At 42.9% G+C, this 102,500-nt stretch overlaps 7 protein-coding genes across 9 annotated transcripts in view; 6 read left to right on the top strand and 1 right to left on the bottom strand.

Annotated features, from left to right (window-relative positions):
- LOC138978625 (C-C chemokine receptor type 6-like) overlaps positions 1-11,703 on the top strand; it is a 13,831-nt gene extending 2,128 nt beyond the window's left edge. The window contains exons 3-8 of the mRNA XM_070351392.1: positions 416-706; positions 1,550-1,748; positions 7,360-7,413; positions 8,045-8,114; positions 8,509-8,585; positions 11,182-11,703. Coding sequence (XP_070207493.1) covers positions 416-706; positions 1,550-1,748; positions 7,360-7,413; positions 8,045-8,114; positions 8,509-8,585; positions 11,182-11,285 — 795 coding nt within the window. The 3' untranslated portion in view covers positions 11,286-11,703. The remainder of the gene's footprint in view (positions 1-415; positions 707-1,549; positions 1,749-7,359; positions 7,414-8,044; positions 8,115-8,508; positions 8,586-11,181) is intronic.
- A 6,170-nt stretch (positions 11,704-17,873) lies between these two features.
- LOC138978616 (uncharacterized) lies at positions 17,874-28,868 on the bottom strand. Its single transcript, XM_070351381.1, has 3 exons — positions 28,610-28,868; positions 20,478-20,787; positions 17,874-19,799 (listed from the first exon to the last, which is right to left on the bottom strand). The coding sequence occupies exons 2-3, from the start codon at positions 20,685-20,687 to the stop codon at positions 19,680-19,682; spliced, it is 330 nt and encodes a 109-aa protein (XP_070207482.1). The 5' UTR covers positions 20,688-20,787; positions 28,610-28,868; the 3' UTR covers positions 17,874-19,679.
- An 8,494-nt stretch (positions 28,869-37,362) lies between these two features.
- Positions 37,363-39,022, top strand: LOC138978605 (uncharacterized). The gene is made up of 2 exons (XM_070351370.1): positions 37,363-37,982; positions 38,422-39,022. Exons 1-2 carry the CDS (start codon positions 37,835-37,837, stop codon positions 38,667-38,669), a joined length of 396 nt encoding a protein of 131 aa, XP_070207471.1. The 5' UTR covers positions 37,363-37,834; the 3' UTR covers positions 38,670-39,022.
- Positions 39,023-43,368: 4,346 nt separating this feature from the next.
- LOC138978597 (peritrophin-1-like) lies at positions 43,369-50,724 on the top strand. The gene is made up of 5 exons (XM_070351361.1): positions 43,369-43,961; positions 44,510-44,693; positions 45,877-46,000; positions 46,512-46,721; positions 49,048-50,724. The coding sequence occupies exons 1-5, from the start codon at positions 43,945-43,947 to the stop codon at positions 49,260-49,262; spliced, it is 750 nt and encodes a 249-aa protein (XP_070207462.1). The 5' UTR covers positions 43,369-43,944; the 3' UTR covers positions 49,263-50,724.
- Positions 50,725-67,707: 16,983 nt separating this feature from the next.
- On the top strand, positions 67,708-70,103 carry LOC138958388 (serine/threonine-protein phosphatase 6 regulatory ankyrin repeat subunit A-like). Its single transcript, XM_070329527.1, has one exon. The coding sequence runs from the start codon at positions 67,723-67,725 to the stop codon at positions 69,367-69,369; it is 1,647 nt and encodes a 548-aa protein (XP_070185628.1). The 5' UTR covers positions 67,708-67,722; the 3' UTR covers positions 69,370-70,103.
- A 3,028-nt stretch (positions 70,104-73,131) lies between these two features.
- Positions 73,132-88,317, top strand: LOC138978587 (serine/threonine-protein phosphatase 6 regulatory ankyrin repeat subunit B-like). Of its 2 annotated transcripts, XM_070351349.1 has the most exons (6): positions 73,132-73,226; positions 74,420-74,474; positions 75,837-75,964; positions 76,677-76,778; positions 81,101-81,262; positions 82,497-88,317. In XM_070351349.1, exons 3-6 carry the CDS (start codon positions 75,841-75,843, stop codon positions 85,742-85,744), a joined length of 3,636 nt encoding a protein of 1,211 aa, XP_070207450.1. In that variant the 5' UTR covers positions 73,132-73,226; positions 74,420-74,474; positions 75,837-75,840; the 3' UTR covers positions 85,745-88,317. The 2 variants fall into 2 exon arrangements, with proteins under 2 accessions (XP_070207450.1, XP_070207440.1); XM_070351339.1 differs by lacking the exon at positions 74,420-74,474.
- Positions 88,318-91,614: 3,297 nt separating this feature from the next.
- LOC138978573 (protein obstructor-E-like) overlaps positions 91,615-102,500 on the top strand; it is an 11,283-nt gene continuing 397 nt past the window's right edge. Inside the window, exons 1-5 of one of the 2 annotated variants that reach the window (XM_070351321.1) lie at positions 91,615-91,746; positions 92,669-92,784; positions 96,088-96,262; positions 99,410-99,616; positions 101,025-102,500. The exon at positions 101,025-102,500 is cut by the window's right edge and continues 397 nt beyond it. In XM_070351321.1, the coding sequence (XP_070207422.1) occupies positions 92,677-92,784; positions 96,088-96,262; positions 99,410-99,616; positions 101,025-101,212 (678 nt within the window). In that variant the 5' untranslated portion in view covers positions 91,615-91,746; positions 92,669-92,676 and the 3' untranslated portion in view covers positions 101,213-102,500. Of the gene's footprint in view, positions 91,747-92,668; positions 92,785-96,087; positions 96,263-97,861; positions 98,186-99,409; positions 99,617-101,024 lie in introns of those variants that run through there. The other variant, XM_070351326.1, reaches the window with a different exon arrangement.

The following is a 102,500-nucleotide window of genomic DNA, read 5'->3' as shown; positions in this document are numbered from 1 at the left end:
GTACATTTTGATTGCAAGGTAGGACTAATTATATCACTTTTGGAATAACTGTCAGTTTTCAAAACTTGTTCTGCACAAAAGTCTTTTTCTAAAATTAATCTCTCCCGTGGAAATAGGTTGAGCGTAATGCTGTGTGCGCGTCTACACCTGTGTGAATGCCTGTCTGTCTGTCTGTCTGTCTGTCTGTCTGTCTACTTATTCCTCTTACCGGTTTCTGACTCCGTCATATTAAATCTGAAATCAAATACACTGCGAACGTTCCAAAATACAGAATTTAAAAAAAATCATAACAAAGGTATGTTATTGGAACGTGTAATTATGACAAAACAAAGTGTTACAGACACCGATCTTCGGCCCAACGGTCTTGTAAGGGGACAGATAGACACACAGTTATATCCACATTGTTTGTCGACAGGTCAAATGGTACATCATCATGGTCTCTGTGGCCAACTGGATGGAGGTCTTGTTCACGTTCAGTGTCAATCTGCGCTGGACGGTGACAGGGACGTGGGAAGGGAGCGACGCTTCCTGCAAGATCCTCACGTTCCTGTCCGCCCTGGGACCCAACATGGCCGCCATGGCGCTCGGGGCGCTCGCTGTGCACGTGCTCCTCACCACCATTACTGGTTGTCAGGGCAACAGGCTGCGTCACGCGCTGGTGATTGGTCTCTTTGTGCTGCTCAGTCTGCCTCTGCCCGTGTCCAAGGTGAGCTCCCCGACAAGGGGTATCTTCTTCTTTCTTCTTCTCGTTCGATCTTTTTGGACTTCAACTCATGTGGCACGCACGAATTACGTCGTCTTCTTTAGGGCCTCGGGGTTGCCAAACAGCTTCTCCTGCCGGGGGGTTTCATCCGGCCAAACTGTGCGTCTTTCAGAGAAAAGTTGTCTGTGGGAATTCCTGTGGAAGGTGTGCTTTAAGGGGTATGAGTAGCTTGGGACATGGATGTTTCAATTTCCGAGTAGACATATTTGTCAACTCTCTGTCGTATGGCAGGCCTTGGATGATGTGCACACAAAAGTTACAAACTAAACTGGATGGGAGCCAGCCACGGGGTCGGATTAGTTAAAACTGAGGTTAGTACGTGATTTTTAACCAATCTGACCCGGCGGCTGGCTCCCACCCTGTTGGTAACTTTCTCGTGGACATCAGCCCATGGGAACAAACAGAGCCAGCTTCACGGCACGTACGCGCTCGGGTTTTCACCTCAAGCTTTCTACTTGATCGAATCGACACTTTGTTGAAATGCATAAATGATCCAAAACAACACATAACAACATCATAATAGGATATGTTGGACAGACGGCAGGAAGCAAGTTTTGAACATCAATGTAGTCGAACCCGTCTTCAACCAACATTCACATGACCGACCAAAAATGGTCTTTGTATAAGAACAGGTGCTCTTTATACAAAAACAAAATTGTGAGTAATGTAGCGCGACAATAAAATATCGTCGGGGTCTACCTTTTGGGTGGTCTTCATGGGCAGGTGGTCGTTAGCTAGAGGTGGTCACCAGGGCAGGTTCAACCGTATATTATGCTTTCTATGCAGCTTTTCGTGAACAAACTTCTAGAGTTCGAGTCCCACTTCTATTCTGAAGCACACCGTCAGTGCGTGGAGGAGTTAGGGTCCCCCTACGAGAGACTGTACTACTACATCGGGGCCAGCATTGCCTTCGTGTACTTCCCCGTCTTCGTCTTTCTCTACTCTGTCGTCGCCGCCGTTATTCTTATCGTCGTCAAAGGAAGAGGTGAGGTGTTTGTGTTTGTGTTTATGGGACAGGAGACAGGAAGAGGGGTTTCGAAGGGTGCAGGTGTGGTGGGGGGGGGGGGGAGGAAAGAAGAAAGTGGAGGAAAGGGAAAAGGAAGAAAGAGATCAAGAGTTGTATTCATGTAGTGTACAAAAACAGACCGGTTTTCTTTGCTGTTTGTGCGCACGAAAGAGAGTTTGCGTACGTACTGTCTTGTGAATGTGTTTATTTGTTTTTTTGGTTTATTTTTTTTATTCTTCTTCATCTTTTCCTCTCTTTTTTGGCGTGTGAAGGTATATATGTGTGTGTGTGTGTGTGTGTGTGTGTGTGTGTGTGTGTGTGTGTGTGTGTGTGTATGTGTGTATGTGTGTGTGTGAGTGCGTGTGTGTGTGCGTGTGTGTGTGTACGTGTGTGTGTGTGTGTGTGTGTGTGTGTGTGTGTGTGTGTGCGTGTGTATTGTGTGTGTGTGTATGTGTGTGTGTGTGTGTGTGTGTGTGTGTGTGTGTGTGTGTGTGTGTGTGTGTGTGAGTGAGTGTGTTTTCCACATGAATTTAATATTTTAACTTACCTTGGGTACGACGAGTAGAAGGGGGTTTAAGCATTCATTGTGCCGAAAATTAAGCCTTTAGTTTATGTCTGTATAAGGGTACAGACGAGGAAGTGTGCTGAGGTCTTTTAGCACAAAGGGAAACAATCAAGCCTTTCCGCAAATTCTATATAAACTACTCACTAATGCTCCCCCCCCCCCCCCCCCCCCCCTAGCTGCAATTGTAGAACACTAGGCAACTGTCCCTGGCTAATACACACACGCATACAGACACCGTCACACGCGCGCGCGCAGACACACACACACACCTACACGCACGCACGCACTGCACACACACACACACACACACACACACACACACACAGACTCGCGCTTCCGTACCAACATACGTAGCCAAAAGGTTTATTTGATTTGGGCCAAGTAACGAGGGCAGTTTACTTCAGAGAAAAATACCATCTGACAATGACCATGAAAGATAACATTGTACAGAGATAAATCCCCACACACACACAAAAGAAACAAATGTTTACATACATATCAATTCATAAAACAAAATGACAATGAATTCAACAAAACATCAATTACTAATTAACACATACATATAGCCCTCATTTTGATTATAGTTATACTATGCAGGAAATTGATTCAAATGATGCAAATGCAATCATCTCCAAAAGGGGGGTACACAATGCACGCAGCGAACCGTCAACAAAACTAATAGGTGGATGCCAGGGGGTGGATGGGGGGTTTGCAGAACTGAAAATCGCTGAACTTGCTTGCTGGCCGCTGCGCTGCTACTAATGACTTCGGTCCTCGCTCTCTCTCGCTCTCTCTCGGACTCCCTTATCTGTTACCATTGTTTCATTCCAGACTGCTCTCCTTCACTCATCACCTCCCCCCTGCCCTCCAACCCTCTTCATTCCCCGCATTCGTTCCCACGGGACTCTGCTATCACTTCCTCCTGCATTACCTCTACTGACACCTCCTCCCCCCCCTCCTTTTGCTGCATATCTGTCTCGTTTAAATAGAGTTTATGGTCGCTGACCGCTCCCTCTAAACTCACACTTAAACTACTCACTAATGCTCCCCCCCCCCCCCCCCCCCTAGCTGCAATTGTAGAACACTAGGCAACTGTCCCTGGCTAATACACACACGCATACAGACACCGTCACACGCGCGCGCGCAGACACACACACACACCTACACGCACGCACGCACTGCACACACACACACACACACACACACACACACACAGACTCGCGCTTCCGTACCAACATACGTAGCCAAAAGGTTTATTTGATTTGGGCCAAGTAACGAGGGCAGTTTACTTCAGAGAAAAATACCATCTGACAATGACCATGAAAGATAACATTGTACAGAGATAAATCCCAAATAGGAAGTAATTAACACTCGTTATTCCGCCCAATTCAAGAAGTGGTAATATTTTGTTAGGATTGTTATATTGTAATAGTTGAAGGTGTTTTGCGGACTATATGCAATCTATACGAGTCAATCACCTTGGGCGGCAGCTGATCTAAGTAACCTAAGTAAGCAGTGCTTTTCCAGTCCCCCATCACCTTGACGATTTCACCCGGCACACCACAACTCAACGCCCCCGCGGCGCCGCCCCGCCAGAAACTGTGACTAGAGAAATCCCCTCCAGCAACAGCAGCAGTTACACGCAGTTTCTTATTGAAATCAGATCCTTTGATCGGAAAAAACCTGCGCCTTGGGGCCCATCGGTCCCAAAAACATGAAACATATCAGTCACTGCGGACACTGGGCATAAAGGATGTGAAGGGATTGCAGGAAGCCCTTTTTGTTTCCACGGAGCGTTCTTTACGCTGAATTGTCTTACTCCATTGAAAAGTTATTGACACACTGTCCGTCTCCAAAATCACCACGCGATCTCGTGTAAGCTGCTTATCGGGATCAAGATTCCCGTTGTCCTGGAACAAGTTCGATTTTTTGGAGAACTCCACAAAGAAAAAACACACCAAACACGCCGCCCAAGAACACAATGTCTTGTTTACAATGTTTACATAAACATTATTCGCATCCTTCATCTGGAAAGAAGGAACACAAGGGCTTGGTCAGACATATGATCACACAGGTTCACGTTGGGGGGTCTCCCCCGGTGCCAGAAAGTCAACAGCCGCACTAACTCTTCGCGCCGCCTAGGCTCGTGAAGACGTGAAATAGTGTCAGCCATAATGTTTACACAACCGGCCACATGCACCGCCGCAATGCTACAGTTTACTTTAGCACATTCCCATGCCATTTTCCGAAGTAAGCTGTTGACATACTTATTAGTAGATCTGCCTTTATTGATAATTGATTTTGTCACAGTGCTATCAGTATGCACAATCACTTCTTGTCCGCACCACATCGGTGCCCATCGTGTCACAGCTTGTAACACAGCACATACTTCTTTAAAGTTTATGTGTAAATTGTTCGCTGCCGGCATGTCTTTTTTAAAATAGGTGTACTGCCAGTCGCCCTGCCAAAAGGCACCTGCTGCAATATTACATGCGTCCACATGGACATGCTGTTTTGCATTGTGGAAATAATACACTGTTCCATTAAATACATGCATAAAAGAAAGCCACCATTGCACATCTTTTTGGAATTCGCTAGAAAGCTTTGCTTTGTGCCGCTGCTGCTGAAGGGGTTTTATTGTGTCCAGTATCCGCCGCAGAAAGAATTTTCCTCCTCTGACAGCTTGACAGGCCCAATTAAGAGAACCCGCGATGCTTTGAAGCTGAGTTTTTGTCGCGCGCTTCTTTCCTCGAAATTGCAGTAGTCGCCGCCGCAGTTGCTGCAGTTTGTCACTTCCAAGTGACAGAGTGTTGTTTCGCGTGTCGATGTCGACTCCAAGAAATGTGATACGTTGGGTGGGCCCCACCACCTTCTTCCAGCTAATGTTGAAGCCTAGTTCCCTCAATAATCTAATCAAAGAAAATAACATGTCGTTGCACTCCTCTTTTGTTGCTGCTACTAAAAGAAAATCATCTATGTATGCTAACACACCAGGCATGCCTCTCCTGGCCATGCACCTGCGAATTGACTGTGAAAGTCTATGAAAATGTGACGGTCCTACATTGCTACCAAATGGAAGTCGACTGTCAAACAAATAAGTCGGTCTGTTTTTACCTTTGAAATGCCACTTGAGTCCCGTTACACAATAATCATCCGGACTGATGCACACTGAGCGATATGCGGACTGCAAGTCGACTTTAGCACACCAATAATCTGTCTTCGCTAAGGCGCACGCATCAGAGACTGTTTGAAACTTCACTGACTCAGGGATGGAGTAATCGTTCATTGCCCTACCTGTTGGTTTGCTGGCATCATGAATTAGCCTAACGCTACCATCTTCTTTGGGGATCGCGGCTAGTGCGCTTACGACCGTTGGCTTCTTACTTGCCACTATATAATTTCCTTTTGCTATTTGATCTAACAGTTCTTGTTCTACCACGTCGCGATGATCGTACGCTGATTTATGATTGCTTTGTTCTGCTGCTAACACACATGTTTTATGTTTTTCTGTTACCCGAAAACCGTGCTGTATACCGTCTAACAAAAATTCTCTGTCACAATCGCCCTCTAGCACTGAGTGCCACATTTGAGATTTTGCACTAATAGATGCATGATTTCCCAAAAATGCACAGTCATGAGGATCTAATTGAGGGAACGGGCTGGAATAGGTGGGGCCTACCGTTGTGTTGTCAGTTCGCTGCGCTGTATCCTAGGCACTGGTGTTTGCTGTCGCCTGGTGGTCTTTGCCGGGGTGCTCCTTTCCACACGTGTCACACACGTGTTCGAACCTGCAGCGGGACCCGTAGAGGCATGTGCCTTTGTTTGTGTACTGCAGGCACACCTCCTTCCCACTGGGTCCCACAGGTCGTCGAATACCGCCGCTTCCCGTCATGGCCTTGCCGCTTTTGTTGCCAGGAACTTGTTGGGCACGCTCACGGAGAATCACTGTGGACAGGTGGGGGTTGGGGGTTCCCCAAGCAAACCCGCTGGTAGACTGGCGCTTCCTGTACTCATCATCGTAAAGGAGCACCGACTGCCAGGAAAATCTTGCGCCGAGCTCGCCCACCATCTCTGTATAACAGAGGTAAGCTTCGTGGTCGAAGTCCACGGCGGTGTTCATGAGTTTTGCCATTATTTTAGCATTTGCCACGATCCAGTGGCAGGGGGATACTTTCTCCAACTTTGATTTGTTGGCCAGCTTGAGCGTGACACCTCCCCCGAGTGTCACCTCTTCCTCCACCGCCATAGAAGCCGGTACGAAGTCAACAATTCGTAAATAAGTCTCACCTGGTGAAGCAGACTGTATGGCCATGTTGCCAAGAAGACCCTGGAGCGGTGCCACTTGGTCGGCAGCACGCAACGGCCCTCCCCCGTACTTCTGTTGCAGGTCTGCCACTGCCGCTTTTAATTCCACTATGTGGCCTCGTTTTAACTTAAGGCTTTCCAGGTCCTTTTCTCCTGCATATTTCAAGGCACTGAGGCTTGTGAACTCCTCTTTTTCCAGAACCTCAATTACAGGTTGGGGCAGATTTTTTGCCCAAGAAGAAAAATTGAACTCCATAGTTTGCAGAACTGAAAATCGCTGAACTTGCTTGCTGGCCGCTGCGCTGCTACTAATGACTTCGGTCCTCGCTCTCTCTCGCTCTCTCTCGGACTCCCTTATCTGTTACCATTGTTTCATTCCAGACTGCTCTCCTTCACTCATCACCTCCCCCCTGCCCTCCAACCCTCTTCATTCCCCGCATTCGTTCCCACGGGACTCTGCTATCACTTCCTCCTGCATTACCTCTACTGACACCTCCTCCCCCCCCTCCTTTTGCTGCATATCTGTCTCGTTTAAATAGAGTTTATGGTCGCTGACCGCTCCCTCTAAACTCACACATAAACGTAGTGAGTTCAGGATAGTTTCCCTTAGATAGTTGTCGCGTTTAAGTTTTATGTCTAAATGTTGTTCTTTAAAAACATTACAAGCATTCACACTGTTGGAGGCTGATATAATAACTTATTGCTACTGTTCATTCTCAGGAAGCACCAAAGGAGACGAAAATTCTTCTGATGTGGTCATCGCCGGTCTGCTTGGTGCGTCTGTTTTGCTTTTTATTTTGGCCTTGTTTGTTTGTTTGTTGTTTGTTTGTTTGTTTGTTTGTTCGTTTGTTTGTTAGTTTAGTGTTTTTTGTTCTTTTGTGCTTGTTGTTTTTGCGAATTTGCCTGTCTGACTTTGCACAGTCCTAGCTGTTCGGTTGTCTACGTATTGTAAATTACAAATATTTGAAAATACAGAAAATGTATGAATTGTTCAAATAATATCTGATTTTTCCATTGTTGTGTGTATGAGAATACAATCTATTTGGCATTTGATATAAATCTTATGCATTAATAGGACTGGAACTTTATGGTTGTGAAAAGTGAATACGCTTGCTTTTATTGAGGCAAGCTTTACCATGTGACATCATGGGCCAGTCACTATAGAGGATGTGCTCCCCACGTGCCCGGCCTTGTCACAAACACGCACATGCTCCTTTACTTGTCCACAGCCGCGTATTGCAACAGACCTCTCGATAATGACACGCCTATAAAGTCAAATTGGAAAATGTGCAAGAATCTTCACTCTTTCACAACCCCTACAAATCAGACAAAGTGGATTTTTTTGGAAATCGTATAAGAACCGTGTTAATATTCTTTGGGAGTATTTTCTTCCTCATTGTTTCAGGTGTGGTGGTGATGGTTTGTTCTGTCCCCTACGTCACACTCAGCTTGATAAAAGCTGTTTTCAACCATTCGTAAGTCTTGTAGGTGTGTGTGTGTGTGTGTGTGTGTGTGTGTGTGTGTGTGTATGTGTGTGTGTGTGTGTGTGTGTGTGTTTGTGTGTGTGTGTGTGTATGTGTGTGTGTTTCGGTGCGTGCATGCGTGCGTGCGTGCGTGCCTGCGTGCGTGCGTGTGTGTGTGTGTGCGTGCGCGCGCGCGCTCAGGCATACATGCATGTGTGCCTGCGTGTCGTGATTTTCCCCCTCCCCTATTTAAGAGCAAAATATATACGATGCCAGAGAAAAGATGTCACGTTCATAGATTCAACAACAAAAACAATCACAAAAATAATATATACTAGTACAATTGTGGAAAATCCATTTGGCTCCATGAACATGGATCATTCGCTCTTTTCTATTGTGTCCTCAGCGTCACATCCTGGGAGGTCATCGCTGGGCTCATGTACCTTGACCACTGCAGGAATTTCATGACTGCCACCGTCACTGGTATGTGTGTTCCTGGTTTTAACCGACATCTGTGTCTGTTTTCTTTGGTCTTTGTCTGCCTGTCTGTCTGTTTGTGTGTGTGTGTGTGTGTGTGTGTGTGTGTGTGTGTGTGTGTGTGTGTGTGTTTGTGTGTGTGTGTGTGTGTGTGTGTGTGTGTGTGTGAGTCTCTCTCTCACTTCCTCTCTCTCTCTCTCTCTTTCTCTCTCTCTCTAAGTGTATATCTGTCTCTCTCTGTCTCTCGCTCTATCCCCTCTCTCCCCCCCTCTCCCCCCCCCCTCTCTCTCCCCCCCCCCCCCCCCCCCCCCCGTTCTCTCTCTCCCTCTCCCTCTCCCTCTCCCTCTCCCTCTCTCTCTCTCTCTCTCTCTCTCTCTCTCTCTCTCTCAAAATGTGCATGCATATTGCAGTTAAAAGTTTTCCTGTTTATCGCCCCATAATTTTCATATTCAGCATTGCGATGGTATTCTTTGACGTACGATCTACTAATACTCTGTCTTTCTACTATCTACTCTTTATTTCTCTTCAATCTGCATTTACTCTATCTCTCTACTATCTCTCTTAGTATATTTATCTATACTTTTATGGATTGCAGTGGATAATTTAATTTCCTTTGTTGGATCAATAAAATGTTATGAGTTATGAGTTGAGTTGAAGTAATTGCGCTTTAAACATAGTAATTGTCTCGCCCACTGCCAGATGTACGAGGTATGATCCAAACAAAATGATCAAACCGCGATTATACAAGTCTCAGGCAACTGATCATAAACAAGAGGCGAAGCCATCAAGGCTCACGTAAGAAATCGACAAACAGTAACACAAACTCAATCACTCCGTCACACATACGTACACACACACACACACACACACACACACACACACACACACACACACACACACACACACACACACACACACACACACACACACACACACAGAAAGAGCATAGGTCAAACTGTGCAAGAAAGCGAGACACTAGATCTAGATCTGTCTGTCTGCATGTAGCCTACTTACAAGGGACACGACTGCCAACTAGTCTCGGCCCGCTCAAAATAATAATGACCGAGACTTTCAGTACTTCCTTCGCGTGACGTCTAACCCTCTTACGTCATAATGTGACGTCAATGTAATGTGACGTCTTCAAATGTTAGAGTTTCTACCACAGACATACACACGCACAAACACACACACACACACACACACACGCACACACACACGCACGCACAGACAGACACAGTTACGATCGCATAGGCTACACTTACGTGAGCCAAAAAAAGTAATATAATATTTATTATTTGAAAGGCCAACCATTTAACTGGTATGCCTCTAAGAGATGACGTCATTAGGTTACTACATAATTAATGACGAGGTTTTAAATTACGTCACTTTTGGGTTGTGCTTCAAAACGGGGTCTTTTGTCAAACGCCATGAAAATCTTCACTTCTTTGAAAGAGTGTAGCTGAATGATGGTATGAACAATGAAAATGTCTACAAAGCTGAAGAACGTTACATGAAGCAAAGCTGTTCCATATTCTACAATCTAACAAAAGAAAAGGTAAATCGAAACTGGGGAAAAGGGGAATAACTCTGACAAGCCAAAACAACTTCCGAAGAGCGCTTTAAACGAGATTAATGTAGCTGCTGTGTCAACATTCAAGAACTAAGATTAAAAAGTGTACATGCGAGTATAAAGTGCAAAACTTAAACTTTCATATGAAACAGTCCAAAGAATTCTACTCAATGATCTTCCGCTTCAAAAGCTGACCGCAAAATGGGTGCCTCATGAGCTGACAGGTGAACGGAAGGAGCATCGGGGTCCTCTTGCACGCGATCTGCTCAACCGTTGTGAACCCAGTAGACCCAAATTTGTTGTTACTGTAGTCACTGATTATGAGACTTTGGTTTCCTTCTACTTTAGTGCCAGAGAACACAGAAACAAAGCGTGTCTATACCAAAATGACGCGATATATCACATTTGTTAGCGATGTTTTCAAAGCAGAAACAGGGCTATTCGCTGTATTTTTCGACCACGAAGGTCCCGTTGCTGTCGATATTCTGTTTACAAACAGCACTGTCATTGTCACGTACTATGCAGAATCTTTTTTACCCAAACTTACTTACGAGTTTAGCAGTCAGCGACCAAACTGCGAAACCCAGACTGCCCTTCTCCTTCATGAAAATGTCAGTCTCCACAAAAGAAGGGCCGTAACTCCATTCCTAAAAGACCAAATGATCCCATGTTTGCCTCACACATTCTTCAGACCTGATTACACCCCCTGTGATTATGGTTATACCCTCTTTGAAAATCAGACTTTTTGCCAACAAGTTTCACTGCACCCGGGACCTCAAAAAAGCCGTCAAATCAGAGCTCAAAAGCAACCCCAAATAAGGCCAACTCAAGGCCTCTTCTGATTGGCTCAGGCATTTGTGACTTTGCATCAATGTCGGAGGAGAGTAGTTCTAATGACTGCTGTATTCTGGGCCGGATACACCAAACAGTCTCTGCGAAAATCCCATTTGATCATTTTGTTTGGATCATACCTCGTATAATCGTGGATTGTGTGTCAAAATCTTCAAGCTTTCTTTCCCTCTTTTCTCACAGTGATTTTCGCCTATGTCTACGCGTTCCGGAACCGTGGTGAAGGTTACGCAACTCCGGGAGGACACAAAAACTACGGTGGAGAGCGACAAAAACTTGTCAACTAAATTTAGAACGCGCTGTCGTCAAACAGACAGCAAGCCTGGTTTCTTTCTACGCAGCGGGAAACTCACGAAGACAACAAAGCTACTCATCCAACCAGCGGAACATTCACCTAGACAAGGCTATATCTAGACAGCAAGACAAGGCACTTAGCTAGACAACCGGACGAATGATTTAAAATGCCATGCCGCCCACAGCACTGTTGTAGCAACGATTTGTCTTCTTTTTTTGTCGCAAATAAGGACAACAACAGTCAAGACATTAACACAACTATACCCCAAAGACGACTACATATACTTTAAGTGTTACTAGCCAAATAAAACTTAATGTGGATTGTCAGTTTGCATCTACCGCCAATAGGGGCAGATCACATCATTTTTAAGGGGGGGGGGTGTCTGGGGGTATGCCCCTCCCCCCCCCCCCCCCCCCCCGGAAAATGTTGATTCTTCTTCTTCTTCGTGCGTTCGCCGTCACACCATCAGTTTAGTCTGCGAGACGAATGACGTCGTGGCTTCCAGGTCTTGTCTGCTCCCTTAGAGTTTGGTGCGGAGAGGGAGTGATTCTGGCCACACTTTGTCTCTGATTGGTTTGAGTTGGGGGCATGTCATTAAGACATGTTCTGGAGTCTGGTCTTCCAGACCACAGGGACAGGTTGGTGATGGGGTCAGCTTCAGCTTCCTGAACATGTGGGCGTTGAGGCGACAGTGACCAGTTCGTAGTCGCATGATCACTACTTGCTGCCATCGTTCTAGGAGATGATATGCGTCTCTCGTGGATTGTGGTCGCATTGCTGCCTTCACGAGGGTTTTCTTTTCAGCGAAGCTGACTGGGTTGTCTGGTTGTTCCTCCCTGGCTCCGAGTTTGGCGAGCTCATCAGCTGTTTCATTGCCTGGAATTCCGCAGTGTGCTGGAACCCATTGCAGGACTACTCGTCGAGTCTTGGCAAGCTCCTGGAGTTTCTCCATCAGACGAGAAAGTTTGTTTCCTGCAAGGGCTTCCAACGCAGACAGTGCATCGGAGAGGAATACAACTTGGGGGCATTCGCTTTCCGAGTCATGAATCATGGAGGCTGCTTGCATGATGGCCTGAACTTCTGCTGCATAGTTTGAGCAGTACTTTCCTGTTGGTATCCCTGCTGTGGAAGTGTGCCCCTCAGGAGATCTGACAAGTACACCTGCTCCTCCATTGGCCACGGCGTTTGTTGCTGAACCGTCTGTATACGCGTGGATCCAGGCGTCTTCAGGGTACCGTTCAGCAATCATGGCGAGTGTTAGGGTGCGCCTGGCAGTGTCGTTCTGGGAATCTCTTGAGGTAACGTAGGGGACTGTGGTGGAGATGTGAAGATTCTTGTAGTCTTCATTCCATGGCTGCGGCAGATCTGAGAAGCTGATTGGTAGTGCTGATGGAGGTACAGAGGCTTGGTGCTCTCTGGCAAGTCTCTTGCTTTCATGTAAGAAGCTGCTGCGCTTGAGGCGGTTCTTTGTCAGGTTATCCATCCTCTTCTTCATCGGATGTGCAGGCAGGCACTTGAATTTCTCTGTCTGAACCATGACCTTGGCGTCTCTTCTCTGACTGAGGGGTTGAATGGCAGCAACTTCTTCCATGGCCTTTATTGGTGTGGATCTCATCGATCCAGTAATGATCCTGAGGGCTTGGTTTTGGACCCTGTCCAGTGTCTGCTGGTGGGTCTTCGCTGCTGTAGACCAAGCTGTGGAGCCATACTCAAGATGGGGCCTGACTGCTCCCTGGTAGACTCGCTTGAGTATCTCTTCGTTTGCTCCCCAGCTGGTTCCGGCTAGCTTCCGCATGATGGCAAGCTTGCGCCTGGCCTTTGCTTCAGCATTGTGAATGTGGGGTTTCCAGGTCTGTTTCTTGTCAAAAGTGACACCAAGATATGTTGCCTCGTCATCACTTCTCAGGGGTGTGTCACCAAGCTTGATGGTTCCGGTCTTTTGTTTTGAGGATAGGGTGAAGAGTGTTGTGGAGGACTTTTCCTTGTTGATGGCAACACACCATTCATCTGCCCATGCCGCCAGCCGGTCAGCAGCCAGTTGCATCCTGTAAGTGGCAGTTGTGGCGTATTCCTCCTTGCACCACATCACCAAATCATCAGCATATAATGCAGCGTGGATACCTTTGGGAAGAATTTGTACAAGGTCGTTGATGAAGACCAAGAAGAGTGTAGGAGAGAGGACTCCTCCTTGTGGGACACCATGTCGCAGTAGTATTTTCTTGCCGACTCGACCGTTGACTGAGATTCTTGCTCTGCGGTTGTGAAGATAGGATCTGATCCATCGCAGCATGTTGCTTGCGATTCCACATCTCTGCAGTTTCACGAGGAGACCATCAGTCCAGACCTTGTCAAAGGCTTTCTGTAGATCAATCCAGGTGGCGAAGAGGACCTTCTGTTCCTGGAATGCATCTTCTATTTCTTGGGAGAGATAGGTTGCCTGGTCTTCTGTGCTGTGAAACTGTCTGAAGCCTGCCTGTTCAGGAGCCAGGATGTTCTCAGTCTCTAGATACCAAAGCAGGCGCTGGTTGACCATCCTCTCTAGGGTCTTCACAGTGCAGCTGGTCAAGCTGATTGGTCTGTAACTAGCAGGCTTCTTCTTGTCCTTTCCTTTCTTATGGATAGGAATCATGATGGCCTCTCGCCAAACTTGTGCCAGTTTGCCTGTGTCCCAGCTGAGATTGAAGACCTCCAGTAGTTTCAGGACAGCTGTGTTGCCTAGGTGCTTCAGCATCTCGTTCGTGATCCCATCTGGCCCTGGGGATTTCCTGGTTTTTAGTTTCCTCAAGGCAATTTGTAGCTCATGAAGAGTGAGGGGTTGCTTCATGGGTTCCACATCTGTGTGGTGTTGTGGACGCTCTCTCTGTTCTCTTCTTGCTTCTCTTTGTTGGACAGGACTGACAGGTACATTGCTCTCGTCTGCATAGTTGTCAGCAAGACGGTTAGCTGCTCGTCTCCCTGTCAGCATCTCTCCGTTCTCTTCCAGTGTCACATTCTGGCTTCTGTTTTCTTCATCATTGAGCTGTCCTACGACTCTCCACAGCTTCGTTCCGTCTCTCTCAAGATTCAGCGCAGCGGTTTTTTCTCTCCAGCTTTTGCGTCTGGCCTGGATCTTTGCCTTGAGAAATTCAGCCTTTGTCTGCTGGAGCCGTAGGTGGTTCTCATCTGATGGGCTACTTTCTGCTGCCTGTCTGGCAGATTCCATCTCATCCTGCAGTTCTTGTAGCTGGTTGGTCCAGTATGGCTTGTACTCTTTGCGAGCACCTCGTGGGATAGACTCGTGGGCTGCTTGCAGGATGCAGGCGTTCAGGTCTCTGACAACGTTATTGATGTCTCTACCTTGGACATGGAGGTCCTTGGTAAGAGTGTTTGTTCGGTGTCTGAAAAGACTCCATTTAGCCTTCTTGTAGTTCCAGCGAGGGTGGACAGGGTAGTTCATGGTGTTCCTGTTGATGGAGAGGAACACTGGCCTGTGGTCACTTCCTCCTAACTGCTCTCCCACCTCCCTGGTGACGTCTCGGTGGACATCTTCGGTGCAGAGAGCAAGATCTGGAGTGGAGGTAGTGCGCCATCGTCTGGAGTAGAAGGTTGGGGTATCATTTGGGGAGTTTATGAGGATGAGATGGTGTTCATCTTGCCAGTCTTCCACTTCTTCACCCCGGCGATCCATCTGACTGTAACCCCAACTCTGGGAGTGAGAGTTGAAATCCCCTACTGCGAGAAAGCTCGAGTCTGGGACTTCGATGGTGTCAAGGGATAGTGGACGGTCGTTGGGGCAGTAAAAGTTCAGGATCTGCAACTCTGTGTCATTCAGTTTGGCCCGAATCATCTGGTACTCTGCTCCCTCCATGTGGACGGCTGTTTCCCAGGCTTGGATGTTGTTCCTAACTAGTGTCAGGACTCCGCCTTTGCGTCTGTCAGCTCTGTCCTGTCTGAAGCACTGGTAGCCTCTGACCTTGAAGGTTTTTCCCATCTGCAGGTGGGTTTCTTGAATGCAGCAGACGTTGATGCTCCTTTCATGCAAGATATGTTCTAGCTCTGTCTTCTTGTTCATGACTCCTTCTGCATTCCAATGCATCACCATAAAAGATTGACGCTTCTTGGATGTTGAAGTGGTTGTTGTGCTACCAGTCGCATTCCTCCTCTGTCCCCTGGCGCAGCAAGACGGACGAGAGGGACCTCCAGTAGCTGAGGTTGGGCTCCTTTGAGGCTTGGAGCCCGGCGCTGCCTCACCCCGGAGGGACCTCAGTGGGCGAGCGCCATGAGTGTCGCTTCTATCTGATGGTGTCATGGTTGGCGTTGATGCGTGGTACCATGGTTTATTAGAGTGCGCCGTGCAGCCCAGTACCTCCGTCTTCAGCACTCGAGGTTTCTGTCGGGGTTGCCTCACCCTTAGCTCATGGCCCGTACGTCCTACCCTGAGAGCACAGGGGGGAGGATTTGCCGGGATCCCACCCGGAGCTAGGGTTTTAATGCGCCCATAGTCGCATTAGATGAGTCCCGTCGAAGGGCGATGGAGCATTTCGAAGAGAGTAGCAGTGCCGCCTGCTTCCCCACTCCACCCTGGTAGGAAACACCGCCAGTTTGGTCCGCGGCCGCAAGCGGCTGGTCTTCATATCTGAAGTCCGTTCCCCTATCCGCCACCCGGGGACGCGCTGGGTTGGGGGTGGTCGCCCCACTGAAAGTCCCACACTGGGTTAAAGAAATTCAGCCTGTCCCAGGGAAAATGTTGATAGAAAACAAAGTAAATGGAGCAATCTGGTGCAATCTGAGCCATCAGTTTTTCTTTATTCTTATATGTATTTATTTCTTCTTTTTTTCTCTTTTGTCTTCTTCTCTTTTCTATTTTCTTAGGCTAGGTCCGGAAACCCCAGAAACCCCCCCTGGATCCGCCCCTGGCCAAATGTGATAAAGGTGAAGGTAAAGTAAGCTGTTTACGTACGACAGCCACGAACATACTTTTTTTTAAATTGTCTATAATTGATTTTTCTGTATTTGATAAACGCCTAAATTTATTACAAGATTTTTGTCATATGGATTTTGTATAAACGTACAGTAGATACCTTTTTTCCCTCATTCGGTTCTTGTGTAAAACTGTTATCTATTCTTATCTATTCTTATACACAGTATATATCTTATCTTCTTCTTCTTCTTCTGCGTTCGTGGGCTGAAACTCCCACGTACACTCGTGTTTTTGCACGAGTGGAATTTTACGTGTATTACCTTTTTTTTACCCCGCCATTTAGGCAGCCATACGCCGTTTTCGGAGGAACCATGCTGGGTATTTTCGTGTTTCTATAACCCACCAAACTCTGACATGGATTACAGGATCTTTTTCCTGCGCACTTAGTCTTGTGCTTGCGTGTACACACGGGGGTGTTCGGACACCGAGGAGAGTCTGCACACAAAGTTGACTCTGAGAAATAAATCTCTCGCCGAACGTGGGGACGAACTCACGCTGACAGCGGCCAACTGGATACAAATCCAGCGCGCTACCGACTGAGCTACATCCCCGCCCCATATCTTATCAATATCTCCTATTAACTACACAACTATAATTGTGATTGTTATATTGCAGCTATTGTTATACACAGTCTCTTCTTTTCTTCATTCGTGTTTAGTCGTTGAAATCTGCTGTAAACTACGTAACAGCATTGTAAATGAAATATTCGATGCCTTTTTTTTACGGAAGAGTCTGATACATGTATTAATTGATTACTTATTGGTGTATGTCCCTTTCACAAACTTCCCTTGTTGATATGTTTTTGCTGAATCCACTTTGGAGTAAAACTTTCTTTGTCACTTGTTGTTTGGATTGTATTATAAGAGGTGTTTGGATTGAAAGCTCTCTCTCTCTCTCTCTCTCTCTCTCTCTCTCTCTCTCTCTCTCTCTCTCTCTCTCATACTCTCTCTCTCTCTCTCTCTCTCTCTCTCTCTCTCTCTCTATCCTTGAAAAATAAAGTTCCATCATCATCATCATCATCATATCTCTCTCTCTCTCTCTCTCTCTCTCTCTCTCTCTCTCTCTGTCTCTGTCCACCCATTGCACCTCGGTTCGACCGAAGCTAAGTTAAGAATAAATTCCTGTTGTGCAGCGGGATAAAGTATTCCCTCATACCTCGGAGATATACCTTCACTCGCTCGCAGCGACGTCACGTGACATTTTAGATGGTGGAAAGAATGCTGTCGCTTATCGGCACTGGGTGCAGTGCCTTTGTAGTGCACTTGCACTAGAACGGCACTGGGTCCAGTACCCGCTCCGGCGTCGAAGCATTTTCCACTAAAAAGTGCACAAAATTTGACCTATTTCGTCGCCTATAGGGGACGGAAAGAATGTCATTTCAATGGTGTGATAACGTTCTTTCCGTCACGTGACGTCGCTGCGAGCGAGTGAAGGTATATCTCCGAGGTATGAGGGAATACTTTAACCCGCTGCACAACAGGAATTTATTCTTAACTTAGCTTCGGTCGAACCGAGGTGCAATACCTCCTCTCTCTCTCTCTCTCTCTCTCTCTCTCTCTCTCTCTCTCTCTCTCTCTCTCTCTCTCCGTATTTCCGTATTACCATACCAAAGTAACTTAATATGTTTTCAAGAACATATTTTAAATCATGCATACCGAAAGAATATGAAACTGATAACATTATTTCAATTAACAAGCTAGATACAATGCATTGAATGAGAAAAGAATACACAAAAATAATAGAAAAAATTACTTTTAACCCAAACAAAACAAAAACACTGTAGGGTTCATGCATTTCAACCCATTGGGTAGTGTAATACTAAGCATGTGTCATGACAGGAAAAATCATGTACAAGGACCGTCAATCAATTCAGGTTTAAGCCCTGTGTGTGGGAACACATCGTCAAAAAACACCGATAAAATTCCTCAACGGAATGTGTCTCCAGTGTACTTACGTATAAAACAAAAATCAAAAGCAACAAATAAATTGAGATGAGGAAGATAATCTCATTTCAATCATGCAAACACACGTACCGAGACTAGAGGGAGGCTGAGATGAATAAGATTCAACATGTTAACACTTGAGCAAAGTAAGGGAAGGTTGCCGCTAATATGGACCGGCTCTTAATTTGGACCGCCTCCTGGTCTGACAAACTAACGGTGCTCGAGCGCTCACAACAATTTTCATTCGCTGTATTTACCCTCTCTAGATAACTTGCACATGTTGCAGAAACACAGACCACAAAATCGGTAGGCTTTTTCTCTTTTTTACACTTTTGGCAGCGTTCATTCTAAATATGACGCTTAAAACGGACTTGTTTCTGTCAACAGCCAAAGCTGTTATCACACAAAATTTGCTATTTTTGATAGCTAAGACTGTATTTGTTTCATGTTAGCAGTGTTGACCCCGAATTTCTACTGCAAAAAAAATAGCAACGTTTCAAAGTGTATGTATGTTACCTTAAATGAACCACCTTCAACAAATAGAAGAAAATAAAAGCTAAAGGCTGGTTTCATTAATTCATTAACAAGCTTGCTGAAAATAACCTATAACTAGCCCTCGAGCTTTCAAAAAATATAACAAATAGTCTTCTTTTCTTGGAAGTTGATAATTTCATTTATTTTCTCTCTGTTTTTTAATAAATGTCTTTAGTTTCTTCTTGTGCTTCAAATAACGTCCTCGTCAAACCGAAACAGATCAATCAAAAGCATATGTGTATTTGTCTGACTTGCACACTAAGTTGTATCATGTTATTTTGAATGATAGGTGGTTTTTTTACAGTGATTCGTGAAGGCCTCTTTACTGGTCAATATTAGGCGCCCAGGCTCCTAACATGGACCAGTTGTGAATTATTCTATATTTAATTTTTGCTCAATGTCTATCAAAGCTAATTCGCTCTTAATAGGCCTAACGGTGAACTAAAGAGAGAAGGATTACCAAACACAAAATTGAACTTCTTTGCAAGAAAACAAGCTAGTTATCAGCATGAAACAAAAAGTAGTCCATATAAGCCAACCTTCCCCTACTGCAACTTTGACAGCTGCGTGATATCGGTAGAATTTCAAGTTAAGTGTCTCAAAATAACTCTCAGTTAACACTGGACGGCATAAATATCTTTGTATTTTGAACTAACATTGCGGAACGATTTGAATTTCAAAGTCATAATTGACGCTTTTCAGCACGACTTTGTTTCGGTAACAACACATTCCCACTGTTCTTCTACGTCTACAAAATTAAGTACCCTGCACTAGCCATTTGTGAATCTGTGACACTAAACTTGAATAATTACTGTGATGTCTACAATTTGACCTTTCCAGGCCAACAATTTGCTGCAAACATAATCATACTTTTCTCACTGATTGCCTCAGTGAAGACCAAGCCGTTGAAGTCTTGTCATTTTAGCGTAATACTGTAGAGGAAATGACGTCAGTTGTAGCCTTTCCATGCGTAGGAGGACACCACCCCCATTTCTCTGTACATTGAAGAGTTGACTCGCCTGTCGCTGTCGGGAATCTTTTCTTTATCCGCCACAGTTAAGCGTTCCATCTTAAAGTAAAGAAAACATGTTCAGTGTAATTGTGTTAATTGTGTGTAAAATGAAAAATGTGCACACACACATACACACACACACACACACACATACACACACACACATACGTAGACACACGCACACACACACATACACACACACATACACACACACACACACACACACACACACACACACACACACACACACACACACACACACACAACTTCAATCAATCAATCAATATGAGGCTTATATCGCGCGTATTCCGTGGGTACAGTTCTGAGCGCAGGGATTTACTTTTTTATTTTTTTTATTTTTTATTTTATGCAATTTATATCGCGCACATATTCAAGGCGCAGGGATTTGTTTATGCCGTGTGAGATGGAATTGTTTTACATAATACATCACGCATTCACATCGGCCAGCAGATCGCAGCCATTTCGGCGCATATCCTACTTTTCACGGCCTATTATTCCAAGTCACACGGGTATTTTGGTGGACATTTTTATCTATGCCTATGCAATTTTGCCAGGAAAGACCCTTTTGACAATCGTGGGATCTTTAACGTGCACATTCCAATGTAGTGTAAACGAAGGGACCTCGGTTTTTCGTCTCATCCGAAAGACTAGCACTTGAACCCACCACCTAGGTTAGGAAAGGGGGGAGAAAATTGCTAACGCCCTGACCCTTACCATGGCATCAAACTTGTCCCTGGGTATTTCCTTCCTTTCCCGATCATAAGACATTTCCTTGGGAGATGGTACATAGTACAGCCGGTTGACTGTCTGGTCAATTTCGTATCCTGTCATCTTTTGGTAGCCGAGACCAAATTCCGGTTTTAGGATGGTTCCCCATGGCTGCTTGCTGCTTTCAGGGCGCACTGATGAACGGATCGTTGTCATGGTTACGGCCGATATTCTCGATGTGATGAGGGTGAGGAAAACAACCTTGAACGGTTAAAGATAGATGCAGAAGTTTGAAACTGTCACTGTCACGTCAAACCTGAAAGTACACGCAGAAAAATATTGTGGAAACACTGAGGTGTAGTATGAAGGCACTTGAACTTTGTTTTAAAACAAAATCGACTTCACTAATATTTTGTTAAAATTTTTTCCGTAATATTTTCAGAATGTTGAATAATTATGATGACATGTCAAGAATAATATAACCGAGGGTTGGGTAATTGCATGGGGTATCTGAACAATTACAATCACAGAACCTATTTGGTAAAGGTGTAAATCCCTGGTATACGTTTGTTGTAATGAATGCGTTCTTATTTGAATTATTGCAACGTGTCTAGCGTAATTACATGACGTTTCCGTGGGCTAAAATAAGATCAGTTACGTTACGTACAAATAATTTCAAGGCGGTGAATTTTCATAATAGCAGAAATGATCCGTTAGGTGGGTGTTTGTTGTCATTTCAGTGAATTAGGAAATATTGGTTCCTGTGGAGGTACCGTATGACGATTACCTGTTAGGTGGGTGTTTGACATTTCAGAGAATCAGGAAATATTGGTTCCTGTGGAGGTACTGTATGTCGATTACCTGTTAGGTTGGTGTGTGACATTTCAGAGAATCAGGAAATATTGGTTCCTGCGGAGGTACTGTATGTCGATTACCTGTTAAGTTGGTGTGTGACATTTCAGAGAATCAGGAAATATTGGCAGGGGCGGACGAGGGGGGGGCACAAAAAAAAAAGAAGAAGAAGAAAAAAAGATTTTTCTATGCTGATTCTATGACCATTTCTAAGTTCAAATGGCACCAGATGGCACCATTTTGCTTCTTTGGGCAAAAAAAATGTCGGGGGGGCATGCCCCCGGACCCCCCTAGCAAATTCGGGCGCTTCGCGCCCATCACATTCACTTTCGATTCAAAGTGCACCCCGCCCCCTTACAAAGCAACTGATCCGCCCCTGATTGGTTCCTGTGGAGGTACTGTATGTCGATTACCTGTTAGGTTGGTGTGTGACATTTCAGTGAATCAGGAAATATTGGTTCGTGTGGAGGTACTGTATGTCGATTACCTGTTCGGTTGGTGTGTGACATTTCAGAGAATCAGGAAATATTGGTTCCTGTGGAGGTACTGTTTGTCGATTACCTGTTGGGTTGATGTGTGACATTTCAGAGAATCAGGAAATAGTAGTTCCTGTGGAGGTACTGTATGTCGATTACCTGTTCGGTTGGTGTGTGACTTTTCAGAGAATCAGGAAATATTGGTTCCTGTGGAGGTACTGTATGTCGATTACCTGTTAGGTTGATGTGTGACATTTCAGAGAATCAGAAAATAATGGTTCCTGTGGAGGTACTGTATGTCGATTACCTGTTAGGTTGATGTGTGACATTTCAGAGAATCAGAAAATAATGGTTCCTGTGGAGGTACTGTATGTCGATTACCTGTTAGGTTGGGGGTGTTTCACATTTCAATGAATCGGGAAATATTGGTTCCTGTGGAGGTACTGTTTGACGATTACCTGTTAGGTTGGTGTGTGACATTTCAGAGAATCAGGAAATATTGGTTCCTGTGGAGGTACTGTATGACGATTACCTGTTAGGTGGGTGTTCGTCATTTCAGAGAATCAGGAACTATTGGTTCCTGTGGAGGTACTGTATGACGATTACCTGTTAGGTGGGTGTTCGTCATTTCAGAGAATCAGGAACTATTGGTTCCTGTGGAGGTATATTGTATGTCGATCACTTGTCATTGAGCCTGAGAGATTCCAAGTTGGTTGTGGTACTGTGGGCCAGGTAATATTTCATGTGTTGTGTGACTTTGCAGAGAATTGGGGAACATTTTTCCTGTGGAGGTACTGTTGTCACTTGTGTTGGCTGGTGCCTCACAGATTACAAACACTATTTTGGTTAAAATACGGTGGGCTAGGTAATATTTCATGGTGGGGCTGATTTTTCAGAGAATCAGAAAGCATGCATGGTTCGCAGTGGTTGTTGTTGTCAAATTAAGCTATAGGGCCTCAGAGATTCCAACATTAGTTATTATGTGGATTTGTTAGCCAGGTATTACTTCAAGTGGATGTGTGACAGTTCAGAGAACCATGATGTAATTTCCTGTTGGTGTTCTGTTTGTCATAAATATATTGAGCCTCAGAGATTCCAAACTCGGGTTTGGTGGGGGTACTGGGTGCCAGAATTTGAGTTTGAGACAGAAAACACAATGGGTTTGGAGTACTTTGGGCCAGATTGTAATCAATTTCTTTGGTTTGTATTTCAGACTCCCAAAATCTGGTGACAATTTCAGCGATTGGTGTTGATCTCACAACCGAGGTTGTACCTGGAACCGAAGTATGGCATTTTAACCACTTTTTAAAGGCCGAACAGTGAAGGAGTTGTCAACTCCTGCAAGGAGCAGCAGACGAGTTCAAGGCTCATGTGTAATTCTCAGTAATCTGACAAACAAGACCGTTTTCACATATATATCCTGGTTGCTGTTTTGTTTTGTTGGGGTTTTTTGGGGGTTTTTTGCACAGGATATGCTGGGGAAGCGGCAAGAGGCCTGCCAAGTCGCCATGGTCTCGCTCCAGAAAGACAACCAGCGTCTGCAAGAAGCTGTTTCGGGTGATCATGAGGCCATTGCCTCAACATCCGGATCAACGACAACCGGTACCAGCAATCCTACCCCGTCTGACTCGGTCGCCAACCTGGTCAATACAATCACAGACACTGGGGAGGCGGTGTCGCGGTCCAGGTTTTGCAAAGAGCTGAAGTCAGTTCATCAGTTCTGCGGGCACCCACAAGAGCGGTACAACACTCATAGTTTCAGAATAGGAGCAGCCACTCTGTTAGCTTCGCAAGGAGCATCTGACGCGCAGATTCGCATAGCAGGGAGATGGGCTTCGAACGCGTTCACCGCCTATATATACGAATGCATAATGTCTGACCAGTAGGCATAGGTGGACAATTGAGGACTTAGTTCAAGGTATGGAACGGGCAGTTCAGTTGATGCAAGCGTCAAGTAAGGGTACATTTGGTGGCTTACAGGGCGTTTGTTATTATTGGCTGCTCGTGTCTTGCTCTTAGTAGTACACGTCAGACGGGTAAGGGCATTTTGGGTGACTTAAAATAGATTTGTAATTTAGGTCGGTACCAGCAAGCAATTCTGCTCGCTGGTTGGTGGCGTTTTACCGCCAGTGATGTAAAAAGAGGGGAAACTTGGTCCCCAGTGTGTATTGTGATGTAAATAATGTTGCATATTTATTGTGAGAAGGCCGGTGTGATATAGTAAGGGAGGCAATTGTCCATCTAGTCGACCGGATACTCTCACAATTTTGTGTACTTTATAATAACATGTTGCCTACATGATGATTATGTATCCGAACAATTTTGTGCTAAACAGTATGCATTTTTGATTGATGATATGTATAAATACGTTGGTTTTCTCAAAAATGCAGTCGCTGGGTAGATCCAGCGACAACATCCGCAATCACAGTGTTGGCTTGTTTCATAGTATGATTGTGTGAAGTGGTTGTCTCCCTTGGGTTGTTAGCACAAAGAAATTCAGAACATAAATGCTTTTAGAACATAGTGCTTTTAGTTATGCGCTATAGAATTCTCCTTAATAAATAAATAAAATGGTTTTATGGGAAACCATAAAACGGCTTTTTCGTCCTACGTACTCCAACGTACGGTTCACAACATTGTCCGTACCTGTTTAAAGAAACTTCAACAAAAGAAAACGCCTTCTTCAACCCGCGTACTCCAACGTACTGTTTCGCACTGATTATTCCATCTATCCGCCACGTATGTCGATCGGCCGATTAACTTATCGCTGAGTGGCAGTCGCAGCACTAACTGGCCCTAGGCGGTTGACCCCACGGGGAGCGGAGAAGGTGGAGGCAACAAGGCATCGACCAGACGACCTCTGCCGGAATGACCATGCAGGAGTTAAGAAACATATCTTGATCGTTTTCAGGTTAGCGGGTTAAGTCGCTGGCTTCTGGCAGTAAGTAGGGCTATGTCGGAGCAATGCTCGCGGGCTGTAGATCGAGTGATCTGAGAAAGAAAGGGAAGTAAGCGCGCGAAATGCATACGACATGTGTAATAGAGTAAGTGAGAGTTATTCGGAACCATTCTCATGGCACCTGAGAGAATAACAAGCATTGGAATGAACAAGCAACTTTCATCCTCCAATTTTTTATATATTTATTTTATTTTATTATTTTAGTAGATTGAGTGTTTTGTTTTGTCAATTAAATGTTTCATAAACTCACCATTCTTCTTTGGGTTTTTTGTTGTAGATTAATTTTGTTAACGTTAGCAGGCTATCTGTTTTGGATTTCTTCAGTTTTGGGAGATGTGTTTGAGTTGAGTTCTCTTCAACGGGGACATCATTTCAGTCTTTAAATCTGCTTTCACAAACGGATCTAGACACTACCCGAGCGTGATTTTTTAAACATGACAAAATGGTGGCCGATTGCCGCCTAAGCTCGAGAATTTGTGCACCTTTTTACTTAACATTTTGTCCAGGAAAACAGACGAGAAACGCAACGATTTTTGTTTCCTGTAAAATGCGATGGTTTTGGACTTTCAAACCTGAGGAAAGAGTATGTGCAGCACACACACACACACACACACACACACACACACACACACACACACACACACAAACACTCACACACACACACACACACACACACATACACACACACACACACACACACACACACACACACTCACACACTCACTCACAACACTATACCTAGCCTATATTCTTAACACCACTATACACGATTTACATTTACAAAGCGACAGCCGGCGAAGTTTAGTGTGTTGAAAAAATAAATAGTCATTTGCCAAGTTCCACCCGTTGTCGTCTGCGGAGAGGATTAAGCGGTGAAATGAAGCGGGTGCAAGCAGACTGATTAGCACAAAGCTCTCAAAGGGATCGGCTGTCCACAACCCCTTGACGCTAAACCTCGTTTTCCTTCGGATTACTTCCCTTTCTTATGTCCAGAATGCCACCATCTGGTTTCCTGTGATAAGTCGCAAATGTGTTTTGTGTTTGGATTAGTTGTGTTTATTGAGTAGGCATAATTATGCTTTCTGTAATCGTCAGTTTTGGGTGGCTTTGCGTATGGTTTAACTCACGAAATTAGGATCACGTGTGCTTCTTTACCTCGTATATTTAGAGGGATAGGATTGTGTTACAATTATCAAGTCGTTAAAATGCTATATTTCTCCCGATAAGTTCATTAGTACGTTTATCCCAACAGATAAAACCAAACATTCCGGTTCATAAAACACTTAAAACATGGACAATGTCGGGTGTTGGTCTCACAATGTATAGATTCTTTGGGACGATATAATTTGCGGAATAATAATGGCAGCTCGAGTTTAAAATGCTCAGCTTTGACAATCCAGCTTCGAGAGAACAAAACAAAAGATACGAACAGTTTACCGCAATGCAACCGACTCTCATAGATAAGAAAAATACAATAAAACTCAAGTCGGTCGTTGTAAAGGGAGGGAGAGGGGGACAGACGTTTGTTCATACACAAACATCGGGTTATTTGTTTTCACAGCCTGAGATATGCGGTTACCCTTGTTCAAATAAGTTCTGTCGTTAAAGATAAGCCGTTTACCTTTTGTTGTTGATGTAAGGGTTGTGCCTAGGCGTCTTAAACAACACGCACCCAAATGTATAACGCAAGGTCGGGCCAAGCCTTTGTCAACGGTCAATTGGCTCGTTGGAATGAAAAATGACCGGTCGTCTAGGCTTAGAGACGATCAAACGACTCGTTTTTAAAAGTGACTGATACACATATATTACATATTAACCCAGCCATTTGTTCAAGATCAGTCACATAGCCTAGAATTTCCTGATGTCCTAATGATTAAAGCTAGGCAACATTATCGAGTTTTTTTATGAGAGCAAAATACATTCAGTTTATAATGAAATCAACATTTTGTTATTCGGCGCAGTAATAATTGAGAAATAAGTACACAGAGAGATATTTTGGCATAACTCTAGCCGGCTGCATTTAAGAGTTTCACTGCTGGTATTTACTGACCTTTATCTGATAACACAGAGCTGACACTAACATTACTACTGCTTGACCGAGAGGACACGCTGTCTTTGCAGTGCTTCGAGATGTCTCTTGTGTACTGGCTATCACGTTAGTAATAATAACTGATCTGGGTATAACAAAGAAAGATAACCCTGTGCTTGTCTCATCAATAGTAAGAGAAATAATCTCAAACAGTTACAAAGATCACCTACAAATATTTACTGACGGCTCAAAACAAAATGATGGCCAAGCCGGCTGTGCTTTTGTCATCCCTGACCTCAAAATAACTAAAAAATTCAAACTCAACCAGGATGTGTCCATTTTCACTGCAGAAATGTACGCCATCTTAAGAGCATGCCACTATATCAATGACCTCCCTCAACCCCCAACAAGAGTCGTGATCCTCTCCGACTCAAAATCAGCTCTGACTGCTCTCCAAAATGGTTCCAGAAACCGGGAAGAGCTTCAGACAGAAATATTGTTCCTCTGTCACCAGATCATTGCCTCTGGAACAGAATTGACCCTTATGTACATCCCCTCACACACGGGGATCAGAGGCAATGATATGGCTGACAGAGCAGCAAAAGAATCTGTCACAGATCAAGCAGAATTTCATGACCTCAAATTAACAAAGACGGAAGCAAAACACAAAATGGCCAAAGTTGCCTGACGTCACTGGGAAACAGAATTAAAAACAGAAGGCGATGCCCATGGTTGGCTTATTCTGCCCCGACAAACAAAACAAAACAGGCCTACACTCCCCACCCCCTTCCTTAAAATACTTCGCAGAATTCGCACGGATGGATGCGCTCACAAGTTCTTTCCCCGTCTCTGTGAATGTGGAAAGCTAATATCTTTTTTACACCTCTTTGACCGCTGCCAATCACTCCAACAAGATTTTCGCAACCTACACACCCTTGTCAACGAACACAAACTGAAACCCCATGAGTTTTTAGATAAACATTGCACGCTTCAATGGAAGCCAGCATACACCCTGTGTCTCTCAATACATAAGGCTGAAATAGGACATCTATTTTGAAAACTTCATCACATCTCCTCCTTCCCACCCCTCAACCCTCTCTCCCACCCCCCCCCCCCCCCTCCCCAACAACCAAAGCGCCTACAACACCTATCACATAGCTCTATTCAAACAAGGCTAAATAACATACACCGCCCTCCTACCTGAACTTAAGTTCCCCATTCTGATATATTATTTTAGCAAGTTATATTTAATATTCTTATTTGGCTAATAATTATTTTTATGTTTCTAGTTACGTATTTATTTACTTATTCAGCCAGTTCTTTATTACATTATTTTGGCATTATTCAAAAGTCTAAAACATATTTTACATAAATAAAAAGCAAATAAGCCTACAAAACCGCTCCACTTCAACTATATTTCGCGTACACTATGGCAACAACCCCAACAAAATCTTTACTTCCATCCCCATTTTGAAATATCGCAACAACAGACTTCCAGATCTATAACACGATCATATGTGTTCTCTGTTTGTATGTCTGTCCAGTGTCCTGTCCCCCCATAAAGCATATCAACTCTACCTGTCCCAAGATAGGCAAATTGGTTCTAAGAGGACGTTAAAACTAATTATCAATCTCTCTCTATCTCTCTCTCTCTCTCTCTCTCTCTCTCTCTCTCTCTCTCTCTCTCTCTCTCTCTCTCTCTCTCTCTCTCTCTCTCTCTCTCTCTCTCTCTCTCTCTCCGATGACATAAACACAAATGCTGCCAAACAAACAAACACACAAACAAACCAACAAACAAATAAAGAACCGTCATCTCACTCACCTGTACAGTAGCACCCAGACGCGTCGTGAAGCACAACTGCCGTATCCCAAGGCGAAGTACCCCGCCTATAGCAACATCGATCTATTGATCCAGGGTACATTAATCTTCACGTCTCTCTCGCCAGTCTCCAGGAACCTGATCTTCTGAGTGCGGTATCTCGGGTACTTCTACCCGTGCTCGAGCCTCTCAGTCCACCCGTTTCTCAAGCCTATCACGCAGCGGTGGGTAGAGTAATTCATTATCCACCCGGATTTTATCGCCCGCTGCTACGCACGTTAACTCACTGGGTTTGACTCATTAATCGTGTCTGACACAGGCGCTTGAAACTTAAATGTTTGGTGCCTCTGGGGCTTTTGGTGGTAATTAACTTAGGCCTACACGTGTTTTGTGCTGCCGAAAATAGGCCGTGAAAAGTAGGATATGCGCCGAAATGGCTGCGATCTGCTGGCCGATGTGAATGCGTGATGCATTGTGTAAAAAAATTCCATCTCACACGGCATAAATAAATCCCTGCGCCTTGAATATGTGCGCGATATAAATTGCATAAAATAAAAAAAATAAAAAATAAAAAAAATAAAAAAATAAATCCCTGCGCTTAGAACTGTACCCACGGAATACGCGCAATATAAGCCTCATATTGATTGATTGATTGATTGAAAATGATCTATTTGTTAGGATTGCCTCATTTAAATTCACATTTTTAATATGTTATATTAACTTTCAAATGTAGCGCGCTTTTTCATTTTCATCTGCAGCTACCAATGACGTAGTATTCAGATGTACAGCAGAGTGTTTTCGGTTGACCAAAGTATTGTTTAATGTCAAATAATTACCTTTCAACGGTACAGATTTGTTGGAAATTATCCTCGGTAAAGTAGGATGTTTGAATTAAAGATAAAATGATGGGAGTATTTTTTTCCGTCCTGCCGTTTGCCAAAACTGCATGAAACGGCCTCAAACTGCCCCTTATGGTGCCTCAAACTGCCCCTTGTAGTGCCTCAAACTGCCCCTTGTAGTGCCTCAAACTGCCCCTTACAGTGCCTCAAACTGCCCCTTATAATGCCTCAAACTGCCCCTTATAGTGCCTCAAACTGCCCCTTATAGTGCCTCAAACTGCCCCTTATAGTGCCTCAAACTGCCCCTTATAGTGCCTCAAACTGCCCCTTATAGTGCCTCAAACTTCCCCTTGTAGTGCCTCAAACTGCCCCTTGTAGTGGCTCAAACTGCCCCTTATAGTGCCTCAAACTGCCCCTTATGGTGCCTCAAACTGCCCTTTGTAGTGCCTCAAACTGCCCCTTGTAGTGCCTCAAACTGCCCCTTGTAGTGCCTCAAACTGCCCCTTATAGTGCCTCAAACTGCCCCTTGTAGTGCCTCAAACTGCCCCTTATAGTGCCTCAAACTGCCCATTGTAGTGCCTCAAACTGCCCATTGTAGTGCCTCAAACTGCCCCTTGTAGTGCCTCAAACTGCCCATTGTAGTGCCTCAAACTGCCCCTTGTAGTGGCTCAAACTGCCTTTAACTGCCTAATACTGCCTCAGATGTGCTACTTTAACACCACAGCTACCCAGGTTTGTGTCACCAAGCTAGTGCATGCGCTTTTCTTATACAAACGAGGGAGTGGCAAATTAAATTGGATAAGAAACTCGTCCGTTCCGCTAGCCTTGGCCTGTGTTTGCCGAGAAAGTACTGGCGTTCACCTTTGAAATGTTAATAACAGGAGTGATCAATGCTACGTGTGTATACTTTCATTTGCTGGTAGGTCCAAGGTGAGAATACACACCCACAATTGCCCTTAGACCGTCTGGAGAAGTTCCAGTGTGGTTTTACAACCCTTCAAAATAAATTATTTGTGTTCGACTTTCACCTCGGATTTGTGAAAGGAGCATTCACCCTTGGGATTTTGCCTTGGTTGACTTGCCGCAGTGCGTGAGTGAGTGAGTGAGTGAGTGAGTGTGTGTGTGTGTGTGTGTGTGTGTGTGTGTGTGTGTGTGTGTGTGTGTGTGTGTTTGTTTGTGTGCGTGCATACGTGCGTGCGTGCGTGCAAACTTGCATGCGTGCTTGCGTGCGTGTGTGCTTGCGTACGAGCGTGCGTTCGTGTGTCTGTCTGCCTGTCTGTCTATGTGATTTGTGTATGTCTGTCCGTCCGTCTGTCCGTCCGTCTGTCCGTCCGTCCGTCCGTCCGTCCGTCCGTCCGTCTGTCTGTCTGTTTGTCTGTGTCTGTGCCTGTTTCTGTGTCTGTCTGCGTGTCTGTATGTTGTTGTTGTTCAGGTAAATTTATCATTTTAATACGGAGGCTCTCCGTTCAGACACGATTCAGACTGAAAGTTTAGACTGAAAGAGTCCATACCCATGGAACACTTGCAACGCAGCCGCACGTTAAATAGAGAAAAGTTTAAAAATACATCGGTTCTTTCAAAAATACCTTCCAGAGGCCGATTAACTTCGACAAACCTAATTGTAAGCCTTGGAAACAGCAGCTTTCATACACTTCAAATACCATGCGAGCACTGTTGAAAATAAATGCAAAAGACAGATCAGTACGGGCTGTGTGAGTGATGGTGGGCGTTTCAGTGTTGGGAAAGGAGGGGGGGGGGGGGGGCAAGGTTCGGGAGAAGGAGGAAGGGGCTGGGGGTTTGGAGGGGGGGTGGGGGATTATCAGCTGGCTCAGCCATAAAGGGGAGCGGGAAGGGTGGTCAATTAAGGCTTGTGTGTTCTCTTCAAAACGGACTGGACCTAAATCAGCAGTGAGAACTTTCTCTTTCCTGGACAAGTGCCAGAAGAACAGAATTACCGTTTCACCTTAAAATTCCACACAAGGCCGCTTAGTCAAAACTAAAAACGCTGCTATTTTTGACCAGATTTGGCGAGCAGACCTGTCGGAAATGCAGGGGTGGAAACAAATCTCGGGGAGGTGGCATGTGAGGAGGTGGTGAAGGTGAGGGGAGGGGGGGGGGGGGGTGGCGGAGATAACTAACAAGTCGCGTAAGGCGAAAATACAATATTTAGTCAAGTAGCTGTCGAACTCACAGAATGAAACTGAACGCAATGCCATTTTTCAGCAAGACCGTATACTCGTAGCATCGTCAGTCCACCGCTCATGGCAAAGGCAGTGAAATTGACAAGAAGAGCGGGGTAGTAGTTGCGCTAAGAAGGATAGCACGCTTTTCTGTACCTCTCTTTGTTTTAACTTTCTGAGCGTGTTTTTAATCTAAACATATCATATACATGTATATGTTTTTGGAATCAGGAACCGACAAGGAATAAGATGAAAGTGTTTTTAAATTGATTTGGACAATTTAATTTTGATAATAATTTTTATATATTTAATTTTCAGAGCTTGTTTTTAATCCGAATATAACATATTTATATGTTTTTGGAATCAGCAAATGATGGAGAATAAGATAAACGTAAATTTGGATCGTTTTATAAATTTTTATTTTTTTTTACAATTTTCCGATTTTTAATGACCAAAGTCATTAATTAATTTTTAAGCCACCAAGCTGAAATGCAATACCGAAGTCCGGGCTTCGTCGAAGATTACTTGACCAAAATTTCAACCAATTTGGTTGAAAAATGAGGGCGTGACAGTGCCGCCTCAACTTTCACGAAAAGCCGGATATGACGTCATCAAAGACATTTATCAAAAAAATGAAAAAAACGTTCGGGGATTTCATACCCAGGAACTCTCATGTCAAATTTCATAAAGATCGGTCCAGTAGTTTAGTCTGAATCGCTCTACACACACACACACACACACACACACACACACACACGCACAGACACACACACATACACCACACCCTCGTTTCGATTCCCCCTCGATGTTAAAATATTTAGTCAAAACTTGACTAAATATAAAAAGACAGTTTCTCTGTTCACACAACTTGCAGGGTTTTAGTTAATCGTGGAGATTACCATCCGGCTTGGGTCTTACAGCCAGGCTGAGACAGGATTTAGGTTTAAAGGGTTTGTGATTCGTTTGGGTCAAAAGCGAATATTGGAGAGAAGGAAAACCCCTGTGGGAGAAAATATGACACTTCAACGGTATATTTTCTTCAAATTCAGTTCCAACTTTTTGTATGACATGTCTTAAAAGGAGGGTTACTCCTCAGACAGAAATAGCTTTAATTCCTTTTCGCATATCCTGGTCGGGATTTTACATTAGATGCAAGCAACAAGAACAAGAAAGTGCTCAAGAAAAACAGACCCCGAAACTCTTGCTGTATGCAATGAGCTGAAACTGAGTATCGGTCGACAACTTCTGCTATCTTAGGCTAGGTTACGCGAAAAGTATGAACAAGTCGCGTAAAGCGAAAATACAATATTTAGTCAAGTAGCTGTCGAACTCACAGAATGAAACTGAACGCAATGCCATTTTTCAGCAAGACCGTATACTCGTAGCATCGTCAGTCCACCGCTCATGGCAAAGGCAGTGAAATTGACAAGAAGAGCGGGGTAGTAGTTGCGCTAAGAAGGATAGCACGCTTTTCTGTACCTCTCTTTGTTTTAACTTTCTGAGCGTGTTTTTAATCCAAACATATCATATCTATATGTTTTTGGAATCAGGAACCGACAAGGAATAAGATGAAAGTGGTTTTAAATTGATTTGGACAATTTAATTTTGATAATAATTTTTATATATTTAATTTTCAGAGCTTGTTTTTAATCCGAATATAACATATTTATATGTTTTTGGAATCAGCAAATGATGGAGAATAAGATGAACGTAAATTTGGATCGTTTTATAAATTTTTATTTTTTTTTACAATTTTCAGATTTTTAATGACCAAAGTCATTAATTAATTTTTAAGCCACCAAGCTGAAATGCAATACCGAAGTCCGGGCTTCGTCGAAGATTACTTGACCAAAATTTCAACCAATTTGGTTGAAAAATGAGGGCGTGACAGTGCCGCCTCAACTTTCACGAAAAGCCGGATATGACGTCATCAAAGACATTTATCAAAAAAATGAAAAAAACGTTCGGGGATTTCATACCCAGGAACTCTCATGTCAAATTTCATAAAGATCGGTCCAGTAGTTTAGTCTGAATCGCTCTACACACACACACACACACACACACACACAGACACACAGACACACAGACACACACACGCACATACACCACGACCCTCGTTTCGATTCCCCCTCGATGTTAAAATATTTAGTCAAAACTTGACTAAATATAAAAAGATGTGCAGCGACCGCGAGAGCCACACAGCAGTTTAAATATCTGAATATGATACCATATATACCTTATTCAGAAGTACATTAATTAAGGATGGGGATGGGGGTAGGATTGGTAGACGGGGAAGAGCGGGGGGAAAAAGGGGGGGGGGGTAAACATAGAGACTGAAATATGAAACTAAAAACTCGAGTCTGTCATTCTTTCAACTTGTTGTTCTCATTTATTCCACTTTTCCTTTTCTTGTTTTTGTCTTCCTATGGCCCCCCTAAAGCCAAAGCATGTATGCGGTCTCCAACAAGCTGGAAAGCGACCACTGGTGGTACGTTAGCACAGTTAGTTCGGTACATGCTACGTTTGCTGTTCCTGAGTCCTCTCCCTTTAAAGTAGCCATCGTCGTCTTATCTGTAAACTAGTACACACACTCACGCAAATAATTGCTTAACGACATACACATGTATACTTTTTTTCTGGCCGTAAACTCTCGAGTTGCTTCTCCCTGCAGCGCTCAAATACGTTCACCAAAAAATGGATAGTTAAAGCAAAACAGTACGATTCGATTAAAAACAAAATGTTTTGTCGATTTAACGTTCCTTAGTTGTTTTTTGTTTGTTTGGTTTTTTTATTTTTTTTTTTTTATTTTTTTTTTTTTAGGGGGGGGGTGTTTGTTGTTGTTGTTGTTGTTTTTGTTGTTGTTGTTGTTTTGGGGGGGGGTGGTTGGGCTGGTGCAGAGTCGTATAGATTTCAGGAAAGAAACAGCAATATAGGCAAAGCTAGGACCATTTATTAACTCGCAGTTTGCTTTGTTGTTGTTGTTGTTGTTGTTGTTGTTGTTGTTGTTGTTGTTGTTGTTGTTGTTGTTGTTGTTGGTTTGGGTTTGGGTTGTTTGTTTGTTTTTTCCGTTGATATTCGCCGTTTAACATAAGCTCGTAACATTTTTAATCAAACTTGAAAGGACAGTTATTACAAGCGATAATCTGACAGGCTCTTGACTGACTATTAGGGTTTAACGTCCTCTTTAACTGGTCTATATTGGGACAGGTATTGGTAATACGTTGAAGATATGGTGTGATACTTTGATTCGAACAAGCCCGCTGTGGCTGTCTTCTTCGACACACCAGCATTGGGTTTGTCTCGTCAAAGTATCGAAATACGATCATGATAATCGGAGACGAGAGATGATGCATGCGTGTACGTGTCTTTGTGTTTTCCAAGCCCTGAGACTTTCGCTGTGAACGTGGGATCTTTTCCGTGCGCATGTGTGCACACGGGGGTGTTCGGACACCGAAGAGAGTCTGCACAAAGTTGACTCCGAGAAATAAATCTCTCGCCGAACGTGGGGATCGAACCCACGCTGATAGCGACCAACTGGCTACAAAGCCAGCGCGCTACCAACTGAGCTACGTCCCCGCCCCGACAGGCTCTTATCTAAAAACACGCTGCAACCAAGCTTTATTGTCATGAATTGACACAAAAATCTGGACCGCCCAAGAAGATTCGACAATCGACGTTCTCCGAGGAAGGAAATTGATTCTATCTTGCCATGAGTTCAAGAAAAGATGGCCAAAGGTAGAAACCTCGCAGAAGTTCTAGCGAAACAGGCTGGAGATAAAAGTAAACGCCCATTTATCGCAGTGTGTTATTCAAGATTGTGGAGGAGAGCTCTTAGCCATGGTGAAATGTGTGACAACACCACCAGTGGTTGGCACTGAACAAGGAATTCAAGTTCTGAGTCTTTTTTCAGTTTTTGGCACGTATAGTAGGTGCGGCGGCTTTATTCAATGCTTGTGCCATCTTGGCGTACCACGTGTTTTCTAAATGAGTGCATTTACACAAAGTAAAATGCATTTCGTAAGCAATGCTTGTCATGGTTAGTGACCTGAAACTGTGAAGTCTCTTCAGTGTTATACTTCTACCCAACAAAGAGATCTGTGTAAAACTGAAAGCTCTCACAAACATACTACCAAGGTTTTTCTGCAAAACTCTGCCACTGAGTAAAACATACGGACGGATTTAGAGTTCACAGTGCCTATATTGCTGCTGAAGACGGTGCAAGATCCTATTTCACGAAAACACACACACACACGCACACGCACACACACACATACACCGTGCACACACACGCGCACGCACGCACGCACACACACACACACACACACACACACACACACACACACACACAACCAAAAACGCCCGTAAGTACGCACGCTCACGCACGCACTAACACATACATACATACACACATACACACACACAGACACTCACACACACACACACACACACTCACACACTAACCAACACACACACACACTAACACACATACACCCACACGCTAACACTAATACGCACTATAACACTAACACACACTAACACTAACACACACCAAAACACACGTTTTAAACTTCACACCAACACAAAGTTCTTCCGAAGTTACGGGACCTGCCTTTTACCTGCATGTTAAAAAGACGCGTGTTTGCGGAGACAACTTCACTTCCTGCCACCAGCGCGGCCAAGAAGCAGACATTTCCTGTGGTCTCGGTGGCCCTTTTTAGAGATAGAGTTAATGAGGCACGCGTCTGGCCGAGACTTCAAACATGACGACGTGTCTGCGGACAGTTGTCTCCCTTTGTTTTCACGCTCCTTGTCAAACAATCGTTGGGTAAGGCGCACACCTCTCACTTGTCTCCAAAAAAGGGAGGTCAGGTTTCTGGGCAAATATGAGATGCGCATTGACAAATTTTCTCTGATTGCATCATAAACATGGTGTACCTTTTGCACCAGATGGTGACAGGTGAGGTTGTTGACCCGTGATTTGTAAAAATGTAAAACATTTTACAAATTGCGGGGCACCATCGTGATTTGTAACACTTGTACAAATCACGGTGCGCGCAAATCACGGGGCGCGCCCCACAATTTGTAAAATGTTTTACAAATCACATAAATGCGCCCAATATTTACTTGTCATCTCGAAAGTCCAGGGATCTATTAGCTTGGCGGTAATTACAATGTTGAGAATTTTTTGGAGAACTCGTGTGCACATGTATGTGACGGACACACAAATCTGCGCTTATCACGCTTCGAAATCGAGTTAAAAAAAAAATAACATGTGCAGAGTTACTACCACCCTTTGATTTTCATATGGATTTTCGGCCTGGGATCCCTTTGTGGTTGACTGGGCTTTAAACAACAAATATTAATAATAATAAAAGGCATGTTTTACTTTGTTGAATGCGATTTTTTTTACATTTATACAAATCGTGGTTTTAGGTACGAAGTAATTTGTAAAATGTTTTTACATTTTTACAAATCACGGGTTAACAGAGGTTGATGACATTTTGGTTCATAATACTACCCTTACATTTCTTTTCCCACCAGACGCACTCGGAGGCTGGAGAGAAATGTACTCTGTTTAAATCTGAAACATACAACACTGCCCTGACTCTCTTCCCACACTGTGTTAAGAAAATTTTCTTCCCGACGCTTCCGTCATCTGCTTCAGGGGAAATTCAAAGAGGTTGGTGAAGCTATTTATCTCTATAAATGAAGTATTACGAAGTGTTGCACATCGAGATAGGTCAGGTTAGTTCTGTTAGTGTCTATACTTAATGCCAATGGGTTTTTCGGGTTTGTATTTCGCGTATTTTACCCGTGAATCGGCCGAATGACGGACCCGTCGCTGCACAGCTGCAAAGTTTGTCGCTTCGAGCGCAAAATCGTGAGGAAAACGCGTCTTGTAAGTAATGCTAATACATTCTACCAAAACCTAAACATGTCTGCACCAATCCTGCCAAGTGTCGTAGTTGTAGTCCCCCGCAAACAGCTGTAATCGTAAGAAGAATGTGATCATTCCTGCAGATTTGTGTGTCGTGCACCCGATTTGACCGAATTTTAGCGTGTCGTACACCCGCTGTGACGTTTTTCACGTCGTGACGTCCACCCGATGCTCACGTTCTGTGTCGTCTCTCCGATCGTGCACTTACCTTTTGCACATGACCTTGTTTGTTTGTATTCTGATCGTCTTGGAGTGATTTTTCAGGGACAACATGGATCAGGTCATGGAAGTTGTGGAAGAAGAAGAAGCGGAGTTATCCGCTGAATTTATGGATAGTTACCTGGACATAGTCCAAACTCCAGAAAAGGAGGCAAAGGTGACACCCAAAGAAACATCGACACCCAAAGAGAAATCGACATGTAAGTTATATTTTATTATTATGTAAGCCTGTGCAGGATCATGTTTATGGGCCGCTCACACGTGGATTCTTGCACACGTCGATTCTTGTCAAAATTCAGGTTTAGCGACAACAATGATGTAGCTGTAAACCTATTGAACTGACAGCTGAAAGCAGCGATTGGCTGCACCTCATGTCAATAGGTTATAGCTACAACATTGTTATCGTTTTTTGACAATAAGGATTAACGTGTGAGCCATCCATTACCACCAGTTGACTGTAGCTGTTGTCCGTGTGCAGGTATTGGCAACGCTTGATTATGATAATATGAAAGCGTACTGATCATGTTATAGTTATAGTTTTACAATGCAACAACGGACTATTGTACCTGAATAATGTTTATATACATTCGATCTGGTTAGACTAACACAAGCTTTTTGTATCTTGTTGTATGTGGACAGCTGCTGACGATGGTGCTGGGCCTTCGACAGAGAAGCCAAAGTCGCCCAAGAAGAAGAAGACACCCATGAAGAAGAAGATGGAGGCCTCGGCTGACAAGTCAGTGCACCAGTGCCACGAGTGTGGTAAAACTTACAAGCATTACTGCACCTTGTGGGCTCATCAGCGCTTTGATCATGCCATGGTGAAGGAAAAACAAATCATGAATGCACCATATGTGACAAAAAGTTCACACAAAAAATTGATCTGACGTCACACCGCAACGTGAAGCATGACAAGATTAAGCCTTATTCATGTGATTCATGCGGCAGATCTTATGCAAGTCCTAAAAGCTTGTACCCCTCAAAGCATGTGTGCAAAGGGAAACCAAAAGAGGTGGCCTGCACCCAGTGTGGCAAGACCTTTGCACTAAAAAGGTTTCTGAGTGACCATGTCCGTTACCATCACACACGGGCAGGGTGTTCTTGTAAGGTGTGTTTTGCACACTTCAAGCACCGTGAACAGCTACGCCGCCATGTGGCGAAAGGCTGTCCAATGTCTGCATCTACTTGAGTATGCACCTTTAAATGACCTTGACCTTCAGGTGATATTAAAAGTCAAACAACTGAACTGGCAATGACACCATACATTCAGAACTATTTTACACATGTTTGTACCCAAAATACACCACATGACCTTGACTCCAGGTCAAGGTCACACAAGACATGGCTATCAATTCAACAGATAGGAAGCACATTGGTGTTTATTGGCACTTTCTACCAAGAGACATTGTCATTTAGTGGTAAAGTCACGTTTTGGACACATTTCAGAGGGGTCAAAATGACCTTGACCTTGAAGCAAGGTCAACCAAACTGGTATCAAAAGATAGGGCTCACTATGCCCTATATACCACTTGTAGCTCGGGTCGACATTTTCAAAAACTTGGGAGAAAATTGGAAAAATGTGAAAAATAACTGTTTTTAAAGGCCCGTGACCTTGACCTTGAAGCAAGGTCAAGTCACTATGTATGTTTTTTTAAGGTCTTGTCATCATACACCATCATGCCACATTTGGCGCTGATAGACTTCATAGCGGCTGAGAAAAAATCCAACGTTTAAGTTTTTGGGACAGACGGCCGGACGGAGGGACGGACGACTAGGCTGAGTACATAGACTCACTTTTGCTTCGCATGTGAGTCAAAAATCTCTTTGTTTATAATCAGTGTAACTTCTGTAAGATGTTTAAAGATCCATTTGGACAGGGGCATACCAGCTACCTGCATCGCACAGTGCAGTGTATCTACCCTAGACTGTCATGTCAACCCAACTGTGGGGCCTGGATGGAAGATAACTTTATTCCTGCCCCAACACCCCTTTGCAATGGTTGAAAGGTAAGCGAGACTAAGAGTACTTACCGTACCAAGGTGTCTTTATCCTCATTGGTGGTAAGATCCGGCTATTGTCATCTCCATGACTGTGTCTGAAAATGACTCCATGCCAGTCAGAATACAAAAGAACAAAGTTATACATGTAATTCGTGTTTATGTATGGGGGATGACACAATGTAACAAGTGAGAAAGGTCATGTGCAAAAGGTAAGTGCACGATCGGAGAGACGACACAGAACGTGAGCATCGGGTGGACGTCACGACGTGAAAAACGTCACAGCGGGTGTACGACACGCTAAAATTCGGCCAAATCGGGTGCACGACACACAAATCTGCAGGAATGATCACATTCTTCTTACGATTACAGCTGTTTGCGGGGGACTACAACTACGACACTTGGCAGGATTGGTGCAGACATGTTTAGGTTTTGGTAGAATGTATTAGCATTACTTACAAGACGCGTTTTCCTCACGATTTTGCGCTCGAAGCGACAAACTTTGCAGCTGTGCAGCGACGGGTCCGTCATTCGGCCGATTCACGGGTAAAATACGCGAAATACAAACCCGAAAAACCCATTGGCATTAAGTATAGACACTAACAGAACTAACCTGACCTATCTCGATGTGCAACACTTCGTAATACTTCATTTATAGAGATAAATAGCTTCACCAACCTCTTTGAATTTCCCCTGAAGCAGATGACGGAAGCGTCGGGAAGAAAATTTTCTTAACACAGTGTGGGAAGAGAGTCATGGGTGTGCACAAGCAGCTAACGTTTCAAAATTAAGAATCATAAAAACAAGTTAGGATAGTAATTGGAACGTGCAATCCTCGTACGTCTTCATTTTGGTATTTGAACTGGGCAGACAAACAAAAATAATACTCAGATAATGAACATAAAATGACAGTCAACCAGTTTGTTGTCGTTTCTTCTATCTTCTTATCTCATTATTAATTGTTTGTTCTTTCATTTCCCAGACCACTAGAACGACCTACTAGTACATTTTTCGTTTTTGCAATAGCTGAATGTTCAATTCACTAACCTTTCTTTTCTTCCTTTTCACATTAAGTCAAGTTTTGACTAAATGATTTAACATAGACTGGGAATCGAGAAGAGGGTGGTGGTGTATGTGTGTGCGTGTGTGTGTGTGTGTGTGTGTGTGTGTGTGTGTGTGTGTGTGTGTGTGTGTGTGTGTGTGTGTGTGTGTGAGTGTGTGTGTGTGTGTGTGTGTGTGTGTGTGTGTAGCTGTTCCGAGGAAACTACTGGACCAATCTTCACGAAACTTCACATGAGAGTTCCTGGTTATGATATCCTCGGGAAAAATTCTCTTTTTTTGAATAAAAGTTTTTTATGACGTCATATCCGGCTTTTAGAGAAATTTGAGGCGGCACTATCACGCCCTCATTCTTCGATCAAATTAATTGACATTTTGGTCTTGAAAGCAATTTTCGACGAACCTCGGACCATGGGATTGCATTTCAGCGTGGAAGCTAAATAATTGATTAATGAGTTTGGTCATTAACATTCTCAAAATGTTGATAAACATTCAAATTGTAGCAATCGATCCAAAAATAAACTTATCTTATTCTTTATCATTTCCTGATTCCATAAACATATAGATATATTCTGTTTGGATTAAAAACAAGCTCAGAAAGTTAAAAACAATGCAGAAAAGCGCGCTTACCTATAAAGCTCTGTACGCCACTGCGCTATACTTGCTTGTCACTTCAAGCGAATGCGGGCCGCTACGTTTTGCACGTGAATGTCAGCGATTTCAGTCTCGGTCGCGGGTTATCTTCTTTTTCATGAAATGCAGTGCGTTCAGTATCATTCTGTGAGTTTGACAGATTGACTAAATGTATTAATTTTGCTTCACGCGCCTTTTTCAATCTTTTTTGAGAAAGTAGATAAGGATAAGATGGGAAAAGCAAGCTGCCATGCAGATTAGAATTGACTCGTAACTGTTGTTGTATTACTTGATTTGAGTGGTTGTTAGAGAGAACAAAGAAAAGAAAATCAGCCTATAACATAATTTTATTAACAGTGATGATTTTTTTTATTGAACAAAATGTGAACAGCACTCACGTTGGCTTCAGTTATTATTCGGGTCATTGTTTGAGAACACAACAATAACAAAACAAAAGCTCCACAAACGAAAGCTGCTGTTTGAAAACAGCATGTTGTCTGTGGGTCTCGGTATCGCTAACATCACGTCTTCACAAGTTAGTATTCTCCTCCTCCTCCTCCTCCTCCTTGTCCTCTCCCTCTCCCTCTCCCCCCTCCCCCCCCCCTCTCCCTCCTCCTACGTCTTTCTCACCATCACGGTTTCTTTTCCTTCGTTGTGTCTCCCTCGTGTGTGTCCGTGTGATACCTCCAACTTATGTTTTAATTACGAAGCAGATTAATCAAGGATTTACAAACCTGAAGCAGAATATTTTTCTTAAGGAGTAAATGTAAACTAACTGCAGATATCAAAATCAGAAACTGTAAAGATCGAAAAAATGTACCTTTTAGTTTGTGTTGTTCGCAATTTAAAGGATCAAAATAACAAACAATACATGATATTACATTCGTGAACACAACCCATATTTTAAGTGTTATAACTGATTTCATGACCTGGGCCATAAAAGCTCGGATGGTTTCGCATTTTACACAAATAACTTCTTTTGATATTTCTTCGATATAAACGGCATCTTTTCAAACGAAAGACCAATTGACACATACATGTATTTCTCGTCTATGTATTTATATTTGGTAACGAGTATTTAGACCTAAAGCATTAGTAATGAATGAATGGATGGATGGATGAATACATGAACGGTTGGACAAACGGCCGGACGGGCAGACGCATAGCCTTGTGTTTGGAGCGTGCGTGGGTGGAGCAATGTGTGGATGGCTTCTCGGAACTATTGCTTGTCAAACACAAATAAAAGGGACATTTCCACAGCAAAAAAAAACACACACAATAATTTCTGTTTTGATACATACACAGGCAAAAGTATTTAGTTAAGCTACTGTGTGTCTTATAATGCAAATGTTCTCAGAGGACCAGAGCATGTTATCGCCAGAAGTCAGAAAGGGTCCATGACTGCTGTGGTCTGAAAGCTCAGCGAACTCATGGACACCCTGTCGTCTCAAACAACTAATGGCGTCCCCGCCCGCAAAGCCATGCATGTCCAGTGCAGCCGAGAGAAGAAAAAAAACCGTTGTCGTGTCTCAAACACATCCACAAAAAGCTGACCAGTCAACAAGTCAGCAGGTCAGAGAGGACAGGCCACAGACAGCAAAGGGGAAGGACAGAGAGCAAGCGCTTTGAGTTTTTGTACCAAAAACTGTTTCTCACTTTTGAGGGCGACTGCGCTTTTCCCCTTTTCCAAACGCCGTCTGTTGGGTGAAGAGCGTTTTGTGAGCAATCCGGCCTGATGGTCATTCCGTCGCTGCTGCCTGTTCCACCTGCACAAAACTGAGGAGATGTATGGAGCAGAACAGCGTGTATGGCTGCGTGATTCGTTTGTGTCAACCCGCGTTCGTCGGTCTACTGGAGATGCGCTGGAATATGAAAGGAGGGGCTTACAGTGATCCTAGCGCCACTAGCTTTCGGTGCCGAGTTAGGGAGTCTGCGTCAGAAGGGGGAGTGCATTCCCTACTCGTATAAAACTCCCTGTCTCCAAACAAAGTGGTCAAGAACCAGGAAAGACTGCATCGGAGACTGAGACATCGCAGTTCTTGTCCTGAACGCCGTACCGATTACTAATTATTACCCGAGACTTGCGAAATAGCAGACTGAATTTTCATTTTTTTATATATATTTCTCAAGTTATCATAGGTTTATGTATCCTTCGTTGTGAGATATTCTCCGATACCTTAATCTGTGAGTGGAAAGGGACATAGAATAAAATATGAGTGTAGTGAAAGGACGATTTTTTCCTTGACAACTAAGAACAACAAAAGTCCCGTGTAGCTTAAGCGTCAGTACTTACGTTCAGCATAATCGTTGCAACAGCCGAATTCTAGAACTCCTCTCAAGTTCCTGGACTGTTTCTGCAAACATAGCTCATTGGGTCATCGTTACCCTGTCTGAGCACTCGGTTATTCTTCTCTTCGAGGGGGGACCTCGTGCACACATAATTAGCGGCATAAAGGTCTACACATCAGTCAAAATGCAAAGAAAATTCAGGTATGTATCTTCTTTTATCATCATCATTATCATTCAGTAATGTTCTTAGTGATTCTCGAAATTATTCTTTGCATGATTGCAAATTTAATCATTTTCACAAATGTTCGTATACCCTTTTGTGGACTTCGTCGCAAACCTTACGTGGCAGAGAAATCCTGAAAAGTCTTACGTGAGCGATGGCTTAATGATCAATAGATAAATAAAAATTCAACCGTATTGAACAAAATGTCCTACGTTTTTCTTTATGCCTGGCTTAATTATTAAGATGCGCGTTTTGTTTTTTCTCCCAAATATGAAAGCTTTGCGGGTCGTTGAACTATCTTTGGAAGTACGTAGCAGCTGCTTTTGAAAAAGCAATCAACTGGGCAAAAACCAATTAAGCGCTGGTACCGATTCATTGAAGTTGATAGTCGTCTGAAAATTCAACTTATTCGAACCAGGGCATGGGTCCCACCCACCACAGCACTTTCCCGTTTGCACAACCCCAGGCATAGTTTCTTGTTCACAGTGGCAATAACAGTTTTCGGCCATCTTTTCGTTACAAACAGCACCCCGCAGAACCTGGTCTTCCTGGCATCGGCCTGCCTGGCTGTGTGGATGCTGGTGATGGTCGCCACAGCAACGGGACAGGAGGAAGACACTTTTGGGGCTGACCCGGGGTGCAAGGACCCCTGGACAACAGAGTGGACACGTGACGGACAGGACTGTGCCAAGGTCCACTTCTGCGTCCAGGTCCGGTTTTTGTCATGCCAGTTTCTTTGGCACTTATGTAGAGATTTTACTTCATAGACTGCACGGCTGGATCTTAAGGGAGTTCCTGGGATCAGGTGCACGAAAAAGTTACCACCCCAACGGGAGCCAGCCGCGGGGTCGGATTGGTTCAAACTGAGGTGTGTGTGATTTCAACCAATCCGGCTCCGTGGTGGTAACTTTCTCGTGCACCTCAGCCCCCCCCCCCCCCCCTTCTTTATCTGGGAAACGTACCAGTATTTTTTTCTGAAGGATAGACCAACATAGCCCTTTCAAATGCTAAATTTCAACAGCTTAGCATGGAAGGGAGGGGGGGGCTTACCGCCAGACCCACTACCTGGCCAGTCACTGTTCCCCTGTCTAGTTAGAGAAGTCCCTCCCTCATACACTAGGTCCAGACTTTGGCTGTCTATCTAGTCCTTGACTGTCGATGTGAATCATATTATTGTGGGATGGACAATGCCCTGGTCTGTTTTTTTCCTATTTTTCCCCCATGTGATGCTGGTCGTCTGAAATGTCGACTGGCACGGATCTGTTCAGGACACGTTTTAAATATCATCATTTAAATGCTTTCAACATTTGAAAATTACCTGCAGGCGCTGAACAATTTGAAACAATTTTATTTCACTGGAAAGGCTTTGGAGAGAGCCAACCAACGACCGTTGCCTGATGTTCGTTTCTCTAAGCCCTACTAGATATTTATTTGGCTGGGCTTTTCTCGACAGTTGCAACTGCCATGCCATACACTCACAAGCGCATCGCAGCATGCGAGTACTGCATCCTGCACTTATTTATTGTATGTGTGGCTGCCTGTCTGGCTGGCTGGCTGGCTGTCTGTCTGTCTGTATGTCTGTCTGTCTGTCTGTCTGTCTGCTGGTTGGTCGGCCGGTGTAACGCGTTCAGCTTTACCCCGGCATTCTGCTTTATGATTCGTTATATGCTCGAGACTGAAATGTTGTGTCCTGGCCAAATTAAACAAGTACACTTATTTAAAGAAGAAAAGCATGTCAGTTTCTTGCAAATGAAGGAAATTGGTGGTGAAATTTAATAGAGGGTGGTCCGAATTGTTGATCAAGCCCTGTTTTTCACAGATCACAATTAGTTCAGTTTTGGATGGACTACTTGCTCAATTGCTAATTTTCTTATTTCTTATCTTATTTTCCAGGGCAAGCGGTATTGGACGATCCAATGTAACGATACCAGGATCTGGTCTAATGTGGGTCACGCATGCGTAGAGCCTATGTCACAGTGGGACGACTGTAACCAGGTGATGACGACACCAATGATCAGTAAGTCACGTGATGTCGCCTCAGACTTTTGTCAGTTGCACGAGAGAAAAAATTGTAAACGTGTTACCCTTACGACTGTGATTAGTTGGTTTCCAATGTCCGTTATTTGCGTCTTACACACCAAGCTACTTTGATAACTCTAAGCTGTAGTGTCGTTTTTGAAGTGTGCTACTCAGAGACTAAAACGAAGGTTCTGATTAAGAAGTCGAATTGAGTCAAACAAATAATCAATTTGAAATCAAGCTTCGTGGCCACTGCTTGTCAAGTCTAATTACAAATATGTTTCTTCTGTTTTCTAAATCGTGTTTTCTTCAAGTGGAAACACGGTGTTTTCTTCTCGTAGAAGGGATGTGTGAGTTCGCATACACTGATGTGTTTGAGCAAGAGAATGAATTTTATAATTGTTTATATTAAGTTGTTATTTCGTGTCAGTATCAACAAGTAACGCACAGTGGCAGAAGAACGAAAGACCAAATTCATACATTTACATTCAGTGATCTTTTTTTTACAGACGACGAGAGATGCGACTTGAACCCTAGCGGAAATAACCCCGACCCGAACAACTGTGCCCAGTTCCTCGCCTGCAACAACCGGACAGTGGTGGCCACCATGAACTGTCCGGAGAACACACTCTTCAGCACGCGCAACAACACGTGCGAGCTCAGCTTCCTCGTGGCCGAAGAGTGCACAGGCCGCAACATCCCAGACCACATCGTTATCAGTAAGTACGAGGGGTGGTCGGAATGGTTGTGTTGGTTTGTTAAAGAGTGCAGTGAGCACAACATTCTCGGTCTCATCCACGACTTGCAGGACCACGTGATAGAGCATAATTCACAGGCCCTAGGCCTAGGTGAATGTCATATTTTGGGGGCCGGGGGAAGGGGGGGGGGGTCATTCCGGTCGAAAACACGTGGAGTTGTCACGTGAAAACGTCTCTACAACATGGATTGCTTTGAAAGACTGAACTTCGTAGCCCAGCTGCAGCTACTCACTTGCCCAAACTTAATCCTCAATGAAACGTTCTCAAAGCAAATTATCACAATGCTAAATCGCGTGGGATAATATGTTTCCCTTTCTATCGATTTTTACATTTAGTCAAGTTTTGACTAAATGTTTTAACATAGAGGGGGGAATCGAGACGAGGGTCGTGGTGTATGTGTGTCTGTCTTTCTGTCTGTCTGTATGTGTGTGTAGAGCGATTCAGACTAAACTACTGGACCGATCTTTATGAAATTTGACATGAGAGTTCCTGGGTATGATATCCTCAGACCTATTTTTCATTTTTTTGATAAATGTCTTTGATGACGTCATATCCGGCTTTTCGTGAAAGTTGAGGCGGCACTGTCACGCTCTCATTTTTCAACCAAATTGGTTGAAATTTTGGTCAAGTAATCTCCGACAAAGCCCGGACTTCGGTATTGCATTTCAGCTTGGTGGCTTAAAAATTAATTAATGACTTTGGTCATTAAAAATCTGAAAATTGTAAAAAAAAAAAAGTTTTTTATAAAACGATCCAAATTTACGTTCATCTTATTCTCCATCATTTTCTGATTCCAAAAACATATAAATATGTTATATTTGGATGAAAAACAAGCTCTGAAAATAAACAAATATAAAAATTATTATCAAAATTAAATTGTCGAAATCAATTTAAAAACACTTTCATCTTATTCCTTGTCGGTTCCTGATTCCAAAAACATATAGATATGATATGTTTGGATTGAAAACACGCTCAGAAAGTTAAAACGAAGAGAGATACAGAAAAGCGTGCTATCCTTCTCAGCGCAACTACTACCCCGCTCTTCTTGTCAATTTCACTGCCTTTGCCATGAGCGGTGGACTGACGATGCTACGAGTATACGGTCTTGCTGCGTTGCATTGCGTTCAGTTTCATTCTGTGAGTTCGACAGCTACTTGACTAAATGTTGTATTTTCGCCTTAGGCCAAAAAAAATAATAGGTGTGGTTACGGTAACATAGCCAAAAAAAATAGGGTAGGAAGGTAGGCAATCACTTTTTTTTTTGTTTTTACTTTTTTTTCTAATGTGTACAAATTAAACCTACTTGACAGGGAAATAAGTGTGCGACTCGGGCGCTTTCGCTTTCATTGCGTTTTCTGCACTCGTTTACTTGGGGTTTTTTGGTATTTTTTTGACAAATGTAATAAAAAGTTATAGGATCGGCCCCCAAAAATAGGGTAGGTCGGGTTACCGTAACCACACCTATTTTTTTTTTAGGCCTTACGCGCCTTGTTTTTGTCTGCGAGAGAGCGACAGATTCACGATGACTTTTAGCTGAGAAGAAATGACTAAAGGATACATTTGACGCGACTGTGACGACATTTTTCTAAATCCGTTGCTAAAAGAGCTGTGGAGACCGGAAGCTTAGTACGAGGGGTTAGTCAATAAGTTTGCGTTGGACTATTGTTTGAAGAGTGCACAAACCACATTATCTTTAGTCACAGTATAAAAAAACAAGAAAGGTAGGTTGTTGGAACGTTTGTTATTGACAAAACAATACATTCACAAATATATCGACCCAACGGTCTTTTAAGTGCACAGACAAACAATTAATAACGAAAACTTATCTGGCTGATTTTTTCTTCCGCCTGCCACGAAGCCGCAAGCGAATGAATGATATCACAGTGTTATCAGTAAGTTCGAGTGGTGGTCACAACGTTAATCTTGGACGTGCAGTTGAGTCTGATGTTACGATACCTTTCGAATGCCATCACCACAAACTTCCCAGACACATGGAGTTGGTTTATTTGTTAATCTGTTATGCTTACATCCTGGAGCTCATTAGATAAACCAGTGAGATAGTTTTCATTTTCAGTGCAAATCATTCACTAAAATCTGTAAAAATTAGTTTTGAACTTTTGGAAAATTGACGGGGGAAAAGACTGACTGACTGACTAATTGATTTGTATGTCCTCTTGGGTCCAATTGGCCTATCTTGGGACAGAGGGTAAATGTTTACCATACGCGTGAGCCTCAAAACGTTTTGACTGCAAAAGCAGACTTTTAACCGACTTGTTATTATTTTCAGCTACGGCAAGTCCGATCGTCGACAAGCCTTGTATGGGGACGAGCAACGGCGACGTGGCTGACCCCACACACTGTGGCCGTTTCTACAAGTGTAACTATGGCCGCGTGGTGGCCAGGATCAAGTGTCCGGCCAACTCCGCCTTCAACGAAGAGGATAAGAAATGCGACTGGAGAGCCGCTGTAGAGTGCGGAGACCGCCCCATGCGGTCTAAGTAATCGTGCATATTTCTGTCCCTGCAAAGTTTAGTGAAAAGGAGTTAATTTTAAGGTCAGAATTACATGGGATAAGATAGGATTTTAGATATGCGACTGAAGAGATGCTGAGGAATTCAGAACCGCCCTATGCTGTGTAGATAATTTTGAATATTTCTGTCTTTGCCCAATTAAGTGAAAAAAGCTAATTTTCACATTTCAAAGTATGTGTCCATATGAAATGATGCTCTTACATTTGAAGGACAGTACACATGTGTGTACATTTGACAAGGGAATCAGAGTTTACTTCTGGAAGGCCTACTAACAAACTTGTTGGTGACTCCAAAACTTATACACTTTAATTTATTTACATTCTCGAGTTTCGGCTTCAAATGCATTGTGGTGTTAATGGAAAGTGTTTTGACAATGACGATAAGACTCTATTTTCCTTGAGATAACAAAAAATGAAAGTGCGCTAGGTACATGGTCAGTTTTTGCATTGTGCACCTGAATCAGATGTTGTTTTGTTGTTGTTGTTGTTGTTGTTGTTGTTGTTGTTGTTGTTGTTGTTGTTGTTGTTGATTGTTTGTTTTGTTGTTTATTTGTACTTTTTCAAAGTGTATTGCAGGTGTTCAATGCTACCGATTCTCTCTTTGTCTTAAGAAGATTTATTAATGGTAGAATTTAGCTCGGGTTTGTTTTTTTCACAGGCGTCTGCTTTATGGTCTGATGTGCCTGAAATATGCAAAAAGCAGTTCCATATTCCATACATCTATTTCAGTTTAGCAAGTATTTTAACGTTGCCTTTCTTGTGTTCGCCGGGCTGGTACAAGAGACTTGGTTTGCATTCAACGGTTTGGTGTTCAAGTCTATGTGTTTGTACTTTTTCGGAGACCGTTCACAAAAGTTTCCTTGAACCCTAGCTTGTTCAGTCCAGTAACGGTGTGTTAATCATAATCTGCATTTGTGTGATTTTAAGCTTTTCAATGTTCAAAATAAAACAATAGTAAACTCTTATAACAACACCCACACTATCACACACTCATTGACACACACACACGCGCGCGCGCGCGCACGCACGCACGCACAAACTTGCACGCACGCAACGAAGAAGAAGAAGAAGAAGAAGAAGAAGAAGTCTTAGATTTTTTTTCTCCGAGAAGACATTGACTGGACATGATATGAATTGTCATGAATTGGTGAGTTTCAAAAACAAAAAAAAAGCCACGTAAAAAAAGCCAAATCAGCTGGACAGAGATAGAAAGTCTCCAGCTTCCTCAAGATAGTAAGTACCACGTTACACACGCTTAATTCTTGCTTTTTAGATACGATTCAGTATTGTTTCTGTTCTTTTCGAATGATTCATGTCGTTTTTATTCTTTCTTAATTCTGCTTGGTCCGTTTGCTTTCTTCTTTTTGTTACTTTACGACCTTGTCAGCCGTCTTGTGCCTTGTCAGCCGTCTTGTGCCTTGTCAGCCGTCTTGTGCCTTGTCAGCCGTCTTGTGCCTTGTCACAGCCGTCTTGTGCCTTGTCAGCCGTCTTGTGCCTTGTCAGCCGTCTTGTGCCTTGTCAGCCGTCTTGTGCCTTGTCAGCCGTCTTGTGCCTTGCATAACCCCTCACTCGGAGCAGCATAAATCTGTCGCGAATGTTCGTTTCTCTCACTGATTTGACTGCAAAGTGTGTGACTGATTTGAGCAGCGGTGACTGTTTCAAGCCGGTGTGTACTTATGTATGTGAGCTTTTTGTCTTGTTCACCGTTTTCGGAGATATGAGAGTGAATGAAGTTTTTGAAATGCAAAATTGCTGTAAATAAACTTTTCTTACAACGAAAACAGGACAATTGTGATTGGTGTTATGATAATATGGCAGTGCGACATACACACTCTCTCTGTCTGTCTGTCTCTCTCTCTTTGTTATGTCTGTCCCTCTAACTCTCTCTGTGTCTCCCTGTGTCTGTCTGTCTGTCTGTCTGTCTCTCTCTCTCTCTCTCTCTCTCTCTCTCTCTCTCTCTCTTTCTCTCTCTCTCTCTTGCCTTTGTACCTACAGTCTGACTCTGTGGAGTGTCATATACTAGCAGATGATACGACCTTACACGCAACAGGGAAAAGCCCAGCACAAATTCAAGACAAACTGAAACAGAGCCTAAACGATGTTTCTGAGTGGTGTTCTGCAAATCGTATGCTCATTAATCCAGTTAAAACAAAGTCTATGATAATCAGCACTCGCCAAAAACATCAACTTTCAGAAATGACTCTGAGTCTTTTCATAAATGCGCACTTCATTGAGCAAGTAGCTGAGCACCGTTTATTGGGACAAGTTGTTGATAATCATCTCAGATGGCAGACTCACATCAATGAAATCTGCAAGAAAATTGGTAAAAAAAAACTGTTTCTTTGATTAAAATTACAATGCATTATTAATCTGGACACAAGAAACCTCTTTTACAATGCCCACATACAAAAAATATTGATTATGCTTCCATTGTCTGCGACGGGTGTAGTAAGGTTCACTTGAAGAGGCTGAACTCGCTCCAGCGTAGAGCTGCTAAACTAGTTCTGCCCGGTCCATCTCTTTCTACAAAGGAAAAGTTGAAAAGTATTGGGATGTTAAGCTTATAGAAGCAGCTTTTATATAAAATCAGGAAGCCCTAACCTATCTTATACAACTCTTCAAATCATATCCGTCATATTATTCGAGCACTAGAAATAACATTTTCTTGCCAAGCCCCCGCATTGTGTCATTATCTTCTTTTAAAGGCCAGCTCTGAAAGCACCTCTCTAACGACTAAGTCGGTGTACATTGTGTGGGAGTTTGTGTGAGGATGCGTGAATGCAAGAGTGTATATATTATGCTTCCATTAAAGCCCCAGTCCGTCCCAAATGGTTTACAGAACGATTCAAATCTTCTCATGAAAAAAGCAGTTCTAACCTTATCGAACACACTCGCAATAGTATTTAATAACATTAAATGACACAGTTCGTTTGAATGGCTATTTGGCTCGCGTAAACCACACACCTGTTTTCGTGGTTTATCTAACCCCTGAGCCATCGTGAACCCGTGTGATCCACTTTCCTTGTTTTTCACAATTTAGTAGTCCGTTAGTGATTTGAATGCTACTTGCAGTATCTGCAATAGCACGTTGTTGTGTACCTCTGAATCTAAAACGCAACAAACGGATGCGATTCACACGAACTGAGCGGTGGCGGTTGACCGTTCAAAGAAACTGGCGACATGCAGAACATTCGTCTGCTACGAGAAACACGTTTTGCAATTTGCGGGACACGCTTCCGGGCTATCTTTTTTTAAACTTTCAAAACTTCGAGTTGTACTGATCTTGTCTTGATGAAAAAAAGAATTCTTTTATGATTTAAGAATATTTGTGTAACAAGCTGTCAATTTATTCTTTAAATTACGTAAAAATAAATTTGTTGACAATTGCTGGCTCTTTACGGGGGGCACCTAGGATGTTCTCAAGCGGTAAATGTTTAAACGAAAGGGTGTTTGTACTGTGTGTAAACGCCTGACAGTTTCTGTGATGGTGTACGGGAAGCTGAGTGTGCCTTTAACCAACACCATTTTTGTTTTTCTTTTCCGTACCTGATTGTGTTCCACTGACATTATTGTTGATGACATTTTGTTTGTCTGTTTGTTTGCAATCAAGTGTGTGTGTGTGTGTGTGTGTGTGTGTGTGTGTGTGTGTGTGTGTGTGTGTGTGTGTGTGTGTGTGTGTGTGTGTGTGTGTGTGATCGAGTGAGTGTGTGTGTTTGTGTGTGTGTGTGTGTGTGTGTGTGTGTGTGTGTGTGTGTGTGTGTGTTATTCTTTTTCTTTTTTTTTCGTTTCATGTGTGTACAGTAGTAGCTAGGGACTAGTTGTATCACATACTTTAAAACTGACGATTTCATCTTGACAAAAGTCAATGTGTGCAATCGATGGCAGGATTGTCAGTGTGTGAATCTGACGCCCGGATATGTCTGTTGAAGTTCCGATTGATAAGTAACCATGATAACTGCTGCATCCGCATGACACGCTATTCTAAGATACCAAGACCCGGGCCAGCACCATTAAGGACGGAAAACTGCAATTGGAATGTTTCCTATTGGAGCTATATTAGCTCTGCGGGAAATACAATGTATCGATTGGAGATTGGATTTCCCTTCTTTGAGTCATGTGACGTCAGAGGCCGACAAAACTTTATAATTTGGCTTTTCAGGTTGACCGAAACTTCAAAGGAACTACTTACTTCATATTTGGGACACGCGGATTAACCCACAGATCAAAACACACGTCTGCCAAACTGTAAAAATGAAGCGATTTGCAGATCTATCTCGGGAAGAAATTGAAAACAAAAGACGACTTTTAACTCCGACCACAACGCAAAAGGCTACAACATCAGCTGCCAAAGTGTTTCGGGATTATCTTGCTGAAAAAGGAAAGCCGGTCAGTTTTGAACAGTATGAAACAAGTCGCGTAAGGCGAAAATACAATATTTAGTCAAGTAGCTGTCGAACTCACAGAATGAAACTGAACGCAATGCCATTTTACTCGTAGCATCGTCAGGCCACCGCTCATGGCAAAGGCAGTGAAATTGACAAAAAGAGCGGGGTAGTAGTTGCGCTAAGAAGGATAGCACGCTTTTCTGTACCTCTCTTTGTTTTAACTTTCTGAGCGTGTTTTTAATCCAAACATATCATATCTATATGTTTTTGGAATCAGGAACCGACAAGGAATAAGATGAAAGTGTTTTTAAATTGATTTGGACAATTTAATTTTGATAATAATTTTTATATATTTAATTTTCAGAGCTTGTTTTTAATCCGAATATAACATATTTATATGTTTTTGGAATCAGCAAATGATGGAGAATAAGATAAACGTAAATTTGGATCGTTTTATAAATTTTTATTTTTTTTTACAATTTTCAGATTTTTAATGACCAAAGTCATTAATTAATTTTTAAGCCACCACGCTGAAATGCAATACCGAACCCCGGGCTTCGTCGAAGATTACTTGACCAAAATTTGAACCAATTTGGTTGAAAAATGAGGGCGTGACAGTGCCGCCTCAACTTTCACGAAAAGCCGGATATGACGTCATCAAAGACATTTATCAAAAAAATGAAAAAAACGTTCGGGGATTTCATACCCAGGAACTCTCATGTCAAATTTCATAAAGATCGGTCCAGTAGTTTAGTCTGAATCGCTCTACACACACACACACACACACACACACACACACACACGCACACACGCACACACGCACATACACCACGACCCTCGTTTCGATTCCCCCTCGATGTTAAAATATTTAGTCAAAACTTGACTAAATATAAAAAAGGAATTGGATGCCGCTCTGTCGTCGTTCTACATTGAAGCGAGAACAAAAACAGGCGAGATATACAAAAAAACAAGTCTGGACGCAGTTCGGTACGGCATCAACCGTCACCTGAAAAGTTCTCCACAGAACAAGGACTTCGACATCCTCACAGACCCTAGCTTTGCCTCTTCTAATGAGATGTTCAAAGTCGCCATGAGGGAGATCAAAGCACAGGGAAAAGCTGCCATCAACCACCACCCTCCTATGTCCGACATTGACCGCAACAAGCTGTACAACAGTATCTACCTCAGTCAGGCAACACCAAACGGGCTGTACAATAAGGTACAGTTTGACATAAGATATTACTTTTGCAGGCGGGGTGCCGAAAATATGCACACAATGACAAAGGACACATTCGAAGTCAAATTGGACGCAAACACCGGCAGGCAATACCTGTACAAAAAAGACGAACTCACCAAGAACCACCGGGATGACAGCGAAGGATACACTGGATTCATGCCAGCAACAGGAACACACGACTGTCCAGTGTCTACTTTTCTCAAGTACATCGAGAAACTGCATCCAGAAAGCGAAAGGCTTTGGTGTTATCCGCGTGATTCCTTTCACGATGAAGACACAACGTGGTACACATGTAAACCGGTTGGAAAGCACGGTCTTCAACAGTTCTTGCCCAAGCTGAGCAAGCAGTGCGGTCTTTCGCAAATATACACGAATCATTCGATTCGTGCAACAAGTGCTACTGTCCTCCACCGAGCTAGCCACGCTCCTGCTGCCATCCAGTCGGTAACAGGTCACAAATCACTGTCATCCCTTGCCATCTACCAACACACATCAGCTCAACAAAAGATGGACATGGGGGACACCCTCCATCAGCACATTGCAGGCAACACACAACTCCAAGTTTTGCCGCGACCAAATTCAAACCTCTCACACAGCTCTGTCGCACACACAGCCACCGGCCGAGTCGATATGCCCGGGGCAAGTAGTTTTGACATGTCCTTTGAAGATATGAATTGTTTCCTGAGTCCAGAAAATGAACCTGACATGCCACCATCCACGACAATGCAAGTTCTGCCTACTTTCCACAACTGTACCATAAACAACTTGAACATCACAATAACAAAATAAGACCAAATGTGTTGATTGTCTCTGCTGTTAACCCCACAAGCTAGCTCAATGAACTCGTCCAGTCTTGATCGCGAGACAGGGTGACGACAAGTGTGTACAACAGTTACTGACACTGGCGTGCAAAGAGATGTAGCAATTTAATTGATGGTTTTTTATGTTCATGAATTTTCCGTTCCTTTGATTATGTTTTGAACAAAATGTTGCGATAATCAAATATTCTAATGTTAATTGAAGGAGTTAAATAAACTTTTGAAGTTGCACTATTTTGGTGGCGCATTGAAGTGTATGTGTTTGGTGTAAACAGGTGTTTTTGGTGTGTGTGTGTGTGTGTGTGTGTGTGTGTGTTTGATTGCATGTGTGTGTGCTCGTTCAATCGTCAAAACAACAACAAAGTCAGTAGACTACCTGAAAGGAATTCGATCGATACATAAATGTTATTTGCGTGTTTGACCAAAATATGACATTTTACACAGATCTCGACAGTCATTGTTCACCTCGACCGCTAGCGCGGTCTCGGAGAACAATGACTGTCTCGATCTGTGTAAAATGTCATATTTTGGTCAAACACGCAAATAACGTATATTGTTTTACATGCACGGTCATTGAAGAGAAATCCTGCCTTGTAAAATTGTAATATGCAGACGTCTGTAGCACTTCATTATCTTGCATTGTGCAGATTCTCGGGAATGCGCTACAAAACTTTCCAACCGAGGTCTGAGAGAATTTGGAGCAACGCTAAAAAGGTTGAGCGGCACTGTAATGTGAAGTGGGTTTGTTATTCGACTTAGAGAAGACGTCGAATGGTTTTCCATGAAACCGCTACTTCGGACCGAAATTAAGTGGCAGGTTCGACTGTATAACATAAATCACACATGCGCGCACACTAACACACTGGCAAGCGCGCACACACACACACACACACACACACACACACACACACACACACACACACACACAGAGGCGGCATACGGATCGACTCTCTCATAATAAATTTTGAACGTTTGCATCATGTATTTGGAATTTGACAAAATCACCCATTAACATAACAAGAACAGTGTGCGTGTGTGTGTGTGTGTGTGTGTGTGTGTGTGTGTGTGTGTGTGTGTGTGTGTGTGTCAGTGTGTGTGCGTGTGTGTGTGTGTGTGTTATTTGACAAAATCACCCATTAACATAACAAGAACAGTGTGTGTGCGTGTGTGTGTGTGTGTGTGTGTATGTGTGTGTGTGTGTGTGTGTGTGTGTGTTTGTGTGCGTGTGTGTGTGTGTGTGTGATTTACAACCCAAACCGATGTCGATCTGTTCAAAGTCAAAAACCGTGTGCCGAAAAAATGCATTTCCGGGCAGAAGGGATCGAATTATGATTTTACTTGGCTAGATCGATTATAAAGAAGACAAACACAAAATATGGGGAAGGGCTATCACATAACACGTCTCCAGCGCAATAGAATATCAAGCGCATGTCTTCCCGAAAAACAAGCACCGTTATAAAGCACCTGCAAGACGAAAGCCCTTTCGGTGTAAACGCTTAATCTAGGAATGCTGTCCTAAAAGGTGATTTACAAACTGTAATACGCGGATGAATTCTCTCTCAATTATTAAATTTGACCCAGAATCATATTTGACTTAGATGGAACTCCTTTTCTTTGAGCTTGACCGGCAGCTGGGTTCGAGACTCGCTAACGCATAAGAAGAACAAGTCGCGTAAGGCGAAAATACAATATTTAGTCAAGTAGCTGTCGAACTCACAGAATGAAACTGAACGCAATGCCATTTTACTCGTAGCATCGTCAGGCCACCGCTCATGGCAAAGGCAGTGAAATTGACAAGAAGAGCGGGGTAGTAGTTGCGCTAAGAAGGATAGCACGCTTTTCTGTACCTCTCTTTGTTTAACTTTCTGAGCGTGTTTTTAATCCAAACATATCATATCTATATGTTTTTGGAATCAGGAACCGACAAGGAATAAGATGAAAGTGTTTTTAAATTGATTTGGACAATTTAATTTTGATAATAATTTTTATATATTTAATTTTCAGAGCTTGTTTTTAATTCGAATATAACATATTTATATGTTTTTGGAATCAGCAAATGATGGAGAATAAAATAAACGTAAATTTGGATCGTTTTATAAATTTTTATTTTTTTTTAAATTTTCCGATTTTTAATGACCAAAGTCATTAATTATTTTTTAAGCCACCACGCTGAAATGCAATACCGAACCCCGGGCTTCGTCGAAGATTACTTGACCAAAATTTCAACCAATTTGGTTGAAAAATGAGGGCGTGACAGTGCCGCCTCAACTTTCACGAAAAGCCGGATATGACGTCATCAAAGACATTTATCAAAAAAATGAAAAAAATGGTCGGGGATTTCATACCCAGGAACTCTCATGTCAAATTTCATAAAGATCGGTCCAGTAGTTTAGTCTGAATCGCTCTACACACACACACAGACAGACACACACACACACACACACACACACACACACACACACACACATACACCACGACCCTCGTCTCGATTCCCCCCTCTACGTTAAAATATTTAGTCAAAACTTGACTAAATATAAAAAGTAAACCAATACAGCTAAAGATATTCAAGCCATCCTCAAAAGACAGAAACATATACGAGAACCGAGTGTATGCCCTCGTGGGAATATTATCCTTTGTGAGTTAGAACATTGACTTATGTCAAACTCAACAAACTGTGGCTGTGTGTTATCACATATTGGAAATAACATGAGTTTGTTCAAAGGTATTCTGAATAATAAGTACTCAAAAGAACGATAAAAGCAATACAGCTTTAGCACAGCTGACTTTGCTCTTCAGCCCGGTTGTATTATGATCGTGTGCAATTGAGAATAATGATTTCCGCCACACTCCACAAAGTGGCTGTGTTTCATCACATAATTTTCTGAAACAGCTTGAGTTAGTAGGGAGGTGTCCACTGATCTGACCTTACTTCCCACAAAATTGGTATGGTGTTGACTACTCATATTTTTATTTGAGTGACACACCTTTCCTTGCCTGTTTTGATAACCTTTTAAGTCTGAATGTAAAAGCTGGATGGAACAAACAAGCTAACAAGAGAGAAGAAGTTTGACCAATTCATTCAAGTAATAACCTCTTTTCACATTTCGCACTCTTAAATCAGTTGACCTGTTCAGTCACTTGAAGTAGGTAGTTTACCGTAATATATGGGCCTCTACTTTTGCAACAATATGTTCAAGTTATGTTTCAAAAAGAGAAAAGATAGGCACTTTTGATTCTGCTATTTTTTTTAGGAATGTAACTATCACAGAGACCCAAGCTTGCTGAGTAAACCACATTGCCATTGCATAAACTTATTCCTCTCTTTAATTCTTTTCCGCCACGATTAGCTTTACTGATCGCCACAGATCTCCGCATCGAATGTTACAACAACATTGTAGCCAAGTGGCGTATCCAGTCTTTTTGTGTAATTATCTCCTGCCCGACCCAGTTGCCTCCCCTGTCTATTATCTTCCCCTGACCCAAGTTGTGTCTCCCGCTAGGATTATTGTGTGTTTACTATCGTAGGGTAGACTCTTGACCGGATTCCTTTCTAACCTCTTATCTCAGATTTAGGTGGTCGTTATGTAATGTGCCGCCAGCCTGTCTGGGTAATCGTTGGACTCGGCGTGTTGTCAAATGGGTGTCATTTCTTTTGACAGGGTACATCATAGAAGATGCCAGGTGGCTTGGAGGTTTTAGTCTCTTACCCCCCCCCCCCCCCTTCTTTGTAACTGGTTGTAATCTAATGAGCCTTATCCGGTGTGCGTAATATTTCCGGTGCGTGACACCGACACGATTTCAGCCTTTTTAACGATCCCTTTCATTTGGCAGGCAATCTTAAGTAGAACGCCCCCCGTTGTCTGACACCTAGGTAGCCTCCCTATTGGCTTATCGCCACAGGGTATCGGAAGTGATCAGCCTTTAAAAGACTGAGCATTTAGGCTAGAGGAGAGAACGCGATTTGTGACACTGCGAGCTGTGTGTTGCTCCGATTTGTGTCGGTTGACGTGAACGGTCGAAGTGCTGACCAAATTTGTCGCGAAGTTGTAATCGGTCGACTTGTGGTTGTAACTGAATTCCGAGGCTTGTTTCTTTGTGTTTCCTTTACGTGTGCTCACTGAGGAGAATCTACACTGCTTTCTGGTGTCTACTTTCTGGTGTCTACTTTCTGGTGTCTACTTTCTGGTGTCTACTTTCTGGTGTCTACTTTCTGGTGTTTGCTTTCTGGTGTACGTTAAGTAAAAGTCACGTTATCGCAACCTCTGTCTTGGCGTCTCATTTATGCTTCCTGGCCCTATCTCCCCCCTTCCACTCCACCCGATCACATCTGGCGCTGCGAGCAGGATTCAGGAAGTAGAGACGCCGTAGTTTAACATCAGAAAGCAGGGGTAGCAGGGTAGGAGGGACTCCTCACATCCAAGATGGCGGTCGACGTGGCTCCACGACCCCATTGGCAGGTATTTCCCCCTCCCAGGCTTCCTGTCTTCACTGGTGGTGACGATGGCTGTCAGCTCGACGATTTCAGCACCGAGGCACGTCGCGTCATTTCCCACTTCAACATGGCGGCACTTGGAGGGGAGGGAGCAGAGTGGCTGATCCAGTCACTCACTTGGGCTGCCAGGAAGGAGGTTAACCTGTACCCCCCTCAGGCGACCGCTACGGCTGACCTAGTCCTGACCATTCTGCAGGACACGTTTGGTGACCACGCCAGCAGTTCTTCACTGCTTTCGTCATTCTTCACGCGCTACCAGGGACAAGAGGAGGGCCTTCTTTCATACGCCCACAGTTTGCGGTCTCTGCATGTCAAGATTAATTCTGTTGTTCCCGATACATTAACAGATGATGCTCTCCGGGATCATTTCATCGATGGACTGTTTTTGCATCCTCAGAGACGGGACCTCATGCGCTTTGCGAGAGGGCGTGAGGCTGTCACTTTTGCGGCAGTCCGTGCAGAAGCTCTCAGGTGGATGAGGGAAGATTTCGAGGTGGTGACGAAGCAACAACAACAAGCAACAGAGAGCAGCACTGAGGTACGCAGCCTGCAATTACAAGTCAGCGAACTCGCCATCAAGTCAGCAGAGCTTCGAGCTGCCTTGCACCAACGCCCGCCGGCTGCCTCTCGTCAACAGCAACCATCCGCGAAGCCACGTTGTTGGCTTTGCAACCGCCACGGGCATCTACAGAGCAGGTGCCCTACCAAGCGGCATGGAGGTGAACAACCGCTGTCATGGAGACAGCCCAGTGAGCTACGTGTGGACCAGCAGTCAACATCCATCAAGCAACCGCCCCGCGAGCAGAGCAGTCAGACAGAGGAGGTTGTGACTGCTCAGGAACAGCTGACGTCGAAGCACGAGGCCTCCATTGACAGATTAGAGACCCGACTGAAGAAGGAACTGGAGGCCAAACAACAGTTACAGGATGAACGCTTCCAGAAGGACTTAGAAATACGCCAACTTAGAGAGCGGTTAGTTTTCAAGTGTGAAGAGGTGTCAATTGAGCGGAAAGCAGCAGGACACATTCGCAAAGACCTGGAAGCGTTGTTGCAACAGCAGCTCACAGAGAAAGAGCATCGGCTTGCGACAGCCCCAGCCCCCGTAGAGCTTCACGATGCTGACCCGATAACATTGTGGGATTCTGTGCTCAATTTGTCCTGCCCCTTTACTCTAAGTCCCAGCTAAACCGCTAAAATCATGAAAACTCTTTAGTCACACATGTGGCGTAACCATGCCTTGCTTGCTTGTTAGCTATTGTGCTCAGCTAAGAGACTGTGTAAAGTATCATTATTGATTGCCTGTTGTATTGTGTCTTGTATGAATGGGTTGGGTGACTGTGAGTGTCATCCGTTACCGTTTCTGATTTTATTTGTTGTTTCACTTGGGTGAACTTGTGTTTGATTTATAGATGTCATTTTCAGCTATTCCCGAGGCGCTGTACCTGCGAGGACGCAGTTGGTATAGAGCTGGGGGGGATGTAGCTAAGTGGCGTATCCAGTCTTTTTGTGTAATTATCTCCTGCCCGACCCAGTTGCCTCCCCTGTCTATTATCTTCCCCTGACCCAAGTTGTGTCTCCCGCTAGGATTATTGTGTGTTTACTATCGTAGGGTAGACTCTTGACCGGATTCCTTTCTAACCTCTTATCTCAGATTTAGGTGGTCGTTATGTAATGTGCCGCCAGCCTGTCTGGGTAATCGTTGGACTCGGCGTTCGTCAAGTGGGTGTCATTTCTTTTGACAGGGTACATCATAGAAAATGCCAGGTGGCTTGGAGGTTTTAGTCTCTTACCCCCCCCCCTTCTTTGTAACTGGTTGTAATCTAATGAGCCTTATCCGGTGTGCGTAATATTTCCGGTGCGTGACACCGTCACGGCTTCATGCCTCGGTAACGATCCCTTTCATTTGGCAGGCAATCTTAAGACGACGCCCCCCGTTGTCTGACACCTAGGTAGCCTCCCTATTGGCTTATCGCCACAGGGTATCGGAAGTGATCAGCCTTTAAAAGACTGAGCATTTAGGCTAGAGGAGAGAACGCGATTTGTGACACTGCGAGCTGTGTGTTGCTCCGATTGTGTCGGTTGACGTGAACGGTCGAAGTGCTGACCAAATTTGTCGCGAAGTTGTAATCGGTCGACTTGTGGTTGTAACTGAATTCCGAGGCTTGTTTCTTTGTGTTTCCTTTACGTGTGCTCACTGAGGAGAATCTACACTGCTTTCTGGTGTCTACTTTCTGGTGTCTACTTTCTGGTGTCTACTTTCTGGTGTCTACTTTCTGGTGTTTGCTTTCTGGTGTTTGCTTCTGGTGTACGTTAATTAAAAGTCACGTTATCGCAACCTCTGTCTTGGCGTCTCATTTATGCTTCCTGGCCTATTTCCCCCCTTCCACTCCACCCGATCACAACATGATCAAGCCTGACAGACTATGTCATACATACATTTGGCACAGGAACTTTTGTTTTTGATGGGCGCAGAAATGGGCTCACCACAAACGATCCAGGCGATTTGTAAAGCTACTCGTAGAGGCGATGTTGTATTTCCATTGATTGGGACAAGCTCCCTCGTAAAAAGGAAGATAGGGTTTTTTTTAATCAAAAGAAAAAACAACTTTCTGTCAATATTCTAAGTTGCTGTTTGTCTCAGTAGGGACCAAAGCACCAAAAAAAGTTGTGGGAACTTATTTTGCAGGCAAAAACGCCTTCAGAGGCTGTGATACAACCAGCAGTCTATACGGATTTCGAAAACCTATTTGTCTGGAGAAACAGATTTTCAAACTATGTTCAAGCAGCAGGTAGGCTACATTTGTGAATCCTAACAAAGACAGCAGCTGATTGAAGCAACATAATAATACTTTACAACAACAACAAAAAGACATGAACAATCACTTTGTAGACCTCTCTGAGGGCAATAACGGAGAGATTTTAAGCTTCTAATAGAACGTAATTAAACAATGGCGACTGCACGTGAGAGGAAACAATAAAGAGACCAAAAAGCGATGTACTCACGTTAAAATGACTAAAATGACGAACACGGAACGAATAACAGCGACGTTTCGACCTAAGGGTCTTCTTCAGGCACAAAAACACAAAAGTACACACACAAAAAAGAAGAAGAAAGACGATAGAACAGATAAAGAGGAGAATAACTGACAAAACAACTGCACTGCACAAACCAACAAATTATTTTTATTTTTTCTGAACTCGTAATTCTTGTATTTTATTCATTTGCTTCATTCCAAACGGTTTTCAAATTTTTCTTGTTTTCTTAACTCTATATACTTGTATTTTTTTCATTTTGATTTATCCCAAAGAGTTTGAGTCGTGTATTGAAAATCGAATATAGTGCATGAGTGCCATTGAACAGCTTTCCCACAATCCCGTATTCTATTTTTAGTAATGGATATTCCCAAGGAAAGGTCAAAGGGCATATGTATCATCGCGTGTCGACTGCTGGTAATAGTACTTAGCTGCTTCTATTATGATAGGCTTCTGGCTTTTCTTAATTGTCTGTTAGTACATGATTTTGTTGTACTTGTTATAGTCATTCAGGGTTTTCACCATTAATATTGAACATGAACTGATTATGAGCCGTATTTATCATTTTAAGTGCCACTCAACGGAAGTGATCTTATTTTAGGTGCAAAACTTTCCGATGTAACAAATTAGTAAAGCATCGTCCTCTGTGGCAGTCATGAAATGCACAGGCTTAATTGTGATTTGCATTGGTCACATGCACTGTAAATGAATACAGACAATTTTGTATGTTTAAGTGTAACTGTAAGCAAAAATATTTGACGATTCCTGAGTGCGACTTTTGAGTCTCAAGATCTGTTTTTGTTCCATTTATCACCTATCAGATTACTTAAAGGCACAGTAAGCCTCCCGTAAACCATCACAGATACTGTTAGGCTTTTACACACAGTACAAACACCCTTTCATTTAAACACTCACCGCAGTTGAGAACATCCCAGGTGCCCTCCGTAAAGAGCGAGCAATTTTGAAAGAATTTATTTTTGCGTGGTTTATCTTATCCCTGAGCCATCGTGAACCCGTGTGATCCAGTTTCCCTTTTTCACAATGTTGTCGTCAGTTAGTAATTTAAATGCGACTCGCTGTGAGCAGATCTGCAATAGCACGTTATTATGTACCTCTCACTATGCACGAAACAAACGGCTGTGGTTCACAAGAACTCTAGCGATGGCTTTTGACTGTTCAGAGGAACTTGCAATAGGCATAAACCGTCGTCTGCTACGAGAACCACGACCTTGCGTGACCCTGCTTCCGGGCTTTTCTTTTTTCAAACTTATAAAACTTCGAATTGTACTGATCTTGTCTTGATGAAAAAAGAATTCTTTTATGATTTAAGAATGTTTGTGTAACAAGCTGTCAACTTATTATTTAGATTTTAAAAGTTAGGTCTAGCGCCAAAACGCACCACGGTCCGATTGTGTGAGGAGACAATCCGCAAAATTAATTCTTTGAAAATTGCTCGCTCTTTACGTAGGGCACCTAGGATGTTCCCGTTCGGTGAGCGTTCAAATGGAAGGGTGTGTGTACTGTGTGTAAAAGCCTGACAGTATCTGTAATGGTTTACGGGAGGCTTACTGTGCCTTTAAATCACCATTGTTTTTATTGTACGGATATGTAGGACTGTTTGCAGTGATTTTCGGATTCATTCTTCTTGTATTCTTTTAAAAAAAAATACCCCACATTAAAAAATGAGATAGTGGAAATATGTGTTTTGTGCAAGTGGGATCAAGGGAGATAATTTTGCAGCAACTTTTTAAAAACAATAAAATTGCACGGGTATTACCTTCAAAAATTAATCAAAATAAGGAATTAAGATGTCTACACACTTTGTCTTCCTAGTTTTCTCTGTAACATTGATTTGAGAGGGAAATCTCTTTTCTCAGAATTAAAAAAACAATTAAGGGAGGCACCTAACAGATGAATGATAATGATGATTAGATGAATGATAGAAAAACATTACACATTCAGTGACGCATTAATTAAGACACAATTCGGGGGAAATCATTTTTCTAAATCGTTTGTCTATGTGTTTTCTGTGTAAAGATCTGGTAGTTGGAACAATGTGCAAGTTAATGTTGCGTTCTAAGAGAGCCAGCCTAGTATGACCTGTGCCCTGCTATAGGATCTAATTAGTCACATTGTGTACCCAAATCAGTAAAACCAAGTACCTCAATAATCAGCGATTGTCGGGATGTTGGTCGAGTAATAATGATACCCAGCGCGGTCCTTGGCAAGTTTTCGTGACTTCTTGGTTGACAGGCACGATGGATGCGAAAAAAGGCGGCGTCTACATGGGGAACAAGGTATCAGTGGACAACAGACAAGTGGTCAACAACCCGACCTTCAAAGAGTATGTCTCCATCAGACCAATTCAACACATTCATCACAGGGCCACTGAGGGCGGTTTTATCGGAGTGAAAGGTATGTGACTGCACTAAAATGTCGTATACATTAAAAATAAAATGTGTTGATCAACGTCGGCAAAGTAACCAGATCCTTTATTCCAGATAATGTTACGAGGAAGAGCGTTGTTTTATGTTTTAAGTTAAGTGTACATGCTATTTCCTAGCGTGAAATTGTCACTGAATTGTATTCCAAAGGATTGAATAATTTTGACAAATTGGAAAGGAATTTGATTTCAGCAACAGCAAATAAAAAAATGTACCAACATGAAAAAGCTCGTTTGTTATGAGCCCTTCGAACAGATTGGACTGTGTCTTATCTTGACATTATAGGTTGTATCTATCAAGACTCTGATTTCTTCTTCTTTTTCTTCTTTTCATTAACGTCACTTTTACGAGTACTTTCGGCATCGTCAACCCTTTTGTGAGGATTGGCATGTATCTTAGTTGACATAAATGGTTCTACATTTCAGAAAAGAGCCAAGCAGAAATAGCAGCGGACGGGGAGTTATACGTACACACAGCGGCACATGACCTTGCAATGGAATTTGTGAAGAACAGAAGGTACCTCCTAGTCTCAGGACCACCGGGCTGTGGTAAAACCTTCCTAGCCAAAGCTGTACTGCGCATCTTGCAAGATGAGGGGAAGACACCGCTGGTACTTCACAAACACGAAGAGTGGCGTCGATTTGTCAATGAATCGGGTAATCATGCTGTTCTGATAGATGATGCTTTCGGTAGAGATGCTTTTTCTGTCAAAGAATACAGTAATTGGTCGAAGTCTTTTCGCGTCATGCAAACCTATGCAGAAGGTAATAAATGTACCATCCTGATCACTCTCAGGTCGTCTGTTCGAGATGAAGCAATGAGGCAAGCTGACGGTGACTTTTTGACCACAATACCTGTACTGGACATGGGTGGCCTACCTGCACTCAGTAACGAGCAGAAAACTGAGATGCTTCGTAAGCTCATGTGTGCCGTGAAAAAGCCCTTGAGTCAAATCGACCTGGCTGAAATCCTGGCTTTTGACAAGAGCGGCCCCACGTTCCCTGCATGCTGCAGAGAATTTGCGAAACTGAGGCAAGACACCCAAGGCAAGAGTTGGATATTCACCCTCTTTGAGGACGACACCGGGCAAAACTCGCTTCAGATTGCCAGCAGGCTCGGTCTGGTGGATCTGGTGAAAGCCCTCATTGGTAGAGGCATCAGCCTGGAGTCCAGAGACAGCGATGGGTGGACAGCTTTACATCATGCATGCTCAAAAGGTCATGTGGAGGTCGCTAAGCTACTGCTGGGAAAGGGAGCCAAGACTGACAGCAAGACATCTGATGGCCGCTCGCCTTTGCACGTAGCCAGCACAGAAGGACACGCATCTGTTGTTGAAACCTTACTTCAGTCCAGAGCGGCAGTGGATGACAGAGATCTGACACAGCAGACAGCTCTACACTTCGCAAGCGAGGCTGGGCACGAGGGAGTGGTCCTAATTCTGTTGGACAATAGAGCCAGCGTTCTGGCCACAGATGAGGGGGGATCCCTACCACTCCACAAAGCCGCTTTCAGAGGTCAGACAGGAGTCATCAAGACGCTGCTTGCTTCTCCCGGGTCTCAACTGGAGCAAGCCAACTATCACAACTACACTGCCCTTCACACGGCGGCTATCTTTGGTCATAAAGCATCAGCCGAGGCCTTGCTTGATGGAGGGGCTGACATTGAAGCGCGAGCAGACAGCAACCAGAGCCCGCTGCACCTTGCTTGCTCCCAGGGCAAGGCTGACGTCGTCTGGCTGTTGCTGAACAAGAACGCCAATTTTGAAGCCCAGGACACGGATGGCTTGACGCCCCTTCACTACGCCAGTTGTAATGGTCAGCGGGAGGTTGTTAGGATCCTGCTGGAAAAAGGAGCGAACGTCCACGCACAGAGTCACAGTGGTCACGCAGCTGTGCATTTTATCGCAGAAAAGAACCACGTGGAGATCGCTGATGTTTTGAAAGAACATCATGTAGACGTCAATGCCACAAATAAGCAACCGATGACACCACTACAGCTTGCGAGCTGAGAAGGACATACAACCATGATCGAGAAACTGCTAGACCTTGGTGCCAGAACTGAAGCAAAAGATACCGATGGCTGGACTGCACTGCATTTTGCGAGCTTTAATGGCCAAGATGGTGTGGTCCAAAGTCTGATCAGAAGAGGGTCTAACATCGAAGCGAGGGACAACCAAGGATGGACCCCAATGCACCACGCTGCATACACGAACCAGGCTCATGTCATCCCAACGCTGATAGCTAACAATGCAGACATCAACGCCCAACAGAAAGGTGGCTTTACTCCCCTGCACTTGGCTTGTCAGGAAGCACACGCCAAAGCTGCCCAAGTCTTGCTGCAAAAGGAAGCAAACATTGAAGCCAGAACTGTCCATGGCCGGACTCCGCTGCACCAAGTCTGCATAGGAGGCGGAACTGAGTTAATACAACTCCTGCTGTCAGAACACGCAGACATTGAAGCCAAAGACAAGAAAGGATGGACTTCTCTCCATCACGCTGCTGCTAGGGGCCACGACGAAGCCGTCGCTTTCCTGCTAGCTGAAGAAGCAGACGTGGACTCTAGAGACTCTCAGAGGTGGACGCCATTACACCATGCCAGCTACTTCAACCATCCTGATGTCATCCCAACACTACTGGTTTACGGGGCAGACATAAATGCCAAGGAAACTGACGACTGGGCGCCTCTCCACTTGGCAAGCCTTGAAGGTCACACTTGTGTTGTGGACGTGTTGCTGGACAAGGGCGCAGACATCCAGGCCCAGAGCAACAGAGGATGGAGCCCCTTGCACGGTGCTTGCTACAATGACAGAGGAGAGGTGGTTACTACTCTCATGAAACGTGGAGCTAATGCCGACGCCTTGAACGAAGGGAAGCGGGCTGCTCTTCATCTTGTCTCTGACCTGGGTCCCAAACTCACAACTGCTCCCTTGGCTCTCATTGAATGCAAAGCCAACCTAGAAGTCCGAGACAGCAAAGGTGCTACTCCACTTATTCTTGCCAGTACAAGAGGACATGAAGACTTCGGCCGGTGTTTGCTAGATGCTGGAGTCAACAAGGAAGCTAAGGATAATGACGGGCGCACAGCAATGAATCATGCTTGCTTCAGACGCCGTGTTTACATCGTTTTATTGCTGCAGAATGCCAAGGTCAACTTAAACCCAACCGATCTGACCAAAAGAACACCGCTTCACACAGCCAGCTCCGAGGGCCACCACGACATCATCGACCTTTTGCTGGACCTAGGCGCTGACAGGAACGCTCAGGAGAGTCACGGCAGTACGCCTCTGCACCTTGCAGTGTTCAACAACAAGCAGGATGTCGTCAAGACCTTGCTCAAAAAAGGCGTACAAATAGATCGCAAGAACAATGCTGGGCACACCCCTCTCAACCTTGCCTGCAAAAAAGGCGACTTCACGATTGCCAAGTTTCTGATAGAACGCGGGGCCAACGTGAAAACTGCAGACAAGGGTGGAATGACGCCTCTACACTACGCTTGCTGTAAGGGAATGGGTGACTTGGTCATTATGCTGGTCGACAAAGGAGCCAGCGTCAGTGCCAAGAACAACCGCGGAAAGTCGCCTTTGAGTGTGGCGCTGGAGAACGGACATCCTCACATTCATCAAAAGCTGCTCGGTTTGCCAGGACTGGAATGGCTTATGGTTTTTCAATAACTTTACATAGCGAAGTCAAAGTGGCACTGGAAAACAGACATTCATTCCAAGCTGGTCGTTCAGAAAGGACTGGAATGGGTGGTCAATAAACTTTCATAGCGAGGCCAAAGCGGTAATCTAGAATAGACATCACCACATTCATTCCAAGCTGGTCGTTCCGAACGGACTGGACACATGCAAATACCTAAACAGGTCTAGCTGCTTTCTCAAAATTAAGTTCGTAAGTGATATCTAAAGCAATTCAGCAACGACAACAAATGTACCGCTCTGCACAGAATACAGCCAAGAGACGGACCTGTGAAAGTATGTGTCCCTGTGAAAGGATGCTCTTATTGCATGTGAAGGCCAGGACACATGTGTGTACATTTGACAGCAGAATTTGAGCTTATTTCTACTCATAAACTTGTCCGTGACTCTAAAACTTATACACTTTGATGTGGATCATTTTGGTCGAGTGCCTAACGTTACATGTTATCTTTTTCTTGAGTTTCGGCTACGAATGCATTGTTGGGTTAATGGAAAGTGTTTTGACAATGACGATAAGACTCTATTTTCTATGAGAGAGAAAACGAATGTGCATTAGGTAAATAGTCAGTTTTTGCTGTCAGTCAGTGCATCTGAAATTTTTTTGTTTGTGTTGTTGTTGTTGTTGTTTTTGTTGTTGTTGTTGTTGTTGTTGTTGTTGTTGTTGTTTGTTTTGTTTTTTGTTTGTACTTTTTGAAAATGTATTGTAAGCCTAGGTGTTCAATGCTACCGATTCTCTCTTTGTCTTAAGAAGATTTATTAATGGTAGAATTTTGCTCGGTTTTCTTTTTACAGGCGTCTGCTTTATGGTCAGATGTGCCTGATATATGAAAAAAAGCAGTTCCATATTTTATACAGCTATTTCTGTTTATCAAGTATTTTGTAACGTTCTCTTTCTTGTGTTCGCCGGGCTGGTACAAGAGGCTTGATTTGCATTCAAAGGTTTGGTGTTCAAGTCCATGTGTTTGTACTTTTTCGGAGACCGTTCACAAAAGTTTCCTTGAACCCTAGCTTGTTCAGTCCAGTAACGGTGTGTTTAATCATAATCTGCGTTTGTGTGATTTTAAGCTTTTCAATGTTCAAAATAAAACAACATAAAACTGTTATTAGAACTCATACACAGTGACATACACAGTGACACACACACACACTGACACATACACACAAGCGCGCACACACACCCACACCCACACACACACACACTGACACACACACGCACACGCATACTTGCACGTACGCAAGCAAACACACACACACACATACACATACACACACGCGCGCAAGCGTGCGTGCGTACGCACATGCACACACCTGTATAACATACCCATCCAACATTTTGCAAGGAGGCGCACTACAAACAAAAGTCAGGGTATTTGTGTAGAATTGTTTTCTAAAAAAAGAAGAAACAATGATTTTCAATCTGTCTAATAAACACTTACGTTTGATAACAATAAAGTGTATTCTTATACGTATTCTTATTTCTATTCACACATCTGTGCAAAAGAACACAAAACATAATAGGGATGTGCGCTGTCTTAAAAAAAAATTCCCTCAATCATCCGCTCACTTGGTTCTCTTCGAGAAGACATTGACTGGACATGATATGAATTGCCATGAGTTGTTGAGGTTCAAATAAAAAAAAAGCCAGATCAGCTTGACAAAGACAGAAAGTCTCCAGCTCCCTCAAGATAGTAAGTACCACGTTACACACGCTTAATTCTTGCTTTTTGGATACGATTCGGTATTGTTTCTGTTCTTTTCGAATGATTCATGTCGTTTTTATTCTTTCTTAATTCTGCTTGGTCCGTTTGCTTTCTTCTTCTTGTTACCTTACGACCTTGTCAGCCGTCTTGTGCCTTGTCAGCCGTCTTGTGCCTTGTCAGCCGTCTTGTGCCTTGTCAGCCGTCTTGTGCCTTGTCAGCCGTCTTGTGCCTTGTCAGCCGTCTTGTGCCTTGTCAGCCGTCTTGTGCCTTGTCAGCCGTCTTGTGCCTTGTCAGCCGTCTTGTGCCTTGTCAGCCGTCTTGTGCCTTGTCAGCCGTCTTGTGCCTTGTCAGCCGTCTTGTGCCTTGTCAGACGTCTTGGGCCTTGTCAGCCGTCTTGTGCCTTGTCACAGCCGTCTTGTGCCTTGTCAGCCGTCTTGTGCCTTGTCAGCCGTCTTCTGCCTTGTCAGCCGTCTTGTGCCTTGTCAGCCGTCTTGTGCCTTGTCAGCCGTCTTGTGCCTTGTCAGCCGTCTTGTGCCTTGTCAGCCGTCTTGTGCCTTGTCAGCCGTCTTGTGCCTTGTCAGCCGTCTTGTGCCATGTCACAGCCGTCTTGTGCCTTGTCACAGCCGTCTTGTGCCTTGTCAGCCGTCTTGTGCCTTGTCACAGCCGTCTTGTGCCTTGCCAGCCGTCTTGTGCCTTGTCAGCCGTCTTGTGCCTTGTCAGCCGTCTTGTGCCTTGTCAGCCGTCTTGTGCCTTGTCAGCCGTCTTGTGCCTTGTCAGCCGTCTTGTGCCTTGTCAGCCGTCTTGTGCCTTGTCAGTCGTCTTGTGCCTTGTCAGTCGTCTTGTGCCTTGTCAGCCGTCTTGTGCCTTGTCAGCCGTCTTGTGCCTTGTCAGCCGTCTTGTGCCTTGTCAGCCGTCTTGTGCCTTGTCAGCCGTCTTGTGCCTTGTCAGCCGTCTTGTGCCTTGTCAGCCGTCTTGTGCCTTGTCAGCCGTCTTGTGCCTTGTCAGCCGTCTTGTGCCTTGTCAGCCGTCTTGTGCCTTGTCAGCCGTCTTGTGCCTTGTCAGCCGTCTTGTGCCTTGTCAGCCGTCTTGTGCCTTGTCAGCCGTCTTGTGCCTTGTCATCCGTCTTGTGCCTTGTCAGCCGTCTTGTCAGCCGTCTTGTGCCTTGTCACAGCCGTCTTGTGCCTTGTCAGTCGTCTTGTGCCTTGTCAGCCGTCTTGTGCCTTGTCAGCCGTCTTGTGCCTTGTCAGCCGTCTTGTGCCTTGTCAGCCGTCTTGTGCCTTGTCAGCCGTCTTGTGCCTTGTCAGCCGTCTTGTGCCTTGCATAACCCCTCACTCGGAGCAGCATAAATCTGTCGCGAATGTTCGTTTCTCTCACTGATTTGACTGCAAAGTGTGTGACTGATTTGAGCAGCGGTGACTGTTTCAAGCCGGTGTGTACTTATGTATGTGAGCTCAGTTTTTGTCTTGTTCACCGTTTTCGGAGATATGAGAGAGAATGAAGTCTTTGAAATGTAAAACGCTGCGCTCTCTCTCTCTCTCTCTCTCTCTCTCTCTCTCTCTCTCTCTCTCTCTCTCTCTCTCTCTCTCTCTCTGTGTCTGTCTCTGTCTGTCTCTCTCTGTCTCTGTCTCTCTCAGTCAGTCTCTCTCTCTCTCTGTGTCTGTCTCTGTCTGTCTCTCTCTCTCTCTCTCTCTCTCTCTCTCTCTCTATCTATCTATCTTTTGCATGTACATATACTAACTGTAGAACCGCTGAAGTATAACCATATTCCTGTTTGTGCCTGAGATGTATCAATGAAGGACACGCTGTAAGCGGTAGGTTAACCTCTATCTTTATGTATTAAAGATCAGTCAATCAATCAGTCATTAATTCCGAGTCTCTCTCTTTCTCTCCCACGCTCGTATGCACACAGACACATGGACACACACACACACACACACACACACACACACACACACACACACACTGCACACACACAGAAGAAAAGGAAAACACTCAATGCCTAAAAATAGCACCACCTCATAACGCGGCCTTGAATTCAACATGGCGTCGAATGTGTCAACACACATCAATCCAGTGTGGAAATATTGCATCTGACGCCGTATATTCCGACTGTGCTGGCTAAAACTGCAGGTGCGTATAATTAGCAAACATTGAAGATTGATCCATGATAAAATTCGGCAAAGAACGTCTGCTTATTCATTTCAAAGGCAATTTGTTTTCGGTTTGATTGACTGATACTCTTGCACGAAATGCGTCTCGTGATAGCCAGTAGGGCCTACTGGTTCCTTTCTGTTCATTGAAAAGGTCGAAGAATCAATTCCAAAGAAAAGTTAGTGTGGGTATATTGCAGATTAAAAAGATCCTCTTGGAGGAAGACTCTATGTTTCTAGAGGGTGAAATAAAATATTGTCAAGCATTGAAGTATATAATTATATATATATATGACAAACTGGACTCAGTTGGGAACTCATTCAATCGATCATACTAACTGATTTTTTGCCATCAAATTATTTTGGATCAATATGTTATATTACTAAAATAAGCTAATTAATAACAGCCATTCAAATATTATTGAATTGGTTGCAGAAAGTAGGCCAAACATCCAAATCGTTCCTGAGAAATCGGGAAAATCCATTTTTCCCACAGGCACTGGGACGGTTCATTATTGTTAGTATCTCGATCGGGTATAAGTGTGTGTGTGTGTGTGTGTGTGTGTGTGTGTGTGTGTGTGTGTGTGTATGTGTGTGTGTGTGTGTGTGTGTGTGTGTGTTTATGTGTGTGTGTAACACGAGAAAGTTACTCCCACAAAATGTTACTCCCTAGTAAAGATTTCGTACGAAATTGTTACTCCCCTTACGAAAAAATGACTTCCCCCTAACACGAGAAAATTACTCCCCACGACAGGTGTACTCCAAGTAAAAATTTCGTACATTTTTACTACCCTTCACGAAAAAATTACTCCCCCATAGCACGAGGAAATTATTCCCCACGACAGGTGTAGTCCACTCCCGAGTAAAAATTTCGTACGAAATTTGTACTCCCCTTCACGAAAAAATACTCCCCCGTAGCACGAGGACATTACTCCCCACGACAGGTGTACTCCCGAGTAAAAATTTTGCACGAAAATTTAACTTCCCTGACACATTTTGCACGACATTATTATTCCCCTTACAAAATATTATTCCCCTTGTTACGAAGAATTTCTTCCCCTCATTTTGCAACAGACTTTTACGTCATACTAGCGCGAACAGTAAGAATTTCTGTTATCAATGTGAAAGTTATTATTTATCACTGATATTGACTATTATCACTCAAAATTACAGAAACCGCTGGAGGCGATATATAGGTTACAAGCTCTGAGTCCTGGTCGATTTTCAGGTAATCCCCAGCCTCTGGTTCACTTAAATGTTTTTCAATTTTCTCACAAATACTTGGTTATTGAGTTTTATTTTGTAAATGTTTGGTAAAACAAAAAATGAAATTGTTGTCCTAGTTCAGCGGGTTTACATTCATTGTTTGAATCGCATAAAGTAACTCATCTTAAAAAAATAATTAAGGTGTTTCTAATCAAGACGTGTGTGAATGAGTGTGTGTGCGCCTTGGGTCGCCTGTTGGTGAGACATGTGCGCGTTACAAATATTCGTATTATTATTATTATTATTATTATATGAGTGTGCATGAGTTGTTAATGCGAAAGAATGTGTATGAGTGCGCCTTGAGTCGCCTTGTGGTGAGATATGTGCGCGTTATAAATTCTCGTATTATTATTATTATTATTATTATTATTATTATTATTAATACGTTTTAGAAAGGCGACGAATCGCGTTTGCAGAATTTATATCATATTTGCAAGCAAAGTTCGGTATCAGCAGAACAAAGCTTCGGTAACCATGAAATACAGCCAAGAACTCATAGACTACACAGCATATCATCAGCTAACAGAGGTGAAGAAGCAGGTTATGAGATTATAAACAAGTCGCGTAAGGCGAAATTACTACATTTAGTCAAGCTGTGGAACTCACAGAATGAAACTGAACGTAGTCCGCCGCTAGTGCAAAAGGCAGTGAAAGTGACGAGCCTGTTTGGCGCGGTAGCGGTTGCGCTGTGCTTCATAGCACGCTTTACTGTACCTCTCTTCGTTTTAACTTTCTGAGCGTGTTTTTAATCCAAAAATATCATATCTATATGTTTTTGGAATCAGGAACCGACAAGGAATAAGATAAAATAGTTTTTAAAACGATTTCGGAAATTTAATTTTAATCATATTTTTTATATTTTTAATTTTCAGAGCTTGTTTTTAATCCAAATATAACAATCGCTCTACACACACACACGCACAGACAGACACACACACACACACACACACACACACACACACACAAACACACACACACACATACACCACGACCCTCGTTTCGATTCCCCCTCTATGTTAAAACATTTAGTCAAAACTTGACTAAATGTAAAAATCAGCGCCTAAATTTGATTCGTCATAAATGAAGCTCAAACACAGGAGCTTTTCAAGTTTTGACAAACAAACAACAGATCTAACAACATGTTGAGAAAAACATATCAAGCAAATAAACAAACGCCCAAAACAACTTACAATTGTTATATCATTCCAAGAATAACATGAGGAGTAACTATTTCGACATGAGTATGAGTTTATCTAGGCGTGGCATAAGAAAAACGTTTATAAAAAACAAACCTGTATGTCTTTCTATTCCTTGTTCCTTGCAGGACAATGTGGAAAGACGAAGGCGCAGTGGGTGGGTTTGACCCCCCAGTCACAGTGGAAGATGTGGATGATGGCAGTGATGAGGACACTCAGCAAAAACAGCGACTGCCAGGCCCTATGGGACGGAGAGGTAGATACGGTCGTATTCTCTTTTTCCTAACAAAATCACCGTTGGAAATGAGACAAACACTGTTAACAAACAAAAGACAGCACAATTTCAGCGTCAAAATGCTCGCAACCTTCATGGCAAGGTTTAGGGAAAGGTGTTTTTCTTTATTCAGCCTTTTAAAGATAAAATAATGAAGAAGTAATTGTGCATAAGTTTGCAGGCGAGTTTACATACATAAGTCGAAAGGAAATTTGCTGTGCTGCAATTTGAACATACATGTGCCCACAATGATAAACTCAAAAATGCTCCGCAACTGTGCTTATTAATCAAATCATTAGAAACAGGGCGCGGATACACACACTCACACAGACACACAAACTCACACAAACACACACACACACACCCACACCCACGCACACACACACACACACACACATACACACACACACTCACACACACACACACACTCACACACACACACATAGATGATGATGATGATGATTATGGAACTTTAAGAGACAGATAGAGAAAGACCGAGAGAGAAAGTGAGAGAGTGAGTAAGAGAGAGAAAGAGAGAGAAAGGCAGAGAGAGAGAGAGAGAGAGAGAGAGAGAGAGAGAGAGAGAGAGAGAATAGGAGACGGGGAGAGTGACAGAGGAAGTTGTCTAGCAAGCAGGGACGCACGCAAAAGTTAGTGCAAGACAAGTCCTCTAGTTTTGTATTAATTTCCTCAGGCTCACCAAGGGACGGGCAGATGATGCAGACTTTTGGAGGCTTTGGTCGTGAACGCAAACATCCAGGTCATGTTGTGGAGGTCAAAGGAGATATGCACATTGGTATGCTACCTTAAAATACACCGTTTTTCTCTTCAAGTCATTTGACCACGACATTCATGAAACAGAACTGTTTGTGTTAGAATGTGGTGTGCATTTTGCTTCAATGTATGTAGAATAATGGTATATGATCAAAAACAAATTTGCTTTGAGATTGACTTTGTAAAAATTATAAAATAAAAAATAAGCAAAGCGATGAATCGAAATATGTTAGTTCACGGATGACAACATAATTTCAAAATTATTCATCAGAATGATTTCAACATTTCAGTTCTTGTAGACATGTTTTTAGACATGATGATAGATCTTTTGGTCCAAAGGCTAAGCTTTAGGATTAAAAGTTAAAGAGATACATATTTTCCAGTTTTCATAAATGTTGTACCCAGAAAGTCAACATTTGTATCACTTTAACTTTTTTCTCCTAGTGCTTAGACTTGTATCGTTCAGTTTTGCTGACTCGTGAAGGGCACAATTTGAACTCATCAGTACATAAACACTATCAATATGCAATTCAACAATGTCCTCGCACAAAATGATGCACGTAGGCTTTGAGCAATTTTTTTTTAAGAATTATTTTTTAGGGATGTTGTTGCCTCCCTTCAAGTAATGAAAAAGCACGGACCATTAAAAAGCGAGTTGCGGTTGTTTTCTTTGTTCTCCTCATGTTATGTACCTGGCTTACTACGTGAGTTCTTTTTTCTTTTTTCCATTTCCGCTTTTTTGTAGGGGGAAGGTCTCGGAGGGGGGGGGAGGGGTGCGAGAGGGGGGGTGGAGATGGACAGTTTGGTTCAAGAATTTGTAAATCACTTGCTGGTAGGCGGACCAGTACATAATACAACATTTCAAATGAAGTAATTTTTCTTGATAGCATATTGATTAACACTGCTATATTTCCTATCAAAACTTCCCCTTTCCAAGCCTGTTGCACTACTGTGTCTGCGGGTAAACACATTAGACATTTCTTCATGATACACAATTCTCTTAGAACTTACAAACACCCGTTTGCATTTTAAAATGACAATTATTTTAGCCAGGTTTGAACTTTCTTTTTTTGATAATTTCTTTTCTTTGGTGGTGGTTTTTTTTAATTTTTGATTTTAGCCATAGGTTGCTAGTGCTGCTGTTTAAGTTTCCGTCCTTATTTCTGTTCTTTAATCTTTGGTGTTCTTGTTCGGGCAGCAGTCAGTAAGTAAGGCTGTACTTTTTTCAGTGGTGGTAGTTGTATCACTGGATTATGGTTTTCACAGTAATCGATTAAGGTAGTCCTCAAAAGATGATATACAGTATTCGAGGAAAAAGCGTCATTTGAAAGTGTCAATGATCCGTTCACCAGAAAGCGATTTAACCTAGTATATTTACCCAAAAGAACTGTGTCAGCTCTGAGTAAGAACTGGGACTGCAAACAACAAGTCGCGTAAGGCGAAAATACAACATTTAGTCAAGTAGCTGTCGAACTCACAGAATGAAACTGAACGCAATGCAACGCAGCAAGACCGTATACTCGTAGCATCGTCAGTCCACCGCTCATGGCAAAGACAGTGAAATTGACAAGAAGAGCGGGGTAGTAGTTGCGCTGAGAAGGATAGCACGCTTTTCTGTACCTCTCTTCGTTTTAACTTTCTGAGCGCGTTTTTAATCCAAACATATCATATCTATATGTTTTTGGAATCAGGAACCGACAAGGAATAAGATGAAAGTGTTTTTAAATTGATTTGGAAAATTTAATTTTGATCATAATTTTTATATATTTAATTTTCAGACCTTGTTTTTAATCCGAATATATTATATTTATATGTTTTTGGAATCAGCAAATAATGGAGAATAAGATAAACGTAAATTTGGATCGTTTTATAAAAAACATATTTTTTTTACAATTTTCAGATTTTTAATGACCAAAGTCATTAATTAATTTTTAAGCCACCACGCTGAAATGCAATACCGAAGTCCGGGCTTCGTCGAACATTACCTGACCAAAATTTCAACCAATTTGGTTGAAAAATGAGGGCGTGACAGTGCCGCCTCAACTTTCACGAAAAGCCATATATGACGTCATCAAAGACATTTATCAAAAAAATGAAAAAAACATTCGGGGATTTCATACCCAGGAACTCTCATGTCAAATTTCATAAAGATCGGTCCAGTAGTTTAGTCTGAATCGCTCTACACACACACACACAGACACACACACACACGCACATACACCACGACCCTCGTGTCGATTCCCCCCTCTACGTTAAAACATTTAGTCAAAACTTGACTAAATGTAAAAACAAAGTAAAAACACCAAGTAGCAATCAGGTATCTAAAGTGAAGGGAACAAGGGGAACAACTGCGACTCGTTTTTCAATGGTTCATGCTTTTTCATTACTTGAAGGGAGGCAACTATATCCATAAACATTGATTCTTTAAACCAAAAAAAATCGCTCAAGGCGTACTTGTTGTGCGAGAACATTGTTGAATTGCATTTTGATAGCGCTTACGTAGTAGGGACGGATCCAGAGGGAGGGGGGGGGGGGGGTTCGGGGGTTTCCGGACCCCCCACCCCCACCCCATCCCCCCCACAAAAACACTTCTTTTTTTTAAATATATTTGAAAATAAAGAAATAATGATGGCTTACATTGCACCAAATCGCTAAATTTTTCGTGTTTTTATCAAAATTTTCCGGAACCCCCTAGGAGCCGGCCTTTGTCTTATAAATTACGGTTTTGGAAGGTAGTTGGGTATCTTGGCTCTGGTTGTACCAGATCGGTCAATTTTCCAAATTTGTCTTCTTAAATGAACTTTTTTGAAGGTGTATTAGGGGTAGTTTCTTTGCTCAAATTGCACCAGATTGCTCCATTTTCCTTGTTTTTATCAACATTTTCCCGGGGGCATGCCCCCGGACCCCCCTAAGAAGTTCAGGCACTTCGCGCCCTTAACTAAACGCTTTGCCTCGTCGATCTGTCCCTTAAAAGAAATTTGGAAACCCCCCCCTTAAAAATGGTGTGATCCGCCCCTGCGTACTGTAATGTCAAGCTCACATTTTGCCCTTTTAGAGACAGCGGGACTCATTTTCTTAGCTTCCTATGAAGCAAGACCTTGCATGCAGTCCATTGATAAAGAAAAGAAGGGAACAGTACATGTTCAAAGAAGTGCTTTTTAAAAAATATGACACGATCCAGACTAGAACTTTAAAGTTTGTATTCTTTTTTTTAGAAATATAAAAATTCTCGTAGCCACACTATTGTGCAAGTGTGTGGGTTTTATCATTGTGTTCTGAGAGCTCGTAAGCACTGAATGCCTTTCAGCTTATTATACTTTTCTTAATTGTCTGTTAGTACAAGATTTGGTTGTACTTGTTATAGTCATTTAGGGTTTTAATCATTAACATTGAACATGAACTGATTATGAGCCGTATTTATCATTTAAGTGCCACTCAACGGAAGGGATCTTATTTTAGGTGCAAAACTTTCCGATGTAACAAATTAGTCAAGCATCGTCCACTGTGGCAGTCATGAAATGCAGAGGCTCAATTGTAATTTGCATAATTATGTCACATGCACTGTAAATGAATACAGATAATTTTTTTATGTTCAAGTGTAACTGTAAGCAAACATATTTGACGATTCCTGAGTGCGACTTTTGAGTCTCAATATCTTGGTTTTTTTCTCCATTTATCACGTACCGTACCAGATTACTTAAATCACCAAGTTTTTATTGTACGGATATCTAGGACTGTTTGCAGTGATTTTCGAATTCATTCTTCTTGCATTCCTTCAAAAAATACCCCCACATTAAAAACAAATAGTGGAAACAAGTGTTTTATGCAAGTGGGATCAAAGGAGATAATTTTGCAGCAACTTTTTAAAAACAATAAAATTGCACGGGGATATCCTTCAAAAATTAATCAAAATAAGGAAGTAAGATGTCTACACACTTTGTCTTCCTAGTTTTCTCTATGACATTGAGTTGAGGGGGAAATCTCTATTCTCAGAAATGTTCAAAAATGAAAATCAAAGGGAGGCAACTAACAGATGAATGATAGGAAAGCATTACACATTCAGTGACGCATACCTTTAAATTAAGACACGATTCAGAGGATTTTTTTCTGTAAATATGTAAAGATCTGGTAGTTGGAACAATGTGCAAGTTAATGTTGCGTTCTAAGAGAGCTAGCCTAGTATGCCCTGTGCCCTGCTATAGGATCTAATTAGTCACATTGTGTACCCAAATCAGTCAAACTAAGTGCCTCAATCATCAGCGATTGTCGGGTGGTTGGTCGAGTAATAATAATATTCAGCGCGGTCCTTATAGAAGCATGTTTCCATTCCTGCTTGGTTGACAGGCACGATGGATGCGAAAAAAGGCGGCGTCTGTATGGCGAACAAGGTGAAAGTGGACAACAGACAGGTGGTCAACAACCCGACCTGGAAACAGCAAGTTTTCATCACGCAAATTCAACACGTTCATCACACGGCCCCTGAGGGCGGTTTTGTCGGAGTGAAAGGTATGTGACTGCACTAAAATCAGTATGATGTCAGTCGGATAAGTGGTATAAAACAAATGTGTTGACCAGCGTCTGCAAAGTAACTAGATCCTTTATTCAAGATAATGCTACGAGGAAGGGCGTGGTTTTATGTTTACGTTAAAGGCACACTCAGTTTTCTGTAAACCATCAGTTTCTGGTCACAGACACTGTCAGGCTTTTACACACAGTACAAACACCCTTTTGTTTAAACACTCACCGCTTGAGAACATCCTGGGTGCCCTCTGTAAAGAGCGACCAATTCTCAAAGAATTTATTTTTGCGTGGCCAGCCGGATTGTCTGTAAGACAATCGGACGGGCCTCGTTTTGGCGCTAGATCTAACTTTTAAAATCTCAACAATAAATTGACAGCTTGTTACACAAACATTCTTAAATCATAAAAGAATTCTTTTTTCATCAATACAAGACCAGTACAATTCGAAGTTTTGAAAGTTTGAAAAAAGAAAAGCCCGGAAGCGTGTCACGCAAAGCATGTTTCCACATGCTAGCAGACGAATGTTCTGCATGGCGCCAGTTTCTTTGAACAGCCAACCGCCACCGCTCAGTTCGTGTGACTCGCAGCCGTTTGTTGCGTATTAGATTCACAGGTACACAATAACGTGTTATTGCAGATACAGCGAGTCGCATGAAAATCACAAACTGACGACTAAATTGTGAAAAAAGGAAAGTGGATCACACAGGTTCACGATGGCTCAGGGGTTAGATAAACCACGAAAACAGGTGTGTGGTTTACGCGAGCTAAATGGCCATTCAAACCAACTGTGTCATTGAATGCTATTAAATGCTATTGCAAGTGTGTACAATAAGGTTAGAACTGCTTTTTTTCATCATTCTGTGAACCATTTGAGACGGACTAGGGCTTTAAGTATACATGCTATTTCCTAGCGTGAAACTGTTTTGTGAATTTCATTCTAAAGGTTGGAATATTTTTGACAAATTTGAAAGGAATTCGATTTCAGCAACAGCAAATAATTATTTTGTACCAACATGAAAAAGCTCGTTTGTTATTAGCCCTTCTAACAGATTGGACTGTGTCTTATCTTGACTTGATGGGTAGTATCTATCAAGACTCTGATTTCTTTTTCTTCTTTTCCTTCTTTTCAGTAACGTCACTTACGAGTTCTTTCGGAATCGTCAACCCTTTTGTGAGGATTAGCATGTATCTTAGTTGCCATACATGATTATACGTTTCAGAAAAGAGCCAAGCTGAAATAGCAGCGGACAAGGAGTTATACGTACACACAGCGGCACATATCCTTGCTTTGGAAGATATCAAGAACAGAAAGTACCTCCTGGTCATAGGACCACCTGGTTGTGGTAAAACCTTCCTGGCCAAAGCTGTACTGCGCATCTTGCAAGATGAGGGAAAGACACCGCTTGTACTTCACAAATACGAAGAGTGGCGTCGGTTTGACAATGCATCGGGTAATTATGCTGTTCTGATAGATGATGCGTTCGGTAGAGATGCTTTTTCTGTCAAAGAATACAGTAATTGGTCGAAGTCTTTTTGCGTCATGCAAACCTATGCGGAACATGATAAATGTACCATCGTGATCACTCTTAGGTCGTCTGTTCGAGATGAAGCAATGAGGCAAGCTGACGATGAATTTTTGACCAAAATACCCGTATTGGACATGGGCGACCTACGTCCACTCAGTAACGAGCAGAAAACTGAGATGCTTCTAAATCACATGTGCGCTGAGAAGAAGCCCTTGAATCAAAATGACCTGGATGAAATCCTGGCTTTTGACAAGAGCGGCCCCACGTTCCCTGCATGCTGCAGAGAATTTGCGAAACTGAGGCAAGACACTCAAGGCAAGAGCTGGATATTCACCCTCTTTGAGGACGACACCGGGCAAAACTCGCTTCAGATTGCCAGCAGGCTCGGTCTGCTGGATCTGGTGAAAGCTCTCATTGGTAGAGGCATCAGCCTGGAGTCCAGAGACAGCGATGGGTGGACAGCTTTGCATCATGCATGCTCAAAAGGTCATGTGGAGGTCGCTAAGCTACTGCTGGGAAAGGGAGCCAAGACTGACAGCGAGACATCTGATGGCCGCTCGCCTTTGCACGTAGCCAGCACAGAAGGACACAGAGCTGTTATTGAAACCTTACTTCAGTCCAGAGCGGCAGTGGATGACAGAGATCTGACACAGCAGACAGCTCTACACTTAGCAAGCGAGGCTGGGCACGAGGGAGTGGTCCAAATTCTGTTGGACAATAGAGCCAGCGTTCTGGCCACGGATGAGTGGGGATCCCTACCACTCCACAAAGCTGCTTTGAGAGGTCAGACAGGAGTCATCAAGGTTCTGCTTGCTTCTCAGGGGTCCCAACTGGAGCAGGCCAACTATCACACCTACACTGCCCTTCACACGGCGGCTATCTTTGGTCATAAAGCATCAGCCGAGGCCTTGCTTGATGGAGGGGCTGACATTCAAGCACGAGCAGACAGCAACCAGAGCCCGCTGCACCTTGCTTGCTCCCAGGGCAAGGCCGATGTCGTCTGGCTGTTGCTGAACAAGAATGCCAATCTTGAAGCCCAGGACACGGATGGCTTGACGCCCCTTCACTACGCCAGTTGTAATGGTCAGCGGGAGGTTGTTAGGATCCTGCTAGAAAAAGGAACGAACGTCCGCGCGCAGAATCACAGAGGTCACGCGGCTGTGCATTTTATCGCAGAAAAGAACCACGTGGAGATCGCTGATGTTTTAAAAAAACACCATGTAGACGTCAATGCCACGGATAAGCAACAGATGACACCACTACATTTTGCGAGCAAAGAAGGACATACAACCATGATCGAGAAACTGCTAGACCTTGGTGCCAGAACTGAAGCAAAAGATACCGATGGCTGGACTGCACTGCATTTTGCGAGCTTTAATGGCCAAGATGGTGCGGTCCAAAGTCTGATCAGAAGAGGGGCCAACATCGAAGCGAGCGACAACCAAGGATGGACCCCAATGCACCACGCTGCATACAAGAACCAGGCTCATGTTATCTCAACGCTGATAGCTAATGATGCAGACATCAACGCCCAACAGAAAAACGGCTTTACTCCTCTGCACTTGGCTTGTCAGGAAAAACACGCCAAAGCTGCCCAAGTCTTGCTGCAAAAGGAAGCAAACATTGAAGCCAGAACTGTCCATGGCCGGACTCCGCTGCACCAAGTCTGCATAGGAGGCGGAACTGAGTTAATACAACTCCTGCTGGCAGAACACGCAGACATTGAAGCCAAAGACAAGAAAGGATGGACTTCTCTCCATCACGCTGCTGCTAGGGGTCATGACGAAGCCGTCGCTTTCCTGCTGGCCAAAGAAGCAGACGTGGACTCTAGAGACTCTCAGAGGTGGACGCCATTACACCATGCCAGCTACTTCAACCATCCCAATGTCATCCCAACACTACTCAAGCGCAGGGCAGACAAAAATGCCAAGGAAACTGACGACTGGGCGCCTCTCCACTTGGCAAGCCAGGAAGGTCACACGTGTGTTGTGGACGTGCTGCTGAAAAATGACGCAGACATCCAGGCCCAGAGCAACAAAGGATGGAGCCCCTTGCACAGTGCTTGCTACAATGACCGAGGAGAGGTGGTTACTACTCTCATGAAACGTGGAGCTAATGGCGACGCCTTGAACAAAGGGAAGCGGGCTGCTCTTCATCTTGTCTCTTACCTAGGTCTCCAACACACAACAGCTCTCTTGGCTCTCATTGAATGCAAAGCCACCCTAGACGTCCGAGACGGCAATGGTGCTACTCCACTTATCCTGGCCAGTACAAGAGGACATGAAGGCTTCGTCCAGTGTTTGCTAGATGCTGGAGTCAACAAGGAAGCTAAGGATAATGACGGGCGTACAGCAATGAATCATGCTTGCTTCAGACGCCATGTTAACATCGTTCGCCTGCTGCAGAAAGCCAAGGCCAACTTAAACCCGACAGATCTGACAAAAAGAACACCGTTTCACACAGCCAGCTACGAGGGCCACCACGATATCATCAACCTTTTGCTGGACCTAGGCGCTGACAGGAACGCCCAGGAGAGTCACGGCAGTACTTCTCTGCACCTTGCAGTGTTCAACAACAAGCAGGACGTCGTCAAGACCTTGCTCAAGAAAGGTGTACAAATAGATCGCAAGAATAACTCTGGGCAGACTCCTCTCAACCTTGCCTGCAGAAAAGGCCACTTCACAATTGCCAAAATTCTGATAGAACGCGGGGCCAACTTGAAAACTGCCGACAAGGGTGGAATGACGCCTCTACATTACGCTTGCAGCAAGGGAATGGGTGACTTGGTCAGTATGATGGTCGACAAAGGAGCCAGCGTCAGTGCCGAGAACAAAAGCGGAAAGTCACCTTGGAAGGTGGCGCTGGAGAACGGACATCATCACATTCATCCAAAGCTGGGCCTTCAGAAAGGACTGGAATGGGTCGTCAATAAACTTCAATAGCGAGGCCAAAGTGGCACTGGAAAATAGACACATTCATTCCAAGCTGGTCGTTCAGAAAGGACTGGAATGGATCGTCAATAAACTTTCATAGCCAGGCCAAAGTAGCACTGGAAAACAGACATTCATTCCAAGCTGGTCGTTCAGAAAGGACTGGATCGAATGGGTCGTCAATAAACTTTCATAGCGAGGCCAGAGTGGTAATCTAGAATATAGACATCACCACATTTATCCTTAGCTGGACGTTCAGAAAGGACTGGAATGGGTTGTCAATAAACTTTCATAGCGAGGCCAAAGTGATAATCTAGAATATAGACATCACCACATTTATCCTTAGCTGGACGTTCAGAAAGGACTTTAATGGGTTGTCAATAAACTTTCATAGCGAAGCCACCGTGGCACTGAAAATAAACTGTCAAAGCGAGGCCAAAGTGGCACTGGAAAAGAGGCATCACCACATTCATTCCAAGCTGGGCCTGCGCAAGGTACTGGAATTGGTCCTCATTAAACGAACACAATCATTTCCTCCCACAGGAATTCTGCTGATTCAGAATGCATTTCCCTGATGATGAATCTTGCATTAATGGCACTGGGTAGAACGCCCACCAACGCTCGTTCACAGCATGCAATTTGCTTTCAGAACGACCACTGGTAATTTGGTAATATACTATAAAAAAAAATATATATATAAAAAAACACACGATTTTGTTTGCAAAAAAAATAAAACGAATAGGACAAATTGCCTTACACCGTAACGATGTTATAACGATGTGCATAAGTCGTTTCGCTTTGTCTGTATTTGGTGTGTACATAATTCTAAAAAAAATCCGACATGCTCCTTCTTTTTACATTTAGTCAAGTTTTGACTAAATGTTTTAACATAGAGGGGGAATCGAGACGAGGGTCGTGGTGTATGTGTGTGTGTCTGTGCGTGTGTGTGTGTAGAGCGATTCAGACCAAACTACTAGACTGATCTTTATGAAATTTTACATGAGAGTTCCTGGGAATGATATCCCCGGATATGTTTTTCTTTTTTTCGATAAATACCTTTGATGACGTCATATCCGGCTTTTTTGTCACACCCTCATTTTTCAATCAAATTGATTGAAATTTTGGCCAAGCAATCTTCGACGAAGGTCGGACTTCGGTATTGCATTTCAGCTTGGTGGCTTAAAAATTAATTAATGACTTTGGTCATTAAAAATCTGAAAATTGTAAAAAAAATATTTTTTTTATAAAACGATCCAAATTTACGTTCATCATTTTCTGATTCCAAAAACATATAAATATGTTATATTTGGATTAAAAACAAGCTCTGAAAATTAAAAATATAAAAATTATGATCAAAATTAAATTTTCGAAATCAATTTGAAAACACTTTCATCTTATTCCTTGTCGGTTCCTGATTCCAAAAACATATAGATATGATATGTTTGGATTAAAAACACGCTCAGAAAGTTAAAACGAAGAGAGGTACAGTAAAGCGTGCTATCCTTCTCAGCGCAACTACTACCCCGCTCTTCTTGTCAATTTCACTGCCTTTGCCACGAGTGGTGGACTGACGATGCTACGAGTATACGGTCTTGCCGAAAAATTGCATTGCATTCAGTTTCATTCTGTGAGTTCGACAGCTTGACTAAATGTTGTATTTTCGCCTTACGCGACTTGTATTTTCTTCAAATAAACAATCAAAAACTCGTATTCATTCCTCAGTGCACCTAAGTAAACAATCTCTCACCCTTACATTGTGTAATATTTTTCAATTTTTTAACATACCTTATATAGATGAATATTGATACGACAAATTCATGTATGTGCTTTCGCGGACGCGTGCGTGCGTACGCGTGTGAATATGCGTGCGTGCTTGTGTGCGTACGCGCGCGCGCGCGCGTGTGTGTGTGTGTGCAGTTTTTTCTTTGACAATTTCTGTAGCTCTAAAACGAGCCACAGTTGTTTACTCATTGAGAGGTTTTTGTTGTTTTGCCAATTATCAAGGAACTTTCACCTGTTATTGTTTACAATAAGCTCGCAACTTTCTTTGGATAATAAATCTCTCTCTTCTCTTTTACTTTCTTCCTCTTTGTCTCGCTCATCTACCCTCCTTTGACTGTTCACTTAGTTTAGTTAAAAATCTCCTGGTATCATTTCTAGTTAAATGTGTGTTATGTATCTGTGTTTACTTGTGTGTGAACGTGATGTTATGTCTGTCCGTCTGTTCTGATTTTGTTCTGTCTTATCTGTTAGCCATGTACACAAAAAAAACATGTTAAATAACAGCTTAGGACATTTTTTTATTCAAATGATTTATTACAAATCGTGTCATACTTTTGCCAACTGTAAATGATCATGTATGAATGGAACATTCTATGTATTGAGGGAGACATGTTTATGGATTAAACAAAACCACAATGATGTGCATGGCAAACTCCAAACAAATATGTATATAAATAAAATAGAAATAATAAATCATTTAGAATTGTGCCCAACATTTCCAGTTTATCAGTGTCACAGTATTTTTTCACCTGCTTTGCTTACAATTACCCTGTGACGTTTTGATAATAAATCACTTCAAAGTGTGTTCAGGCTGTGTTTAAAGAAATGTTTACCCTTCTGACAGTCAGATTGCCTGTCTGTTTGTCGTCTGTGTGTGTGTATGCGTGCTTATGTGTGTGTGTGTGTGTGTGTGTGCATGCGTGCGCGCGTGCTTGTTTGTGTGTGTGTGTGTGTATGTGTGCGTGCGTGCGTGCGTGCGCGCGCGCGTGTGTGTGTGTGTGTGTGTGCATGCGTGCGCGCGTGCTTGTTTGTGTGTGTGTGTGTATGTGTGCGTGCGTGCTTTCGTGCGTGTGTGTGTGTGAGTTTCGTTTTCTCTTCACTAAAAACAAATAAACCCACTATTATCGTATAATTTTTAATGTCGGCAACCCTAATAAAAGTTTAAACAAGTCGCGTAAGGCGAAAATACAACATTTAGTCAAGCTCAGTCGAACTCACAGAATGAAACTGAACGCACTGCATTTTTTCCGCAAGACCGTATACTCGTAGTAGCATCATCTGTCCACTGCTTGTTCTGAGCGTGTTTTTAATCCAAACATATCATATCTATATGTTTTTGGAATCAGGAACCGACAAGGAATAAGATGAAATTGTTTTTAAAACGATTTCGGAAATTTAATTTTAATCATAATTTTTATACTTTTAATTTTCAAAGCTTGTTTTTAATCCGAATATAACATATTTATATGTTTTTGGAATCAGCAAATAATGACAAATAAGATGAAATTATTTTTGGATCGTTTTATACAAAAATAATTTTAATTACAATTTTCAGAATTTTAATGACCGAAATTATCAATTAATTTTTAAGCCTCTAAGCTGAAATGCAATACCAAAGTCCGGCCTTCGTCGAAAATTGCTTGGCCAAAATTTCAATTAATTTGATTGAAAAATAAGGGTGTGACCGAGCCGCCTCAACTTTTACAAAAAGCCGGATATGACGTCATCAAAGATATCTATCGAAAAAATGGAAAAAAACGTCTGGGGATATCATACCCAGGAACTCTCATGTAAAATTTCATAAAGATCGGTCCAGTAGTTTAGTCTGAATCGCTCTACACACACACACGCACAGACAGACGCACACACACACACACACATACACCACGACCCGGCTCGTCTCGATTCCCCCTCTATGTTAAAACATTTAGTCAAAACTTGACTAAATGTAAAACGCAGCTCCAAAATTACCATAATAGGAACAAACAGCAACATAAAGGTGAACATTTCAGGAAAGTAAGAAACTACCGTCAAACAAAGAAATGCTAACACAAAAGGTGTTTCACACAACCAAGTCACAAAGTCACAATCAAAACACAAGAATTGTAGGTTATTGGAATGTTTAAATACTGACAAAACAAAACGTTACATTTACGCTTTTTTTTTCTTTTTTTTTTAAGTAGCAGTGTTTAAATGTCGAAGCTGCTTTTCCCAGTTTTACCAAAGAGACCGACTGTATGTTGTGTTATTGTATTTGTCAGACTTGATTGTACCAAGTCCCTACACATGTTGTAATGTGCTTAGAGCCAAATATTTTTGTTTTTTGTAAGGGATAGGCGCAATATAAATACACTTTATTATTATTATTATTATTATTGTTATTATTATTATTAAATATAACGTTTTGTTTGTCAATAATTAATCGTTCCAATAACCTACAATTCTTCTGTTTTGATTCTGAAGTTTGGAGCGTTGGCAGTCTATCTGTTAAGGCCAACAAAAAAAAAAGGTGTGGTTACGGTAACATAGCCAAAAAAAATAGGGAAGGAAGGTAGGCAATCACTTTTTTTTTTTAACTTTTTTTTTTAATGTGTACAAATTAAACCTACTTGACATGGAAATAAGTGTGCGACTCGAGCGCTTTCGCTTTCATTGCGTTTTCTGCACTGGTTTTTTTTGTGTTTTTTTTTGTTGACAAATGTAATAAAAAGTTATAGGGTCGGGCCCTCAAAATAGGGTAGGTCGGGTTACCGTAACCACACCTATTTTTTTTAGGCCTAATGGATTGAGTCTAGCCTACATAGTCACACAAGTTAGCTTATGTCTTTTGCGATGACCATATCATGACAAAGACTTTAAATGTTTTAGAGTCAAACGTGCACATCCACGGCTTCGGGGATGGGATGAAAACCTTGCAACCCACATCATGGCCAACTCTGTTGGAGACTCTTTTCTTTACAGAAGAGCACACTATAATCCCACAGCTGCGTGCAAAATTGCGTGCAGTGGTTTCTCAACAGTTCACTAAAATACTTTTTGAGTGTTTATCAAAGCCTTAAATTAATCGGGCGAAGTCGACTTCCCGAAGATGGTGGCACGCAGCTTTGGCAATGCGTTTTTGGGTTGCGAAAAACTCAGCGAAGACTTTGCGAAGCCGGTCGACTTCGGGTTCAATCAAGGACAGTCTTAACACGCTTGGTTTCCATGCCCGACTATATATATGGTATGTGTGATTACTGCATGTGAGCACACAATTAATCACGGTTATAATCAGTCAAATGTAGCTCCAAATTAAGGTTTTGATAAGAACGATAATATTAGAAGTATTCATTTATAGGTGCTTCGCTCAGATGAAGTCAGAAAGTCAGCCTCTGTCATAGGAAAAACGCACTTATTTCTGCAACGTTGTAATTTTACTCTATGTAGACACCTCACACGTTAAATTCTAAAGGATGATGCAATTTGTCTTGCAGTTGTATGTCGCAGACAGTCCTTCTCCCTTTCGCTAAACTATTGAAATCTTGTGAAATGATTTGTAATTGTAAAGCCGTAGCGACGCAGTCTTTAAGTAATATCACGTACGCATTCATCTTAGCATAACTGAATCAATTAGGCGATTAGATTGTTGCCAATTATTGGTCTACAGAATCAGTTATCTCAGCGTTTTCTGCTGGATGTTCTTGCAACAGAGCACAGATATAGAGTGCGCAAGCTATCGTACTACGATGAAGTTCTTAGGGACACACACAAAAAGTGGGGGACAAGCAAAGCGAAGGCGGGATCGGCTGTTTTCCTGACAAACACAATTTGACGAGGAAGCATCACAACACCAAACAAGCCCAGGTGAAAAACGGCACACCGGAATATAACCCACGCGAGCGGCAGCACCCCTGGACTAGTTTTTTGTGCACCGGATGTCCAGACTCAATAGGGGGAAGAGCTCAGAACAAATTTGTTCCTGCGTTTTGACGGCCACACGCGAGCATGGTGCGTGCATGGCGTTTATCCCCGGAGACATGCCCACTCAGCACGACTTAGCCGCGCGAGAAGCCAGGTCTGGACGGTGGACAAACAAGCAAACACGCGCCGACCCGTATATAACGCATACCCACGCCAAACAAGTCTTTAACTTGAAACTGACCGACTATCGAGACTCCCAAGTCTCTATTTATCATTTCGGAGTGTCTGGAAAAGAAGAGCTGAAATAGAATACCCGTAGGAAACTCTCACAGGTAAGTTGGTATTGTGTGCTTTGTGCCTACTCCAATTAGCATTGTAAATGATTGATATTGTCTTCTGGGATAGGAAATGAACTAGCTAGTTCGGTTGTCCATTGACAGGACAATAGAAGAATGTTCTTTCAAGTTAACTTACGTCTTGTGATTCAGCATCTGTAGCAATACTGGTTGTCCTTCAAGGTCTCGTTTGCGTGTTTTGTTGTGAAACGTTTGCAATATTCGGCAGCTGAATTGTGGTTTCTATTTTTTATGCAGAGTAACCCGTATTTTTAAACAAATTGTTAAATCTGATGTTATCAAAATGTGCACATTTTAAGTTGAAGGAAACATCTATATGCCTAATGTATCTTAATATAATGAAGTATTCAGTTATAAAGGTAAAAGAGACAAAACATGACACCTGAGTTTCAAGATCAGGGAATGCACTGAAATGTTGTTTTAATTGTTAGACTCCTAGCTTGTTTCCACACAATACTTTTGGAGAAGGCGTTTTCATATAAAAACCGAGTAAAACAAACAATAACGGTATTATATCCTAGAGGTCGGTTAGTTTATAGATCATTTTATTATTGACAAAAAGAAAAATTTTAATTGTTGACAAAACTAAAAAAAATATGTTTGTGTTTGTTTCGTTCTATCAATAGTTGAGCGTTCTATAAACTAAGCTTTCTTCTTTTGTAATATTTCTTTTGTTTTGCTTTTTACTCTGAAAAAAGAATATTATTTTGGATGAGAAAACACAAAACAACACTTTCCTTTTACACACACACACGCGTTTGCCCTACACATGTATTGTAACAACATCAAGATTTCGCAGACAACTATCGATGATGATGATGATGATGATGATGATGATGATGATGATGATGATGATGATGATGATGATGATGATGATGATGATAATGATTTCTTGCAGAACTCAGGATGTCCAAAACGTTGGCACTGGTCGTGGCACTCGTTGCCGTGGTCGTGGTTGCCCAAGACTACTACTATGACTCGGAACTGTGCCAGAATGTACAACCCGGACTGTGGGTGAGTGTGTGTTTTTTTCTCATGATGTAAACTTGCTTTGCCATTGATAATTTGAATTTGTAGAATTATGAATGTTTGTATTATAGACATTTCTTATTCAGTACAAATTGTCAGTGGAATTTTGTCTTGAATTAATTTTATGACTCACTCCCACGTCGATCTGCGACTGGTTTTAGCAACAAATTCCGGCTTTGATTAGGTAGCATGCCTGGTTGTTGATTTTTACTGCACCTTCAAGCCGAAGAAAGCTCTTATTCATTGTAAAAGCCTGCCACAGATATGTAGTTGTTTAGATGATGGTTTAAACAAGATGAAGAGTATCGTAAACGAGACATTCTGGAAAAATGTAAATTTATATACTAACTAGATCAGGGTTCGACACTAGCGGGGGCGGGGGGCGGAACGCCCCAGAGTTTTGTGCCGTTCCGCCCCAAACATTGCCGAAGCTTGGGGCCCACTCCGCCCCAGGATAAATTCCAACAATGACAAACCGAAAATTCTAATGCCAGAGCCAATCACTAAAAGTCGCCAGTCAAAGTCGTCACTGACATTTGCGTAACGATCAATGCCGCAGTCAAGAAAAACAACATTGAAATCGTCGAAGGACAATGCCGCAAGGGAAATAACTCCCAGATAGCGCTCTTTAGCGTGAGAGATAAGTATCGCCTTCAAATGCCAAACGCAAAATGTGGCGACACATCCCTGATGTAAAAAGACATGGAAATGAAAATGAAGAACAGCGTGGAGAGAAATGAACAAGTCGCGTAAGGCGAAAATACAATATTTAGTCAAGTAGCTGTCGAATTCACAGAATGAAACTGAACGCAACGCAACGCAGCAAGACCGTATACTCGTAGCATCGTCAGTCCACCGCCCGTGGCAAAGGCAGTGCCCGTGGAATTGACAAGAAGAGCGGGGTATTCGTTGCGCTAAGAAGGATAGCACGCTTTTCTGTACCTCTCTTCGTTTTAACTTTCTGAGCGTGTTTTTAATCCAAACATATCATATCTATATATTTTTGGAATCAGGAACCGACAAGAAATAAGATAAAAGTGTTTTTAAATTGATTTCGAAAAAAAAATTTGATAATAATTTTTATATATTTAATTTTCAGAGCTTGTTTTTAATCCGAATATAACATATTTATATGTTTTTGGAATCAGCAAATGATGGAGAATAAGATAAACGTAAATTTGGATCGTTTTATAAATTTTTATTTTTTTTTACAATTTTCAGATTTTTAATGACCAAAGTCATTAATTAATGTTTAAGCCACCAAGCTGAAATGCAATACCGAAGTCCGGGCTTCGTCGAAGATTACTTGACCAAAATTTCAACCAATTTGGTTGAAAAATGAGGGCGTGACAGTGCCGCCTCAACTTTCACGAAAAGCCGGATATGACGTCATCAAAGACATTTATCAAAAAAATGAAAAAAACGTATGGGGATTTCATACCCAGGAACTCTCATGTCAAATTTCATAAAGATCGGTCCAGTAGTTTGGTCTGAATCGCTCTACACACACACACAGACAGACAGACACACACACACACACACACACACACACACACACACACACACACACATACACCACGACCCTCGTCTCGATTCCCCCCTCTACGTTAAAATATTTAGTCAAAACTTGACTAAATATAAAAAGGAGACCGATGCAGCCAAAAGCGCGAAGCGCTGTCGTAATTTCAATGTCAAGTGGTTGAAAGAATTTCCCTGGCTTCAGTACGATGAAGAAAAACAGACAATGCATTGCCGCCCGTGCAGATCTTATAGCGGAGAACCACTTGGAAAAAGTGGGGATTCTGAAGGTATATATATATACTTAGCATGAATAACAGTGGGCCCCAGATTTTTGTTTTCCGCCCCAGCAATTTCCATCTCCGGGGCCAGTGTGGCCCCAGGCCAAATAAGTTAGTGTCGACCCCTGTAGATGATTACCCGTTTCGCCGGGTACCGGCTTCGCCGGGATACCCGGCTTCGCCGGGAAGAAGTAGAACCAAATACGGCGAAGTAGAGGAATCGGGATGAAAGCGTTGTGGACGGTGACCTTCTAATAATAGTAACGGGAATATGCGGCTTCGCCGGGATGAAAGCGTTGTGGACAGTGACCTTCTAAAAATAGTAACGGGAATATGGGTTGACGCCACACGAAGGAAGGGAGATAAACGCAAAACACTGGAGAAGATAAGGAAGAGTTACTGGGAATGGATCTGGGAAGATGAACAGAATAACCAAAATCGGTTCAGCGCTGCGCGCTGAGAGCACGTGTTGAAAATTCTCATCGACCAGGTTGTGTCCGGGGTCTACATGAATATGCCCACCAAATTTGAAGCAGATCCATCGAAAACTTTGGCCGTGCATCGCGAACACACACACACACACACACACACACACACACACACACACACACACACACACACACACACACAAACACACACAAGTCGTATATATATATAGATGTGATATCCTGCAAACTTGCTTGTCTGAAAACTGTTTCTAATGGAGTTGCACGTTTTAGTTTTTGCTATAAGGTTTGAAGTTTAGGGATTGTCCCACTTTCTTTTGTTCTCTTCTGATTTGACTTTGCTTTTAAACTGTCGGATTCCTAGAAACGTTCGAATCTATTCAGCTTTGACTCGTGAAAAAGAATTGAACTCTGCCACGCCCATGTCGTACATCCTAATATCTTCGAATCATTTGAATCTAATCCAAGTCATGCATACTGATATCGCTAAATGATTTGAATCGCAGTGATGGAAGTCGTTCATACTGATATCGCCGAATCATTTATTTATTTATTTATTTGGTGTTTAACGTCGTTTTCAACCACGAAGGTTATATAGCGACGGGGAAGGGGGGGGGAGATGGGATAGACCCACTTGTTAATTGTTTCTTGTTCACAAAAGCACTAATGAAAAAATTGCTCCAGGGGCTTGCAACGTAGTACAATATATGACCTTACTGGGAGAATGCAAGTTTCCAGTACAAAGGACTTAACATTTCTTACATACTGCTTGACTAAAATCTTTACAAACATTGACTATATTCTATACAAGAAACACTTAACAAGGGTAAAAGGAGGAACAGAATCCGTTAGTCGCCTCTTACTACATGCTGGGGAGCATCGGGTAAGTTCTTCCCCCTAACCCGCGGGGGGTGCCGAATCATTTGAATCTGATCCAAGTCGTACATACTGTTATCGCCGAATCATTTGAATCTGATGGAGGTCGCACATATTGATATTGCTGAATGATGTTGACGCTGATCGTACCGTTATCCTCCGTGCAGAAACGTGACCCCCAGGACTGCATGGTTGCCCATCAGTGTGGATTTGACGCCGAGATCACGCAATCAGTCAGGTGTAACGCCAGCCAGGTGTGGTCCAAACTGGCTAATTCCTGTGTCTGGGAGTGGGACCCTGACCGTGATGACTGCAACGGCTCCCCTCAGGTGCCCATGCCCAGTGAGTGCATTATCACAGTGCGATATAAACGGATATCACACATTCATTAATAGTCATGCATTGTAACAATATGATGTAATATAAATCTGTATCATACGTTCATGTTTATGCACGGTAACACTCTGATGCGATATAAAGCAATATCACACATTCGTTGATATAAAAGAATAAGATGCGATATAAAGCTGTAACATACGTATACTATAATGCACTGATATACAATAACTGAACAAAAAAATGGTATAACTTATACATTCTCCCTGGCCCACTCATGCTGCGTGTATTTCTTATGTTTTACTTAGTCCTGCATGACAATAATTTAATTCCTTTCTTTCTCAGGAGTGTTTAATTTGTTCCTCTTCTTCTCCCTTTACTTTTTTTTCCAATCAGTATTGAAATCCAGATGATGATGATGATGATGATGATGATGATGATGATGATGATGATGATGATGATGATGGCAGTGGTGCTGGTGCTGGTACTGGTGCTAGTATACGCGAGATACGGAACAGCTTTCTTTTATCTTCCGCTTCTATAGACACTCCCTCTTCTTCTTTTTGCCAGAAGCTGCCGGTTTCAGTACTTGACAAACATTCAACCTTACATGCAATACTTGCTTTACGCAGCTTTGACATATTGGTCCATCACATTATACCCGAAAATTGCTTGAAAGTACTTCCCTTCTCATAAAACCGTCATGTTCGCCACCACAGATCTGTCCCAGGCTTTTACATGGGATAAAAGCATCCTACAACTTGAACACATACCAACATTCAACGGCCAGGCTACTTTCAGTGCAGAGAGTGTGAATTTATGTTGACTTGTTTTGTAACTTATACCAGCGTCAACATGCACAATTCCTTCAGGACAACAATTCACTCTGCAAGGAAGGCAGCAAGTCTGTTGACTTTGCACGTATATGTTCGAGTGGAAGTTCTCATTCCGTGTTAAAGCCGGTGTAACACGAAATTTTTACTCCACGAAAAATTTACTCCGGAGTAAATATTTCGTACGAAATTCTTACTCCGAGTACACTTTTCGTACGAGAAAATAACTCCCCAAGGCACGAAAAAATTACTCCCTCCACGAAATTTTTACTCCCCATTTTTTTAACTTCCAGTAAAAAATCTCGTACGCAAAAATGGGATGCGGGCGAAGGGATAATGCCAATAAGTGATCTCGCGCACACGAATGTCGCGCTACCCTATTTCCACCCCTTCCACCACCAAGACTAACAGGGGACAAGGGAGTAAAAATTTCGTACACCTGGCATGGGAAGTTAAATTCCTCGTGTTGGGGTGAAGTAATTTATTCGTTATTTATTCGTCAGGAGAGTTACATTTTTGAACGAAATGTTTACTCGGAACTCACCTGTCTTGGGGAGTAATTTTCTCGTGCAATGGGGGAGTGCTTTTTTCGTAAAGGGAGTAACTTTTTCGTAGGAAATGTTTACTCCGGAGTAAAAATCTCGTGGGAGTCATTTTCTCGTGTTACACCGGCCCAGATCTGTGATATGTTTGACATGATAGTGCCCAGTGGGAAGTAATGTATACATGTTTAAATATTGGCATGGACTAATACACAAGTTGTGTTGACTAGATCAACCTCTTTCCTGGCACTCGAGTAAGTGGAAAACGCCAAGAAAAAGGAAAATGCCTAAGATCGTCCCTATCCAAGGCCAAAGCCCTATCGGATTGAATCCCTTCGGAAGAAATCCCCAAGGAATTAACCCACAAGGGATAAGCCCGCAAGGAACAAACCCAATCGGAGAAAACCCGATGGGGACAAACCCTGAAGGACTAAACGACAGTGAGTTTATAATTGCACCATCTCAATGTCGAGTCTCACTCCACCCTTGCAGAGTTGTAATAGGTCGCTTGAAAAGCTGCTCCTTTGCTTAAAGACACACACCTTCTCGTGAACACAATGACGTCCATCACACGATAGATAGGGCTTCTACATGCCATTAGAAGAAAAAAGGGCATACATAAAAAAAACGGAGAGAAAAAATGTGGAAAAACGCTCCACTCCGCTGGCTGCATTCCGTGCAGAGTGGAAATTTTTCGCTGAAGTAATTTTCTAATCGATACCTATGTCATTCTGCGACATAAATTTCAGCACAACTGAAAAATGCCACTCTGTACAGGAAGCAGCCAGGCTGTGGATTTTTGTGTGTGGATATGTACTAAGTGAAAGGATGCTCCAGTTACATGGTAAAAACTGGACAGATCGGTGATGTTGAACACAAAGTCGTCTACACGGGAAGGGCAGTGTCTTTACTAGAGAAGTTGTTCTGAAATACACACCAAATTGTAATGCTTGGCTTATTCGTTTAACGTTGTTTTTGACGAATAAAAGTCAATATTTTCCTTTGTTGGAAAGAAACGCCATTTTCGCGAAATGAAAGGAGTCGTCACTGAAAAATAAATTGTTACACGTTTTTTTGTAGCTGTTAAAAAGAATATCTCGTTGATGAATGCAGCAACACGTCTGGGTTTTTTTTTACAAAAAGATTGTGTATCTGCTAGCGGCAGCAACTCTCGCAACTCGGTCAAACCTAGAAAGAATAGGGGTGGAAGTATTGACTTTTAGATGGTACACTTATAAACGCATTGTTTTTTGTCTTGTGCTGTAGTCTGTATGCAACATACACGCATCAAAGACTTGTCATCACCGGCTCAGTCTCGCACTCACACCTCTTGCTTGCGATAGCAACTGCCTCCATTAACCTTGCTCTTGCTTGCATAAGAATTTCTCTTTCTCTCGTTCTGTCTTTCTGGATTGTTTCGGTCTGTTTGTCTGTCTGTCTGTCTGTCTGTCTGTCTGTCTGTCTGTCTGTGGGTTGGTCTGTCGGTCTGTCTGTGTCCTTATTTGTATTTTCAAAAAATACTCTTAGACTTCCCTACGTTATGCTTTCCATTTGACTTTTTCTGAACATATTTGCTCACATCAAGCTTATAGTTATACCTTTCAAAACGTCCATTCTGTCCAAACGCTCTTCAACACATGCCCCTCTTTCAACATCTCATCCATCTCTGTCCCTGGCGAGGACCGAATGAGAAAAAAGCATGTTTGCATTGCTTATTCTGTCACCCTCGAAACATAATGTTCAATTCAATTCAATTCAATACCTCTCTCTTTCCCCAGATGACCCCCGCTGCGTGAAGAAAACAGGCAACAACCCAGACCCTGACGATTGTTCTCGCTTCGTATCCTGCGCCAACGGGACCCTGATCGCCATCCAGAGATGCGGGGACGGCACCCTGTACTGGCCACGCAACAACACCTGCGAGTTCGCGCAAGCCGTGGTTGGGGACTGCGGCAACAGACGTATCCCGGAGACCATCGTTATCCGTGAGTTTCTTTTCTTGAGAATCATTAAATCATAGATTTTTGTTAACAATCTTGAGAATCATAAAATCAGAGATTTTTGTTAACAATTTTTTTGTTTTTTTGTTTTCTGAGGCTGTTACAGTCCAATATATGCCCTTCTTATCTTGAGAATCATAGATTTTTGTTAACAATTTTGGTGGGTTTTTTTCTGAGGCTGTGGTTATAATTATGTGCCCTTCTTATCTTGAGAATCACAAAAGCACAGCTGTAAAAAAAAACCCATCTTTTTCTGAGGCCGTTATTATTTGTGACCTTCTTATCTTGCGAATCATAAAATCATACTGTTGTTTTTGAGGTTTTTAATTTGCTTTTGTGTGTGTAGGCCATTGTTATTCGTGACTTGCTAATCTTGAGAATCATATGATAAACTCAGAGAAATATCCTTTTTTGAGGATAAACGTCATTTGTTTCTTTCAATGCTTATTATTTTGTGGGTGCTGGGAGACTGGCTCGGCGTAAGTCTCGCTTGTTGTTAATTGTTGCCTGATATTTTGAGCGCTTACGTCCCTTTGTTTCTAAAACCTTTCGTTTCCTGGTCAAGTTGAGCAAACCTATACCTTCTGCAGTACAATGGCCTGTTTCGTTGTCCAACAGTAGTTCTGTGGAGCTCTAACTCAGAATTACACTGTGGTCCACACACGAGTTTGAAGAAATTGTTTCGGATGACCTGGTTTTGTTGACGGAATAGTTGCGTATTGGCGACTTTCGATGGGAATCTTGAGGGTGATAACTTGTGATCATTACCAACCCAAATCCCTTTCAATATTTCTCAAAGTTTTTCCTCAGGCTTGACAAGTTCCACGGACGTTAACATAACGCACGCAAAGCAATGAACTAGGTACATCAGTTTTCTGTTTGGCATCACATTGCAGCCGCGCGCCTGACAGATGTACTGAATCAAAATTGACTAAACCACTGTTTTAAGTCAGTCAGTTTACCGTATTTTGCTACCTACACTATGATAAACGTATAAGGCGGATCTCCCCGTTTGTTTATTTTGTTACTTCTTCAAGCAAAAGGCGCAAATAGCGGATAGGAGCAGGTGCTTAGAATAATTATAGGATTTGCGCCTTAAACTACTATCATTATAGTAGTAGTAATAGTAGTAGTAGTAGTAGTAGTAGTAGTAGTAGTAGTAGTAGTAGTAGTAGTAGTAGTAGTAGTAGTAGTAGTAGTATCATCGTTATTAGCCGCAGGGGTACAATACAGTCCAATAGATGCGCTTCAAGTTGAAGGCAATAAAATACGGTACGATACATAATGCTAAATTGCTAAATTTCTATTACTGTCCTCAGTACTAGTGACTATTTTTGGGACATGACGTGGTTATGTGCTAAGACGATACATAAAGCCACTGCCCTGTTTTCAGGCGAGGACGACCCTCTGTGCCGTGATGACGGACAGGCCCCAGACCCGGCCAGCTGCCGTCACTTCATCCTGTGTCAGCACGGGCGTCGCACCCAGCGCATCCAGTGTCCCCATGGCACCGCCTTCTCCGAGACCACACGCAAGTGCGAGTGGCATCACGAGGTCAAATGTGGCGACAGGGGGCAGTGATCTCACCTCTCCAGTGTCCGTCAGGTTGTCGCGGGTGGGGACTAGTCGTTGTTGTTGTTGTTGTTGTTATTGTTCACAGTTCTGAGGAGTGTTTCAGTTAAATGGCCTTACACGCCAACGGCGCAGGTGCCTTTGTTGAGGAGTCTCTTCCAGTCCCTATCGCTCTCCCATCTGGGTTAAAAGAAACCGACTAGTCTGCTTTTCGTGACTTATTTGTTGTGTTCTCTCATTGTGCTGCTCCCAGATCTTTCACATTGCCAATATTTTGTTTCTGTCTCCACAAAACAGTTTAAAGCTCCTGTCCTGTGGTTGTATTACAGCGTGTCATGAGCCAGGTTTATGGTCGACAGATTTTATCAGGGTGATGGTTACAGATCCAAACTGAAATGGCTGTAACTGCTGCGTCCCACAACTGAGTGATACATTCAGTTTGAACTGAATGATACACTCTGTTGGAGTGAAAACGTTTCAAAGCTGAGTCTTATGGTGGCGTAGAATGACACGAGAGTTTTTTGCGAGACTTTAGATTCAAGACTACAAGACGCCACTGAGGATTTAGTTTTTTTGTTAACAGAACGAATACCAGCACCCTAGTAAGATCTGTCTTTTATCCACAATCAACGAAAACTATAACAGTACTTCAACTATACCTTCGTCTCACGTCTGTTTCTGCAATGTCCTTCATCCGCTCCTTCTGATTCTAGAAGTTTCTCAATACGTATCTGTCCAACCCCTCTGTAACGGTCATGCTTGCATAGCTTTTCATGCCTTTCAAGCTACTCATTCGTTTCAGAACTGTCTGCGCGCGAAGGCACTTATCACCGTCACTACTACAGTGTTCATACTTTGTGTTCACAAGTTTGACTAGTCACCATGTAAGCGTAAGCTTGTCCCAATGAATTCTTGGCCGTTTCCTTTAAAGAGAACCTCACCACTGTGGAATGAATACATTGTATGCATCTGGAAATAAAATGTACTCAGTACAGCTGAACTTTGTTTGTACACACTGTGCAAAAGTTGCAGGCAATTTACAATGTTCCGCACAAAGCCAATGAGTTTGATTACGCTAACTAGTCACTACTAAAAAAAAAAAAAAAATGGGCAGCAGATGATGCACTTATGATAATGGAATACAAGCACTGCACGCTAAAAGCATAACAAAATAAACCGTGTCTAACTGATGCGTGCTTTCAAGTATGTTGTCTGTCACTGTCTGCAAAATGTCTCTAAGCTGTGTTTATCACCCACCTATAGTCAAGCTCCGCCTATGAAATAAACCATCGACACA

Source organism: Littorina saxatilis, linkage group LG1 (genome assembly GCF_037325665.1).
Source record: "Littorina saxatilis isolate snail1 linkage group LG1, US_GU_Lsax_2.0, whole genome shotgun sequence".
NCBI classification, from domain to species: domain Eukaryota; kingdom Metazoa; phylum Mollusca; class Gastropoda; order Littorinimorpha; family Littorinidae; genus Littorina; species Littorina saxatilis.
Note: the sequence above shows the minus strand (reverse complement) of the source record. Positions and strands in the feature narration are given on the sequence as shown.

Excerpts from the sequence above, each read along its gene's own strand:
- LOC138958388 (XM_070329527.1), top strand. The coding sequence starts at position 67,723 with ATGATCGAGAAACTGCTAGACCTTGGTGCCAGAACTGAAGCAAAAGAT.
- LOC138978597 (XM_070351361.1), top strand. Across the intron at positions 44,694-45,876 it reads AGGTCCACTTCTGCGTCCAG|GGCAAGCGGTATTGGACGAT; the intron begins GTCCGGTTTTTG and ends CTTATTTTCCAG. Across the intron at positions 46,722-49,047 it reads CCCAGACCACATCGTTATCA|CTACGGCAAGTCCGATCGTC; the intron begins GTAAGTACGAGG and ends TATTATTTTCAG.
- LOC138978587 (XM_070351339.1), top strand. The coding sequence starts at position 75,841 with ATGTGGAAAGACGAAGGCGCAGTGGGTGGGTTTGACCCCCCAGTCACA. Across the intron at positions 75,965-76,676 it reads AGGCCCTATGGGACGGAGAG|GCTCACCAAGGGACGGGCAG; the intron begins GTAGATACGGTC and ends TAATTTCCTCAG. Across the intron at positions 81,263-82,496 it reads CGGTTTTGTCGGAGTGAAAG|AAAAGAGCCAAGCTGAAATA; the intron begins GTATGTGACTGC and ends TATACGTTTCAG.
- LOC138978616 (XM_070351381.1), bottom strand. The coding sequence starts at position 20,687 with ATGACAACGATCCGTTCATCAGTGCGCCCTGAAAGCAGCAAGCAGCCA. Across the intron at positions 19,800-20,477 it reads GGGACAAGTTTGATGCCATG|ATGGAACGCTTAACTGTGGC; the intron begins GTAAGGGTCAGG and ends CTTTACTTTAAG.
- LOC138978605 (XM_070351370.1), top strand. The coding sequence starts at position 37,835 with ATGGATCAGGTCATGGAAGTTGTGGAAGAAGAAGAAGCGGAGTTATCC. Across the intron at positions 37,983-38,421 it reads ACCCAAAGAGAAATCGACAT|CTGCTGACGATGGTGCTGGG; the intron begins GTAAGTTATATT and ends GTATGTGGACAG.